This window comes from Haemaphysalis longicornis, unplaced genomic scaffold (assembly GCF_048455015.1).
Source record: "Haemaphysalis longicornis isolate Haplotype H1 unplaced genomic scaffold, Haemaphysalis longicornis Haplotype H1 scaffold_3, whole genome shotgun sequence".
In the NCBI taxonomy this organism is placed as follows: Eukaryota; Metazoa; Arthropoda; class Arachnida; order Ixodida; family Ixodidae; genus Haemaphysalis; species Haemaphysalis longicornis.
The window spans coordinates 209,791,062-209,935,240 of NW_027526335.1; the positions used below are offsets into that span (position 1 = coordinate 209,791,062).

Here is a 144,179-nt window from a genome sequence, read left to right on the forward strand (position 1 = left end):
ATGATGTAGGAGACAGACTGCAGTGAGATGGCTATAGATAAATGAGTAATATAAAGAACGAAAAATATGCTGCGGAAAATACCAGTGTGTTTTGATAAAGACACAAATGCGCCAAGAAAAGTGACCGAGTCTGACGGGTTAATTGCAATGATATAGAACAGAATGGGTGGTATCGCGACAGCTTCTTTAGAGTGAGAACAAAAAGCCATGAAATTCGTGTTTTTCGGATAATTTTTAGTTGATTCATTTCGCACCAGTTGCCAATATTATTTAGATAATTGTTTCAAGTTAAATTAGTTTGTTAATATTATTGCTTCACTCAAAGATAGCTGTATTATGAGCATACAGAACGGCCCATCAAATATCCCCTTTTCAGTAAAAAAAAAGTCAGAAATATAATACGGAATTCTTTTTGACTACTATCCAATGATTACAGGATTGAAAACAAATATTAGTGAGCGATATTGATGCGATAAAAGTTAATTAGTTCTAAATCCTTTACACGTGGTTTGGTGCAGGCAAGGTCCAAAAAGCCATGTTCCTCAAACGTTAGAGCTCCGTGTGCCTTCTTGGGATATTGAATGTTGAAAACCCAGAACGATGCAAACAGACTACACAGTCCTCCCAGTAAAGATGATGCAGTCAAGACACGCTGGCCATCGATGTGGAGGCTAACTTCCCCGTTCACAGAATGCAGACAGGGAGTCAGAGGAACATCTGCCTGAAAAAGCAAAAAAGAAAAAAAATGCCCCACAGGTAAAATTCAAAACAGACACTATGGTTATATGAACTTAATAATTCGGTACAGTAATAAAATTGTAAGGCCAGGTTCCCTGCGAATTCCAGTACCTAAAGCAGGAATGCAAAGGCTTCATAAAACCAAGTGCCAGTACATTAACCGTCGTGGTTTTTGCAGCAATAAGAAAGATATTACTTCTGCACAATATACTCGAGCACAACTTTAAATGACAGTGAAGATAAAATGCAAGTCTCTGTAGGTTGATAGATTAGTTTTTGTTTTTGAGTGAAAACCACTTTGGTATTGCATGATTTTGTTAACTGCTGTTTCTTGCTTTAAGATGCCAGCTTGCAACTATTCAAGTGAGTGGGCACACAGTTAAAGATGCAAACCTTTACACTGCCTCTCCCCTACCATGGGGGCTCACTTTCATAGAAAAAGTGGAGCTTTTGCGAGCTGGACGGCTGTTGCAAGCCGTGGCAATACTCACTTCTGCTGGAGGGACCAACTTGGTTTCCGAATGCAGCCTTGCCTAGTACAGCACAACCTATCCTGCCTTAAGACCTATGAAGTCATTCAACTCGATCATGTATCAGGATCTGCAGAAGAAAATTGTGTCAGCAAATAATGAATTCATGCCGGACAGGCACCCACTGTTTCAGTTATACTTGCAGATACCTCCACCTATTTCCCTCCTGGTGTTACATCTAAAGCTAATTTGTTACGGCTTGTCTCATCAAGTATGGTCATTTGTCATACCACAGCTAGTCATACAGGAAAGTGCTTCACTGGGTCAGAAAACACTTTCTTTTTTACAGTAGTAATAAACTAGGCGACTCAGTCATCCGTATTCTGACACCTTAATATTCTGTGTCACCGAGCTGACAAGCGTGATTGGTGCATAAAGTCATTTGTTGCCGCAACCGTTACTACAGCCTTGTTAGCTAACGTAAACCTCGTTCATGGCACCAAATTACTTGTGATTGCATGGCAAAAAAAACAGCTGAAATGGAAACGCTATTCTCGCAAACTTACCAACGCTGCATGCCACACACACCTGCCTTAGTTAATTTACCGTGATTGTAGAAGTTTTCGTCACGCAAAACCCCAGTGCACTTTTTGGAGCTGCAAGCTCCGTGTCAAAATCGAGTGTCAGACGAATCGAGTAATTTTTGTGTATGGTCTTACTATTGATTATGACATATTTACTACCAACAAAAGAAGAGTGTGTGCATTGTTTTTGTAAAAAAATGATATCCTTTTTTATGCCCGGCAGACTTGTGTCATGCTACGGCAAACTCATTTCTCTTCCATAAGGGCATGAATTTGTGTTTTTAATTACGTGGCCTTAGCTGGCGACTGACGGGCCCCGATTATATACAGACCCCTCATTATCATCCGAAAGGGAATAAAAACATTTCGGTTTCGAACCACGTCGCCGTCGTGGTCCACACTATATGCATTTAATCGTTCGATAGGCTCATAGCATCTTTTACGCATGTCACCGCTTCCTTAATAGGGCACGCTGTTAGATGTGAAGAGTCGACTCAAGTGAGCAAACAACCCCACCGAATCTACAGGGCACAGTTTTCGAAGGGGGTGGCCGTCTGATCTGCGGCTTTCGCCGACCAGAGCGCTAAGAATGAGTCAGAGCCTTGAACGAAAACAACACAAAGACTTATATTTGGACAGGCAAGCCATCAGGAGCGTTAACAAATAGATATTACAAAGTAGAGCAGTTAACTAAAAAGAACACGAGCAGTTCGATGCATATGAGAGACAGAGTCCCACAACATTCACCGACCGGGCCCGACGATGCACCGCTGTCGGAGGCGATTCGGCTACCTGAGTAACCGTCACGTTGCTTTGAAACGACGCCGCACGCGACAAACGATTTCATCTCGAATGCCCTGTTGCAAACCGGCCTACAAAAGAATGCGAATGCATACCCCAAAAGCCACAAACAAATACAATAAAACGAGTGTGCGCTTTTTTCTTTGCCCGTGCGTGTACGTGCTGTGTGCGGCGCGGGTACTTCGCAGTTAACCCTATCCAAACGTTTGACAAACGCATCGACTGATGAAAAAGCACTTACCAGCGAGCTGTCCACAGCTGTCGCCGTATCCAAATGTTGTTAGCGGCCGTTCGTCGTGTGACAGGGGCACATAAAAATCTTTCTACCAAATGGCACTACTAGTCCTTCTCAAATAAGAAAAAATGATGGCCCAAGGCGAGGCGCTTGAAGTTCCGGCCGCACCAAGTCACCGGCCGCGCTGCATTGATAGCACGGAGGTTGTTTGCATCCGGGAAGCAAGTCGTGCCGCCAGGGCAAGTTGAGTCGCTGCAGTCGGGTGCGTTGGCGCGCTGGCACGAGAATTTAAATTGTCTATATATGCGCCAGCAAGCGAAGCAGATGAACATTGCAATTGTTTGCAACGGCGAGAACTGTCTCTTTGTTAGCAGCAGAGTTTGACAACACCTACCGCCAAAAAAAAAACAGATTGAAACAACACGGCCGCAATGTCTGCTTGTGATCGCGCTGGCTGAAGCATCTATACGGGTATACGTACGGTATCGGTTTTGTAGCTGCATGCAACCGTCGCGTCCTGCTTTCTCGTTCTAATTAGCATTAGTCCACGGTTGAAGTGCTGACACACGGAAACAACACAAGACTAACATGGCGACCGCCCGCTTGAGATGATTACCCCAGATGGGGAGTTTATTGTGGACGCGGTTGTTTACAAAGGACGGAACGCCATCTCACAAATGGTGTTATGTCGTTCTAAATCCTCCCTTTTGCTACACGGATGGGCAATGGCACTAGCATGGAGGTTCGTCCACTTGTTTACACCATGCCAACGGAGTACATTTTTTGCTATAAGTACTTTTCAGGGCACATTACTTGATTAAAACTCCATTTCCGGCTAGTTTGCGTTTACAGTGTAACACGTTTGAAAAACCAACTATGTGCTGAAAGAGCGCCTTTTTGCGAACTTGATGCTCTTTACCGCACTCGAAACTGTTGAGAGGGTGATAGCTAGAATACTGTACCACGAGGCTACATTCTTGTTTCTCGCTGGTGGAGACGCGATTTAACACTTTGAGCTTGTCTTAAAAAGACACTGCTTTTCAATTTGTGGCAGAATAACTCATCACTGACGAACCAATGGAATTGTTACCAATGGATTAAAACACGTGGCTACATGTCGACAGGACGGTCTAGCACCTCAAAACTTGTCTCGAACCGAAACTACACTCACGTGGGAACGCCTGGTAGTTTGTGGTGCGGGCAAAATAGTGTTAAGTATAGTTACTCTTGCTACCTGATATGGTGTCACGCTACACAAGCAAATCGAGAAGTGGATGCTACGTTATCTGCGGGATGGCGTTATAGCCGCTGCGTTCATTATCAGCATCATATTTATCATCATGACGAATTTTGTTTTTAGGCGATTCTAGACGTCATCGTTGCTTTTGGGTCCTCGGAGTAGCGTTAGTACTTGCTAAATTTATTAACTTCTCTTGTCGGTTTTCAGTACAAATGCAAATAAGATTGACTCATCACTTGCCGAATCGCTTGATCAAGGTAACCCACCGCAATTTTTCGTTATATAGAGGTCACTAACTCATGGGCATGAATAGCGATACTAACGGTAGTAACGTGGAATTTAAAAACTTCGTTAAATCCTAGAATTGGTTGCATACAGGTTCGTTACATCCCCCTTTAACTGTAGTGCGTTACATGGTTGAGCTGCCCGAATACGCTGCAAAAAATACTTTGTCATTATAAGGAAGAATAACTTTGGCAGGGACAGCAAACTGCAAATTACAAAACCGGTCTCTGTGTATGCCGACATAAGGAAAAGGGGACCAGTCATCTAGAGCGACGCCATTCAACGTTTGCGCTTGTGCTGTTGCACAGTTGTGGTGGTTATAAAAACATGCTGCCATAGTGAATTAGGTCTAAAATAAAACAGAAGCATGGGTAAAAAGATTATGCAAGTCGTGCAGCGGGTAACAACATATTGGCGTCCTGTCTGCTGAAATCGACAAAGTAGCGAGAAAGGCTCCTTGGGTGGAAGAAACGGCAGAAACTCTGAAGCATAAAACTATGGGCGGCAGAAACCGCAGAAACTATGAAGCTGCAAGAACTTTAAGGCATGCGCACCAAATAAGAAGTAGTAGTATGTTTGTGTTTATTGGCGTAAAAATATCCAATACCAAATAGCGCCAAAACTATGTTACGTAGTCTTTCAATTGTCATGTTTGTGCTTAAAATGTGTACGGAATGAGTATGATATATCTTTAAGTAGTGTATATTTGGGTGTAAACGGCTCGCAGGATAATTTATGGAGATATTCATCGGCCCTGTCTTCGACGGAGATGCGGAAGGGCTCAGTAGTGGCGAGCAGGTGCTGTCGGTTACGCCGAAAAACATTCCCGTCTTCGGTGACGGCGTGGTACGATCTCGGTTGCGTCATGCTGACCACCTTGGCACTTCTTGCCCTGTCCTTACCACGTATGCCGGCGATTTGCCCTTCGCCCAACGGCTTGAGTGGATGAACCGTTCGGCGTGCATAGCTGTGCTTCTGTACGGCCATGTCTGAGACCTCTTTGAAATCAGGCAGGGGCGTGCGTAGCCGACGACCTTGAAGCAGCTCTCCTGGGGACCTGCACTCATCCAATGGGCTGGCCCTGTAAATCAAGAGTCCCAACCAACAATCATTGTTTCCTTCCGTCGTCTTTTTCAGAATACTCTTCACTACTTGCACTCCTTTCTCTGCCAGACCGTTTGATCGCGGGGACAAGGGACTCGATGTTGTATGCTTGAAATCAAACTTTCTTGAGAATGCCGCAAATTCTCGGCTAGCAAACTGCGGCCCGTTGTCAGTGCGAACTTCCGCCGGTAAGCCGTATCGTGCAAATATCGCGCTTAGCTTTTCGATAACTGTAGAAGCCGATGTGTCGTACAGTGGCTCTACCTCTGCAAAATTTGACAGCGCGTCATACGCACACAAGAGTGCTTTGCCCGCGTAGTGAAAAATGTCGACGCCGACTCTAAACCACGCATGCTCCGGCACGGGTCTCATCATGAGAGGCTCACTTTCTTGTTTGTAAGAATACTTTCTGCAAGTTGAGCAATTCTTGACAACCTGTTCGACGTTTGTGCTAAGTCCTGGCCAGAAAACTAAACGGCGGGCTAGGGATTTGCACTTGTTTATTCCCATATGCCCATCATGAATCCTATCAAACATCTCACGGCGCATGCTTTGCGGTATAACAGCTTTGCATCCTTTGAGCGATACGCCGTTGGCCACCGAGAGTTCTCCGGCGAAGGGTTTGAGTTCTCCGTCCACGGGTTGCCTGTTTTGCAGGCACTCATGGACAGTCCTCAAGTACCGGTCGTTTTGTGTCTCCCTTGGCAGTCGTACTTGCGTGGCCTCGCTGATCAGTCCCTGCAGAGTTGTAACGGCATGAATCTCGACGTATTCGTCTACCTCGTCGTCTTCGACAGCAGGTCGGCGGAGGCCTTCGACGGCAGGTCGGCGAAAACCAATTCTTTACCGGGGACAAACTGCAGGTGGAAGCGGTATTTCAGCAAACGCAAGAAAAAACGCTCCAATCACGGTGACATGTCGCCGATAGCTTTTTGTGCGATAGCAATCAGCGGACGGCGATCCATTTCAAGTGCGATGGTACGACTATAGTGAACTAGTTCACTGCAGTACGACCGTATAGACCTTTTTAAATTCTTCGTCCTGGGAGCAACTATTTTACCTGTGGGCTGTGCTAGCGGATCTATGATTGGCGCAGTGGACAGGATGATGTAACTGCGCATGCGCAACACAGCCCATAGCATGGCCTGATCCTATTAGAGATTACACGTGAAATGGTCTATACAAAGTGATTGAATTTTTCGCACCCGAATACAACAGCCATCGCCTCTTTTTCGATCTGCGAATACCTTTTCTGGGCATCGGTAAACACGCGCGACGCATAAGCGACTGGCTTCCACGCGTTATCATAACGCTGCATTAGCGCGGAAGCTATGCCATTCTGTGACGCATCGGGCGTTATCTTTGTGTCTCCTTCAGGATAGAAAATTGCAAGCACCGGCTTCTTGCTCAAACAGGCGCACAATTGTTCTTATTCCTTGGCGGGATTGGCATTCCATTTAAACACGGCATCTTTTTTTCACTAGCTGTCGCACTTGCAGTGTCTTCTCAGCTAGTGATGGGACAAATTTTGAAAAACATTCCCCGCATTTCCCCGAGGGGAAGAATGTGAAAGTGCGAATGCACGAGTTGAATTTGCGCGGTTCGGTAATGTTCGCGAAAGAGAGATCACACACACACACACAACTACAAAGAAAGAAAGATGCATTTATTCACAGACACCTATTTGTGTTGTCGTTGTACTTGATTGCTAGAGCGGATCTCAGCTTTGAAATTTCGTGTCAGTACTCCTTTAGGCAGGTGCATTAGCCCTTCTCACGCCCGATTCCTGGCCAATCCCCCACGTGGGTATGTGCCATGTCAGCGGCCAGGCAGCGCGCGCCCATCTCCCCCCGTTGCCAAGGAAGACGAGGAGATTCCTGGCCAATCTCCCACGTGGGTATGTGCCATGTCAGCGGCCAGGCTGCGCGCGCCCATCTCCACGTGCGCGGACATCGCCGGTGGACGCAGGTGCAGGGTCGCTTAAGGAGTGCATTGCACTTAAAATAATTCACCACGACTAGCATGCGTTGTACGCCATGCTTGTCAGTCCGTGGTGGCATGTTCCGCATGACGCTCATTGATTCAGGGCTTGGCTGTATACCTTTTGTTGATATAATATCGCCTAGGAAACAAACTTCGGACACTCAGATTTCGCATTTTGCGGCATTGAGTGTTAGCCCCACTTTCAGCGCTTCTTCCAAAACAGCCCGCAGCCTTTCATCCTGCTCGTCCCTCGTCGCGCCCCAAATAAGAATGTCATCGACGTACACGCGCACACGTGGTATGGACTCGAAAATGTGACCAACAGGTTTCTGAAAAACTTCGGACGCCGAGGCTATTGCGAAGGGAAGTCTAAGAAAGCGATAACGCCCAAACGGAATGGCAAAAGTGCATATTTTTGAAGTCTATTCGTGGAGCCGTATTTGATGAAACCCAGAAGTTGCATACAAACGAGAAAAAATGGTTGCGCCCGCAAGCTCAGCCTCGATGTCCTCGCGACGTGGCATTTAAAAATGTTCTCGCTTCAAGCATTCATTATATTGTCTGGGGTCCATGCACACTCTCAATTTCCCATCCCTTTTCTTAGCAATTACTAAAGGACACTACCCAGTCCGTAGGCTCTTGTACCTTGACCAGGATGCCTGCCTTTTTCATGCGGTCGAGTTATGTTTGAGAGGCCCTTGTAGTGCCAGGGGCACTCGTTGAGCTCGCTGGGTGACAGGAACGGCGTCGTCCCGCAACCCCATCAGGTATTGCCGTTGAAGGCATTCCGTGCCGCTCAACACTTCTTGGAACTGCTTGACCACTTGCTCACTTGTATTCGTAGACACTGTAATGAATGGGCCAAGGATTGGCGTGAAAGTCACGAGTCAGTGGCCAGTCCGTGCGCGAGTAAATTGCTTAATGCATGACACAAAAGAAGCAGAAGTTAGGGCATGAAAGCAAGTACGCGAGACGAAAGATATCAGCGTTAAAAAAGGCAAGAGGCTAACGGAAATGTCCGCAATAAAGAAAGAAACGTCCTACGGGGTTTTGTCACAGCCCCTCGAGGTGTTGAAGTCCCGATGCGTGCGGAGTCGATGAGGACGTCACGGCGAGGCTGGCTCGATGACCGGTTCTAGGCCCCGTCGTAACCAGGCGCGGGACGTCGGACCTTTCCGATGAATCACTCATCGGACCTTTCGGATGAGTCACGGCTCGAGCGCATAGCAGCGGGTGTGAGCGCAGGGTTCCACCTCCAGGTGAATCCGGACCCGCGCTGTCTCGCCCAACGCATCACCAGCTCCAGGCACGGCCAGCCCACGGGTTGTCGGGATCAGCGGCGGACGGCTCTCGGGAACAGCAGCGGTTGCGCTCCGGGTCTTCCCCGAAACGATCACAGGGCCGCGCTCTCAAGCCCAGCGCGTCACAGGCGTCCCCTGATCACCGGCCTGGTTCAATTTTTCTGCACGCACTTGTTGCAGCTGCGCGCTCGGTCTCCTCTTCTTCCTCGTCCACCGGCACTACATCACAATGACCCCGGGTCTAAGAAAGTTGTTGGGGAGCAACAACTATTCTTAGAGTTAAAAAGACACCGTGGAGTTGGGAGAAGCTCGCTGTACCGACGGAAAAGTTTTTGCGCACAGTCCACAGAGCACAGTCAATCCTATCGGCACACTTCACCGCACAGCACACGCGCGAAGGGTATAGGAAAATACACTAAAGCAAAGGTCGTTTCACAATTACGCGTTACACACAACTGTGGACCACACACTATGTACAAAAGAGATGGCGACAGGCGATGATTAAACTCCACTCGTGTAGTCGGCCCCTGGATTGTCGGTTCCCTTGTCCTGACTTGAGCTTTCCCGTGGGTGACCCTTGACTAGTAAACGATGATTCTGCTGCGGATGGTCTTCTCATCGCCTTTCAGACGGTGTCGTTTGTGGTCCGGTCGGCGCGTTACAGGCGAAGACGCATCGACTGTGCTGGAAAATTTTCGTCTTCCCCTGCACCGTCTTCACAGAAGTTCAGCCTTCGGGTCGCGTTTAAGCCTTCTAGGTTCGTCGACCGGTAGCCAGGCAAGCTGTTGTAAAACGCCGGCGACTGAGTGAATACCTTGTTGAAGGCGGGTTCACATCCTGGTCGTTGGACCGTCGGCTCGGTAAGGGCCCCGTTGCGTTTGTGCGGTGGCTTTTTGTCCTCGAAAGCTTCTGAATCAGGAACGTCCTGGCATTGGTTCCGGCGGGATGGTAGGACTCCTTCCCCTCCACCAAATTCCGTGTCTCTTTTCAGTGAATTACGCCAACAGGTATCGCACGTCCTGACAAAACGGCGTACGTCTCACCGCAGGGCTGGCCAGAAATAGCCTTGCAAAGCGCAATGCGTAGTTCTTCGCAAACCCTTGGTGCCCCGACATGATATTCTCATGTGCCACACGAAGGATCCACTCACGCAGTTTCTTGGGAACAACGACATGCGTGAATGCTCTGCCGGTGGAAGCTGGTATTGGCGGCATAATACGTTGTTTGCATGGAAAAACCAGTACGTCTGTCCTTTTTCAGATGAAAAAGTCTTCCCTAACTTCCGGAAGCAACATCGGAGGGTCGGGTCTCTTCGTTGTTCCTCGGCCAGCTCTTGTCTTCAGATATCAGAGGAACTGATTCGAGGCACAGTTAAAAACTCAACCTCGGCCTTGCTTGTCTTGGCGACAACCGAACCCGGAAAATCGGCGTGTAGTTGGGTGACTGTTGCAGCCAGTACTACATTCGGGCCATCTTTGTTTTCGAGTTGCCAGTCGGGATCCGGTATGTGAGGTTTCTTCACACCTGGAATGTTCCCGATCACGACATCATAGATTAGCTTATCCAGGCAAGCGGCGGTAACCTCGCCCACAAGGTACGGGGTTTCGACGTAGATGTTGGCCTCCGGGAGCTTCTTGACTGTCCTGTCCAAGAGCAGTAATCGGGTAGTTTTTCCCGTTAAGCGGTTTTCTGCGACCAAATCTCGTCGGACAAGAACGGTATTGCTACCAGTGTCCCGCAAAATGGTGACGGGCTTTCCGAATAGTCTTCCTTCGACTACCGGCATTCCTTTCCCTAGGCAAGAATGTTCCTTTACGATGCCACACTTGATAGCAGGATTCTCATCGTGCGTGTCGTCGAGCTTGATGCACTGCTGTTGAGCTTCCCGGGGCTCAGTGAGGGAAGAAGCAGCAACCTGCTCTGTTCCCCTTAATCGATGTCCGCAGCGCTCAGTTTTATGCCCGTGGCGACCACAAGTAGCGCATCTTGCCGGTTCTTTCACGGAGTAACGGCACTCTTGTGCACGGTGTCCTGGGCGGTGGCACACAAAGCATTTCGGTGGCGCTTGCTTCCGCGAGTCGATTACGACTTCTGTTGTATCGCGGTCGTCTTCCGACACCTTTCCAAGGTTCGAGAGGTTCTGCGCCTCTAGGAAACGATCTGTAGCCTCGGCAAGGTCGTTCAGCGCCTTACACTAACGCTCCTTCAGGAAGATGACGAGCTTGGGATGGCAGCAGCGGATGAATTGTTCGCCGATCATTTGATCGCGAAGAGCATCGAATGTTTTTTGCACATTCGCCATTTGCACATTCATTTGCACATTTGCACATTCGCGTTGCTCAGCCCGTTCGCTCTCTATCCATGCCCTAAGCTATTGTCCTGAGAGTCCCAGCTGAGTCCCCATTGCCATAAACTTCTCAAGATCCATGCTGTTGCAGCTAACGTTACAGGCACACTCTTTGGCTCACTGACTCCTTTCAGCGGATGTTAAGAAATCCTGTCAGGCTCGGCACTTTTTGTAATAAATGGGCCATAGATTGGCGTGAAAGTCACGAGTCAGTGGACAGTACGTGCGCGAGTAAACGTTGCTTTGTGCATGACACGAAAGAAGCAGAAGTTGATTGATTGTGGGGTTTAACGCGCCGACGCAACGCAGGCGATGAGGCGCGCTGTAGTGGAGGGCTCCGGATTAATTTTGACCAGAAGCAGAAGTTAGGGCACGAAAGCAAGTACGCGAGACGAAAGATATCAGCGTTAAAAAAGGCAAGAGCCTAACGTAAATGTCCGCAATAAAGAGAGCAAACGTCCTACGGGGTTTTGTCGCAGCCCCTCGAGGTGTTGAAGTCCCAATGCGTGCGGAGTCGACGAGGACTTCACGGCGAGGCTGGCTCGATCACCGGTTCTAGGCCCCGTCGTAACCAGGCGCGGGACGTTGGGAAGGCATCGTCGACCTTACCGATGAGTCACGGCTCGAGGGCGTAGCAGCGGGTGTGAGCGGAGGGTTCCACCTCCAGGTGAATCCGGACCCGCGCTCTCTCACCCAGCGCGTCACCAGCTCCAGGCACGGCCAGCCCACGGGTTGTCGGGATCAGCGGCGGACGGCTCTCGGGAAAAGCAGCGGTTGCGCTCCGGGTCTTCCCCGAAACGATCACAGGGTCGCGCTCTCAAGCTCAGCGCATCACAGGCGTCCCCTGATCACCGGCCTGGTTAGTTGTTGTTGTTGTTCCTTTCTAATTGTGGCGCGTACCCACTTGGGGGATTGGCCAGGATCGGGAGATATATTGGGGCTAATGTGCCCGATTTAGGAGACTAAATTTTGGAGAAAAAAAAATTGTTGGTCAGAATAATTGCACAACAAATACAGGAATTTGTAGAATGAAAGTGTGCACTATGCAGGGATTTGCTAGAGAAGACTATGCGGGATTTTGCAATAGGCTCTTATTTCGTCTGTGTACAAGAAGAGCGGCTAACCGGGTAGGCGCCTAATCTCTGAGACGTAGGTGTGGACGGCCGTAACCAAATTCCTGTGGGGAAACCCAAGCGAAATGGCACCGAATGACAGTAAGACCGGCATGGAAAAGGTAAGTCCAAGGTGGTGAATTGGCTCCACCAGGTATTTTCTTCTCATTGAAGAGAAGCCGCGGCAATGTAAGAAAAAATGCTCTAGGGTTTCGGGTTCATCACAAAGAGCACAATTACGAGAGGAGGTGAGCCCAGCGAGGTGCATGTAGAAGTTGAGCTGCGGAACTCTACAACGTAAGCTAGTTAAAGTAACCTCGCATTGGCGAGATTCGCAACATCGGGAGTCCCACGCATATGCCAAATGGGCGTAATCATCGAGGGAGGTGATGGCATCCTCCTGCCTCCTCGCCAGATGTTGATGCCGTCGGATCCGTGCTCCGGCCTGTATGGAGGGAAATGGACAGACGTCGAACGGGGGGCCGTCTAGTGCTGACCTCGCTAAAGAGTCTGCTTCTTCATTCAGATATAAACCCTTATGCCCAGGCACCCATATCAAGCGGATTTCTCTTAAGTGGGAAGGAACTAAATAACCAAGTGTGCGAAGAAGAGCAGAATTTTTGGGGGATATCAAAGAGGAGCAAACAGCTAATGAATCAGACAAAATTACGACATTTAATATCTGGGGAGGTAATTTTTTTAATGCTATGACTATTGCCATAAACTCAGAATAGAATATTGGGGTGAAGTCCGGTAGGCGAATCGAAAACGACCAGTTGAGTTGTGGACTGAAAATCCCCACACCCGCTCTCTCCTCAAGTTGAGACGCATCAGTCGCTACAACCACGTATGTATGCAAGCTAGACAGACAGTCGTTCAACAAACCGGTTAGTAGACGTGTAGGTAGCCTTTTCGCATTGTTAGGAAAAATGTTATTAAAGGTTAGGGGAACAGGGAGAGCTTCCCAGGACATCTGCATAACGGACGGAATGTTAATATTAAGAGGTTAAAGTAAAGTCTGGGCATACACACATTGAGGGCGGTATTGGTGGGGCCACCACGAGTTAAAAAATAAAGCCGGTCGAGCCACCATCAGCGACAAATCTCTGCTGAGGGGCGATTCGAAAATCCTAAGCATCGTCAGAGCAGTTAAAAGCTTAAACCGAGATTCTAGTGCAGGCAGCCGGGACTCTAAGTACAGGATGTTATTAGCTGTGTATTTCGGAAAGCCGAGACACAATCTCAGGGCACGTCGCTCTAGCAGTATAAGCGGATTGAGTTTGTACATTGGAGATCCTGAAAAGAGAGCACAGCCAAATTCTAAGATAGGGCACACGTACCCGCGGTAAATGAATATTAACGTGTATCTTCTCATCCCAAAATTCCGGTTGCTAGTTCTTCGCAACAGGCCAAGTGCCCGTTCCCCCTTCGTCGTAATGTGCTTTATATGATGCCGCCAATCAAGCTTACTCTCATAAATAATACCCAAGTATTTTAGAGTTGTCACTTGCGGAATAAAATCCTCCTGGTATCTAAGGCAGAGGGTAACAGGCACTGATACGGGGAATACCAGGACCGCGCACTTGGCAACATTCATCGACAAATTAAGATTTGACAGCCACCTTTTGAGGGAATCCAAATTATTTTGTGACGCCTGATAAAGCTCATGTATGTCCCGTGCTGCTGCGAAAAAGGCTATATCGTCCGCATAAACGTAACGGCAGACTTCATTGCTGGTAGGAATGGATCTCATCAGTATGTTAAACAGAACCAGAGAAAGCACTGACCCTTGTGGAACGCCCCTTGTTTGATGTAGTGTGGAAGTCTTAAAACCATTTTTCGAGCAAAAAAACTTGCGGCCAGATAGAAACTGCTGAATCCATGAAATAATGTAATTGGGCATCCCGCATTCTTTAAGTTTAGCTATAAGGACGCTGTATTCTACACTGTCGTATGCTTTCGCAATGTCCAGTGTGACAAGCGTGCAGATTAGTTTGTTTCTACGGGCAAACTGGATACGACTCTCCAGGTCCACGTGGGCGGACCAAATGGAGCAGCCTGGACGGAAGCCAATCTGATGTGCACTCAGTAAATTTTCCCTAGATAGGAATCGAAGTAAACGGCCGTATACAATTCTTTCGATCAATTTGACTAAGTTACTGGTCAAAGCAATTGGCCGAATGTTGTCCGGGAGAAGGCCAAGACTGGGATTTTTTAGTAGGGGTACAATTTTTGCAATTTTCCAATCTTCGGGCACCCATGCTTTCTCCAATGACGTGTTGATAATGTTTAATCGATCGTGAGGAGATTCCTCAAAGAGAAGCTTTATCGCTGTAGTCGAGATGCCATCGGGTTCCTAGGGAAGCTAGCGGGAGGCGCATAACTATATCCGCGATTTTCTCCATCGTGACAGGGGTAAAGTCAAAAACTAGGGTATTTTCAAATATCATGGGTCGGTGAGTAGCCGTAAACCTTGTTTGCAAGGCCCGGGCGACTTTTTCGAGCGACTCTGAGCTTTCTTCCGGCGTTTCGACAATGAATACACCGTTGCTTCTGTCGTCAGTGCTCTTGCGGTTACGCAAAAAAGCAAAAAGAATACGCCGGTTTTTCGTTTTTGAAAGCGCGGAGAACCGTTGCGAATAATAGTCTTGCTTAGCCGTTGAGATGGTTCGGCGAAAGATTGCGGAATATTACTTGAAATTGGTCCAATTATTGGGGCTCTGATTATGGATAAATTTTTTCCACGCTGCTTTCCTGCGCCGATAATCTCTCGTGCAATCATTATTCCACCACGGGCTTATACCGTCTCTCTTGGTTGACGAAGCCACAAACTCTGAATTTTCCAGTGTACTTTTCATTAATGCTGTGACGTTCTGGGCCCTAAGCTCCATAGAATCACTGGGCAGAGACGCAAGGGACGAACTCAACTTCTTTTTCATGAGTTCATAGTTAACCAAGGTCCGCACCACACGGTTAGGTGTGCTTGGGGAGACCGCAATATCAAAAATTATCGGAACGTGGTGGCTACTTGTAGGACCATCTACTGTACACCAACTAGAAACCAACCCACCCTTTACGAATGTTAAGTCTAAGACTGAGCGCGTTTGATTCCGAAAAAAAGTCGCACTACCCGAGTTAAGACAGACTAAATTATGTTCCTCTGTCCAGTCTAATAAACGCCAACCATAAGTGTCGGTCTTGCAGCCCCAGCTCACATGCTGTGAATTAAAATCTCCGGCAACTATGACGTTTTGATTACAGGAGGAAAGGGCGAGATCCAGCGGTTCTGTGGTGGACACTCCATTGGGGATATATGCATTCAGAACAGAGAAGGAAAAGAAAACCTGGCAGACTTATATCTACCACCCTGAGTTCACTAACCGGTGACCAAACTGGAAGGACAGCTTGGCTTTGTGGCACATCTTTGTAGCTATTACAATAAGTAGACCCCCTCCTCGCCTGTCCCTATCTAAGCGAAACACGCGAAAATTTGGTAAAGTAAATGGTTTGCCTCTAGACAGCCAGGATTCTTGAAGGAGAATAATACTGGGCAGTGATTATTTATAAGACATTTAAGATCTGTCAGTGCCGCAGCTATCGAACGGCAGTTCCACTGGAGTACTCTGATCGACATTATGGAGAGTTATTGGCAGCCATGGCTGCCTCCAAGATGCTTTCTTTCAGCTTAATGTTCCCTTGGACCTTTTTAGGTTTCTTGGATCGCGACTCTGGGGAAGAAGTTGGTTGTTGCGAAGTGGATGGAGTAGCTCGCTTAGCGTCAGGACGCCTTGGCGACTCAGTGGAAATGTCAAGTTCCATTTCGGTCTCATTGAATGGGCAGAGATCTGAAGAGGAAGGCTGACCCTTGGAAGTCACAGAAATAGAAGGTGCCGAAACCGGGACAGTTGCCATCGGAGTAGAGTTTGGGCCTACTGTCTCCTTCGAAGTCACATTCTGGAGAGCGCTCGCTGAGGAAGGATTCTTTGCCAGATCGACAGCTCGCACCGATGAATCCTGGGGCTCTTGATCCGTGGGAGGCGGAGATGAGGATTGCAAGCAACCCTGCTGCCGGAAGGGAGCCACGGGCAGAGAGAATGCCTGCGCAATTTGATGTGTTTGCGCTGCCAAAAGATTGGACACCTGCTCCGTTACAGACGCAACCATATTCCGTGAAACCTCCGGTAGCACTTCTTTGAGAGCAAGCGCTATCGCTTTTGCAAGGGAAGCCTCGTTGGATGGTGCCTGGCGGGCAGCCGCACCTGCATATCCATGCGTTCTCTCTTTAACTATCGCTACCGCCTCCTTGCGAGAGCAACGGCGGTTTTCAAGAACTCCAAGGATACAGAGTTCAGAAGAGCGGACTGGGCAGTTGGAATAATCAGTGGTGTGAGACGCTCCACAAAGGCAACAGGAGAAGTCGTCTGCGGTACATTGGCTAGCTAAATGCTCGCCCTCACAATTGCAGAAGCGCGATGCTGACTTGCATGACCCTGCGCTGTGTCCAAAGCGCCAGCAGTTCCGGCATTGACGAGGTCGGGGGGACAACGATTCTACCCTGTAGATGAGAGGCCAGACATTGATTTCCGATGGGCACGATGTACCCGCGAAGGTTGCGATCACCGATTCTGTTGGAATAGTGGTACCCTCCACTACACGGGAGCAACGGTACACCGAGATTACCCCGGCATCCCGAAACTGCTCAAGGAGCTCGCTCGGCGAAATCTCCGTGTCTACACCTCATACTATTCCTTTTGTGCAGGCAAGGTGGGAGGGGACAAAAGGACTCACCGGAACGATGCGAAGGTCGAGCACTTCAGAAGATCGATTAAGCAGGCCTCATCCGAAGTTTTGCAGACGATTCCGCCCTTCCCGTATGGTCTCACCTCCTTCACGTTCATGAAGTGCTCACTCGCCCCTTGCAGGTCCCTCTGAATAGTTTTGAAAGTTTTAAGCCGGATCGCTCCGCCATTCGTAGGGACCATAGCCACAGGAACGGCCGTCACACCATTCCTCAGGAAGGCATCCAGGGGTAAGTCCTGCGCCGAGAGACTCTCTGCACGTACTCGTTGCAGCTGCGCGCTCGGTCTCCTCTTCTTCCTCGTCCACCGGCACTACATCACAGACACTGCGTTCACAGAGCCTGACAACACGCCGAGCAGCTCACTTGCTTGTAGTCCCAACAGCGCTTCATGAAAGACGTTCATGTCAGCTGTGTTGGTTGAGAGTGCCAGTTTTACAGTGACAATACCCATGTGTTTGATGATTCCTCCGTCATACGTACTTAGAATCCAGTTGCTGGCCCTTAACCGCGCACTGGGCTGCAATTCTTTGTACTTCCTGTACGGCAGCAGATTTGCTTGGGCGTAGTGTCGACCTTTAGGTGCAGTACGTGATGACCGACATGGGCTTGGACAATCCAGTCTTTTTGCTGCAAAACAACATCTACGGATACTTCAAGAATCGAAAAATCTTTGTCCCTGTCCTCAACTTTAGCGACTTGCTTGGTGGTTTTGCAATGGACGACAAAGTGATTTTTCCCACCGCATTTCCTACATATTCGTCCAAATGCTGGGCATTTGCGAGGGCCATGCACTCGCCCACACCTCGGGAACTTCTTCAGGGGGTTCTTCAGCGCCTCTAGACCTCCCCTTAACTGGGTCGACTTGTCGCTCTGGAGTCCATATGTCCTTTCGGGCGGCGGTGACTTTGGCAGCTTTGCATAGCTGTTCTGCTGTCACAAGAGTCAGCTTGTTGTCACGAGGAAGCTTTTCGCGTACTTTGTCACATTTTGTTCCGAACACAAGCTGATCCGTAATTCTTGATTCCGTCATTGTTCCAAAGTTGCAGGATTGCGCCAGCATTCTCAGGTATCTCAGAAAGTGTTCCGTTGGCTCGCCTTTGTCTTGAACGCATTGACGAAACAAGTAGTGCTCATGCACTTCATTTAGCTGCTCGGCAAAATACTCGTCAAATTTCTTGATTACTGTGGTGTAATCGTTCCGGTCCTCACCTTGGTCGAAAGAGAAGTTGCTGTACACTTTGAGAGCGTCTTCACCGGCTATGCTGAGCAGCAGTGCAAGCTTGGTGGGACCCGGCGTTGACATTTCCTTTGGTGCCGCTGGCGCTGAAGCAGTCAAAAACAGCTCAAACGTTTGCTTGGACAGGCGCCAATTCTTGCTGATGTCGCCATTCAGCCACAGATGCTCGGGTGGTTTCAACAAAACTTCCATACCGCTTCTGTCGGGTTCCGCCGTGGCCGTGGTATCGTCTTTCAATGCCGAGAATTTCCCGTGGCCACTTCTGTGCACCATGTTTCGTGCTTATCAGGAACCAATGCCAGCAGTCTCCCAGCAAAGAATAAAAATCGGCTTATCGTGCGCTAGTTTTATACAGCACAATGCAGAGAGAGGGAAACAGATAGCATGCGCAGTGGACTGCCTGCGCACGCGCGCTCGCTCAGGCGCGCCTAAACACGATACACAGATGTTGAATCATTGCATACGATATCGTATCTGCCCCTGGCGTAAAGCCTTCGATGTTCCTAAGGCAACCTAAAGTTCTGTTAGACAAAATTCAGGGTTCTATGATGCGTCAGATGTCTTGTTATTCCTAATAGGTTTTTCTCCATGGATGAATTCTGCCGTAAGAAAGTATTCGTGTAGTCAGTAGAACTTGAAAGGTATTGAACGTGTTTTGCCAGTGCGTTTTCCTGGTCCTCCAGGGTGTCACCCTCACTGTTAACCAAAGGTAGGCTATGTGTTTTCCGTCCATTAAGCTTTTTATTTCTATTCTATACTCTCCCTGTATCTGTGTTGGATTTGATAGCAGTCACAAAAGAGCACCAGCGCTGCTTTTTAGTTTGCTGGCGTATGCGCCTTCCTTGTGCTTTCGCACGTTTGAAGAAAATTAAGTTTTAGAAAGTGGGATACCGGCGAAGGACGCCCCATGCCTTATTTTAAGCCTCCCGTGCATGCTGACTCATTACGCAACGTCCTCTTAGTGTTAGGTGTGGCACCAGATGTTTGTGGAATTGAGCACTCGGCAGCATGTAGAATATGGGCCGTAATCACTTCACAGGCTTCGTCACTGCCAAAATGGCTACACGATGTGTACGAAAGCTGAGATAATTGTTTAAATTTCAGCCAATGTGCACCAGATTTCTTAAAAATTTTATGACAGAGGGAACTGCTATGTCTTTTGTCAATGCCTTTCAGGATGACTGGGAAGTGGTCGCTTCCATTAGGATTACCGTCCATTCCCCATAGAACAGATGGAAAGGGGACACATGATCTGATTGCTAAGTCTATGTGTGCGTATGTGTTGTGTGTAGTGTTGTAGTATGTCGGCTGTTTTTTGTTGAGTAGGTAAGCTCCGGAAGAGAATAAAAACTTTTGTAGAAAGCGGCCCTGGGCATCTCTCCGTTCAGACCCCCAGAGTTCACTGTGAGCATTAAGGTCGCTTACTAATAAGAAAGGTTTCGGCAGCTCATCTTTCAGGCACTCGAACTCTGAGATCGATAGACGGTAATCAGGGGGAAGGTATAGAGAGCCAAATATTTTTAACCTATTAAAGAGGATTGCTTGGACAGCCACTGCTTCGAGGGCACTGAGCAACTTAAGAGGTTGGCAGGGGACAGACATTTGCAAGGCAAGACAATTGCTACACCACCAGAGGAGTGAGGGCAGCGGTCTCTGTCTCTCCAGAATACCGAGTATCATTTGAGAAAGTTGGTTTGCGTATGTTTAAGTGTGTTTTTTGTAGGCATAGGATATATGGATGGTACTTATCAAGGATTAGTTCCTACAGTTCCATTGGATAACGATGTGTACTGCCATAAAAGATTAGGACAAAGAGATCTTGTCTCTAGGTTTTCTTGAATAGATATCCCTATGTCACTGACCCCTGATCAGGGACTGTAACTCGGAGAGCTTGAGGTTTTTTCCCGTGGCCAAGACTACCGCGCTGTTGTTTTGATAATACTGCGATGGAGGTCGAGATGGCGTGACATCCATGTCATCATCTCAGTTTTGGGGCGTTGACGGAATGGAGTTTTTATGGCACCCACCCCGCAACGTCTTTGATGGGATGGCAGAAGATTCAGACACTACCTTTTTCGATGTGCTGGACACGGCTGCAGAAGAGGGGCCTCCTGTACCCACATCCATCTCCACCAAACTTTTGGCGGCAAAAGTCTATGGAGAAGCGCAGCAACCCCACTACCAGCGCAATTCTGGTCAGGTGCAACGCCTTCGAGTACTGCTGGCGATGCACGAGTTTTTTGGCCTACCAAGGGCAGCGTATTGAGGGGTGGGTGCGCCACCAAGTCAGTTTCACTGACCTGAGTAGACGCATAAACCACACGCCGCGTCACCCCCCTCCGCCCCCCCCCCACACCCGTGGGCTGCACTGGTGTAGCTCCCTGAAGGAAGCAGAGCATACCGTTTACGGGCTTTTGGAAATGACAGATTATGTGTCACATTTAGGTTGATGATTTCTTTTTCTTTCTTGGTGAGAGCAAGAATATGCTCCGTGGGGTCCTGGCGAGAGCGACAGTATGCTCCGTAGGGTCCTCCACAGTTTCTGCACTCAAGTTGTGTGCTTTTGCAGTCGTTTCCAGAGTGGTCCTGCTAAGAGCACTTCGCACTTGTTTGTTCTCCACGGCACGAATTGCTGCCTTCGCCATACCTCTAACAGACGAAACAACGTCCCGGGTTCGGCATGTATGTTCTTGTCTTACAGTGGAGAAAGCCTGCGTTTACGTACTCTTGCAAAGTGAAGCGATCAATGGTCAATAATATGTGATTCGCCTTAATTTCGTTTCCGTCCCATCTATGGGTGATGCGTCGCACATCGGTGTACCCCCTGCTCGCGCAAACCTTCCAGCAGGTCAGATTCGGTTTCCTTCATCAGTTCTGATTCGGAGATGACCCCTTGGCAGCTATTAAGGGTACGGTGGGGAGGTACGGCGATTTCTAGGTCGGCTATTTTGGTTTGCTTCAAAAGGGTGTTTGACTGCTCTCTAGTCTTGACTTCGATCAGCAGGGTCACAGAAGTGAGCTTTTTCGCTTCATTGTTCGTGCCTATCAAACTTTCAATGAACTGTGCACCAAAAAACACAGATTTGCAGGTGACGGGCGTTGCCTTGTCAGCTGACTGCATCATTAGAAACCGTGGGAAGTTGTCGGGGTTGTTGAAGACAAGGTTAGAAATCGGTTTGAAAAGTTCTTCGGTGCGGCCTGGTTTCGGCGGCCCATGAGATCTCTTGGGTGGAATGGAGAAGGAAGCCATAAAATATGGAATGAATTTGGTGGCACGACCTGTCACCCCCACGAATCCCAACAAGGCAACATGGCTTTGCAGCACACGCTAACTGTACGTTGCCACTTTAACCCGATGCTCGAAATCTGGGGTGAAGCCTTCGCACAGAGTTAAAAGTCGACTGGCTGATTCCCCTCTTGTCGCGTCAGACTGGGGACACCATCTCCTGGAAGCAGGGGCCAAAGTGGCGTGTTGCCTCTGCCAAGGGGCTACGAAGGTCCAAAACAACCCTTGCTTTGCTCAGCCCCAAGGATGCCCTTTTCCCCGGACACGGCTAAGCCACGCACAGCCTAGGGCGTGGGTGGGTCCAAGCCACGTGGGCTCGCGGTTCGCGGTGTCGCCACTTCCGTCACCTTGAATAGACAAAGTGCTCCTTTGGGGAGCACACCAAATAAACCATGCGGGCAGTGTTAATGGTCAGCAGTCGGGCAGCTAGAACACAGACCACACAGAAGCCATATTGCTGCTACATTTCGAGCCGGAGTGTATTTAAGCGAAAATAACTTGCACTTTCTTTAAAACGTGAGCGGGGAAGGGAAAAAAGATGCGCAAACATATACGTAGACTTTTTTGAAGTGTTGAAAATTTAAAAAAACTATTAAAAAAGCAAGATAACCACTAAAAAGTAACGGCTAGTATCAAAATTGTCAACACTTTTATTAAAACTGCGAACAAAGTGTATAGTGTATGGAAGTTGCCAGTGAGTGGCTGTAAACGGCATTTCACAATCACGCCTAATTTAAAACCAAAGTGTCTCGCGAAGATATCTTTTCACGTGTGTTCCTTCAACCACCAACTAGAGAAAGAGTACTCCTTTGTACACTACAGAAGCATAGGGAGTGCAATGCGCAAGGCTAGCTACATGAGCCGATCGTACGTACCTTATAAAGTTCGCCATTAGTCATTACGAATGCAAAATCAACCAAATGTACGTCTAAACAAGGAAACCACTAAAATAAGGGGGGCTCAAACATACTATTCGAAAGATCGTCCATTTAAAACTGACTTTGTATCCACGCAATACATATCGACGCATGCCAAAGACTGTAATGCCAACGAATTGCCTGGAGGTGTGCGGCCGGCAACACTTCCTTTAGAAGCACGGAACAGATAATTCTGCGCCTTAGAATGTCTACTCGAAAGGACAGCTGTTTTCATTACACGGCTGGTTAGAGCAACCACACAGATATTTTGGCCGTAATGTTATCGGTAAAATGCGCGAGCGTGAAGTTTTACGCCCGGTAAAAGGTATTCGGTCCACCAAGTAATATTTGCACCTCAAAGATGGAGAGCCATGCAGATGCTTTAAACCTCCAGCACTTAAGCCTACAATTGTTTTGTCGGCAAAGCAGCATATGTCCCTCCCACCTGCCGCGGTGGCTCAGTGGCTAAAGCGTGGCGCTTCTGAACACAAGGTCACGGGTTCGATTCCCGGCAGCGGCGGCAGCTTTTCTGGTGGAGGCGAAAAGCAAAAACGCCGTTGTGTACGAGGTTTCGGTGCACGTTAAAGATCTCCAGGTGGTCAAAATGGAGCCAGGTGGGGCGTGAAACCGGCGCATCCATGGCGGTGCCACTCACGCAATTTCTGCTACTGTTACAGATGACCTACTCTTTCCCATCGTGTGAAATCTTGGCCTGCTGTGACGCACTTGGGAACGGCGCAGATCCACAACGCAAGGAAACCTTGTCAGTGAACGTCACGGCTATCAACTCGGCTTCAGTTAACGACGAAGATTGGAATTCGACATGCGCCGTAGACGACCTCGGGCAATGTTCCACAGCAGTCTACGAACCCTGGGATCTCGGCAGTACCTTCGGGCTACAAAAAGCGGGAATCGCCAGTGCTCTGTTGGGGCGTGGAACCGGCGCAGCCATGGCGGTGCCGCTCACGCAATTTCTGCTACTGTTACAGGTTAGTGACTTGTTACCGCGCCAGATGTCTGTATTTGTTTTGCCGGTTCCACCCAAAGTAGTGTATGATTGTATCAAGAAGCAAGCGCTGTTGAGGCCTCGTAGACGCTGCTGCTTTTCTTTGCTACGGCGTGCTGCCTTCTACTTTTTGTTGTTAATCTGTTGCGGTGACGTTGAATTAAACCCTGGACCCGATAAATTGCTACTAATATTAGATGGTCAAGCAGTTATTAACTCTAAACTTGATAACATTGAGGCCAAACAGGTAGCGCCGAGTCTTGCCCTAGATGACTTAAAAAAGAGAATGTCAACTTTAGAGAGCAAGATTGCAGCATTTTCAAATCTTGAGGCAGTGGTGAATGAATGTAAGAAGAGTTGCGAGAGTCAAGAGCGTGCCATGGACGACTTACGCTCTAAGCTCAATGATCTTGAAAACCGCTCTAGGCGATGTAATCTGGTCTTTTACGGCATTGAGGACGTGGATCCTAAGGAACCATGGTCCACCTCTGAAAAACACATTCGTGAGCTATGTGCAGCTAAGTTTAACCTAGAACTGAAAACAATACAGAGAGCACATAGGCTTGGAAAATTCAATCCCGATAAGAAACGCCCTTTGATTGTAAATTTTGCGTCATTTAAAGAAAAGCAAGCTATATTAGAAAATGCTAAAAAACTAAAAGGTTCTGGCATAAGTGTTTCCGAAGACTTTTCGGAATCGATGCGCCGAAAGAGGCGGATCCTCTGGGAGTTTGCGCAATCCTGGAAAAGTGACGATTCACGAGTGAACCTTCGGCTCGATGTACTTCACCTTGACAAAGTCAAATATGTCTATGATGAAGATATTGATCAAGTAGTGAAGCTTAAGTGACCATCTGGCAACTTTTCATCGACGCTATCGTTTTTAAGTGCGAATGCACTTTATAAGCGACCCCAAACCAGCCACCGCCGGCGGCGGCGGCGGCGGCGTCCGCAGTGCTCCTCTATATTTAAAAAAGAAACAGCATCCGGCGCCAGGTTTCGATCCGAGGACTTTGCGGCCGCAGCGCGACGCGCTACCGACTAAGCCACGGACGCCACGCTGATATCAGTGTGAGTTACGCGCCTTATATCTTTAACGCATTCAAACTACGTCGTCAGCGGCGTGCGTTGGCGACTCAGCGGCGTTATAGCGGCTTGATAACTGCGTGGTGTACACGTGATACTACAAACCCGATGGAAGAGATGGAAGAGATGGAAGAGAAGGCGGCGAGGCGGTGGGCTCCGGGGGCCGAGCGCAAGCGCCGCAAGCGGGCCGACAACCGTGCATTCGCACTTTCACATTCTCCCCCTCGGGGAAAGGCGGGGGAATTTTTAGTAGTAAACTGCTACAGTAATAAAAATAAGATAGATGAATTTGACAACTTAATACAGACAGTGAAGCCATCCGTCGTCATCGGTACGGAATCATGGTTGAATAACGACATAACGAACGGTGAAGTATTTCCTGACAACTTTGTGTGCTACAGGAAAGACAGGAATAATCGCGGAGGGGGTGTGTTTATTTTAGTAGACCAGTCTGTTCCTTCAAGTCCTATTGCTGTGCCTTCTACAGCGTGCGAGGCAGTCTGGTGTCAATTAAAGCTACGTAATGGTGAATCCTTATCTGTGTGTAGCTTTTACCGTCCACCGGCATCTTCAGTCGATGTTTTCGCTCGATTTACATGTACGGTCGAAGCAGTTCAAACTGATCACATGGTAGTAGCCAGTGACTTTAATTTACCGGATCTCGACCGGCAGCACCAACCTGCGTTTTCCGGTACAACTAATGGCCACAATACAGCGATGATAAATTGTATGAATCTGTTTTCACTCACCCAGATTGTCTTGCAGCCAACTAGGGAAAAACACGTTCTAGACCTATTCCTCACTAATGTACCTGGACACGTAAACTCCATCACGATTATCCCTGCAATCAGCGACCACAAAGCTGTTCACTGTGAAATGAACTTCGAGACTCAAAACACATATAGCAAGAAGGTAAGAGAAGTTTTTGATTACAGAAAAGCTAATCTAGAGGAAATTAATAAGGCACTAGACACGCACTTTATCGTTTTTGAAACATTAGCAGATACCTTGCCTGTATCAGAACTGTGGGAAATATTTAAAAAGAAAGTTTTCGAGCTGCGCGATCGTTTTGTATCATCTTGGTTGTTAACGGAAAGACGTAACAAAAGTAAACCATGGTACACAAAACAAGTGCACAGATTAACACAACGGGGACAAAGAATGTTTAGAGCATTCAAGCGCAATCCTTCAGTAGATAACCTCAGGAAACTTAAAGCAATAGCCAAAGAAGTGAAGAATTCAGTCGGCCAGGCTAAATTACGTTTCTTTGATTCATTTCAATCGCGTATCAGCCAGAATTCAAAGGAAATATGCAAATACATCAAGCGCAATAAAAAGGATACTGTTTCAATTCCAGCCTTAGTGCAAGGTAACAATACTATTGTGGAACCTCTTGATAAAGCAGAATGCTTCAATTCCTACTTTACGTCGGTGTTTTCCTTGCCAGTGGCGTCTACGGACGAAAGGGGAATGTCAGATTTGGGAGTGACAAAGCCTATGGAAGACGTGACATTTGATTTGCGGGGGATACAAGTACTACTTGAAGGCTTAAATACATCGAAAGCAGCCGGCCCAGATGGTTTTCCGAATGCCTTGCTAAAGTTATGTGCGTATTATATAGCACCATATTTGAAAATAATATTTGTTAAATCGGTGCAATATAGTGCCCTCCCTGTAGACTGGAAAATCGCCTGTATAGCTCCTGTTCACAAATCTGGGCCTCGTAATGCCGTTTCCAATTACCGTCCCATTTCTTTAACTTGAGTGTGCTCCAAAATAATTGAACATATATTGTATAGCGCGATTGTTAAACACATTAGTGATAACAACCTGTGCAACCCTTTCCAGCACGGCTTCCGAAAACGATTATCATGCGTAACTCAGTTGATCCAATTTACTCACGATATTGCCCAGGCGCTAGACAACCGTACATCCGTTGACTGTGTTTTTCTAGATTTTAAGAAGGCATTCGACACGGTTCCTCACAAGTTATTGCTTAGAAAATTGACGACTTATGGTATTCAACCCAAAATAATTTCCTCGATCTCGGAGTATTTAAGTAACAGACGTCAGTATGTGGTTGTGAACGGTGCTGCATCAGATACATCCGATGTAACGTCAGGAGTTCCCCAAGGGTCCGTTTTGGGTCCTTTATTATTTCTTCTCCACATAAATGACATCAGCAATAACATCACTTCATGCATACGACTGTTCGCAGATGATTGCGTATTGTACAGAAAGATTACTTGTGAAAATGATCGCGAAATATTGCAAAACGATCTGAAAATTATAGACGACTGGTGCATAAAATGGGAGATGCAACTTAATCTAAAGAAAGCTGTCTGCCTTACCTTCTCAAGAAAGCGTAGCCCAAATAAACACCCTTACACAATAAAAAACGTTCCTCTACAATTCGTAGATGAGTATAAATATTTGGGAGTTTACTTCACTCCAACGCTTTGCTGGCATCGACATGTCGGCTACACCGTACGTAAAGCTTGTAGGACTCTGGGTTTTTTGCGACGCAATACAAGAAATTTTCCACAGGCAACGCGCGAATTACTGTACAAGTCTAACGTAAGGTCGATCTTAGAATACGCTTGCTCCGTGTGGGACCCCCCAACCGTTCTCGACAAAAATAAATTGGAAAGGGTACAAAGCCTTGCAGCCCGGTACGCCACTGGTAAGACTCCTAGGAACTCAAAGTTTAGCGCAAGTCACTACAAAAAGATTTTGAAATGGGAGACACTAGAAGACCGAAGGGCAATGGTTCGCTTAAAACTATTCCATTCCATATACTATTCTCAAATTGACATTTCCCGCGATGATTACATTTTTGCACCTCATTACGTGTCAGCGCGAATGGGTCACACCTGCAAGGTGGGTGAAATTTGCTGCAACACATTGGTGTTCACAAACTCATTTTTTTCCGAAAACAATACACCAATGGAATCAGTTACCAGCGCACGTAGTTACGGAACAGGCTGCGGATGCATTTTACGCTTCCATGTGTTTGTTAAAAGCTTTGGGCTAGTGCTGATTTGTTCACTGGGAATTTATTGTGATACAAAAATCTTTTTTTGTGTGTGTGTGTGTCTGTATACGTGACACTCGAACTGCGTTGTTTTGTACTTTTACTTTTCAATTATTTCTTCCTCGTGTTGTCGTTAATGCAGTGTGTAATATTTCCTGTGCGACAGTAACTGAGTGGAAAGCAAGGGAGCGACTTGCCGCGGCCTTTTCTTTGTATAGTTATTGTAGCTCGCTGATATTCTGTACCATTTGTGCGGTTACTGACAACCGCTAGTTTCGAAATTTCAAGGGCACGGCACATCCTTTCTTTAATTTTTATACTTGTATTTTCCTCCTTGTGTCTACGAATGTATCTTAAAAGGAGCTCGCGGCCTCTGAAACATTTTTGATCTTTGGTTGTCAATGTGACTAGTTGATGTATTGCTTTTTGTTATTCCCCCCCACTGTAATGCCAAAAAGGCGCTGTGGGTACCAAGTAAAGAAAGAAGAAAGAAAGAAAGAAAGAAAGAAAATTAATCCGGAGCCCTTCACTACGGCGCGCCTCATCGCCTGGGTTGCGTCGGCGCGTTAAAACCTATAACCAATGAGCCAGTATATTCTTACGAGGCAGATGTGAATAAGCAATCTATTTACAGGTAATTACATCTGAATGCCAAGAGTCCAAAGCCAAGGCATCCAATGCAGCTCGTGCCAGTCTGGTTCAAAACGATTTCTTCCTCATCACTTCGACTTGCCGCGCGCGCCAACTGATAAGGCACGTACCCATAGGTGAATTGTACGATTGGTTGACCACGAGGTGATCTAGTCCAACGGTTTGTGAAATATTTCGGGATTTATGTAGCAATATGTCCCCCCCCCCCCCCCCCCCACACACACTTCAGTTTTCATTCCCGTGAAGGTGATTTACTCGGCGCCGCTCCCGGGCTCCTCCTCGCCACCGCCGACCCCTCCTTCACAACGGTTCTCACAAAGGTTGATCCCCTCGCAACCACCGATGCCTCTTTCACAAGTTTCTCAGTCGTTGGACAGCGGCAGTAGCGCGGTTATCGGACTGTTGCGGAAAATCAGCCGCGCGAACAGGTGTAAAAACGCCCTGAGCCGCCGCCACCGCAGCCGCCGAGATTTCAGCCGCGGCCGGTGCCGCCACAGAGTTTCTCACTATATACTCTCGAGAAGAATCTGGAGCTAGAGCCTATGCAGCTCACATCAAGGCCGTCTGTGTCGTCATGGGCCGCCGTTATTCCATGCGCTCTCCGCTAGTTTCATCACTGGATTAGGTTAAACGTTTTAGTGGCCATACATTCGAACACAGTGCAAAAAAACGCGAAGAATGCTATGGTGTTGCATAAGCGGAAAATAAAACAGGCTGTTTTAATGCTAAGGAAAAAGGAAGTAAAACGCATTTTTGCAGGAATATGGGTGCCTACTATTCTGCAAACCAAGCAGGTAGCTAACAAGAATGTTAATATTTTGTGGGAAACTGATTAGTGACTGTTTTTTTTTAATTTTACAAATTTTTCAAATAGGCTGCTTGAAGAGCTTGGCACTGTTTTTAAGTGTGCCTATGAAAACGTCGCCTTTGTGGCGAACCGGTGCACCGAACGTCAGCTACAGTTTAACAAAACTTGTTCCTGAGTGAGCTAGTTTATACTTGAAGGAAACGGAAAATGTGGTGTTAAACAGTCGTAGGCGAATGCATGATACGGACGACCGCAGGCGCCCGTATCTTGTGTATCTGGGCTTCGTCGAAGTACGTTTGTTTTGTTTTCTTCGTCAGCTACAACTTTCGCGGCGGCGTATTACCCATTCAGTCACACATTCCCTCGACTTTGGAATGACCATTGTTAGGTATGGTTACGCACTGCCTGCTCTTTCACAAAGCACACAGTTTCTACGGCTCACAACTACCACACAACAAGTAGCATTTCGGCTACGTCGTAGCTCGTAGATGTGTCAATTTATAGTGAAGAAACCAAATCCGAAAAACCGCTTAAGAATCCAATTGTCATACCAAGCCCAGGCCAGAGGCTGTGGCCTTCCCATTCCCCCACGATGACATGGACTCCCAGGGGCAGTTTTCTCTATAGTATACTCACTAAAAAACTATGGTTGCCGCCGAAAATTTCCCCTCGCCCACTAGCTGCTGAACCCTGGGGGTTGAAAGAAACCAGCCCCGTGTGAACACCGGCGTGAGCTCATAATTCTTCTTTAGCTTGAAAGCCATTCCGAGCGACATGATTGCATCGGCGGACCTCGTTGACCACCTCATCATAGCTCTCTTGCGTAAGAATAACAGTAGATTTAAATCCGGTGCATATAATGTCTTTCTTTCCTCCAGAGCGTGTGTAATTCACCTCTAATTAGGCGCCCATCCCCGGTTGCTGGTTTTGGCGTGCTCAAGCTGCGCGTGGGAAGAGTGGGCATGCACGCACAGCAGGGCCGAATGTTGCTACCGATGGCCCCCCCTTTGTGATGGTGGGAGATATAAACATAGGAGTCCCATGGCTCAATGCGCCCTGACAGCTGTCCTCCCCCATGGAACGGTTTGAGTGTGGGATGGTTTGTTGCACAGAGAGAAAGATGCCTACGACTGGGCAGCGGAAGACACTGCGGAAGAAGTCTGTCAGCGAGAATAAAGGCAGAGGCCTTCGGTATTAGGCGGACGCATGTCATTCTCTTGGAGTAAGAAGAGCGGAAACTTAACAAGCGTCAATCCGAGCAGAAAGCGTGAATGGGCGCAAAAACAACGTAGAGCCGCTGCCGCCGCCATTGCCGGTTCAAGTTCCAGCTGGTCCAGTAGCTGCGAATCCCTCTCGGATGAACAGCAACTGGCCCGCTGGAACGCTGACATAGGCAAACATCACTTGTTCAGCGTAAAGGGATCTGAGAGCGACATGTTTGACGGTGTCTTTTACTTCTAAGTGTCCGGTGATTACAGGTTGCCGTTTTATGCGTGCACACGTTGGGAGTGGACGAAGGGGGGCACGCGAAGCTAAAGGTATTATGCCCTTGTTGAAGACAGGTTCATTGTGTTGACGTGAGGTTTAAACGTGGCTGTCAAACAGCCCAATGCAGTCGATCAGATGTCCTCAGTGGTATAGTGGATTGGGTTGGCGAGGTACGCGAACAGTAAGATGCCTACGACGCGGGAGGGAGAGACAGGTCTACGTTTGACAGGTAATATAAATAACGGGTCTTTCGAAATTTCATTCCGGTAACTGGGTAGGATGTATGCTAAATCGTAAATTACAAACAGACGTGCTTTGTTCCGTGCACTCTGTGGAGGGCGTGCAGCTTTGCAGGTCGTCCGTTTTAACATAGTGGAAGGGCACTCATTCTTTTTTGCCTTCTTACGCTGATGCATTAAAGGCAAGTAGTAGTGAGTAACCCCTGTTTCCCCATCGTTATCTTCGTAATTTAACGGCTACTGGAACTGCATGTCCAGATACTGGCAACCTTGAGGCACATCTCCGTTGTAAGCGGTAAGTGGCAACGACGTATCGAAACTCGGAGGTATTTCACCAAGTACGTATTATTTGATTTAAAAATTATTGAATTGGAATTGGAAGTAATAAAATATTCACAGTCAACGATTTAATAAAACGACTATTTAACGAAAGCGGTCATAAAAAGCTTCTTCCCCGCCTAAACGAAGGAAAGCGCTGCGATAAAAACTGGTAGACGAAAAGCGTCTGTATCTTTCAATAATTACCCGCCGCGGTGGCTCAGTGGCTAAGGCGTTGCGCTGCTGAGCACAAGGTTGCGGGTTCGATTCCCGGCCGCGGCGGCCGCTTTTCTGATGGAGGCGAAAAGCAAAAACGCCCGTGTGTACGAGATTTCGGCGCACGATAAAGATCCCCAGGTGGTCGAAATTAATCCGGAGCCCTCCACTACGGCGCGCCTCATCGCCTGCGTTGCGTCGGCGCGTTAAACCCCACAATCAATCAAATCTTTAAATAATTTGTTTGTTACACCGCCATGAACTCCTGGGAATTATTTCGAGGAGTGCGTATCACTCTAAACCAGAAACAAACATGCGAAAAAACACCGCCACACGTACTTAAAGCAAAAAGAGAACACAAGCTTCAGAGCGTGTTATACGCAAATAAACAGAAAACGAAAGGCACAAAACTCGTTATAATAAGTGAAAATAACGTCACTGGATATTGTCAACTATACGAAGGAATACGATCTAGCAGGCCGGTTATTACTGGCGTCAATGACATTTCGAAGCGTTTGTGCGAATGAGTGGCAAATGTGCAATCTGATTTTCAAGCCAATTAGCGAGTGAAAACATCCCTTATGACAACTTACTAACCAGCTTGTACATGGTGAAGGTACGAATGAGGCCAGGCAAGCTAACGTGAATAGTGACAAAACTAAAGTCCTTGAAGCTCAGAATTGTTTATGCTCCCGGTGTGCACAAAACAATATGTTGATAAAAAAACTAATGAGCCTTTCTAATTGTGAAGAACGACGAGCGGCGAAGCTGCATTGTGTTTACCGAAATGAACACATCTACGCACGAAGGAAAACACGTTAGTTCGCAGTTTGAGACTGAGCATACTTTCAAGTCATTAGAATGAAATACCCGGAGTTTTATTCTAGCAGACAACCACGGTGCTCTCCATTCCCTCCCCGCAGAAGCCTAAGTATTGACAGGAAAAGGGAATTCCATAACATTTACCACTTTTCCGCTGACTACGTGATTTGCAGAAGTAGACCGAACCCGGCATGAGGCTTGTAAGGGCTAATTCTTATATATTTTACTTTCCGTGATCTTTCGATACCACAAGAGGTCCGCGAGAGAGTACAAAAAGGATGTCACAAACTTACCATCGGCAGCAGCTTAATAATTACCTCTGGATGACAAATGTCTGCGCACTGAACTTGCTCACCACTTTTATTCCACATCCCAATCTGCCGTTTCCGTTGAATACCACGTGAGCCCCCTTTCAATCTTGCAAGGAATTCTCTGGTTTTACAATCGTCCTACACATCGCCCATCAGTCGCGCCGTAGTGAAAGGACCCGGATTAATTTAGACCACCTGCGTATCTTTACGGTCTTTCAGAACTGAATACAACGGCGCTTTTGGTTTTTCTTCAATGTGGATAGCGGACGCCGTAGCCGGGAACCGAAACGGCGTTATTGGACTCAGTAGCACAAGCCTTACCAGCTGCGCCACCGTGGCGACTGCAGTGGAGCTTTCTTTGATGCGCAGGCTGGGCTTCAACTTTTAGGCGAGTGTGAAAATGCTTAAAGTGAACAAATGTGGCTGTATAAGTGTTTGTTTACATAGGCTAAAAATGAAAACATAATGTAACAAGGAGAACTTTCAATGAATTGATGTTGTTTTGCTTCCTGCTCTTTTTTGTAGCAGCGGTCTACGTTAACATTTACGAATTGGATTTTGGACAATTCTGAAGCGCCATTCAAGCTGTTACAATATACTTCTAGAAACGAAATATTTGCCTTTTCATCCATAGCATAAAATAAATTACCATAATTGTTACGAAATATTTTCTACGTTCGTCAAAACATTTGAATGGCGGCCAACCAAAATGGCGAAGTTCGTCTTCATATAGAATTCTCGTTGACTGCGCTACAGAACTTATGCCCTACATACACAATCTATAAAAACTATTGTGATGTTTCATGCTTATCAATATTAATAAAACTATAAGAATGTCATTGTTGGGTATAGCGAAAATACAAGTATTTTGCGACCACTCGCTTGGCACGTCAAAAGTACAGATGATTGCAGACCATAAATATTCGTGTCTACCTCCGGCTACAAAACAAACACAGAGACTCGTTATCATTGTATACTTTCGTACATAATAACTTTCATCATTATTTTCCTGCCCTTTGCGGGCTGAAATGCTTCACGTGAATCTAATTGTAGATTCACGAAATACCTCACCACGAAAAACCTCAACAGGCTCACATGGAAACGAGCGCCGGAATTCTTTCTAAGATATTTAAAACTTTGCTTGGCGTGCGCATTCTTGTTGGTAACGTGGTTGCTAAAGCTAATGCATCTTCTGGTGTCACAGTTGAAACGCTGCAGGTGGCGCCATTAGTAATTTTAACAAGTATTTGTGAATATCACAAACTTTTTGTTTTACTGTCATTATTAGAGCCATTACCTGTTTACATGACGCTTGTTCTATTAGGGAGGACTCTTTTAAACGCACATCCGTCAAGGCAGGCAGTTTCCGCAAGAATAAGTTCCTCTAAGTTTACGAAACCATGTTCCAATTACATTTTGACGACACGTATACCTCGATGACTTGGTTGCTCCCAGCAATTGTTGCGTGTGCTATGTTAAAGCGGAATATATTTTATTCTTGCACCTGCAAAAATAGGCTCAAATTTGACGTTTTCCCGCGCCATGGCCGTCGATGCTGGTACATGGGCGAGGGGAGTGTTGCAAAAAAATAGCCCGTTTTTCAGGTCTCCCCTTGTGTCAGGACATGTTATGATGGCGCTCGATTGATGATACTTCGCTTTCACATAGATCTGGTGGCCGACTTCCTTCTACGCCTAAAGGCCACAATACATGGAGAGATCTTTCCCAACGAAGTTCACACGGCGGAAAACCTGCCGCGGCCGGACGCCGTATGTTCGCCGGGCGAATACACGGCGCCCGCCGCGGAACGAATACATGGAACTACATGGAACGAATACACGGCGCCCACCGCCCCGCCACCGCTTGGTTGCTCTCACTGAGGCTAACTTAGCCTCTATGCCCAAAATCAATGGTGGTGTTCAGTTGTGTGGAAAAGACCCAAGTTTCGTTTTTTCCCTTGTGTGTTGTGTTTTTTTTTAATTATTACACTGTGACATGGGCCGTGAGTGAACTCGAGCTACCAGTTCAACATGGAAGAGAAGACGACGGGCTGTGGGCAGGTGGCGCGACAGCTCGGCAAAAATCGAGGGAAGAAGAGAACGAAGCCGGGACAGCTACGAGAGGAACGTGCGAAGGGGCTTGTGCCACGGAACCACGGGCTGGGGGACGTTCCGGAGGAAGAGCTCCTGCCGTCGTTCCTGCTGCGGGCCTTCACCCAGGGCGTGCCTACCTCATCCGGTCCTGGTGGCTTGTTCCAGGACCAAGGGGCGGCCCTTCGAGCGGCTCCTGCCAGGGTGCAGTTGCCGAGTGCGGGCCTTGGCCGATGCTACCGGAGTGCTCATCTCCGGGGATCGTTCGTGGGACGTGGTCATCGCGAGCTGAGCTGGGATCAGACATCGGCGCGCTGTCCCGTGGCAAGCGCCGCACACGGTAGAGTAGCTGTGTGCCGGCGACGATCCAGCCGCAGCAGTCGTGCCACCCCTGCCCTCGCTCACTTCGACGGCCACATCTACTGACGACGAGAAGGCGTCGGGACCTGTCTGTGAGACGACGCCTTTAATTATCCCGAACCCTACTGTCGAGGGACGTTGGTGTGGGGCAGAACAGACAGTAGCTCGAGAATTGCCGAACTGTATTTTGGGTCACTTGTCATGTGAGACTGACGCGAAATGACGATGTACTTTGTTTTTCCGCTCCCGTATCTCAAGACTTGTGAAACAGATAAACATCTGATTTTCTTTTTCCCTCTTCACAACGTCTCTGTCGCCTCCTTTCTCGTCCGACAGCACACGAAAGCGTGACGAACGTCCATTCACCATCACATCAGTAAACAGACCCAGTGAAGCAGCTTCCCTCTTGGGTTGTACGTCGTTTGACGATTCTGCGTAGCTCGGAGGCCTTTGTTCTGCTGAAATATGCTTTTTAGTTCACAAAAGCGCTCAAGGCTGTAGAAAAATTTCACCATCTTCCCGTAGGGAATCCCTCATTAGTATTCGAAGCAGCCATGGGGTCGGCTCAAGTCGACTGCGTTTAGGTTGTCCGCAGACATCATGCTCACCTCGTCTACGATCACGCATTTCACGTTGCGGAAGGCCACGCGGAAAGTGTTCAACTCGCTGGCGCTGCGGCCTCCGTCCTTGTTGGGGCCCGTGGTCTTCCGAGAGAGCTTGAAAGCCGCGTGCACCGTGGTTCCTCCCACTGCCACAGCCGGTGCTCCCGTAGATGACGAACGCGTTGTAGGCGGCGTTGTTGCTGGTGCTGCTGTACCGGTTGTAGAGGTCCTTGGCAAGTCAGAGGACGAACGTATTGCCGCGACAGGCCGGTCCGATGAAGGAGACCCGTAACGGAGGTGCTGACGCGTCGTCTGCCGGTGGATGATCTCGCTCAGTAGCTCATGTTGTTCCGCGTTTGTCATCCCCATAAAGTTCTAGTATTCGTCCCGGTCTATGATGTCCTGGCGCTTGCACACGGCCGTGCACGGGCTCGCGTGTTTGATCAGGCGCACCAAGTCGTGGCTCGGGATGAGGTCGGCGTCTTCATGTTCCGGGTGGACGATCATGGCAGGATGAGGTGCTGCTCCTTCTTCTTGTTCTTCTTGTTGAGCCCTCTTCTCCGCGGCGCTGTCCACGGAGCTCACATTGGCGTTGACGCTGGCGTTGCAGGTGGCGTTACCGGAGGCGTTGCCCGGGGCACTCATCGCGGCGTTGCGGGAGGAGGTTCGCCTACGGGAAGATGACGACGGTGGTTGAACGCGAAGCTATCTCGTGACGGATTCTTTGGTTGGCCAATTCCTACGGGCATCCTGCCACAATCCTCATCAGCGGTGCCTGGCCAGGCATGCGCAGTGGGGGTGTGGACGCCGCACAACGGCGCCCACACAACGGCGGAAGGAACAGGCGCCACCATAAGCTGCTTCGCATCTTAAAGAAATGAAAACGAACGTCCCTGGGGAGATAAGAACCAGTGAGTCCCAGAACATTTAACCGGCGTTCTAGCTCCATTCCATCTCAACAGACAGACTCTGTGCAAAACAGAGCTAGTCAAGCCCGCCTCTGAATACATGCGGCTGGCTGCTTATTTGCGGTGGGCGCGACCACGGGCGGCGCTGCGGAGTGCACCTCCATGACGCCGGCAGAGGGACTCTTGCATTTGTCGTCTGCTTCACTCGGGCTCGCTATACCTGCTGTTTCTTTGGGCTCGGTTGACTTTTGATATTTGTCCGCACCAAACTTTGTTTGTGCGCGACTTTTATCATAATATAAGACTTCAAATCCCATACACTAGCTCAGGGCTTGATTTAAAGTATAGTTTTTATACCGCTCCGGAAGAAACATTGCCGGCGTCGCCCCCTTCTTTGCGAAGCCGCTCCTGTTCGGAGCGCAGAGTCGGAGCCATGCGTACGCTCCTGTATCCAGCAATCTTTCAAACACAGGCAACGGTCCGCTGCTAATAACCGGCAACAGCGAAAACGCAAGACCAAAACAAATTCCGAGGTCTTCGGGCTGTCGGCTTTGCCACAAGGCATTACGATTTCCGTTAATCGTATGTAAGTTGGAACAGTTTTTGGAGCCTTGCCAAACGCTCGAAAGTGTTGTATCGGGTCAGTTTACGTTGTCATGCCGACATTCACTATGGGCCACAAAAAATGCAGGTTGAGTTCCACAAAACCTGGTGTGTATACGCGCGTCCTGGTACCAGGCTTCTAACCAGTACAGAGCCTTATTGAGCAAAACAAGTCACGTGAACGCTAAAAATACAGTAACGCTATGTTTGTTCAGAACTGGAGGCACATTTCGGTACATTTCCCACAACCATATCCTCACAATATTCAGATATACCTTATATTGAAACCGCATACAAGCGAAGGAGGGGACAGCGAAGGAGAACACGTTATTTAACTGTGAAACCGAGCTGATTACTGGGCGGGGTCCTCAGTCCAGGACAAGAGAGTAAGAAGAATTTTCTGCAATTTATAGAATGCCATCCCAAGTACGACAAGATTTGTTCTTTACGCCCGAAAGGCTTGAAAAACCATAAAGAACTGGTTGTACATATTCGTCGATTTCTATTCTTGTTAAGCTGGAAATCGGAAAGTATACTATTTATTGCGTTCTTTAGTGAGTATATTAGGCCTTCAACAGCGTAATCATGTCATAACTGTGCGGGTTGAGAGTCAGTTATGATAGCTGTGGTTACGACAGAAAGTCGGGGCACAAAAGCGGCCTTCCAGTATTCTAAACAAGTTGTCTGCGCGGTTTCGCAGTGGCGTAGCCGAAACCTCTTCATTGTATTTGCATGTGAATAAACAACGCACGCTGCGGATATGCACCTTCTTGCACGCAACCATTACGACAGCCAATTTGTGAAGAAGGTACTGTATGCTTTGAACCCTGACGAAAATATCCACACGAGCGTTGTGAGCCTGCCAAACACCCCCAAACGTCTTAATAAGATGTTTGTGACGGTGCAGACAAATTAATACGTTGGGCTCAGAAAAAAGCATTCTTCTGACAGAAGTCAACAACAACAAAAGAAATAAAAGACAACCGTTTTATTTCCAGCTGTGCGATGCGTGTGTAAAGGCCCGCTTCTTGTTGCGTAGCATTAGACTGTTGAGTTTATATAAGACCATCTCAAAAATACTTTAGGGAAGCCTACACATTTGGATACTTATAGAGGAGGACTGAGCACTGGACCTCGCCAATTAGCTATAAAGGGTGAGTTACACACGATCATCTGATCGATGCTCTTAAGAAAATTGTTCTCTCCCCGCGTGCGCTGCAAACTTGCGCGGTATACAGCTTCAAATTACTCAGAGTTATTAGAAGCTTGCAAAATAACTTAATTACTTGAAAATCACTTTTTAATGCACGAAAGAATCTAAGCGGGCGATTTCTAGTGGAGGCACTGTTTGTCCTCACAAGTGGAGTGTAGCAGACGACAGCGACGCGAGTCCCTAAGCCAACGTTAGAGCCAGGGGGCGTCACTCAAACATCTGACCACCAATAGTATTTTGCTGTATTTGAGATGCCCTCGCAGTGATATCGCCTGTTCTTTACATGCTGATCTTGCAGACAGGCCAAATGTTGATGGTATTACAAGTTATGTAGCCGTATCGCCTTTATTTAGCCTACCTAAAGCTATCGTACAAGCCTATCTCGGCGACACAAGCCACGGTAGTTGTGTTGAGACCGTGTTGCGCTTGCAGCTTGAGCCATCTGAAAAGCGCGGACTTCCCAACACCATATTCGTCAACCAATCTGAGATTTATGATCCATTTTTTTCTCGAGAAGGTGCGGGACAAGCGTTCGTCCATCAAACTCTTCCAACGCGGCCGTCTGCAGCGGCTAGTATACGCCAGACGCCATGGAGGGGAAATCAGAAGACCTGATTGGTTCCTTTGGTTTGCCGCTCGCCGCACCTGAAAAGGTTCGTCGTTTGGCAGCACCGGCGGGGATGTCGCACTCCCTCGACGATTGGCCCGTACTACATGGGGATTTCAAAATGCAGCAACGAACGTTCATTTTAAAGTACTCGAACAAACTGAAGTTTTCAGTGGTTGTAAACTAGAAACGAGCTCGTAACGACAGCCGCAAGCCAACACCATTCGAAACTTATGCGACGACTGGCACTATCTCGTCGCTTCTTGCTGTTCCTTACTCCCCTCGTTTATATTTTTACTTTGCTGGATGGCGATATGACGGCCAACCTCCTGTGAAGGGATTACGATACGAAGCAAGGTCGTAGCTGTGCGTTCTGGAACGGTTCGTTGGCCACGAAGAGCCTCGAACCCGAAAATTCGTCTGCGCGACGGCGAGATGCCGAGCTCGGCCGGCGGTAGTTTCGTACGCATTGGCGCACACGCTTGCGTGTTCGTTCGGGACTTCAACCGTTTACTCCACCGTTCTTTGTCATAAAAAGAATGTGCAGTATGTTTCACGGGCGTATAGCTCGTTATGCAAACTGTAAGCCCTGCCTAACATGCGTTTGCTTTTGCCGGCCTCCGCCAATCGCAGAGCATTCTCGAGTGACATCATAGGTTCTGTTGCGGAAAATGAGCTGGTGGGTCGCATGGTCGTTTCCTTTTTTCCTAATTATGTAGCTTATTTGAGCGAAGTTTGCGTTATAAGTGGTGTCATTATGGTTCTAACGAGGCAACCTTTCGAATGAACCCAACTTCTGTTTTCTCTTCATGGCTCTTTTAACGCCGCCAAAAGTCGGTCGCGCGCCGCCGGGTGTTGATCGTCGTCGTCGTCGTCATCGTCATCGTCGTCATCATCATCATCGTCGTCATCATCATCGTATTTTATTTCCTTAAAGACCCCTTAAGAGGTTATTATATTAGGGGTGATATACAGGGTATCAGAAACAGTTGCTACACGAGGGGTTCATGCACAGTATAAAAACCTTCTGCTACATAAGGGGCGTATACAATGTATAAAGCATTGCTACATAGTGGTGGATATAATGGGTATAAGTACATAATAATATTTAATAACAATAATATATTAAAATAGTAATATTCTTTATTACAGGAAAAGTACACATTATACATTCCAGCCCACTTAAGCAATGATGCTTGTGAGCGGGCTGGGCAGCCCAACTTCGTGCACGGGGCACATGCCTCTGCCCTTTACAAAATATACAGAGGTTAATAAGAGGAGAGAATTTCCTCTGGCCGAACAACAATTACTCTTCGACAACACAGGCAAAACAAAAGAAATTTCAACTAACGCAATGTAACGGAAGAACTTATACAATAAAGTTCTATTCTATTCTATTCTATTCTAATGCAAACTTAAATACACAACTTATTATGAAACCTATACAATACGAGCATGAGCATGCCTAGTGTGAGGGTGTATAGCTAAATAATCAAGGAGTTTCGGTTAGCCGTAAGCGCAAGAACAATTTGATTTGTTTAACACTATGAAGGGCAGCATCTACTTGAAGATTATTAAAAAGAGAAGGTGCATAGTAGGATCGTGTTCTTTTGCCGTAATTGGTATAAACGCGAGGAATTACATACGTTTCAATACGGCGCAAAGGTCTGTGTTTTTTGTTGTCCACTTTAAAGGTATTTGAAAAATAATGTTTGCATTATTCGCTATAAGGTCTCACTGACAGAGAGGACTGTTTACATTTTTAATGAAAGTTGATGGCCAGGTCATTGTGACGACGTGGTTTTGGAGGTCGTTCCAGTCCTGCACAGCACGGGGAAAGGAGGATGCGGAGAGGGTAGCAGTCCTGGCGCGGTAACGGGAAACTTGGAGGGGGTGGCTGGTGCGGTGCGAAATGTACGTTGGGGGGTGACGTATAGGGGATGGCTGAGGGGCGAATGAAAGAGCTTGTGAAACAAGGATAGGGTGGCTATGCGGCGTCGAATGAAAAGTGGCTGTAATCCAGATCGAGCTTTTAAGGATGAAACACAAATGTCATGATAATATCACGAATGTATGAATCAGGCTGAACGATTTTGAATTGATTCTAGATCATTGATTAGGTAAGTTTGAAGCGGACACCATCTAGCTGACGCGTATTCCAGTTTTGGCCTGCTGAGGGATGTGTATGCGAGCAGTTTTACGTGTTGTAGTGCGCAACGCAGATGACGCTTCACGAATCCAAGTATTTTGTTTGCAGATGAGATAATGTTTGTCACATGCGCATTCAAAGTTAGATCGGCGGACAGTGTGACACCTAGACATTTGAAACACTGTACTATTTCTAAAGGGGCGTTAGTGATTAGGTATGGGAATAGGAAAGAGTTTTTGCGGCGAGTGAATGAGACAACTTTAGACTTGTTGGGGTAAGTTTGCGAAGCAAATTGTCACACCATTCTTAAATGTTATTCAGATCATGTTGTAGGGTTAGTTTATCGCAAGCATTAGTTATTTTATGGTAAATCACGTAATCGTCGTTGAACATCGGGATTTTGCAAGACACAGTAAGGTGTAGGTCATTTATGTAGATGAGAAATAGTAGGGGGCCAAGGACGCACCCTTGCGGTACTCCTGACGTTCTTCGAGAGGTTCAGAAGGTTTGTTATTTACGTGCACGAATTGAACAATTTGATAAAAAAGATTCAATCCACCCTAACAAGCTAGGGTCGAGATTTAGCCCGGACTGCATTAGTTTCTGCATTAGTTTGTTGTGTAGAACTGTATCAAATGCTTTTGCGTAGTCAAGCAAAATGGCGTCAGTCTGAAAGTTTGTGCCAAGATCTCTATGTCGTGCAGAAAGAGTGAGTCTTTTCGTCGCAAATTCGCTCCATGTTTGGCCTTAATACGTCCTTTGCCTTAACGCATATGAGTTTTTGCTGCCCATGTCGCATGGTATGTGCATTTATGCCGGTTAACTATATTTCGAAGTTCAGTCGAAATTTTTCATATCTGTGCATATTATTGGCTGGTGGGAAGGTAAAGTACACACGTCTAGTTCCGATCTAGTGTCGGCGATGATCGACCAATTAAGGTTCGGAGAGTATTTCTGCTGTTGTAAATTAAAAAAAAACGTTTTAGCTTAGCCGTTCCACGGTTTCTGCGATGGGTCATCGGCATATTAGGGAGACCAAATTCCCCCGCTGTGTTAGTTTCGGATTTAGCGTTGTTGCTGGCCTGCAAATCCTAGTAGACGCCGTGCTGGCAGCACTAGCTGGCTGATAAAGGACTACCGTGCTATTTTCCTCGTTTTTGTGATGCAGGAATTGTCATGCGAGTACGAAGGGGCATATTCTCGCCATTTTATAGGACAAGAGGTCATCACAGTTTCTTGAACAACACGAAGTTGAGCGCTGTCCTGTTCGCTACTGGCATGTATTAGTTTATTTTCATTTCCTCGCAATGGCATCGTCTTACAGCCTCATACCCGGAACATACTCACTGCACGCACTACTGAAAGTGCACTGTCCGTGTCGAGGTTAGTAGTTCCCAATTACCAGCACTGTTTCTGGTGGGTGTATACTGTTCTCACAGGCGAAAGCACCGAGTTTGGTACCAGTAAAGATTGATGTTTTCATTTGCCCGAAGTCCGGTGCCTATCGGGAATGCAATCGCCCGGGCTCTTGTTCATTTGGCAGGAGGCTCGCAGGGTGATGGTGTTGAAGTTCTCGGAGAGGGTGGCCGAATTGATGAACTCGAGGTGTTTGTATTTGATATGGGGAAAGGAAGAGTTTATATACAACAATTTTTTTAGAGTAACTAGATAAATGTGTAAGAAAAAGGAAAAACTTCAAACTTCAGTTAGACGCTATAGCTCCAGGTGCGCACAAGTTACTCGATAGCCTCCATTCAGTCTAATTATCATATGCTCGGAGCGTACACAAACCGCTCGAGAAACGTCTTCAGGGACTCTGTTCCCGCCCCAGGGCCCGTCTCGGTGACCGGTACACAGCTTTACCCTGAACCGCCGACGCGATCCACCAGTCTACCTCTCGCTTAGGAGCCTCACAAATCCCAACCTAGCTTCGCCGGTCGAGACTCCTTGCTTCGCCCGGAACTGCCTAGCTGAGAGCTCCGACAAGAACACTTTTTAACGGCCAAGTTCGGCCGTTAGACACCTCGGCATTACTCTCTCTCGGGAACGCCCCTCTAGCGTTCGTACACGCGTAAGGGAGGGCCCCAATTCACGTAACCAGCTGTCACTCAGCCATTTGCCGAACATTCAATTAGACACCACCACCTCCGGGTCAATAGCCTGTGCGCAGCCGAGCAAGCACGCGGCTGCGAGTACGCATGACTCCGAAGGGTGGGAGCGAAAAGCAGCGGCTGCCGGAAGGCAGCTGTTCCTACGGTGGCACACGACAAAGGGCTCTCGCTGGAAAGCCGCCGCTGCCGTGCCCTCAGTCGACGACAATTACCGCTTCGTTGTCAGCTACGCGCAGACTCCTCGGAACTTGGCGGGGCCGTCTGCCTTTGTAAATACGATTTTTCCCGCGGCATTCTCAGCATCCAGACACGCCATCTCCTGAACGCGCCGCAGCGACTTGACGATGACCAAAGCATGGTGTTGGCAGTGTAGTGCCTCTAGACCGAGTGGCGGGGCTGTATGCTTTCACGCGCCAGGCCGGGGCTCCCGGCCACGGACCACGTGAGGGGACCTTACATTACCCAACGGGGAAACATAAAAGGTATATATCAGAATCATATACGTGGTAAGCCAATCCTTGTAGAATAGTGCTATTGTGTTCTGTGCTTTGTTTTAAAGCTTTCCTTCAATTTGATGCGGATCAACTGCCTAACGGTGCTACAATAAATAAATAAATAGATAAATAAATGAATAAATAAATAAATAAATAAATAAATAAATAAATAAATAAATAAATAAATAAATAAATAAATAAATACTGAAGCTGCATTTACCAGTTTCGTTTGCGAAGAGATTTTTGCCGCAGCGACTCGCCAGAGACGTGCTTCCAAAACTTACTTGCAATTGCCAAAGCAAGCTCTGGTATATCCATATATATTTCAGTGGATTGTTTTAAAATATTTCTTTTTTCTTTAGATTGACTTCCAGGATGTTTACAGCGTCCACTGCTCACAAGGACACGAAAGTGCCACAGATTATTTGTTGCTGTCACGGAAACGGTGGATCTGATGGCACCTGCGTATATTTTAGTTCCTCTATTGTTCTGCGGAATAAATAGAACGCACCAACGTTGCTATACCTCTACGTTGTCCATTTATAATGGTTTCCAATAATTCAAGCGCCAGTTTGATGTCTTTTGGATGTTAGAGATCCTTCCCTTGCGAGCGGAGATTGGAATTGATGGGACATAATTCAGTCCCGTTTGCAGAGCATTGGCTAGCCGATGACGTATGTACTAAACTTCTAGTTTTTTTTCAAATTTTGTCCACCTTGATATTGATCAGACGTCACTGAACCTGTTTGCTCCTGATGTTCTTAGAATTGTTTTTCAAGCTTTCCCTCTTTATGCTGTAAACTCAAACAACTTAACAATTCTAGTAAACAATCTTAGTTCAGTGCACTAGAACCAAACAGATGGCGATACAGATACGGAGAAACCGTTCTTCAGATAAAATTAAGTAAGCATCACGAAGCCGTATACACATACACACAAACATAAACAGAAACATACAACACGCAGGTTCACTGTACACAAGCAAACACCCTGTAACGCCCGCCTGTTTCTTGTTCGCCGTCACAAAAAGGCCAGCCTCTTCGTGGCCAAAGGGAGGTCACGCTTCCCCAATCACCGTCGCGCTGCATTCCCCCGGATTTACGTTTCGTCGCGTGTGCTCATCAGCTTTTCGAAACAACACGGTACGCGCATCTCGCAAGGATGTGCTCCGGAACTCCTAAAAATAAATACTCAAGCTTCTTCATGCGCAATTCGGAACTCCGTTGCATGTTCACTTAAGCGGTGTTTGAGGCACCGAAATGTCTGGCCAACGTAGCCCCTGAACTATGCAAGAGCCAACTGCCACGCCACTCCTTTTGTTGCAATGGATGTCCTGGTTTTGGTGTTTAACGACGCATTTTTACTACAATGCAGTGTATGTCACACCCCCTCCCTCAGTTTCATTAGGCTGCTTTACTCACGACCGGCTTTGCATGATAGCGACCTGCCCATGCCCGCGGATTCTGCGTGCCGAATTTGTGATTGCTTGTTTGGTTTTTTTTTTGTTCCCTCCGGTGACACTGCACCGGCTGGCGCTGCTCTTATTGCCCATTTATCCGCTATACGCCTCGAGATTCGCGATCGCTGCGCCGCCTGCCGCCGCTTCTCCGCCGCGTTTGCGGGATGAGCGCTGCGTGGCTGATAGGTGGTCATGCAGTGTTTTGGTTTTCTTTCGCTTCTCTTTGCCTTTCCGCGCTCTAAACAACTTGTTTTGGTGACGTCTGTAAGCTAACTGCACGTTTAGGGAACTTAAAAAAAAACAGCTGCGTCTTGGTAGAGCCAACAAGAGCTACCCGGGGAGGCGGTTCTGCGCGCTTCTTGGCCGCTCTTGCGGGCGTCTGCGACGGCAGCAGCATATCACCGCTGTCACCTTCGAACACGTCAGCATAAGTGAATTCTATTTATTGTCGCCTCGTTTAGACCTGATATTGGCACTGTAAGAGGTTGGTTCGTTTTGCAGCGCAGACAACAAATGCGGCTTTGCTTCGAATATGTACGTCGTAGAAAAATATGTTTCGGGGACGTGATAATCCAATAGCTGACAAAAACTTGTGCCTTTTATGGGAATATAAGCCATGCGAAAATGTTAAGTACAGTAAAGAAAATGTTAAGTTAGATATGTGCCCACTCATACCTTATAGTAAGAACCACCAAGGTATATGTTAATGAAACCACGGGAAAATGAATGGTCTGCAAGTAAGGAATAAATAGAATAGTCGTACGGGAATGAAAAAAAAAACGAGTGCAGCTTCTGAAATGCCAAAGACGTTTGTTTGAGCAAGGTAGTATTCACCAGACCAACTAGATGCGAAATGCACTGATATTTCGCTAGACATGCAGGGGGGGGGGGGGACGGAGGGGGGTAAGAAGGAGGACGATCAACTATCGTTGTTTACAAATGCGGAGCGAAATCAACGAATGAACGTTTTAGTAATCACACACACAAGCTGCGTGTGCACTTTTCGTTTGTTTTTCGCCTTGAAAAACGGCTGATCACTCGGCGGACTCATTTTTTGAAGAATACAAGGTAGGCAGTTTACAAGCGATACGAGGTGTCGTTGGAAGAGTTGATTGATTGATTGCAGGGTTTAACGCGCCGACGCAACGAAGACGATGAGGCACGCCGTAGTGGAGGGCTCCGGATTAATTTTGGCCACCTAGAGACTTGATTGATTGTGGGGTTTAACGCGCCGACGCAACGCAGGCGATGAGGCGCGCCGTAGTGGAGGGCTCCGGATTAATTTTGACCACCTGGGGATCTTTAACGTGCGCCGAAATCTCGAACACACGGGCGTTTTGGCTTTTCGCCTCACCTAGAGACTTAACGCGCGCCGAAATCACGTACACACGGGCTCGTTGGAAGAGTGTCGTATCTGATAAGGGTCTCTGATTTGGGTTTATGCTAGATTCTGCAGTCTGCCTGTGTCATGACTCATATGACGGTGTTTCGAAGAAGAGTTTGGTCACGGACGCGGATTACTGTATAAGCCCATCTTCGCCCTTCTCGTGGAGGATAAATGTAACAGATGAATCTTTGCGAGCGCTCAACTCGGTACAAGACGACCCAGCATTAAATTTTCGTCGTGTGCTGACTCCGGAGTGTAATTTTGCATTATCCATCGTACTTCTTTGGTACAATGTTTGTGAAATTTATGCCGCATTGGCTTGTTCACGGTACTGATGAATATCTGATATGTGATATTGGCAGGCGTAACTTGCGTGCTGTCAGGTATGAGTGCTCCCCGCACGGGGCACCTTGAGTAATCTTGGTGACGGTACTGGCGATACCGGGGACCCCGAGCCCCCAACATAAACTGTAACCTACCGTGGTGATGTGTTTAAAGGTGAAGGGTAGAAGCCTCAAACGGTGGCCGTCGGAGCCCAGGTCAAGCTCCGGCGGATGGGCTCCCTGTCTGTTTACCAGGCAGGGAGCTCCGGGACCTCTCAGGCTATCAGGGTAAGGTTTGAGAAGAAAGTACCCCCGTCCCCTGCTTCTTTTACATGCCATATGGTAAATCGTAAATCCCCCCCAAACATGATCGGCCCCTGAAAAGGGGCCGCACCGAAGGTTCATTTCCGCCACTCCCAACCCACAGTCTTCCAAAGCCCGATAACTACCCCCGTTTTTTGGTGTTGGAATCCAGTGACCAAGAAAAGCCTCTTGCATCACAGTCCGTGTTCCTAATATCGAAATTTCTGGAGGGCATTATTGGTGACAAATATAAGGCCAAAAAACGAACTCGAGAAATCCTGGTTGAAGTACACAACCAACAGCATGCAAAGATCCTCCTTGAACAAACTCACATAGCCAATCTTGAAATCAGGGCGACACCCCACCGGAGCCTGAACAGTACTCAAGGTGTCATCTCTGAAGTAGACCTGATGAATGAGACAGATGCTGACCTGCTGGAGGGCCTGAGAAATCAGGGCGTGACAGCTGTGAGGCGCATAACTATGAGGAGGGATGACAAAGTAGTTTCGACCAAGCACATTTCCTTACTTTTGACCGGTCCACACTCCCAGAGTACGTCAATGCAGGTTTTGTACATTGTAATGTCCGGCCCTACATTCCAAACCCGCGCCGCTGCTTTAAGTGCCAGCGGTTCGGGCACGGAACCAACTCCTGCCGTGGTCGTCTGACCTGCGCAAAATGCGCTCAGCATGATCATCCATCTGATAATTGTCCATCGTCAACCCTCACCTGCGCCATCTGCCAGGAACCCCATGCCGCCTACTCTCGAACGTGCGAGAAGTTTAAGCAGGAGAAGGCGATTATTAATGTGAAGGTAACTGAGAACATCACCTTCCCAGAGGCGCGAAAGAGGTTCGCCTCTTTCCCCCTGGGGAGGTACGCCGACGCGGCTCGCCGGGGGGCGGAGCGGCGTCTGGTTTCGGCGGGGACCCAGTACCGCGAGTCGGACTTGGTCCCGCCCCCGCCCCCCCCAGGGTTGCCCCAGGCAGCCCAACCAGCCTCTGCACCGCTCGCTCACCCAGCAGCGGCTGTGGTGGCAACAACATCTGTTGGGGATGCCGCTGCATCCACTGCTTCCTCTCCACCGGCCCAAAGCACATGCAAGGGCACGGAGATGGAGAAGGAGGCAGTCGCAGCGACCCCCTCCGCCGCCTCACTGCCTTTGCCGTCTGTCGTGCTCCCCACGCCTTCGGCACTGGCAGCGCAGGCAAAGAACACCCGAAAGGGTACCACGCCAAGGGGGCCCAGTCCGCTGGGCACCCCCTTGCCTTCAGATGACGACATGGACGTCGAGCCCTTCCGGCTTTCATCGCAGCGGGAGGAACGGGCTGCGACGTCCAGGTCAGTAGAGAAGGTCAGAAAACCACTCCCAAGAGTCCAAGCCCCGAAAGACCCTACATAAACAGTCACACTCCAGTAGCTCTGAACACATAATAATGGGAAGAGAAAACATAGTTCAATGGAACTGCAGAGGCCTTCTGAATAATCTTGACGACGTTTATGAGATTCTGCATGCCAATCAGCCAAGTATAATGTGTGTCCAGGAAACACATCTGAATTCCAAACACACAAATTTCTTGAATAGTTACATGGTATACAGGAAAGACAGGGATGGCTGCACACACTCTTCTGGCGGTGTTGCCATAATCACCCGCAAATCCTTAGCATGCCACCCTGTCACCTTGAACACCGTCCTCGAGGCTGTAGCCGTCCGCACAATAATATTTAATAGATTGATAACGGTATGCTCCATATACATTCCTCCTGATGTTGCACTTACGAGCACCGACTTAGAGGCGCTGGTTGACCAGCTTCCTGAACCGTACATCTTAACAGGCGACTTCAATGCACACAATTCTCTTTGGGTCTCTTCTCGCACGGATGCCCGAGGTCGCCTGATAGAGAAGTTTTTAACATCCTCTGGAGCATGCCTTTTCAACAAGAAACAGCCTACAAACCATAACATAGGACACAATACATACTCAAATCTTGACTTGGCTATTGGTTCGGCAATTCTCTTTCCATGTCTTGAGTGGGCAGTGGGCACTGACCCATATGGCAGTGACCACTTCCCCACTTCACTAACATAAATAGGTAACGGCCCAAGCAGTTCTTCTTCCCATAATAGGTTCAATGAAGCACGAGCTAACTGGAACACATTTACAGAGACAACGAAACTACACCACACATCCATAGGACACCTACACGTTGAAGAAGCCACCCAACTCCTCACGGCGCACATGCTCGACGCCGCCGAAAAGTCCATTCCCCACGCCTCTGGTGCCCCGCGTAACCAGCGGAGGCCGTGGTAGAATGAGGACTGCAGGCGGGCGCGAGAGGCCCAGAACAAGGCGTGGGGTATCCTTCGTCGGTACCCCACGTCGGGTAACCTCATTTTGTTCAAACGGGCCAAGGCGTTAGGAAAACGTGTGCGCCGTGAGGCGAAACGAGAGAGTTGGCACACCTTCTTGACATCCATTAATTCATACACAGACACACACAAAGTCTGGACACGTATACGCAAGCTCAAAGGACAACAGACACACAGCCTGCCCCTGGTTAGCACAACAGGGGACACACTTGAAGGCCAGGCTAACACGCTTGCACAACACTTCGAACACGTGTCCAGTTCAGCACACTACACGAACACTTTCATGAAACACAAAACATCTGCAGAAAAAAAGCCCTTACACGACAAAGACAGATCAAAAACTTCTTACAACTCTGAATTCACTCTCTATGAGTTGAGGGCTGCCCTGAGCTCGTGCAAACCTTCAGCTCCAGGCGCAGATAAGATTACATACACCATGATACAGCACCTACACCCAGACACTCTTGAAACACTCTTACACCTATACAATAAAATATGGCTTTCGGGGCACATTCCACGCTCTTGGAGGGAGGCCATAGTAGTGGCTTTCCTAAAAAAAGGGAAGGACCCTTCCTCTCCCGCCAGTTATCGTCCCATTGCCCTGACAAGCTGCCTGTGTAAGCTCTTCGAGAAGATGATAAACAGGAGACTTGTGTACTTCTTAGAGTACAATGGCCTTCTCGAGAGCTGCCAGGCGGGCTTCAGGGCGGGGCGATCTACCAACGATCAACTCGTTGCATTAGAGTCTTATATCAAAGATGCTTTCCTCCACAAGCAGTACTGTATGACAGTCTTCTTTGATCTTGAAAAGGCGTACGATACTGCTTGGCGGTACGGCATCCTTAGCGACTTGAAGTCCTTTGGCATGTCGGGTAACATGATAAACACGCTTTCCAGTTACATGTCCGAAAGGACGTTTCGCGTGCGACTTGGAACTGCACTCTCTAGGGTGCATGTGCAGGAAAATGGAGTGCCACAAGGTGGAGTTTTAAGTTGCACCCTTTTTATTGTGAAAATGAATTCCCTGAGGAAGGCATTGCCACCGTCGATTTCCTGCTCAATTTATGTAGACGACGTACAATTATCCTTTAAGTCTTGTAACCTGTCTGTCTGCGAGCGCCAAGTCCAGCTTGGTGTTAACAAGCTAGCTGGTTGGGCAGACAGCAACGGTTTTAAATTTAATCCAGGGAAGTGCACTTGTGTCTTGTTTTCCAAGAGGCGTGGCATCCGGCCAGATCCAGACATTCAACTCCACGGTGCCTCGATTCCTGTCAAAAACGAACACAAGTTTTTAGGTATAATCTTTGACGAAAAGCTCACATTCATTCCACACATAAAACAACTAAAACATAAATGCTTAAAAACAATGAATATCCTGAAGGTTCTCTCGCAGATCTCTTTTGGTGCTGACAAACAGCTTCTGTTGCGTGTTTTTACCAGCTTGATAGGCTCACGATTGGACTATGGCAGCGTTGTCTATGGGTCAGCCACTAAAACATCCCTCAGAATGCTGGACCCTGTGCTTCATCTAGGGCTCCGCTTGTCCTGTGGTGCCTTTCGGACTAGTCCAGTCGAAAGCCTGTATGTAGAGTGCAACAAATGGAACCTACAATGTCAGCGAGCATACACAGACCTTCTTTATGCGTTTAAAATTTCTTCCATGCCTCACCATCCTTTTAAATCAGTTTTTCATGATACCTCCATGACTGAACTCCTTTTAAACCGACCATCTTTCTCTGCGCCCTTCTCTTACAGAGTTAGAGAGGAAGCGTCAGAGCTTGTTGTCTCCTTTTTAGATACCATCCAAAGTTCTGTAACAGATCTCATAGCACCATGGCATCTCCGCCCTGTCTCATGCGACACATCATTCACACATGGAGATAAAAACCGAGCTCCCACATGTGCAATTCTGCAGCATTTCTTGTATTTGCAGCAGAAGTATGAGTCCTCTGAATTTTATACGGATGCCTCTAAGACTTCCACCTCTGTGTCCTGCGCGGCGCATGGGCCCGGCCTTAGTGTCACCAAAACTCTGAATAGTCATACTAGTATATTTACGGCAGAGGCTTACGGTGTACTTCTTGTTGTCAATCATATACTTCAAAGTCACATCCCACAATCCATTATATATACAGACTCCCTCAGTGTCGTGCGGGCGTTGTCGTCAACAAAGTCTTCGAAAAATCAGGTTGTAAATCTAATAGTCAAGGGTATTATGTCGGTGTATGTACGCAAGTTTGAACTGGTTCTTTGCTGGGTCCCTGGCCACAGTGGTATAGCCGGGAACGAAGCAGCGGACCGAATGGCTGCAGCTGCTACACTCTCGAATACAGTAGACATAACCACATTACCCTACACCGACGTGAAACCACACATCAGACAACAACTTCGCAAAACATGGCAAACGCACTGGAGTGAACAAACAGACAACAAGTTACACGTAATAAAACCACACTTGGGACCATACACCACCGACACACGCAATAGATACACTGAAGTCGCCTTGGCTAGATTACGGATAGGGCACACTCATGCAACGCACTCGCACCTTCTCACGGGGTCTCCAAGACCTCTGTGCAGCAGGTGCGGAGAGGCCCTATCCGTGATCCACATCCTCATACAATGTAAGGCACTCGACATTACACGACGAAAACACTTCCCACAACTACACACACGACATATTCCACCACACCCGTCATACTTCTTAGGAGATAAAGCCATGTTCTCTGTTCAGCGAACCTTAAGGGTCCTATCTGAAGTCCATTTCTTAAAACTCATCTCTTATCACCCATAGCTTTACCCCTGGTCCTATACACCAGCCACCTTATTTAATGTTTAACCACTCTTGTTCTTCACCCTGGCCCTTTACACCAGCCGTGCTCATTGTTTTTAACTGATTTTATTTCGTGTTCTCTCCTATCAACTCACTTTGTGTTTGGCGCTCTTTGCCCATGTCGGCCTTGCGCCAATAAAATCAATCCATCATCAGGTATGAGTGCTCCGCTAGATTTTGTAAGTGTACAAAGTCGATTTACATCATCGTGTGTATGGCCGCAACATGACCATCGGAGGAAACACTGCTTACGGAGACTCAGTCACTAAATTTCAGGGCAGAGGAATTGCAATCAGCTGCATGCAAATGCTGGCTTCGGGACACCGGCCTGTGATACAAGCCCGGCGCTCATATAGATCTCACTAAGATCGCGTCATAAACGTTTATACTCTTGTGAACATACCACGCTTGCAAACAGAGTGCCTGCTCCACGTTATTTGGTATTTCGAACGCGGACAAACGGTAAATCGCTGTCTTGAACGAGCCCCAAAAGCAACGGCGACAGGGGGGACCGGGCCGGGGACTCCCGCGCCTGCTTTCGAAACGGGCCGCTAGGGGGATTTCAGTGGCGCCCCTACAGGCCGCGCTCGAGGCGTATATACCCGTTTGCTCGGCATGCAATCGTTGTCACTGTCGCTTTCTCGGTCCGTTGTACTCAGCCTTGGCCGATTTCCATTTGGGCACGTGCACACCTTCTGTGTGCTCGACGATTTGCTTAAATGAGTGTTTTTTACGAGACATTATTACTTGGCTAGGCAGGCGAAAGCCCGCACACGGCCGGCATCCACCAAAGGTGCACCAACGCGGATTTCGTCAGCAAAAAAAGATTTCACCGCTTCCAACCATTTGATAATGCCTTTTATGGCGTGCGATAGTCCGCTTACATCTGAAATAATAAACCCCCCAAAATATGCAGCCCGTCTCAAAAGAAAAGGTTCAACAAAAAAATTAACAAGGTGCACTTTGCGCGCACTGTTTTATATAGTGTATCAAAAGAAACACGCGGGAAGAAATACTCAGCATGCTGTAAATTTCCATTGGCTTTCGACGCATTTGCAGGAGTATATAAACAGAAAAAAACTGTGTGTGTCAAAACTTTTCCGCGCAGTCCTGCTTCACCTTCAGCGTATGTGCAGGCAGGGTAGCAGAACTGATTGTGGGGTTTAACGCGCCGACGCAACGCAGGCGATGAGGCGCGCCGTAGTGGAGGGCTCCGGATTAATTTTGACCACCTGGGGATCTTTATCGTGCGCCGAAATCTCGTACACACGGGCGTTTTTGCTTTTCGCCTCCATCAGAAAAGCGGCCGCCGCGGCCGAGAATCGAACCCGCGACCTCGTGCTCAGCAGAGCAACGCCTTAGCCACTAAGCCACCGCGGCGGGTCAGGGTAGCAGAAGAATGAATAGTCATTGTTTGAAAACGTAGATGCAGCGAGTCTGATACCGAGGATGTAGGTTATAGCCGACTCAGGCAGGAGCACGGGCGCTGGATAAGAGCGTGATTGCGCCCTTTATCGAGCGGCCGTGACAGTAGGCTCGGCGAAAAACCTAGCCAAAAGTAAAGGTTCCGATCACTTTTGTACGAAGGAAGTGGCCGAAATATCCCGAAGACAACTGTGGCTCTCACCGCAAGCATTTAGCAGGGACGATTTTATTGGCCCTCCGCGACGGAGCTGCTACAAACGCGACGCTCCGTTATGGTGAATGCGCCAAAGCCGCTGAAAAGGTTGCCGCCGAATAATGCTCCCTTCATTGAAAAATATTGTTTTCCTGAAAGAATTAAGCACTTTCCATGCACGAGTGGACCCTGTAGGAATGTTTATAGAAATCCGAGCTTTCCCTGAGGCCTTTTGGACGTGCTAGACGGGCTTTCTTGATTGACTGATTGACTGAAGCTTTATTCATTTTTTGCAGAACAACATACGCAAAAACAGTGTTGGACCCAATAGCCAGAGGCTAGTGTTACGGTCCACAAACAAAATACAATGGCACTTCGGTCGCATCAAATCGTAGCTTCCTAATTAAAGTGTTCAACAGACATAAACTACTATATAAATTCAAGACGACGCAGGTGTCTTCAAGGAGAAACAAGTTTATTGGAGCGAACTTGTGGCCCCTAACAACTCAAAAGAATACAGAGGCGGCGAAGCAGCGGTCAACAAAGTGGCTTGCACAGACAAGTGTCGTCGAATCGAATGCCGCGGTGTCTGCCCTGCAGGCTTTTATCTTTCGGCGCAAGTGTTTCGGGAACAGTCGATTCACATCCAAAACATTGTAGATCCCAGAAGATTATTCTTGGCTAGTGACGTTAGGGCGCAAGAGTCTGCTTATCTGTATGTGATAGCCCGTGCGGCATAAAAGTAAAGAATGTAAGACGCGCTTCGTTTGGAACGCAGATAATACAGCCGGGCGTGGCCCGGCAGTAAAAACAAGCAATAAATAAACAAGCCCATTCATGGTTCGCGGCATTACCCCCCTCTAAGAGTGCATCGACCCGATGCTAAAATAAAACACAGTCCGAACGAACAACAAAAAAAGTCTGCCATCTTGCATAGTAAGGTTTCAAGCGAACCACGTGGACGACTTCGGCCCGCGTGCGTCGTCGTGATGTTCCGGAATCACAATCGGGGATCACCTCGCAGGTAAGTTGGATAGGGTTAGGTTGGTTAGAATCTGGTTAGGGTCCGAAAGGTTAGGTAAGTTGGTTAGAATCTGGTTAGGGTCCGAAAGGTTAGGTAAGTTGGTTAGAATCTGGTTAGGGTCCGAAATACCGTCGCAGAAGCTTCTCACTTAGTCCGCGTCGACGGATGGATGTCCAAACCCACACACAATCCACAGGGTGGTACTCGGCGTCTCCGCGTCGGAGGTTGTAGCGCCCGGCATCCACTAGCTGCTGGTCCGTTGTACGAACTCGAGCGAGCTGGCGGCCCTCCTCCGCACGCTGAAGGTATCTTGGACGTCGGCGTTGATGTCGTCGCCTTCTACGTGCGGAAGCATTGCATCGAGCATCGTGTTCGGCCGTCTTCCGTAGACAAGCTCGAACGGCGTCATCTGCGTAGTTTCCTGGATAGCCGTGTTGTACGCAAAGGTGACATACGGTAGCACTTCGTCCCAAGTCTTATGTTCAACGTCATCGTACATTGACAGCATATCCGCGATTGTCTTGTACAGGCGTTCCGTTAGTCCGTTCCTTTGGGGGTGGTACGCCGTCGTTATTCGGTGATCCGGGCCTAGCTGGGACGCCCATCGGTTGCACAAGTCCGGCAGGTCTCGTCGGTGGCGTTTTTCGTCGCTGGCAGTCAGGGCAGCTCCGGACGTAGTGGGTGACATCGGATGCAAGGCGTATCCAGTAGTAATTCGCCTTGATTTTCCCAATTGTGCGAGCTGTTCCGAGATGTCCGGAAGACGGGCCGTCGTGGCACGCTTCAAAAACTTCGTCACAAAGATCTGCCGGGATGACAGGAAGATAATTCGCTCTCGTTGCGGGGCTGAAATTCTTCTTCACGAGGACGGAGTTTTTCAGGCTGAATGCACGTAGGTTGCGTTTGAAGGCCCTGGGCACGGCGACGTTGCATCCTTCGAGGTAGTCGATCATGACGCGTAGATCGGGGTCGGCCCGCTGCTGGGTGGCCAGGTCGCTCTCAGTCACGATTCCGAAGAACGCGCTGTCTTCATCGGAGTCTTGTGGTGGTGGGTCGACGGGGGCGCGCGACAGGCAGTCGGCGTCGGAGTGTTTCCACCCGGATTTATAGACCACTGTAACGTCAAATTCTTGCAGGCACAAGCTCCACCTACAAAGACGGCCAGAGGGGTCCTTCAAATTGGCGAGCCAACAGAGCGCATCGTGGTCCGTCACAACCTTGAATGGTCTTCCATACACGTATGGGCGAAATTTTGAAATGGCCCATATAATCGCGAGGCACTCTTTCTCAGAGGCTGAGTAGTTTCTTTCTTCCTTGGACAGACCACAGCTGGCATAGGCGATTACTTTCTCGCACCCGCTTTGCATTTGTACGAAAACGGCACGCAAGCCTATATCACTGGCGTCCGTGTGCATTTCCTTTTCGGCAGTTTCGTCGAAATGCGCGAGCACAGGCAGGCTTTGCAGGCATTGTTGCAGCTCGCAGAAGGCTGTTTCTTGGGCATTTTCCCACCTGAAGGGGGTGCTATCTTTCGTCAATCGGGTGAGTGGCTTTGCAATGCGAGCGAAGATTGCGATGAAGCGCTTGTAGTCGCATAGTCCGAGAAATCTCCGCACGCCCTTCTTATCTTGCGGTCTTGGGAAGTTTGCTATGGCGGACGTTTTCGCCGCATCAGACCGGACTCCCGCGGCGTTGACGAAATGCCCAAAAACTTGAGTTCCTCGTACGCGAAGCGGCACTTTTCAGGCTTCAGCGTTAACCCAGACGTACGGATGGCCTCGAGTACAGACTGCAACCTTGCAAGGTGTTCATCGAAAGTCCGGGAGAATACCACAACATCGTCGAGGTATACGAGGCAGGTGTGCCACTTAAAGCCAGCTAGCACCGTGTCCATGACTCGTTGAAACGTTGCCGGCGCCGTGCACAACCCGAACGGCATCACCTTGAACTCGTACAGGCCGTCCGGGGTTATAAATGCAGTCTTCTCTCGGTCTCTCTCGTCCACTTCAATTTGCCAGTAGCCGGTCTTCAGATCCATCAATGAAAAGTACTTCGCGTGGCAGAGGTGTTCGAGGACGTCGTCGATTCGGGGGAGGGGGTACACGCCCTTTTGGTGATTTTGTTCAGTCGCCGGTACTCAACGCAAAACCTTAATGTGCCGTCTTTTTTCTTCACGAGTACGACCGGCGCAGGCCAGGGGCTTTTCGATGGCTGTATAATGTGCGTAGCTGAGCATGTAGTCAACTTGAGTCCGGATGGCTTACCGCTCGTGTGAAGAGACGCGCTACGGTTACTATCGGGTAGGTCGAGCTCCATCGTCGGTTATTATTCGGTACTTCGCCAGAGGTATCTGACGTAGTTTTGAGTTCGACGAAAAAGACTCTCTGTAGCGATGCAGCAAATCCAATAATTTCTTCCGTTCTTGCGGTAACACCGGATTCACGTCGAAGGGATTCGGAAGCTTGAAGGTCTCTTCTGGTGCGCGTTCAAAGTCGGAAACCGTGATCACGTCACTTGCTTCTTGCGTTTCCTCGAGGAACGCAATTTCAGCGCCCCTGTTTAAATGCTGGTATTCCTCGCTGAAATTACTGACCGAAACTCGGGATTGGCGTTGCGTAAAGCGCGCAATGCCTCTTGCAACGGAGCTACCTTTGGTCACTCTCTACGATAGCATCGACGTCAGGAAGAGCATCTTCACAGTAGACGGTGATCATCAAGCTAGCGCGGGGTGGCAGTGTGACATGATCATCGGCGATCCTTAAGGCAGCACGGTGTTCGGGGTTCGGTTACGGCGTCATAGAGTGATCGGAGGAATACGTTATCGACTCGGTCTTTAGATCAATTATTGCACCGTTGTCCGTCAAAAAGTCCATTCCAAGAATTACGTCGCGGGAGCAGTTAGGCAAAATGACGAACGCCGCAGGCTACCTTGTGCTGTCTATGGTGACGCGCGATGTGCACGTTCCACTTGGCGTCACGAGGTGGCCTCCTGCTGTAAGAATGTGCGGACCGCCCCATCTGGTCATAACTTTCTTCAGCTTGAACGCAAAAGGTCCGCTCATGACTGAGTAGTCGGCTCCCGTGTCTATGAGGGCGACTACTTCAAAGCCGTCGATGGACAGCTGAACGTCGGACGCTTCCTTCTTCGAGTTCCGGGTGCGTCGTGGCGTCGTATCTCGGCTTCAGCGCGTTGACGGTCGGGCACTGTGCGTCGTGGTCTTTGTTCTATTCTCATCGGCAAGTTCGGTCATGTCAGGTACACGTCGCACCGTTTTGCTGTGGTCGTGGTCGGGAGTCACGTAAGGGTTAAATTGGGTCGTCGGGGTTGGGGCATGTCGTTAATCATGGTCTTCAGCGAGTCGCTGCGTCGTGGGAGGGTTTTCATTTTAGCGCCGTTGTGCAAATTTACCGCCCGAAGTTGCTGCTTTTGGTTTCCCCCGCGTGGACTGGGGGACCTTCAACGTGAGAAGTCAGCAGTGCTGCGGTGGTTCGGTGACTGATACGGGTAAGGCGACGGTGAACGCTTGAAGCGGGCTGGACCTCGGTTGGTGTTGGAGAGGTATTCTTCGATCTCAGCAGGGTGCTGACCGTATCGGGGGCTTGGGACGTCGACGGAGAACCCTCGCAAACCGAGCCTCTTGTAGGGACAGCGACGGTAGATGTGGTCGGCCTCTCCGCAGTTGAACCACAGCGGGCGATTGTCGGGCGTTCGCCACACGACGGTCTTCCTTGGCGTCTGCTATTGGTCTACAGGGCGTCGGGCGAGCGGCATTGGACGGCGGTATGGCTCGGCCTCTTGACAACGGGTTGAAGCAGGGCGGGGTTGACGAAGAACTGCGGAGTAGGTCATCGCTTGGGGCTCACGGGGTGCTTCTGAAAGTGTAGAAGTCCCCAGCGCCTGTTGAACCTCTTCGCGGATGACGTCAGTCAGGGAAGCCACCTGAGGTTGCGGTGTCGTTGGAAAAAGCTTCTGAAGCTCCTCCTTGACCACTGCTCGGATGGTCTCCGCAATGTATCGGAGCTTACGGTTGCGGCACCTATGGTCTCCGAGAACAGTGCGTTGGCAGGGTGGTCATACTGCCTCGTTCGAATTTCTGGCGTCTTCTCCATCGCGGCCGCCTCAGACGCGAATTGCGCCACCGTCTTCGGCGGGTCACGGACTAGACAAGCAAAAAGCTCTTGCTTCACTCCTCGCATTAGAAACCTGAGCTTCCTTTCTTCGGTCATTTCAGGGTGCGCACGGCGAAAAAGTCACTTCATCTCCTCAACGAAGATCACGACCCCTTCGTTAGGGTGCTGCGTTCGAGTTTCAAGCAAAAGCGCAGCTCGCTCTTTTCTCACCACGGTAGTGAAGGTCTTAAGGAACTTCCTTTTGAATTGAGTCCAGTCGGTCAAAGAGCTCTCAAGCAGCATCTTCTAAGTAAAAGAAAACATTCCGGAAACTTTCTGCGTAATCCCACCTCTTGAAGATTCGGACGCGCTCCAGCTTCTCCAACCATTCTTCGGGGTCTTCAGCGGGGGCTCCCCGGAATGATGGCGGTTCTCGGGGCTGCTGCAGGACGATTGGCGACGTTGTTTCTTGCATCATGGTGTTGGTTGCATCGTTCCTTCTCTTGGGCCCTTCTGGCAGAAGACCGAACTCGGGTAGCAATACTTGCAGTCTGCGGCTTTCTCTGGTTGGACTGGCTTGGCGGCTTCCAGATGTCGTAGAGAGCATAAAGGCTTAGCACCCAGCACTTCCACCAGATGTCACGAAGCCAAGGACGACGCAGTTGTCTTGAAGGAGAAACAAGTTTATTGGAGCGAACTTGTGCTCCCCTAAAAACTCAAAAGAATACACAGGCGGCGAAGCAGCGGTCAACAAAGTGACTAGCACAGGCGAGTGTCATCGAATGAATGCTGCAGCGTCTGCTGTGCAGCTTGTACCTTTCCGCGGAAGTGTTTCTGGAACCGTCGATTCACATCCAGAACATTGTAGATCACAGAAGATTATTCTTGGCTAGTGACGTTAGGGCGAAAGAGTCTGCTTATCTGAATGTGAGAGCCCGTGAGGCATAAAAGTAAAGAATGTAAGACGCGCTTCGTTTGTAACACAAATAACACAGCCGGCCGTGGCCCGGCAATAAAAACAAACAATAAATGGTTCGCGGCATTGCATATATATATATATATATATATATATATATATATATATATATATATATATATATATATATATATATATATATATATATATATATATATATATATATATATATATATATATATATGTGTGTGTGTGTGTGTGTGTGTGACAGAAATAAGAATTGGCAGTCAAGGCCTCGGAAAGCAAAGGGGAGGATGTAGTAGTTCAAGATAAAGAATTTGCAAATTAAGAAAGGGGAGAAAAAATGCCCGCCAGGTGGGATCCGAACCCACGACCTCCAGAATACCGTTCTGGTGCGATAACCACTACGCTACCAGCGGGGCTACTTTAGCCTCCACTTTCTGGGGTATTTATGTTCAGGTGTTTTTGTTTCCTGCGCTTGGGGGTGGTAGCCAGCGCCACTCGGGCTACTCGGGGTGAAGGGGACCTTCTTTTTAATCCCCGGGCCGTGACTCGAGCGTCTACGACTTGTCGAGAGTGGTCGACCAGCGTTGAACCCTCTTAAGCTCCCTATGGCACCAAGACCGCCAGAACAGAGGCCCTCGCTATGCCTGTAGCGAATCAGAATAGGAAATGAAGGGCTCGTAGAAAATAAGACAGAAATAAGAATTGGCAGTCAAGAAGACCTCGGAAAGCAAAGGGGAGGATGTAGTAGCTCAAGATAAAGAATTTGGAAAATAAGAAAGTGGAGAAAAAATGCCCGCCAGCTGGGATCCGAACCCACTACCTTCAGAATACCGGTCTGGTGCGATAACCACTACGCTACCGGCGAGGCTACTTTAGCCTCCACTTTCTGGGCTATTTATGTTCAGGTGTTTTTTGTTTCCTGCGCTTGGGGGTGGTAGCCAGCGCCACTCGGACTACTCGGGGTGAAGGGGACCTTCTTTTTAACCCCCGGGCCGTGACTCGAGCGCACATATACACAAACATAAATATTCACACACTATATACAGGCGACGAAGGCTTATACACTGACTATACAAGGGGAACATGGGCGTTTAAACAATATACATTGCACATATACAAAAGAAAAGATGCTGGTACATATACAAAATACATCCGCGCTATATTTATAGCCAACTGAAACCTCACACGGGGCTTTAAAATAAAATTATTGTGGGTTAAGGAGGCTTGAACTTAATACATAGTGTGTGGGAAGAAGGCGGAATGAGCAGTTAAGTAGAAAGTCAAAAGAAATCTTCACGTCAAAAGAAGGTTCCTTGACGTAAAAAGAAAGTTGACGGAGTTCCCGCATGCCTAAGTCAAGAAAAATGCTCTGAAATAAAGAATGCAGTCGCGCAGACGGAAATGGTAGTAGTGTAGCTTACTTGTATACGTTGACGTTAGCATAGCAAAGAAACCGCTCTATTTATTTACTCATTATTTCTCGTTCCTTGCTCGTATTGTAGGTAGGTAGTGATCTTTACAGGCGCTGCTGAGCACAAGGACGCGGGTTCAATTTCCTGCCGCGGTGGCCGCTTTTCTGATGGATGCGAAACGCAAAAACGTCCGTAGATTTTGGCGCACGTTAAGGATCCGCAGGTGGTGAAAATTAATCCGAAGCCCTCCACTAGGGCGCGCCTCATCGCCTGCGTTGCGTCGGCGCGTTAAACCCTACAATCAATCAATCAGTGATCTTTACAATCAACATTAATTGGTACGGCCGCCACTTCTTATGCGAGGAGCCGCCGGCCGCACTGTGAGCGAAGGAAGCTGCGAGTTTGGGGATTAAAATTAGCCCCATCTCAGGGAGTGCGCCGTCGCTCCAAGGCAGGCTTTTGGCACGCCGGCTCTCATTATCTCCGGCGGCGATGGGCAGGTCGTATGTATGAAGCCGGTCGTGGTTTTACTCGGTGCCGCTTCTCATCTCCTCTTCGCCACTACCCGCCCCTCTTTCATAACGGTTATTTCCGTCGCAAGTTCGAAACCACCGATGCCCGTTTCAAGACTCGCGCAATTGGCTGATAACGGCAGCAGAGTCATCGCCAGATGATTGCGGAGAATCAACACACGCACGAATGGGCGTGACAACGATGAAAAGCAGCTGCAGTTCAACGTGTTGCGGCCACCGGCGCCGCCTGAAGTTTCACCTCGTGTAGCGGCTCCATTGATTCATTGCAGGGTTTAACGCGCCGCCGCAGCGCAGGCGATGAGGCGCGCCGTAGTGGGGGACTCCGGATTAATTTTGGTCACCTGGGGATCTTTGGTCACCTGGGGACCATTAAGCAGCAGCGGTCGTGGCTGAGCAGAGCTGCACTAAGGAACAACCTTTCTACGCACAGGTTCGTGAGCGCATCGTCAGCTGCACGTGTACGAGGACTACGGAGCGACCAGCGCCTGCGCTACCGCTCCGATTATCCCAGCCCATTTCGGATATTGCCCATCACGGCGCAACCGGTAGCTGTGGGACCTACAAAAGGAACCACGCCAACGGAGGGCCACCATTCAGCAGCAGCGGTCGTGGCTGAGCAGAGCTGCACTAAGGAAAAACCTTTCTACGCACAGTTTCGTGAGCGCATCGTCAGCTGCACGTGTACGAGGACTACGGAGCGACCAGCGCCTGCGCTACCGCTCCGATTATCCCAGCTCATCTCGGAAATTGCCCACCACGGCGCAACCGGTAGCTGTGGGACCTACAAAAGGAACCACGCCAATGGAGCACCACCATTCAGCAGCAGCGGTCGTGGCTGAGCAGAGCTGCACTAAGGAACAACCTTTCTACGCACAGGTTCGTGAGCGCATCGTCAGCCGCACGTGTACGAGGACTACGGAGCGACCAGCGCCTGCGCTACCGCTCCGATTATCCCAGCTCATCTCGGAAATTGCCCACCCAGGCGCAACCGGTAGCTGTGGGACCTACAAAAGGAACCACGCCAACGGAGGGCCACCATTCAGCAGCAGCGGTCGTGGCTGAGCAGAGCTGCACTAAGGAACAACCTTTCTACGCACAGGTTCGTGAGCGTATCGTCAGCTGCACGTGTACGAGGACTACGGAGCGACCAGCCCCTGCGCTACCGCTCCGATTATCCCAGCCCATCTCGCAAATTTCCCACCACTGCGCAACCGGTAGCTGTGCGACCTACAAAAGGAACCACGCCAACGGAGGACCACCATTCAGCAGCAGCGGTCGTGGCTGAGCAGAGCTGCACTAAGGAACAACCTTTCTACGCACAGGTTCATGAGCGCATCGTCAGCTGCACGTGTACGAGTACTACGGAGCGACCAGCCCCTGCGCTACCGCTCCGATTATCCCAGCCCATCTCGCAAATTGCCCACCACTGCGCAACCGGTAGCTGTGGGACCTACAAAAGGAACCACGCCAACGGAGGGCCACCATTCAGCAGCAGCGGTCGTGGCTGAGCAGAGCTGCACTAAGGAACAACCTTTCTACGCACAGTTTCGTGAGCGCATCGTCAGCTGCACGTGTACGAGGACTACGGAGCGACCAGCGCCTGCGCTACCGCTCCGATTATCCCAGCCCGTCTCGGATATTGCCCACCACGGCGCAACCGGTAACTGTGGGACCTACAAAAGGAACCACGCCAACGGAGGACCACCATTCAGCAGAAGCGGTCGTGGCTGAGCAGAGCTGCACTAAGGAACAACCTTTCTAAGCACAGGTTCGTGAGCGCATCGTCAGCTGCACGTGTACGAGAACTACGGAGCGACCAGCGCCTGCGCTACCGCTCCGAATATCCCAGCCCATCTCGGAAATTGCCCACCACTGCGCAACCGGTAGCTGTGGAACCTACAAAAGGAACCACGCCAACGGAGGACCACCATTCAGCAGCAGCGGTCGTGGCTGAGCAGAGCTGCACTAAGGAACAACCTTTCTACGCACAAGTTCGTGAGCGCATCGTCAGCTGCACGTGTACGAGGACTACGGAGCGACCAGCGCCTGCGCTACCGCTCCGATTATCCCAGCCCATCTCGGAAATTGCCCACCACGGCGCAACCGGTAGCTGTGGGACCTACAAAAGGAACCACGCCAATGGAGCACCACCATTCAGCAGCAGCGGTCGTGGCTGAGCAGAGCTGCACTAAGGAACAACCTTTCTACGCACAGGTTCGTGAGCGCATCGTCAGCTGCACGTGTACGAGGACTACGGAGCGACCAGCGCCTGCGCTACCGCTCCGATTATCCCAGCTCATCCTGGAAATTGCCCACCAAGGCGCAACCGGTAGCTGTGGGACCTACAAAAGGAACCACGCCAACGGAGGGCCACCATTCAGCAGCAGCGGTCTTGGCTGAGCAGAGCTGCACTAAGGAACAACCTTTCTACGCACAGGTTCGTGAGCGTATCGTCAGCTGCACGTGTACGAGGACTACGGAGCGACCAGCCCCTGCGCTACCGCTCCGATTATCCCAGCCCATCTCGCAAATTGCTCACCACTGCGCAACCGGTAGCTGTGCGACCTACAAAAGGAACCACGCCAACGGAGGACCACCATTCAGCAGCAGCGGTCGTGGCTGAGCAGAGCTGCACTAAGGAACAACCTTTCTACGCACAGGTTCATGAGCGCATCGTCAGCTGCACGTGTACGAGTACTACGGAGCGACCAGCCCCTGCGCTACCGCTCCGATTATCCCAGCCCATCTCGCAAATTGCCCACCACTGCCCAACCGTTAGCTGTGCGACCTACAAAAGGAACCACGCCAACGGAGGACCACCATTCAGCAGAAGCGGTCGTGGCTGAGCAGAGCTGCACTAAGGAACAACCTTTCTAAGCACAGGTTCGTGAGCGCATCGTCAGCTGCACGTGTACGAGAACTACGGAGCGACCAGCGCCTGCGCTACCGCTCCGAATATCCCAGCCCATCTCGGAAATTGCCCACCACTGCGCAACCGGTAGCTGTGGAACCTACAAAAGGAACCACGCCAACGGAGGACCACCATTCAGCAGCAGCGGTCATGGCTGAGCAGAGCTGCACTAAGGAACAACCTTTCTACGCACAAGTTCGTGAGCGCATCGTCAGCTGCACGTGTACGAGGACTACGGAGCGACCAGCGCCTGCGCTACCGCTCCGATTATCCCAGCCCATCTCGGAAATTGCCCACCACTGCGCAACCGGTAGCTGTGGGACCTACAAAAGGAACCACGCCAACGGAGGACCACCATTCAGCAGCAGCGGTCGTGGCTGAGCAGAGCTGCACTAAGGAACAACCTTTCTACGCACAGGTTCGTGAGCGCATCGTCAGCTGCACGTGTACGAGGACTACGGAGCGACCAGGGCCTGCGCTACCGCTCCGATTATCCCAGCTCATCTCGGAAATTGCCCACCACGGCGCAACCGGTAGCTGTGGGACCTACAAAAGGAACCGCGCCAATGGAGCACCACCATTCAGCAGCAGCGGTCGTGGCTGAGCAGAGCTGCACTAAGGAACAACCTTTCTACGCACAGGTTCGTGAGCGCATCGTCAGCTGCACGTGTACGAGGACTACGGAGCGACCAGCGCCTGCGCTACCGCTCCGATTATCCCAGCTCATCTCGGAAATTGCCCACCAAGGCGCAACCGGTAGCTGTGGGACCTACAAAAGGAACCACGCCAACGGAGGGCCACCATTCAGCAGCAGCGGTCGTGGCTGAGCAGAGCTGCACTAAGGAACAACCTTTCTACGCACAGGTTGGTGAGCGTATCGTCAGCTGCACGTGTACGAGGACTACGGAGCGACCAGCCCCTGCGCTACCGCTCCGATTATCCCAGCCCATCTCGCAAATTGCCCACCACTGCGCAACCGGTAGCTGTGCGACCTACAAAAGGAACCACGCCAACGGAGGACCACCATTCAGCAGCAGCGGTCGTGGCTGAGCAGAGCTGCACTAAGGAACAACCTTTCTACGCACAGGTTCATGAGCGCATCGTCAGCTGCACGTGTACGAGTACTACGGAGCGACCAGCCCCTGCGCTACCGCTCCGATTATCCCAGCCCATCTCGCAAATTGCCCACCACTGCCCAACCGTTAGCTGTGGGACCTACAAAAGGAACCACGCCAACGGAGGACCACCATTCAGCAGCAGCGGTCGTGGCTGAGCAGAGCTGCACTAAGGAACAACCTTTCTACGCACAGGTTCGTGAGCGCATCGTCAGCTGCACGTGTACGAGGACTACGGAGCGACCAGCGCCTGCGCTACCGCTCCGAATATCCCAGCCCATCTCGGAAATTGCCCACCACTGCGCAACCGGTAGCTGTGGAACCTACAAAAGGAACCACGCCAACGGAGGACCACCATTCAGCAGCAGCGGTCGTGGCTGAGCAGAGCTGCACTAAGGAACAACCTTTCTACGCACAAGTTCGTGAGCGCATCGTCAGCTGCACGTGTACGAGGACTACGGAGCGACCAGCGCCTGCGCTACCGCTCCGATTATCCCAGCCCATCTCGGAAATTGCCCACCACTGCGCAACCGGTAGCTGTGGGACCTACAAAAGGAACCACGCCAACCGAGGACCACCATTCAGCAGGAGCGGTCGTGGCTGAGCAGAGCTGCACTAAGGAACAACCTTTCTACGCACAGGTTCGTGAGCGCATCGTCAGCTGCACGTGTACGAGGACTACGGAGCGACCAGCGCCTGCGCTACCACTCCGATTATCCCAGCTCATCTCGGAAATTGCCCACCACGGCGCAACCGGTAGCTGTGGGACCTACAAAAGGAACCACGCCAATGGAGCACCACCATTCAGCAGCAGCGGTCGTGGCTGAGCAGAGCTGCACTAAGGAACAACCTTTCTACGCACAGGTTCGTGAGCGCATCGTCAGCTGCACGTGTACGAGGACTACGGAGCGACCAGCGCCTGCGCTACCGCTCCGATTATCCCAGCTCATCCTGGAAATTGACCACCAAGGCGCAACCGGTAGCTGTGGGACCTACAAAAGGAACCACGCCAACGGAGGGCCACCATTCAGCAGCAGCGGTCTTGGCTGAGCAGAGCTGCACTAAGGAACAACCTTTCTACGCACAGGTTCGTGAGCGTATCGTCAGCTGCACGTGTACGAGGACTACGGAGCGACCAGCCCCTGCGCTACCGCTCCGATTATCCCAGCCCATCTCGCAAATTGCTCACCACTGCGCAACCGGTAGCTGTGCGACCTACAAAAGGAACCACGCCAACGGAGGACCACCATTCAGCAGCAGCGGTCGTGGCTGAGCAGAGCTGCACTAAGGAACAACCTTTCTACGCACAGGTTCATGAGCGCATCGTCAGCTGCACGTGTACGAGTACTACGGAGCGACCAGCCCCTGCGCTACCGCTCCGATTATCCCAGCCCATCTCGCAAATTGCCCACCACTGCCCAACCGTTAGCTGTGCGACCTACAAAAGGAACCACGCCAACGGAGGACCACCATTCAGCAGAAGCGGTCGTGGCTGAGCAGAGCTGCACTAAGGAACAACCTTTCTAAGCACAGGTTCGTGAGCGCATCGTCAGCTGCACGTGTACGAGAACTACGGAGCGACCAGCGCCTGCGCTACCGCTCCGAATATCCCAGCCCATCTCGGAAATTGCCCACCACTGCGCAACCGGTAGCTGTGGAACCTACAAAAGGAACCACGCCAACGGAGGACCACCATTCAGCAGCAGCGGTCATGGCTGAGCAGAGCTGCACTAAGGAACAACCTTTCTACGCACAAGTTCGTGAGCGCATCGTCAGCTGCACGTGTACGAGGACTACGGAGCGACCAGCGCCTGCGCTACCGCTCCGATTATCCCAGCCCATCTCGGAAATTGCCCACCACTGCGCAACCGGTAGCTGTGGGACCTACAAAAGGAACCACGCCAACGGAGGACCACCATTCAGCAGCAGCGGTCGTGGCTGAGCAGAGCTGCACTAAGGAACAACCTTTCTACGCAAAGGTTCGTGAGCGCATCGTCAGCTGCACGTGTACGAGGACTACGGAGCGACCAGGGCCTGCGCTACCGCTCCGATTATCCCAGCTCATCTCGGAAATTGCCCACCACGGCGCAACCGGTAGCTGTGGGACCTACAAAAGGAACCACGCCAACGGAGGACCACCATTCAGCAGAAGCGGTCGTGGCTGAGCAGAGCTGCACTAAGGAACAACCTTTCTACGCACAAGTTCGTGAGCGCAACGTCAGCTGCACGTGTACGAGGACTACGGAGCGACCAGCGCCTGCGCTACCGCTCCGATTATCCCAGCCCATCTCGGAAATTGCCCACCACTGGGCAACCGGTAGTATGTGGGACCTACAAAAGGAACCACGCCAACCGAGGACCACCATTCAGCAGGAGCGGTCGTGGCTGAGCAGAGCTGCACTAAGGAACAACCTTTCTACGCACAGGTTCGTGAGCGCATCGTCAGCTGCACGTGTACGAGGACTACGGAGCACCAGCCCCTGCGCTACCGCTCCGATTATCCCAGCCCATCTCGCAAATTGCCCACCACTGCGCAACCGGTAGCTGTGCGACCTACAAAAGGAACCACGCCAACGGAGGACCACCATTCAGCAGCAGCGGTCGTGGCTGAGCAGAGCTGCACTAAGGAACAACCTTTCTACGCACAGGTTCATGAGCGCATCGTCAGCTGCACGTGTACGAGTACTACGGAGCGACCAGCCCCTGCGCTACCGCTCCGATTATCCCAGCCCATCTCGCAAATTGCCCACCACTGCCCAACCGTTAGCTGTGGGACCTACAAAAGGAACCACGCCAACGGAGGACCACCATTCAGCAGCAGCGGTCGTGGCTGAGCAGAGCTGCACTAAGGAACAACCTTTCTACGCACAGGTTCGTGAGCGCATCGTCAGCTGCACGTGTACGAGGACTACGGAGCGACCAGCGCCTGCGCTACCGCTCCGATTATCCCAGCCCGTCTCGGATATTGCCCACCACGGCGCAACCGGTAACTGTGGGACCTACAAAAGGAACCACGCCAACGGAGGACCACCATTCAGCAGAAGCGGTCGTGGCTGAGCAGAGCTGCACTAAGGAACAACCTTTCTACGCACAAGTTCGTGAGCGCAACGTCAGCTGCACGTGTACGAGGACTACGGAGCGACCAGCGCCTGCGCTACCGCTCCGATTATCCCAGCCCATCTCGGAAATTGCCCACCACTGGGCAACCGGTAGTATGTGGGACCTACAAAAGGAACCACGCCAACCGAGGACCACCATTCAGCAGGAGCGGTCGTGGCTGAGCAGAGCTGCACTAAGGAACAACCTTTCTACGCACAGGTTCGTGAGCGCATCGTCAGCTGCACGTGTACGAGGACTACGGAGCGACCAGCGCCTGCGTAAACCACTCCAATTATCCCAGCCCATCACGGAAATTGCCCACCACTGCGCAACCGGTAGCTGTGGGACCTACAAAAGGAACCACGCCAACGGAGGACCACCATTCAGCAGCAGCGGTCGTGGCTGAGCAGAGCTGCACTAAGGAACAAACTTTCTACGCACAGGTTCGTGAGCGCATTGTCAGCTGCACGTGTACGAGGACTACGGAGCGACCAGCGCCTGCGCTACCGCTCCGATTATCCCAGCCCATCTCGGAAATTGCCCACCACTGGGCAACCGGTAGCTGTGGGACCTACAAAAGGAACCACGCCAACCGAGGACCACCATTCAGCAGGAGCAGTCGTGGCTGAGCAGAGCTGCACTGAGGAACAACCTTTCTACGCACAGGTTCGTGAGCGCATCGTCAGCTGCACGTGTACGAGTACTACGGAGCGACCAGCCCCTGCGCTACCGCTCCGATTATCCCAGCCCATCTCGCAAATTGCCCACCACTGCGCAACCGGTAGCTGTGGGACCTACAAAAGGAACCACGCCAACGGAGGGCCACCATTCAGCAGCAGCGGTCGTGGCTGAGCAGAGCTGCACTAAGGAACAACCTTTCTACGCACAGTTTCGTGAGCGCATCGTCAGCTGCACGTGTACGAGGACTACGGAGCGACCAGCGCCTGCGCTACCGCTCCGATTATCCCAGCCCGTCTCGGATATTGCCCACCACGGCGCAACCGGTAACTGTGGGACCTACAAAAGGAACCACGCCAACGGAGGACCACCATTCAGCAGAAGCGGTCGTGGCTGAGCAGAGCTGCACTAAGGAACAACCTTTCTAAGCACAGGTTCGTGAGCGCATCGTCAGCTGCACGTGTACGAGAACTACGGAGCGACCAGCGCCTGCGCTACCGCTCCGAATATCCCAGCCCATCTCGGAAATTGCCCACCACTGCGCAACCGGTAGCTGTGGAACCTACAAAAGGAACCACGCCAACGGAGGACCACCATTCAGCAGCAGCGGTCGTGGCTGAGCAGAGCTGCACTAAGGAACAACCTTTCTACGCACAAGTTCGTGAGCGCATCGTCAGCTGCACGTGTACGAGGACTACGGAGCGACCAGCGCCTGCGCTACCGCTCCGATTATCCCAGCCCATCACGGAAATTGCCCACCACTGCGCAACCGGTAGCTGTGGGACCTACAAAAGGAACCACGCCAACGGAGGACCACCATTCAGCAGCAGCGGTCGTGGCTGAGCAGAGCTGCACTAAGGAACAACCTTTCTACGCACAGGTTCATGAGCGCATCGTCAGCTGCACGTGTACGAGTACTACGGAGCGACCAGCCCGTGCGCTACCGCTCCGATTATCCCAGCCCATCTCGGAAATTGCCCACCACTGTGCAACCGGTAGCTGTGGGACCTACAAAAGGAACCACGCCAACGGAGGACCACCATTCAGCAGAAGCGGTCGTGGCTGAGCAGAGCTGCACTAAGGAACAACCTTTCTACGCACAAGTTCGTGAGCGCATCGTCAGCTGCACGTGTACGAGGACTACGGAGCGACCAGCGCCTGCGCTACCGCTCCGATTATCCCAGCCCATCTCGGAAATTGCCCACCACTGGGCAACCGGTAGCTGTGGGACCTACAAAAGGAACCACGCCAACCGAGGACCACCATTCAGCAGCAGCGGTCCTGGCTGAGCAGAGCTGCACTAAGGAACAACCTTTCTACGCACAGGTTCGTGAGCGCATTGTCAGCTGCACGTGTACGAGGACTACGGAGCGACCAGCGCCTGCGCTACCGCTCCGATTATCCCAGCCCATCACGGAAATTGCCCACCACTGCGCAACCGGTAGCTGTGGGACCTGCAAAAGGAACCACGCCAACGGAGGACCACCATTCAGCAGCAGCGGTCGTGGCTGAGCAGAGCTGCACTAAGGAACAACCTTTCTACGCACAGGTTCGTGAGCGCATTGTCAGCTGCACGTGTACGAGGACTACGGAGCGACCAGTGCCTGCGTAAACCACTCCGATTATCCCAGCCCATCACGGAAATTGCCCACCACTGCGCAACCGGTAGCTGTGGGACCTACAAAAGGAAACACGCCAACGGAGGACCACCATTCAGCAGCAGCGGTCGTGGCTGAGCAGAGCTGCACTAAGGAACAACCTTTCTACGCACAGGTTCGTGAGCGCATCGTCAGCTGCACGTGTACGAGGACTACGGAGCGACCAGCGCCTGCGTAAACCACTCCGATTATCCCAGCCCATCACGGAAATTGCCCACCACTGCGCAACCGGTAGCTGTGGGACCTACAAAAGGAACCACGCCAACGGAGGACCACCATTCAGCAGCAGCGGTCGTGGCTGAGCAGAGCTGCACTAAGGAACAACCTTTATACGCACAGGTTCGTGAGCGCATCGTCAGCTGCACGTGTACGAGGACTACGGAGCGACCAGCGCCTGCGCTACCGCTCCGATTATCCCAGCCCATCACGGAAATTGCCCACCACTGCGCAACCGGTAGCTGTGGGACCTACAAAAGGAACCACGCCAACGGAGGACCACCATTTAGCAGCAGCGGTCGTGGCTGAGCAGAGCTGCACTAAGGAACAACCTTTCTACGCACAGGTTCGTGAGCGCATTGTCAGCTGCACGTGTACGAGGACTACGGAGCGACCAGCGCCTGCGCTACCGCTCCGATTATCCCAGCCCATCTCGGAAATTGCCCACCACTGGGCAACCGGTAGCTGTGGGACCTACAAAAGGAACCACGCCAACGGAGGACCACCATTCAGCAGCAGCGGTCGTGGCTGAGCAGAGCTGCACTAAGGAACAACCTTTCTACGCACAGGTTCGTGAGCGCATCGTCAGCTGCACGTGTACGAGGACTACGGAGCGACCAGCGCCTGCGCTACCGCTTCGATTATCCCAGCCCATCACGGAAATTGCTCACCACTGCGCAACCGGTAGCTGTGGGACCTACAAAAGGAACCACGCCAACGGAGGACCACCATTCAGCAGCAGCGGTCGTGGCTGAGCAGAGCTGCACTAAGGAACAACCTTTCTACGCACAGTTGCCTATTCAATTTTTTCCAACCGACCTTTGCCTGGGTACAGCGACTGCTGCTGCTGCTGGTGGTTTTGCTGTTGGTTTTGTTGTTATTACTGAGCTGGCACTATGCCTACAAACACTGAACTCACGAAGAAAGTAGAACACTTAGAGCGGAATTTTGATAACAGAATATCGGACATTGTGGAGAAGGTTTTTGCTAGGGTTTGTCTCAAACTCGAGACACAGCCTGTACTGACAGTAGAAAACCTAAAAAAGGAAGTGCACAAACACAGCAAGAGTCTTGCTTTCATGAACAAAACAGTTGAAGAGCTAGAAGCAGAAAATAAGCTATTAAAAGCAGAGAACTGCGCCCTGACGTCCAAAACACCGCACTAGAGAAACGAATTCACGATATGGAACAATAATCGCGTAAAAATAATGTGGAAATCAAGGGGATCTCTTTCACAAAAGGGGAAGACTGCTTGGCTATCGTTCAAGCCATTGGTAATAGGATTGAATGCCCTGTGTCAAGGTGTGATCTAGACATCGTCCACCGTGTTCCTTCAGCGTCAAACACAAAAAATCTGATTGCGCGCTTGTGTTCTCGTGACAAAAAGGCAGAATTTTGAAGCAAGGCGGGAAAAGCCCGTCTGCAGACCAAGGACATCGGATTTCACGCTCAACAACCCAGCCCTGTTTACGTAAATGAACACCTCACAGCTGCAAACAAGAAGTTGTTTGCGATGGCCCTGAACCGAAAGAAGGAAATGAAATGGCAGTATTTGTGTACGGGTGATTGTGGGATCAAAGCACGCAGAACGGATGATAGCTGGGTGTACGTGATACGGGACGAAAAGGACCTACGCGTTTTCTACGACACGGAGCACTCTGCCGCCGCACGTCCTGACACTGTGCGCGCTGACGCTATGCGCAGTGACAGAAATCCTGACATAGCATAAACAACTTGACGAAACAGCGTAAAAAACGGGGACACTAGGAGAGAAAGACGACAGGACGACGCTGTGTCCTGTCGTCTTTCTCTCCTAGTGTCCCCGTTTTTTACGCTGTTTCGTCAAGATGATACATAACCAGTACCAACTCGCCCAAATGTTGATCCTTCTATAGCATAAACAGACAGTACACGTGCCACCATGGCTTACGTGAAGACCAGCGAACTTCCGTCTTTGTACTCAGAAAACCAAGAACTGGTCATTCATTTTAATGCCCAAAGCATCAGAAAACATTTCGATGAATTTCAGTGCCTCCTAAGCACGAGTCGCAATAGCAATAATTTGTATATCAGAAACTTGGCTGCTCAGCAACGCCGATAAGAACCTTTATTGTTTTCCATCATACTCATCCGAATATTGCCATCGAGACGCATCCAATCATGGGGGGGCTGCCATTTTAAATGCAGAGCATTTCTTTAACTGTCGATGTCACCGCGGTGGCGTGCCTCGGCATCCGCAACAGCCGTTCCAGGTGCGCCCTCTCCCCCACTCCTCCTCGCCTTCTCTCCGCTGCTCCTCGCGTTTCGCACTTGATCTCACCCCCACTGCTCTGTGCGCATGCGCCGCGTTGCTGTGGCAACGGAGGCGCGTCGCTTGCGTCGTCTGCTCCTATCCGCCGCGGCTGCGCTCCGCGGCGCCGAAGTCAAACGGGAGCGCGCGGCCTCGTCCGCAACAGCCGTTCCAGGTGCGCCCTCTCCCCCACTCCTCCTCGCCTGCTCTCCGCTGCTCCTCGCGTGTTCTCTGCGTGCTCGGATCGCGTTCAGCAACAGCAAATAACAAACTAGAGACCAATATCTATACTTTCTTTTTTTAGTAAAATGGTTGAAAAATTAATCCACCAGCGGCTTTCTAACTATCTCGAGAAATAAAGTATTCTCACACCAAGACAATTCGGTTTTCGCCCTGGATATTCGACCACCCTAGCGCTCATAGCACTTACTGATAAATTCAAACGAGAAATAGACGACGGTAAGCTTGTTGGATCGGTTTTCGTTGACCTTACTAAAGCATTTGATTCCATCGATCACTGCATCCTATTCAGAAAACCCCGCTTTATATGGCATAGTAAAACCTCGTTTTAAGCTTCTTCGTAATTACCTGTTAAATAGAGTATTAGTAGTTAGTGTTTCTGGTGCGATCTCAGCCAAAAAAACTATTAACGTCGGCGTACCGCAAGGGTCCATATTGGGGCCTTTACTATTTCTAGTCTACATAAACGACCTTCCTACCTGTCTTTCCACCTCCACAGAATGTCTAATGTACGCTGATGATACCACTATCTATACTTCGCATAAATCTATACAGACACTGACGACCCAATAACTCGCGATCTCTCTTGTGTAAACAACTGGTGTCATAAAAACAAATTAGTAATCAATCCGTCGAAAACAAAATATGTGGTCTTCCGTTCTCGGAACCAAACAAATAACCGTCAACCGTGATACATTGACATGCACCCTATCTTTCCTTGCAATCAATGTACCTTCCTTGGAGTCCAGCTTGACAACCTCTTAAAATTCAATGTTCATACCACCGCACTAAGAAGAAATATGGCATGTGGCATAAGAGCACTTGTTAAAGCCCGCTACTACTTTCTCCAGCATACCCTGCTTACACTCTACAATGCTTTCATTCACAGCCATCTCAGATATTGCATCGAAGCTTGGGGCCAGACATACCAAGTTCATTTAGATCCAATAAGACATATCCAGAACCAAGCACTTCGCATTATCACTCGTAGCCCATATAATGCCCATGTCACACCTCTGTACAAAGAACTTTGAATTTTCCCTCTAGAGAGGCTGATAACTTATACGATAAGTATTACGGCATACCGCCTGTTCAACAACCAAAACCTCCTGTATATAATGGGTAGACGATATCTGTCTAACCGTAATAACACCCGATTTTCGGAACAAAATAATTTCATACTCCCAAAAATAAGGACCAACTATGGAAAGCACACTTTCGAATTTGCCGCGATTAAGCAGTGGAACAACTTGGCGTTCACTATCAAAACTTCCACATCTCTCAACTCATTTAAGCGCTTCTGCGTTCTTCACTTCACCCATCATAAAACGTCATGTTCCTCACACCTTACGATATTCTCGACCTTACAAATTTGTGTGTATGTTTATGTGGCCATGTAATTGAAAACTTTTCTATTACCTGACTAAAATGCATAATATCCTAATCTATAGATAGTACACTATACATGGGTACATATAGATAAGTACATTTTTTTATGTGTGCATAACTAATTGTGCGCTTACATGTGTATTTGAGTTCTCACAAATAGTAAGCTGTTAGATTCCATTACATGTTTTTCGCCCACTCTTAGCATTTCTTCACTCCTGTTTGTTTCTAGCTTATTAGCATTGCCTCAACATTCATGGCTTATTATTTTGTTTATCAGTTGTATAATCCTTATGAATTTATTTTTGTTCAGCGACTGCCCCTATTGTTCATCTTGTTATTAATCATCAGGGGTCCCGACTGCAGTGTTCTTCACTATGGGACCCCTGCCTGTATACTGACGTTATGTTATTTACTATGTTTGTCTAATAAAATTAAACTGAAGTGAACTGAACTGAAACGTGCACATAATCTCGTACACACGGGCGTTTTTGCTTTTCGCCTCCATAAGAAAAGCGGGCGGTGTAGCAGCACCAAATTCCGCTGTAATGTTGAGAAACTCCCCCGCTTGTATCGCCAATGTGAGCCCATAATTATTCTGCACCTTAAAAGGCTATCCAAGCAGCATTTTCGACGGTGTATTTTGCGCCTAAACACTCGCCTATAACCCGTTGCTGGTATACGCGCGCACGGGTTGGGCTGGAAGGAGGGATTGTGCAGGCGCAGCTAGGCTTCATTACCGTACCGATAACGTGGAAGTCTCACGGCTCAATGTGACCTGTCAGATGTGTTCCTTTGTTGAGCAATTTGTGTTTGTGTCGGTGTGTAATTATGACAGTAAGATGTCTACGAAGCGGGAGGAAAACAAAAAGCCGCATGTTTGTCTGCTAGAATAAACCTCGAATCTCTCCACCATTTACTCGCTATCGGATGGCCGCAAGTCATTCACTCGGAGGCAGAAGAGCCGGTATTCAAGCTGCGTTGAAACGAACAGAAGAACAAGTCAGCGTGAAAAGCCCCTGCAGCCGCCTTTGTCGCTGCAAGTGTCAGCTCGTTGAGTTGGGGCAAATCCCTCCTAGACGAACAACAAACTTGTCCGCTTGGAATGCCGATACTTCTTGCTCAGATTGAAAGGCTTTCGGAGCGACATTTCCGCCCGTGTCACATATCATATCACTCATAATATGACGGTTGTGCTGTGGGAATTTTTAAGCATGCACGGCAAACAGCCCAATACGTCGTCTCCGGCGCCCTCCGTGTTCAAGCGGAGTGGATTGGTGGCTTAATCTAATAGCAAGATGCCTACAGCGCCGGAGGAAAACAGGCAGCTCCGTGTTTGTCTACTGGAATAAAGCTCGAGTCCTTCCAAATTTCATTCAGCTAATTAGATGGAAGGTATCCGTAAGTGCAAATTACAAACAAACGTGTTTTGTTTCGTGCACTCCATCGACTGCATTCAGCTTCGCAGGTCTTCATTCTTCACAGTGTGCAAGGGAACTTATTTTTTTCATTTTTTTTCGTTTTACAAGACTCGCTTTGCGGAGAAGCTTAGAAAGTTTATCACAGGCAGCCCTAATGGCTTTCATGCCGGCCGCACCACACACGTTATCATCAACTGCGCGATGCCGTGTTTATACGGGACCGCCACCACTTTCCTGTCCTTGAGGGTTAGCAGATTATTTTCGTTTCTTAACCCAGTCGTACCCTTTTGCTTCTTTCGCGCGCATTGCGTCCATCTCAGCTACACTCCCATCTTGACAATACCCTAGCGATCTGATGCGACATACGTGTCTCTCAAAACTGGAGTCCAGAGTGCGTTTACATCAGTCCTTTGGCGCATTGCTCGGGCGCGTACTGGGAATGGCTCCCTTCAACAGGACCCGAATAGCTAACGCTTTTCGGCTGCGAGGATTCTACATATAATGTACAGTTCGAAGAGAATGTGCAGCTTAACTACGAAGAATATAAGACGGCACAGTTTAGGGGCCTCATGGATGACCACAAGATGGCTGAAGAGCGCTTTGAAAACCTCAATGTCTTTCCTACACACAGAAGAAACGCTTCCTCGCTGATGCCTAGGGCCACAAAAAAGTCGCGGACCTACTGAGACAGTTTTGTGACTCCTCTGCTCTTTAACTTGTCTATGAAAAACCTGTCCAATTGAGTGAGGAGGTTTCGCAGTGCATGGGGAAAGGCGTAACCTCTAAGCACCATGTTTTTGTAATAATCAACGCATTGAAGCACCCGCCGCAGTGTCTCAGTGGCTAAGGCGTTGTGCTGCTGAGCCTGAGTTCTCGGTTCGACTTCCGATCGCGGTGGCCGATTCTCCGATGGAGGCGAAGAGCAAAAACTGCCGTGTGTACGAGATTTAGGCGCACATAAATATCCCTAGCTGGCCACAATTACTCCGGAGCACTCCACACGGCGCGCCTCATCGCCTGCGTAGCGTCGGGCGATGCATCGCGTTAAGCCCTACAATCAATCAATTAACCAACCCCATTAAATCTCTTCTGAACCAATGTAAAACCAAAGTAAAAAAAACCCAAAACATAAATGTCACGTTTGTTTAAAAATCTAGCAGTAGCCAACGTAGAAATCTTATTTCCAACAGGCGATAGCATACAATCATGGCGGACATTGCAGCATATACTGAAAAAGCCTTCAAGCCCGTCGGCTGGCTCGGTCTCAAAACATCCACCACATCGTGATAATGTTTTTCGCAAAAAGGATCATCTATCTGCAACAAAAACGCAGGCGACACTGCATGAATCCTTCCACACATATCTGCCACATTCGAACACTTTTCATCCGTTCATCGCGATGCAAAGTGTAGAAAAGGTCGGTGGCATCAACACTGATTATCAGCCTGGAGAATGCGCACCACCGCTGCCGAATTAATAGTACGGAAGGGATCTTGCACCTTCAAAGAGTTCAAAGGCTTTTGTAGGAACCCCAAGGCGGCATGCCGCCGAGTATTTCATTCAGTAACAATAGCGCGGAACGGCACACTATTCTTGTGGGTTTTTGGATGTAGAAAAGATGTCTAGACCAGACTTTTCGGGCTTGTTAAAATCGGCTGCCATGTTTTCAAAGTTAAAATAAATAAACAGAGAAACAGCTTACTGCCTAAACTTCTAGACCTTATCAGAATATTGCGAAAAGTTTTTTTAGGATTGCTAGGTGGGCCTTCTCTTTGAACTGACCCTCCGGAACTATTACAAACATACCATTCTTATCTGCTTCCATTAACCTAAGCCGCCAGCTGACCCAAAATTGCCAACTTAGGGTATTTCAAAACATCAATATTCCAAAATACAAATTAAAGATAATTCTGCCCTAACAGTCACGCCCCATGCACCAGAAGTACATTTGTTTCAACAACATTAGGAAGCCACGTATCAGTGGAATTTTTAGAAAATAGGGTAAATCATGTCACAGTTAATACGATTGGTGTAACCATATGACAGCATAATGAAGAAAATTTTTCTGTGCGCAGCCGATCGAAAGTTAATAAGTATTTCTCTACAATAAGTGATTCGAGCTTTGAAGGAACACATAAATAAGAACGTTTTCTGTAAAGTGCAAGACACGTTTTATATTTCCATTAGAATGCCTACACAAAACTATTAAAGTGCGAACGCAGCTTGCCGCTAGTAATTTATATTCTCTCGTAAATTAGGAGAATAATGACAGAAGTTAACACACCGCACAAGGTTTCACATCAACAGAAACTGTACCTATTGCTTCCTTTCTAAATAAACCGAACTGTTCGTAACCCTGAAAGTAATAAACATCGCTCGTACATGAACACCAGGTCTCAATGTAGCCCAAAAAATAATTTCAGGAAGAGGTTACAAAATATTCATTCCAGATTTTCAGTCTTGTTCCTTATTCAAGAAGCATTCAAATGAACTAACGACAGCGGTTGCTGAACCCAGTCATTGGCCGACACTTCTTCCTGAATACATCTTTTAAGCGAAATAGACGCCGAGGAAGAAAAATGCAGGAAGGACGACCGTTCATACATTCATTTTTGACACCCTACACGTAATTTATTACATTTTTTGAAATATCCACTGACGACAATCTCGCTTTAGAACCCCAGAGCTGCACTAGAATCTTTCCATCTTTTTCCCAAGCCAACAGGTGCTTTATTTGACCGTACTTTGTAACCCAGAATCATAGGACCCTCTGTCGTAAGGTGTCAGGTGCTCGAAACACCGCCCAGGCGATTCCCCCTCTCTTTGTTTCATCGCTTTCGACTTCTATTGGTCCTTCGTGCTTTTCGACATGTAGCACATAATCACTGGAGGTACCTTATCAGCACGTACCCGCATCCGATCAAGGCCCTCAATCTCGCTTTCAGTTATCTCGCCAAGCTGCAAAGACGCTTCAACGTGTCACAAGAGAGAGCACGCTCCAATTCGCTTTCGTGGAAATCATATAATATTCCAAGTTAAGCCTCCTTCCAAAGTGCTCGAAGAGTCATTCTGGTCATCCTTCAGGAATTGGAATCTGTAAGTAGAGTTAGCCTCCTGTACGTTTTCAAGACCCTTTTAGGTTGACTATCGCCTTGTCGTGCTCGTGTCACCTCGCAATAAACTTGTCGTACTTGTTGGAAAGCATTTGTGCTGACTTCTTCATGGCGTCAACAGCTCTCTTCATGCTAAGGAGGGCATCCACTCTCAAAGTGAGTGGAAGTACAGTGCAAGTATGCCGCTGATGCTTGACAGCTCCTCAACATTCCTACGCCTCTTCCTTTATGAGCTCACACAGACCGCGCACGTCCATGGGGCATTCTTATCGCAATGAAAATCTCTGAACACCTTCAGTCACTCACGAAATTCATACATGACGCAGCTGTAAGGATTCGCTGCATACCATTGACAGCGCGTGGTTTGCTCTATTATAAGCATGCTTGCTTTAGATGGCCCATCTTTCATTCTATTACCATGCATGAAGCAACTTCGTGCGAACGTAATGGAGGCAGCACAGGCGGCAGCTGCCCCCTTTGCGGGTATTTGCTTTTAGGTGCGGAGTACCGTAGTACCTCGCAATGTCCGTCCGCGTCCGTCCGCATAGCATCTACAATCGTAAAACATCGCACGGGCACCGGCAGGCTTCGATCCTGTGTCTGCTAGGCCAGACCGAGTTAGTGTCAGTCGTCTTACCCGTTGGGCTACGACCGTGAGTTAGTACCCGCGAGCCTAACGTCTTACTCCCTCCGCTGTAACGGTGCGGAGTACCTTAGGACCTCCCAATCTCCGTCCGCGTCAATACGTGCGCCCACCACCATCACGCGAGAATCAAGCGAAATTCGATTTCAGCCGAGAGTTGCAGTTTCATTTGAGAAGCAATCAAGGTGCAACTCAAGGATCAAAACGAATGACGCTCGGGGCGCAACTTAGCTGTCGTTTCGAGTCCCCGTACTCCGCATTCTCACCATCATTCACGGACTGGAGATGCTGACATTTTTTTAAAACACAGAACAAGCCAACATGCGAAAGTCGAAGAAAGATTTGTATCCTGCTGCCGATTCAAGCACCCTGTCTATCTTGTCCCATTCACGGAATATTGCGGACAGAGGGCTGTTTTCCGCCCGGCGAGATGCGCCACAGACGATGGAAGAACATGTTCCTGTGGTGTAGTGTTGATGGTGATCTTTAAGTCAACTAAATTGAGTTGCCCATACTGTCTGAATGACGCTAGGTGAGGAATAACTTCGTTGTGCCTGGCTTCGAGGCTTCGGTTGTTCAGCTGTCGAAGTCTGTAGAATCAACATGCGAAATTCAAAGAGACCGTATATAGCACGGAGCGAATCGGTGCTCCCTGTCTCTGCTGTCCTTGTCTTGGACTGAAGGTGGGCTGCATTTGTAGGAAAACAGCGTCAAAGCGAAGCTGTGTATAGGAAGGAAGACGTGGTTCCTTTCAGTGCGCGAACAAAAGCCGAACGCGCAGGGGACTAACGCTATTATAGACACGTAAACATGGTTTGCGCGCTGTTGATGATACGGGAAGGAATGTTAAGGCTGCCACTCACACACACGCCAAGCCAAGCTACACACACGCCAAGGAAGGAGCAGAAAAAATAATGTGATTGATAATTCAGGTAGTGGAAGCTTCCGCATAATTAAAAGAAATCTGTTACACAATACTTCGATTGTCCTCTGCATTGCAGTATAGGTGACGTTTTTCAAGCTTCGGTGTTGGGAGTTCGATATATCGGCATCGAGTTGTCATATCTCCAAGCACAGCTAGTAAATTTCCCGGAGTAGTAATGCTTGCCTTGCATCTTATCGCCAAGTGACACAAGTAAAAATAGAGAATGTAATAAAAATTAAAACGATGTAAACGCGGCCTATTTTGAGCGCGGTAATATGCATTGGCTATGTTTCGAAGAACTATTTTTACAGTAGGCGTAAACGATTGAGGTTTGCTGTTGGGGTGTTCTTCCAAACAAGGACACAATAATTTAGAGGAAAAACAAGACACGCATTGTAAATTTTCGCGTAATAAGCTGTGGTAAAAAATGACCACTTTCCTAAGATACCGAGAAACTTTGCAGCAGGTTAATAAAGTGATTGATATGCTGACGCCAAAACATCTTTTTATGAAAACAAACGCTGTAGCTTTCACGGAGTCAACGTCTTCTAAGATACTATTATAGACGAGAAATATTTCTTTCTAACACAAAGTGTAATTGCTTCGGGGAAAAGAACACTGCTTTTGCTTTCCTGACGTTTATTTCCAATGAATTTAGTGTGAACCAGGAGTTCAGTTTACAGAGCCAATAGTTTGTTTCGAGTCGAAGGAGCGTAGTGTTAGAACTTAGGAACAGTTTTGTCGTGTCATACGCGTAATAAAAAAATGTTAGTTTCGACATATTTATTTTTCATCGTTAGAAAATTAACAGAAGAGGGCTACTGATGATTCTTTGGAAAGTACCAGCATTCAGGGAAATGGAACAAGATGTAATGACGGCCTGTTATCGAAATCCTACATAATGGGTAAGAAGTCGCATGGGTATCCCCCTATTTCGTACAGCTCAAGTTTTTTAGCAGCGTCATGTGTTTTAGACGGTCAAAAGCCTTGGAAAAATAAACAGATATGCCAGCTCTATATTCATATTCTTCAACGGACAAAAATTATTTAATTTCAGGTTTATTAAAGCCCGTTTCGCTGATATGCCCATACGAAAGCTGTACTGAGTGCTAGTTATTAAACTAAAATTAGAACCGAAATGTCCTATTGTACATATTAGCAGGAGAGTTTGTTGCTGGGCTAGTTTGTGCATATTAAGTTTAGAACAAAGCAGCTGAACATGAAAACAACGGACTAAATGTTAACGAAAACTGGCAGGGATAATGGTGGACTAGCAACTGAACGTTTATTACAAGGGTCAAACATATATACAAGTTCTTATAGCTTATCACATATCAAGATATACATAACTTGCTGCATCCCTGTCAGTTTTTGTGAACAATTATTCCTTTGTTTTCATCTTCAGCTGGTTTCTTCTAAACAAATCAGCATTTTTTCTAGGACTGTTGATAACACTGGGAGTACAAAAACTGGCTATAGCTATAAGGATTATTTCATCACCTCCTTTGTGAATAGCAATTACCAAGTATAGCTGCATCCCTTTGGGGAAGTTGCAGTGTGTAAGTGCTAGGTTATAAATATGGGCCATTGGCGCTTCAGTTACCAAACGCAGAAACTTCAATTCTGTTTCCGATAAGGTCGAGAGACGGGCACTTATGCAGTAATCTTCCAGCCTGGAAGTGTCGGCCGCCTCTATTATCTCCAGGAGAACCTTATTGGGGTGTCTAGCGAGGATCTTGGTGCTCGCGAACTCTATGGTGCAACCGCAGTTGCGCCAATGAGTAGCGAGGTGTCCACTCATTGTGTTATGCACGTTATTCTGGTGCTCGCGCAGCCTGTCGTTGCAGAATTTGGCCTACTATTCATTATTGCAACGAGTAAGGTATCGAGTAGACAGAACCTTCGCTACAATCAATAAATTCGAGTGTTTTTTTCTACTTTTCAGAACAAGCAGGTTCTTTCTTCGTGCCTTCATTGACCGCTTGCACAAGGCCTGCATTTTTTTCGGAGCCGAAAACACCACGGTGACATTTCCCAGACGCGCAATCTTTTTAAGTGGTGGGACGGATTGTGAATGTAAGGGATGACTGCAACCTCTCCGCTGTCTTCTAACATTGCGTTTTTGCCAAGCCGTGCATTTGACAGATGCTTCTTTTATCGCCCCGCAACTGGCACTATCAAATTGGACGGATACCCTGCAGCCTGCTTTATTAATGCCTCTACCAAACCTGGCTGTCATTCCGTGGACACTATCTTAACCGAGCAACTCGACTGCCTTTCGGCAGCAGGGTATCCATCCCATTTGATAGTGTCAGTTGCTGAGCTAAGTAGAAAGTATCTGTCAAATGAACGGCCTGGGAAAAACACAATAAAATGATAGCAGAAAGGTTACAGTCGTCCTTTGCATTCACAATCTGTCCCACCCGCATAAATAATATTGGACTCCCGGAAAATGTCCCGGAAATGTGGAAAAAGAAGAGTGAAGGCTGATAGCGAAGCCCCTGCTGCAACCAGTGCTCTGTTAACTAAATGCGCTGGTACAACTCCGACTACGCATCACTACTGCGTGTATGCTTGACGACATCACAATGAACACGCACATTCTGTGTGGAACACTGGGAAATATTTTCTTAGGAATAAGACTGAAATTTAGTGTCAGTGAGGAAAGTTACAATCTGCATATTCTGTACATAGAGGTGCCCTAGAATTCGCAACTACGTTAATAAATTCCCACTTTTTACTGAAGTACATTTTTCTCGCATTCATGCTGGAAAAGGGGGCCTGACTGGCCGGCTGCCACCTTGAAACGGAAGAAAGGTATACTTAAGGAACAAAGAGGAGGGGTTGCACTGCAGTTGTGCGTCTAAAGAAAGTGGAGGCGTATCCGCAGTTCAAGGTAGGCATCTTGTGTTACCTTTTAAGGTTACATTCAGGATGTAGTCGAGTTTAATGATGCTTAATCAAACAACGCAAAATTTTAGCTCGAAACTGTATATGTTAAAATGAAAACAGTTTTCTGAATGGTGAGATTTCAATTCCTCAGGCCAGCCCAAGGAATTTAGCCGCTGCACGCTGATTCCACGAGAGACAACATGCGTACATGGGCATTTTGTTTGTTTTTTCTAGTATTTGCATGAGTTGTGCGAAAGCAGGGAATAGCCTAAAGGGGTCGCCCGTTTTTTCTCTAACATACGTAGTTCACGAGACAAAAAATGTAATATCTCGTGCGGGTGACGCACGGGTGGCGCGAGGTTTTTTAGCTGCTGCAGTTTCTTTTAAGCTTTCATACTTTGCGCACGGCAAACTGTGACAATTCTGTCGGAAATTGGTCTGAAACCAACAACTACACCATAATGGCAGGCAATTAAAAGAAACCTTTGCGTTCTGCTGTGAACAAATGTTTAGAAAAGATCGTGAAATAGGACCACATGTTGCGCTCCCAAAAGGGGCGCTCCTCGTCGTATCTTGACCACAGCCGTAGCTATGCTAGTGTATATTAGGGTAAATATAGAAAATTAAAAAAAAAAGAGAAATGTGGATTTCTATTTGCAAGGGTCATGGAATGATGCACGTTCGCTGTTGTCGCCGGAGAAGGAAACCATTCCCTTTTATAAGAACAGACCAATTCAGGCGCTCGCCTTGTCGTCGTAGCTAGCTTGCTGTCGTCGCGGCGTACTGCAGAGGTGTCAAAAGCCAAGCAGTTTATATAGTCATAAGCGGTCGAAACTCGTGAACTGCTGGCGTTTGTCCTACATCTCCCCGAAGAAAAATACAGCTGCATTTGAGTCGAGATATACGTAACTAACCGGCAGCGCCCCCGTTTATTTAGTTAACAACGCTCGTTCGGTTGGTTTTTACAATAGTAACCAAAAAAGCGGCCGCTAAAGAAAAAATGGCGCGTTCGAAATGAAGCAGTAAGGCTCTACGAGCAAGACGAAAGTGGCGCGTTCGAAATGCCGCTGAAAAGCTCCAGCCACGCAAGAAAAAAATGGAGCGTTCGAAATGACGCAGAAAAGCTCCAGCCGCGCAAGAAAAAAATACGTGCCCGAAATGATAAAAAACAGCTCCAGCATGTGAATTTAAAGCAAGCTGAAAAAGAACAAAACTCCCGCTGGCGCTGTTTCAGTCCGGGGGCGCGCGAGCACTGCGAAGGCGAGAAATTTGAATTGCATGGGGTGGTAGCAGTGAGCGGATGACGGCGGTAGAGCCTATTTTGTCGAATCACTGCTCTCTATTTCCTACAGCTTTCACAATGAGTGGAACGGCTTTAATTTTTTTATGAACACGCGAAGCCAGAATAGCAGCGGCAGTAGCCGAGCATATGGCACGATGATGTGTCTCGAACGCGTGAGTTAAGCCGCTTATAACTTCAGTGCAAACAACGTAATTCAACGTTTTTCGGCAGTTTTGTTGTCCTTGTGAAAGAGTGTTGTTTCCACATGCCAGAAAAAAATGAGATCGGGCTTTTTTTATTGATAAATTTACGCATTTTTTAGAGAGAGCACAGCCGACAATGCATTCGTGCTTTTTTTATTTTTTCTAGAGAAGCGATCTTTTGCGTGTACTTTTAGAAATATCTGGCCAACTTTACCTACTTTAAAATTCGTCACTATCGTAGGGATTTAAGCAATCACGGCCCTTACACCCCTCCAGACTGATTTCATACCCTCGAAAAAAACATTTCCACAGACACGAGCATCCTGCCCACGCAAGTATACACCCCCCCCCCCCCAACCGCCCCCCAACTCCGCCTTGGCGATTTCTAACCCCCGCCCCCCGAAAATCAAAATTACGAATAATCCCGTGAAGACAATTGGGGTCAGTGAGCGACAATATAGCCTGTAGTCCAATTTCATAATTTTCTTTAATTTTTTTATTCACAGCATCACTCAAAGTTTGCTTTGAGACGTCTGTAACTCTGACGTAGTTTTTGGTTTCATACAAATTTCCACCAGAAGTGTCACAGCTTGCCGTGCGCAAAGGGCCAAAGTACGAAAAAAACTGCAGCCGCAAGTGACGCGCGGTTGCCGCCGGAAACCGCGCGTCACCCACGCGTCACTTGCGCGTCACCTGCGCCATTTTTACCATTTTTTTTCTTTTTCAACTACGTACGCTTGAGGAAAATCGGCTGCACTTTTCACCTATTCCCTTGCTTGCACATAACTCACAAAAATACAAACTAAAACAAAAAATATCCGTGTACATGCATGTTCCATCTCTCGTGCAATACGCCTGTTGATCCTAGAGCTTACAATACTATAAATAATCAGATATTAATTAAAAAGCATATATTGCAGTGACCAATTCTATCCAAAACAGACACAGCAAAACAATGAATCAGACGTAAACAGTGCTGAATTTAGAATCACCACGCCACTCTTGCCTGTTATTGACTTTCAAAAGAAAATAACCCTGATTTTTTCTGTAATGAACAGAAACAATTTGTTATGAACAGCTGCTATAAAGTACCAAATACATCAATCACTTCACTGAAATATTTTGCGGCATACTTTACATGTTTATATTTGCAACAGGCATTGTTTCTACCGAAGATTATCTCAAATGATGCGGCCATCTCAGCAGCCTTAGATGTGGTGAATAGTGAATGTTTTAAATTCGCCGCCTAAAAACTGCATATAATTAGTGTATATTTTTCACGGGGTTTTCGCATGTTATTTTAGATGAACATGCCCGAAACGTACAGCAAGCGGAAACGTGAAGCTGCTTCAAAGGAGGTGCTGTCCCGACTGAAGGTGACCCTTCAGGAGCAGGCCTGTGATTTGTCAGATGTGCTTCTACGTCGGCATATCTGATCAGGACAGCCATTGCAACCATGGAATTGACACTGGTTGTGCACGCTATGGCAATCCTGTTACTCCAGATGTACCAAAAAATTGTACAGCTTGTACAGGAGGGTGTGACTTCTGTGAAAACTATAGGCATTTGTATTAAGTTCTACGTTCAAGACGTGCTGTTCGCAAACAGGCTGTGCGCCTCATCGCGATGTAGGGTTTTTTCCTACAAGAACAGATATCAAGAACCACATCAAAATGGCGCTCGGGAATGACAGGTGCAGCTCTGTAGACAAGAAAGACGTTGCCACATGCATATTGCATCCAGTAGAGCAGCTGTGACTAATGGCACCAACAACAATATTTGTTTTCCTTCTCCATCGACGAAACATATTGAGGCGAGCTTACCCAGAGGGAGATGAACAGCAAATTGACACCACCTGATGCAGAGGTACTGCACACTGTAGCAGAAGAGTGTGAGGAGACTCTGTTGCTCTGCATCCACACAGAGTTTATGCGAAAGTTTTTGCTGAAGTACGGTGGCGATGTTGTTTGCTTGGACGTACACTACAAACAAACCTACGGACTATTCTCTTCCATTATTTTTGATTGTGGTAAAACTCCGAGTAATTCTGCTGTTGTAGGGGCCTTCGTGGTTCAGTTTCAGACCGCTCAGTGCATTGAGGAAGCGCGTCAAATCTTTAAGGGTTGGAACCGACACTTTAACCCGAAGTGCAGAATGGTAGATCATAGTCATGCAGAGATTGCTGTCCTCAGTCCAGTTTCTCCTATCAGCTGCCCTGCATTGTGTGCAAATTCATTGTGAGGGGCATGGATCAGACGGCTGACAAAAAAAGAAAATGATTTGGAGGACATCCCCGCTGTGAAGAAACTCATGAGGGAGGTAGCATCGAGTGCAACAAAGGCAAACCGAAAATTCCGAGTAACAATTTGAAGCTACGTGTTGGTACGAGCGAGTTGGTAGTCAATTATAACTTTGTTGAGCGCAGCAAAGAGAACACAGGACGAGCGATAAAAGGACGAGCGCTACTGACAACTGAATTTTAGTGAAAACCACGGGACATATAAATAGAAAAGAATCACAACACGCTCAAATAACTATGAAGTTTATGAGATCACTGCACGCACAAGATCACCCCACGAACTCGTCAGGCACGCACGTGGGATAAATGTTTATCTAAGAAGGCCAGCTCGTTCGAACTCAAAGATATCGAAGTCGAACTGACGCAGTCACCTATCCACTGCTTTTCCGCAGCCCCAACGATCTCTCGCGTGCGCTGATCCGCGTCTCGAAAAATGACGGAGCACGCACCGTGCATATGCTCGCACTTGTCGCACTTTTGCAATGAATACCCAAATTGCTATCTTTGCCTTTCCGTACCTTGTTGCAATGTTCGCGTAGGCGCGTGTTAAGGCACCGTCCAGTCTTCCCAACGTATGCTTTTTTGCAAGGAAGCGCAACTTGTAGACCACCCCTTCCTGTGCAGGGCACGTACTGGTTTTGGTGATTGACGAGGCATCTGCTTCTTTCCTTCCTGACAGGGCACGTTTGGCTGCAGAGTCTGTACAGTTTATCAGGGGCCGACATGACAACTTTCACGCCAGCCCTTCCACCAATCCTTTTGAGGTTGTGCGATATGCGATGCATAGACGGGATGACGGCTACATTGTTGTCCTTTTGGGCCACCTCTTGCGGGTCTGACTGCGACTTCTTATCCTCCATCCGAATCGAATTGACCACAGCTACAATCACGCTCTCAGGATAGCCTGCTGATATAAGGCGACAGATTTGAGCCTCAAAAATGGAGTTCATGGGGTGCTTGCACGATTTCTTCAACGCATTATTAAGACACGTGCTTGCGATGCCCCTCTTCACGAGTTTAGTGTGCGCGGACATAAACGGCAATTACGGTTTCTGGCAACGGGGTTTGTACAACCAACACACATGTGAAGTAGAGAATTTCAGGCACACATCCAAAAACTTCAGGCTGTCCTGTTGTGGAACCTCGTGAGTGACTTCAAGAGCGACTTCAATATGGCACATATTGACTTAAATATGTGACTTCATAGTGACTTCATATGTGACTACATAGTGACTTCAATATGGCACATATATTATATTTTTATTATGGTGTATGTTCTGGCCAATTTAAATTCACGTTGTAAACATGCCATGTGCGGTGTATGAACGTGTTTTCTTGATAGCGCGCTGCTTGCGCATGCGCAAGCAGCGCGCGCCCTTCCACGCCCCACCGCGCTGCTATCACGCACCTGTTACGCCGAGACCGCGACGGAGCGAACGGGCTGACTACGACGCATGCGCGCGCCAGCTGCTGTTGAGAGAGAGGAGGGAAGGAGAGGCGCACCTGCTGCGGACGCGGAGCGGTTGACACCGTCCGACGCAGGAAGAGGCGAGGCTAAGAAATGCTCTGCATTTAAAAGATTGAGCAGCATGAGACCAGCATTGCCCCAACAAAGATGGAAGCACATCAAATACATACGATCCATTCAAGTAGATCAGTCGCGTAAGCAGCATCGTTCCTGGTTCTTAAACAGGCGCCAAAAGGATGGGGTGTAGAGCCAAGGGCGTCGATGGTATGAAGCGACCATCGAGATGAAAGCCCATGCTAGCGCCGATTAACTGAATTACAACCAACGCATTTCGAGATACGACACGAATTGTGAGATCACGTTTTTATCGTTATAACGAGCAAACGGCGCCAAATGGCTGGATCTCCGCGTTCGAATCTCTTTTTTTCTTTTGTTGTTACTCCGCTCGCATACACGGCTACACGCTTCACGCTCCTAACAGTGCGTATCGATGAGTGGCGTGCCGCGCCGTGCCGTTTTGACTTTGGCGCCGCGGCGGTCAGGAATCAGACAAAGCAGACGACGCGCCTCCGTTGCTGTGGCAACGGGCGCATGCGCAGGGAGCACTGGGGATGAGATCAAGTGCGAAAAACCGCTCCCTGACACAGCAGACTCGATGCTAGAGTTCCTGTATATAGCTCCCCTAGGCGAGCAACGTTTCACGTCCATCCGCCATCTTGGCTTCCAGGTCGTGCAGGAAAGCCACCCTTCTCGTATGTAGGTCGCCGCTCCAGCGGCATCGGCGAGGAGTGGCAAGGAGCGGCCACTCGGCGGCTTGTCAACTGAGCCGCCGCCGCTGCCGCCGCTTCCACAACCACCGATGCTCAGTTGAGCAGAACTGACTGAATACGCGTGGTCTTGTGGGCAGCACTGAAAGCGGGCTTTCCTGTCGAACTGGAACCGGCGGCTTACGGCAAGCAGACGCGCAACTCTTCGCGCTACGCGATTTTCAGGAACTCTAGTCGGTCGGGGAAAGTAGCGCCCCCTGTGAGCATTCAGTCGACAGTAGGCCTGCCATCATTGAGTAAAGTTCGAAACAAACAGAATAGCACAGATAAAACACAAGGAAGACCACGTTTCTTTAAGCTTTATTTCTTTTTTTTTGTGCGTTGTTCTATCTTGGGCGGTTTATTCCAAGATGAAACGTTCTCAGCTTACCTAACGTTCTACTATTGAACACGGGACTTTTAAACTTGTAAAATGATATAGTGGACTAAAATTCCCTGTAGAGACGGCAACGAAGCTTTGAGCTGATGATTAAAACGTGGCGCCCAATTAATGCAGTTCCATACGAAGTTCACAATCAACATGCATGACCAAAATGTGTGGCAGTATTCACAGAGTCAGTACAGAAATTTTCGGGGTCCGTCGTACATGCAGCCTTAACTCAGTAACCTGAATTACACAGTTTTCCAAAGGTGGGTGCTCGTACTTTGACGAGGCTGGCAGCGAAGACAGATTGAAGGCAGTGCGACCGACTATATTTGTGGAGCGTGTGCAATACGGCTGGACACTATTTTTTAGCTGCGAATACCATAAAAAAACTTTCTCACAACTCAAAACCTCAACGTACGTAGCTGTACCGTGCCACGTGACACCTCGTCGACAATGGGAGCATATCTGGCTGGTGACGGGTGTCTCTCAATCACCCAGGTATCTGGATTCCGACCAAGTATTTTGAGCTTGAGAGGCATTGGAGACAATTCTTTCTGTAATTTTGCGCATGCTTGAAAGCTACACGGATGTTCGCGAAAGGTGACTTCGACTATAAGGTATTCTTGTTTGTTCTTTATATGTTCTCTTTGTTTGAATCATTGTTCCCTTCCCTGTTTTGAAACTTAATTCACAGGCGTGAGGACGACATCTCAAGGATCCCTTCTGGCCAGTCAAGTTGTCGTAAACTGCCAAGACATTTTCATTGAAACAGAGCAAGAAATCCGCCACTTACAACAGGTAAGTAAACGTTCCCCTCCGGTCTCCCTGCACTTCAAAATCAAAATTTGTGTTCACCCGCAACAGAGACATCTCACTCATCAAACCACCTGGAAGGAGCTTTTGTGTGTAAATTTTATTCAAAATTAATGGTTGTTAGCATCACACCTGTTTCGGCTTGAGCTCGTTCTGTTGGCGTCGCGAACGAAATACCAGGTAAGAAATTTCCAGCGCCAGGCGCCCAGTACGACCTCCGCGCAGGGGCTTTGACAAAGCAAAATACCGGGCGCACGTGAGCGTGCTCCTCGACAGAAGCTGCCCGCGTAGTCCCGGATTGCGCGTGGGCTTGTGCCACGTGTGGTGCTCCCGCTTTCATAATCGTTGTCTTCCAAGCGGTGGATGCGTAGGGTGCCGGCCGCTGCAGGTGCCCCCCCATGTAGCCGCAGGCCGTTCTTTTGCCCACGGCACATTTCTGGTTTGTTCAGCTTTGGAATTCTGGGGCGGGGAACCTCCAGGGTGGGTCGGAAGGAGGTGGCGTAAGTGGGCTGGACTCGGTCGGCGGCGACGAAGTCGTGGTGGCCGTGAATGACGGCGGCGACAGCCTTGGGTTACCGCTCGGCGTAGAATGAACATGTATAGACTTGCTGTTTGGAAATTTAGGCTTCGCTAGTTTGAAAATGATAGGCATGCCTCTCGTGGTCTGCCATGGCGACTATAAGGCTGTCAAGGTTTAGGTTAGAGAGAGTCCGGATTGCACGAGTACCCAGTCGACACGTTTCACTCGTTTCCGAGCAATTGCAGAGTCCGGTACGAATCTGTCAAGCCATCCCTTCGCAATTCACACGTGGAGACAGCCGCCGGATTAGCTGAAGAAGTGGAGGTCTACCGAGGCGAGGACTCCCTACAAAAAGATTCGCCCTACGCTGCTGGACCGTCGGATGACAACGACGAAAGGGACCACGACGATTGCGACTGACTGACACACTGTATATACATTAATGGTCTTTGGTTTACTTCCCGTTAAAAATGGCTTTGCACGGCTGACGTTCGGCTGCTCCCTCTCTCCCTGGATTCGCTGTTAGTGTAGGGAGAAGCTACGTCGACCCCCAGGTCTACTGGTTCTTCAGGTTTGCACCACTACTGGAAGCTGTGGCTATTTTTTTCGTGCCCACAGCAGTCGGCGTCAGAACCATTCATTGTGAGAATGTTATCCCCGAACACATAGCCGCAGGAAAATTGGTGAGTGTGAGCGGTAGCACAGCGTACGTAAGATGAATTCTACTGTTCCGATAATTTCAAAGGTGACAGATAGAACCCACCAATGACGGCCATTAGGGCTACTAGTTGATCAATCTTTATTCTGTATTAGGCAGGCTGTTTTATAGGAGAAAGCAACGCACAGGTTTGTTGAAATATTGTAGGCCACGGCGACCGTGGCCGGAGCAGGCGCGCGGCCAGGCAGGGGCGCTGCGCTGGCCGCTGTCTTATGGTTAAGTGGCTAAGGAGAGCGAGGGGAACTTTCGCTCCTGCTTTCGTGGTGTGGCTGGCGTGATAAGTACAGAGCGGCCAATTTCTCAGAGCAGGTTCGCTTCCTTTCAGTGCAGGCACTTTGCGCAGCACTTGTCGCGGCTGACACACTACAAAAGCAAAAGCAAAAGTTCCCCTCGCCCTCTATCGACCGTTTACAGCCAGCACTGCACTCGCCCCTACTGGCCTTTTCTAATTTCGGTTTCGCCGTATACTCCCAATGTCTGCTGGAAGTGCACCGTTAGCGAAATGGTTGAGGCACGAAGAACAGTCGCAATTTAATATTAAGGACGCAGTCGGAGCTCATGTTGATTGTCGCGAAGTGGGAAAAAACTTTCGCGACACTGCTGTAATGTATGGATGTATGTGAACTTTACGGCGCGGTACCACCAAGCCTGATCCAGTCAGCTCCCAACAGTTCAGGCTCCCTCCACAGACTTCGTGTGTCGCACCTGTTACTACAGGCATATCAAACGAAGGGTGGAAATACAGATAAGGAACGTTAGCGATTACAGTTGTACGATTACAGTTAGCGATTACAGTTCTGCACGTACGAACGGCTACAAAGATTATGGCTGTGTTTCGTCGCTACGGGATGCACTGCTTGAGCGTGAGGACTGGGCCTTGTGGCGCACCACGGATATCTGTAAGGATGGCAGTTTTTGTCTTACTGCTAATTTGGGATGTACAGCTATGAAGACGAACGTAATGGTGTTGTGGAGTTACACTGTAGTCATGCCTCAGTTACACCGTCCTTGAATATGCCTGCAAAAGAAATCCATTTTTTCGGAGAGCGGTTGCCGCTTCAACATGGGTGACGCGTGATTACCGTATACACGTGTCGGACTAATTACGTCCTGTGACATTTGCGGTATCGTTTTGTTTCTTTTTCACGGCGTTTTATTGATTGTTTTCCACGTATCATGCCTATGTGCGCGTATTTCTGTATCTCTGTGGCATAAACTGTGTTGAAGGTCTAGAGTGTGTATCGTCTCTCCTATAGCTTTGTCCGCGTGTTAATTTTCGTATTGGGAGAGCTTTACTTTGCGAGAACATTAGGTTTGGGTGAGAAGACAGTCATTTACGTACCATGTCCTCGCCCAAAGGTGTTATTACAGAATTGTGTACAGATTAATTCTGCTACTTTAACCACCGCATCGCTCATAATATTTCAAATTTTCTTCTCGGTACATGCATTCAAACCGAACGAATACCATGTTTCTTCATCGGTGACTATCGGTGTCCACCGTTTTTGGGGTGTTTTTTTACCATCAGCTTAGTTCTCAACATGACTCTCTGACTTTGATTTGTTAATTCATTTCGACATACATTGGCTCCGCTTTCGTTACCAGTTTATATCGCTGCGTTCGAGAACGAGGTGATCTTTATTCTTTCCTTCTTTCTTCTCTTGGTTCTCTTCCGCATACTACTACTGCTGATTAATTATCCACATTACATTGTAATTCAGAGTGTCTTCAGTCCCTATTGTCAGAGCACGCATTTTTCAGAGGCGTTATCCAAAAGCCCTGCTCCCTGTTCTCTAATGCTTGCTACTATCCGTTACACCTTTTGTATAGTTTAGGCGCCTCTCTTCTTAGTCATACCAATATTCTGCGCCTCGCCGTCTAATGACAACCAATTGAAAACCGCCGTCAGAAAACTTATTTTGACCTTGTCCAGCACCTACACTTCCTGCACAAACGTTCAGCACAAATGCCCAGGGGTGTGGATTTAGAAAAAACTGAATCTCTATTTTATTTTGTTACCGTGTGGCTTCTTCAGTTAGTATATTTCTTGAATGGTGATGACTATATTCATCACCCGCGCTGGTGGCGCGGGTTAAGAATACCACTCGCGCCGTGATGAATCGGTTGATGAATATCACATTATGAGCTTGACCACAAGCAGCCATGGGGGCCGTGTGGTAGGTCCCTCGAAACCCTTCGGGCGGGGTCTGGGACCGCTGGCCTCCACCAGTTCAAATAGTACAAGCACCCCCTGTCTCGGCAGGGGATAAAAGGCTTGAACACGCACCACCACTGCGGCAGACGTGGCAGGTCCCTCAGGAGCCTCTGGTCACCCAGCAGAATAAAAATGAGTACAGGCGCCCCCCGTACGGGAGATGCAGTATAATGGCAACCGTAACACCACACTGGTTTGTACCATGGGGTACGAGAATTAGGTGGGCACTTCGGTACCGCTGGGCATCAACCAGTAGAATTGGTACATGCACCCCCTGAATCGGTGATATCGTGCTTGGGAAGTTACCCCACTTTGTCGGGAAATGCCCCGGTGGAAGGGGTCGTAAGTTTTAAACCTCAGCGATGGCTCAGAGGTACAGCACTCGCCTCATATGCGGGAGGTACTGGGTTCGAATACTGGTACCGCCGGGCACCCACCGGTTTCTTTAATGGGTACAGGCATCCTGGTCGAGTGCGGCCCTTGAAAGGGGAATGCACGCCTGGAAAGCTGCCTTTACCCTTGTGAGGGGCCCCTGACCCTTGTCCATCTAGCGGGGCACGCCGCCAGGGGGTTAAAGAGTCTGGCGGCATGTCCGGCCACAGGCGGTTGCGTGTTGAGCGTCCACCGTGGCTGTGGAAGGCACCATGTGGATTCGTGTAGCTTGGTGGCTCCGGGAACCTACCGGTAAAATAGGTACAAGCGACTACCCGGCCTGGCGCTCGGCCCTTGTTTGGGACTACAACGCTTCGGACGTTCACCCGGCTTGCACAGGAAGTCGTCCCTATGGAAAGGGGTGGCTGCAAAAACGCAGAAACTTTTTTTTTCGTATTGATTATCTTGACGGGTTTTCTCTTCGCATATCTAATGATAGTATCACGTTAGCAAATCCGGCTAACTTTTCCACAGTCCCAGCCAGGCCTTGTCGTACCATATTCCGTACCCCTTTTTCTCTGAAGTATTCCACGTAAATTCAAACCTGCGTATTTACTTTTTACAAATTCGATCTGTTTGTGCATACCAGCATGAGCTTTTCAAAAAAACCAAAACATTGCTGCATAATATTTACTACCGTTACGTGTACGTGCTCTTTACACTGGCTACCATTTGAATTTTGCTTTACAGTGTTTCAGTTTCTGTTCTTTTTTATCAAATATAAAAATTGGCCCAAACCGCCGCCCTTTCAAAGCGAAGCGTTTAGGCTTTCAATGGCAATGTCCGTACACGAAAATGCCAACTTTTTCACATGATGATGGTGATCGTGGGGGAAGTGAAAAAAATCAAATGCTTCCCGGCGGGGCTTGCCGGAAGCTCCGTTAGGCCTCATCCGCTAAAGGTCGATGTGCAGAATAGGGAGAAGGTTACGCAGGCATGCAACGGCGCGACGTATACAGGACTGAGGTCATGTTCTGAGGTGAACGTCGGCGGCCGTACACAGCTCCACGTACGATGACAATGACGTTGCTCTGCATGCCGTGAGGCTGCTAGCCGCTGGACTTTATGCCTAACGTCGCTTTTTGAGTTTCCGGACGTAGGCCTAATGTCACATTTCGAGGCTGAACTCCTTGAAAAAGTCCTCGCTCTATGCCAAGGAGCAGGTGATAATTCACGCCATACAGCCCACACCTAAAGATCAGAATTATAGTCTCGACTGGGGCCAGTTGGTTCATTCTGAACTTAAACAACAGAAAACGACAAGGACTAGGAAAGAAGCACAGACAAGCGCTGACAGACAAGTGAGCGTAATTTATTTCGGCTCGCTTATAAATATGCTTGTCACACATAAAATACACAAAAAACAGAAGATTTACACAACCTTGAGAAACCGTAATCACGTCTTGTCGTATCTACAACCACACGTTTACCCGTTAAGGTAATTTATCTCTTTTTGTGTTAAAGCGACCGACGGCTTACTGACGCATTTATCTTTCTTCATCGCAATCTCGAACGCTTCGTGTATCTCCCTCGTGTCTGTATCTCTGTACCGCTCCAAAATGGCGCAGTCATCCAGAAAGGGCACACAGCCGCATGGTGTGCAATGAAAAGCGAGGTTGCTTCCCGTGCGTGTCTTCATCGAGTTGGCGTGTTCACGCAGCCGGTCATTCACGCATCTTCCAGTCTGCCCGATGTACGAGCGACCGCAACGAAGGGGAATGTCGTAAACAACTTCTTTGGTGCACTCCGTGAAGCGTGTGGCATGATTCGTGGTGCACGTTCTTCGATCTTCATTATGCGACTCAGCATCGGCTCAAGAAAGTAGGAAACCGGGCGGGCGTGAATGTTGTCTTCTCAGCAAAAAACAAGTTGGGTAACTTGTGCGGCAAAGTGAATGCTGAGTCGCATAATGAAGATCGAAGAACGTGCACCACGAATGATGCCACACGCTTCACGGAGTGCACCAAAGGAGTTGTTTACGACATTCCCCTTCGTTGCGGTCGCTCGTACAGTCTTTGTCAAAATTTTGTGGGCCACGACGACCGTGACCGGAGCAGGCGCGCAGCCGAGCAGGGGCGCTGCGCTTACCACTGCCGGCTGGTTACGCGGCTAAAGAGAGTGAGGGTAACTTTTTCGCTTCCTTTCGTAGCGCGGCAAGTGCAGCGAGGCCGGTTTCTCTGAGCCGGCGCACTTCGCTTCAGCGCAGGCACTTTGCGCAGCCCTTGTCGCGCCGGACACACTACAAAAGCAAGAGCAAAGGTTCCCCTCGCTCTCTTTAGCCGCGCAACCAGCCGACCGCGGCAAGCGCAGCGCCCCTACTTGGCCGCGCGCTTGCTCCGGCCACGGTCGCCGTGGCCCACAAAATTTTGATAAAGACTAAAGACTGTACATTGGGCAGACTGGAAGATGCGTGAATGCCCGGCTGCGTGAACACGCCAACTCGATGAAGACACGCACGGGAAGCAACCTCGCTCTTCATTGCACATCATGCGGCTGTGTGCCCTTTCTGGGTGACTGCGCCATTTTGAAGCGGTACAGAGATACAGACACGAGGGAGATACACGAAGCGTTCGAGATTGCGATGAAGAAAGATAAATGCGTCAGCAAGCCGTCGGTCGCTTTAACACAAAAAGAGATAAATTACCTTAATGGGTAAACGTGTGGTTGTAGATGCGACAAGACGTGATTACGTTTTCTCATGGTTGTGTAAATCTTCTGTTTTTTGTGTATTTTATGTGTGACAAGCGTATTTATAAGCGAGCCGCAATAAATTACGCTCAGTTGTCTGTCAGCGCTTGTCTGTGCTTCTTTCCTAGTCCTTGTCTTTTGCGCTGTTGTTTAAGTTCTAAAGATCAGGCGTACGCAGTGCATACCCCACAGTTGCTGCGGTTATTCTAGAAAAGTGCGGCTTACCTCCATTGTAAACACACTCGCCGTGTGGAATTGGCTAAACAAAAAATCCATCACGAGAAAGCTTCGCGTTCAACCGTTGTAATGCTTATGCGGAGGGGTTATGATTTCTGGGTGCTTTATTACCAAAATATACGACTGATATTGAATGCCGTACTCTTCTTCTTACATCAGCTAATCCTATTACATTTTATTTCTCGCTTGAAAGATTCTTCAGCTCCAATATTTTTCTTCTTCTTTATTACGTGGTGAAAAAATAGGAGAGGTTGACGTCTTATATGAATGCCGGCTGGCTACTCCTTTTCGCTAAAGGTATTTATTTATTTATTTGTTTGTTTGTTTGTTTGTTTGTTTATTTATTTATTTATTATTTATTATTTATTATTTATTCATATATTTATTTATTTATTTATTTATTGTTTTCATTTCTTTATTTCCCTTTCATACCTCAAGAACCAAGAAATGTAGAGGGAGTGGCCAGAGCAATGCATTGTAGGTTCTATTTTAACTGCAGGTAAGAACTACAACAAAAACAAAAAAACGCTGCTGGCCGCCGTTTAAGAAGGATTACTTGCGTTCCTTACAAACAACCTCACAGGAAAGTTCTGTCTCACTCTCATGACTCATTCGCCTCAACTATACCACTCTCACCCAAAAAAGTTCGTTTTAAGCGTTGCCATGTTGCAATTGCAATCTAGTTATAATAATTTTACAAAACAAGTTTCCAACAAGCTCCCTCCTTATATTTTTCTGAAAATGTTGAGGCAACCTGTTTAACGAGACCCTAGCGGGCTAGTTTCATGCTACGTCTTTTTAACAGGTGGCAAACACGCTGTGCGTCATAATTCGGTTTTGCTACAAGAAGCACCAAAGCATAAACAAAAAGGTAAGCATACAACTTATTGTTGTTCATGTACCGACCGGGGAATCTATTGCCTTTGGGAATTCATGCGCCGGGATTTGTACTGATTGTAACCCTTGAACTCAACCTAATATAATGGATCATTCATGCTGTTTCATATACAACAAAAAACAGAAAATGGGACCAGCTGGAACTTAAGGTGGCAACGGCGGCGGCCACGGCTTTCCGTGCTTTTCGCGCCCATTCACGGTTCTGTTCGGGCTGACACTTCTTAAGTTCCCGCTCTTCTTCCTCCAAGCGAGCGGCATGCGTCCGTCCCAAAGCGAGTTAACACCTCGAGGCCTTCGACCTCTATGCTAGTGGACACACACGTGGGTGTCCCTTTTGCTGCCCAGTCGTAGGCATCTTATTGACTGTGCCAAACACTAACCCAGACCCAAAACGCTCAATTGCGGAGGACAGCTCACTGTGCCCAGTGACCCATGAGACTGCCATGTTTAAATCTCCCACCACCCAACGGGTATGTCTTCGGTAGCGGCAGTAAGCCCTGCTGAGCATGCGCCCCCCCCCCCCCCCCTTCACCCCAGACCCGTGCACACCTAAACCGGCAACGGGGAATGGGCACCTAAATAGGCGCGAAATATACTGCCGAATGGAGAGAGAAAGACTAAGTTCGACCGTACTGCGATGTATTATTATCCTTCCGCCAGAAGAACTAGGACCAGCCGGAAAACGAGGGCCGCCGATGCGACAATGTTGCTCGCAAGGGCTTTCAAGCTAAAAAAAGGGCCCATCTCCCCGCAACGGGGACTCGAGTAAATGCGTCGCATAGCTGGTGGGTGTATTGCGTTAACGTTTAGTATTTGGGGAGTTGGTGGTAGTGGATGCGTTGAATCAGCAGCTTCTTCACGTAGTTTGAATAAGTCAAAGATATAAGGCGCGTTCGTAGCCTTTCATTCTGTGTAGGTTTTGTGGCGCAGTGGTAAGAGCACCATGTACCTCGCGTTCCGCCCACAGGTAGTGAATGCATTCTATCAGCAGCTTCTTGACGTAGTTTGAATAAGTCAAGGATGTAAGGCGCGTTCGTAGCGTTCCATTCTGTGTCGGCTTTGTGGCGCAGTGGGTAGAGCACCATGTACCTTGCGTTCCGCCCGTAGGGTCGTGGGATCGAAACCACGCGCCGGTAAGTATTATTTTTTTATATAGTGTAGGGGGAGGGGTGCGGACCTGTTATTGAGAGCGAGGAGGGTAGCGTGATGCGGGAGAGGAGGAGTGGGGGAGAGGGCGCACCTGGAACAGCTGTTGCGGACGCCGAGGCACGCCAACGCCGACAACGCCGGGTGACATCGTGAGTTAAAGAAATGTTCTGCATTTAAAAATTAAAGGAAGATCAAACCCTGTGTTCGACGATCTCACTTCTCCGTTTCTGCCGCCGCGGACGGAGGCGACGAGATCGGCGGCATAGAAGGAAGGAGGAGCAGGATGAAGAGAAAGAAATACTTATATTCAGATTTCTGAATGGCCCAGAGTGCGGCCCAGGGGAATGGTTCCTTCTCCACAGTGCGCGCCACCTGTCCACCAGCTGAAGCTGGGTAGGCGGAGATGGGCTGGGCAGCAGCATCTCCTATTGGTTTTGTTGTGTAGTTGACGGAACGATAGGAGGGTGCTCAGGGCTATAGTCGCACACCCCGATTATGTGGTGGAGTGTTCCTACTTCTGAGCAAAATTTACATTCAGCGTCATAGCGATTCGGGTGCATTAAGGGAAGACACGTCGGGTGTGGGAAGGAGCCGGATTGTATGAGCCGTAGGGTGGTTTGTTGCTTTCTGGAAGGGGCAGGGTAAGGCCAAGGTAGGGTCTGTCTCTGAAGGCGATAATGCTGGGTTATGTCCCTGAACGTGACGAGCGGGTGACTGTCTTCGTGCAGCTTCATAGCCAGGAAGGGGAGGGGGGGGGGTAAAAGCGCAGGCTTGTTGGTGGCGTGTTCGGTGCCCTCCATTGAAGCGTGAGCGGGTGTCTAGATGAGCTGAATGGAACCGTTTGGAGAGTGTTTTTTAGAACACGCCGTGCAGGTCTGGACACCCAACCCGACTGGTAATTTTGGTAGGCTTTGGGAAGCGGTGACTACATTCCGAACCCCTGGTTGAGTGAGAGCCAAGGCGGTGGCTGCCTCTTCTGCTGCCGTCATGTCTTGGGACTTGAGTGGGGCACACGCAAGGAGGTTAGTTCTAGAGGTAGTCACGATGATGGCGTACTGCTGCTCTCGATGTTTGGAGGCGTCTGTGTAGACAACTTCATGATCGCCACCTAGGATGCGGTTGAGCGCTTCAGCCCGTCCTTGTCGGCAACCCCCGTCGTGTGAGGGGTTCATATTGTTACAGTGTGTCAGCAGCCAAAGAACGAAGTGTCAGTACATAGCCCCAAGCATTGCGGACATGTTGTAGGACTTCGCTGGGAAGAAGAAGAGGTTCGGGCTAAGATCAACGCGGTGCTCGCCTTCCTGTGTGTGTGAAATACACCTTCATTTTCACGTATTCCTCTCCGTAACATCTTGGTAGAGGTTGCCCGCCATCCCTTACCTCTCGTCTTGGCGCTCAAATCCTCGAGGCTTCGTGACCCTTTATCACGTTACTCCGCAGCGGGCGTCATATTCACCCTGCCACCATGGCTCCGCTCAGCGAGTCGGCGACTCCGCTGGTCGTCGTTACTCAGCCCCGCGAGCCTGGTTTTTTCACCGGCACTGACAACGTCGACGTCGAAGATTGGATCAAGCACTACGAGCGGATCAGCACCCACAACCGTTGGGACCCCACTATCATGCTCGCCAACCTCCCTTGCTGCTTCAGAGGTACGGCCCTCACTTGGTATGAGACGAATGAATCCACGCTCACCAGCTGGGACGTTTGTAAAGCCAAGTTTTTGGAAGAGTTCGGCAACCCTGTCGCCCACCAGCTACGCGCAAAAAGGGAACTTGCCTCCCGTGCCCAAACGTCGACCGAGCCGTACGTCGCCTACATCCACGACGTTCTGGCTCTCTGCCGTAAGGTCGATGCGAGCATGAACGAGCAGGACAAGGTCGGGCATGTGCTCAAAGGAATAGCTGATGACGCCTTTCACTTGCTAATATGCAAGGACTGTACGACAGTCGATGCTATCCTGAAAGAATGCCGCCGCTTCGAGCATGCGAAGAGCCGGTGCATCACGCAGCAGTTCCAACGGCTGCCCAACACCGCTGCTACTTCTTCTTGCGACGCACCAGCCCCTCAGTCGTTTTCGCCCGCGCCTTCTTACCGCGACGCCCTAGAGCCCACCGTACAAAAGATAGTACAATGAGAACTTGAAACGACAGCTCCTGCCGAAACTATGCCCCATGCCGTCACCAGCCCTGTTCCAGCCATTTCGCTCATTCAAGCTGTCGTTCGTGACGAAATTACCAACATGGGCTTCCAGCCAGTGTGCGCCGTAACTCCTGCTCTCCGCCGCAGTTATGCCCCACCCGGACCCCGCAATGTGTAGGGCCCTACGCGCTATCAAAACCCCGCTGAATGGAGAACTCCGGATGACAGGCCGATTTGTTTCACGTGCAGGCGTGTTGGGCACGTCACCCGCTACTTTCGGAACTGCTGGTCCTCCAAGAGTACCTTTTGGGACAACTCCCGCCGCAACGATGGACACCGCCCGACCTACTATCGCTCGCAGCCCCACCTTGAGACCCAATTACAAGCAGATGTCCACCGGAGATTACAACCTCCCAACGCCGTCGCCCGTCCCGCTCTCCGGAACCTCGTCGACTTTCCCCGCACCACTCTCGCCGTTCATCTCCGGGAAACTAGCTGATGCAGCTCCCGGAGGTGACGCTGCATCAACGACCGACCACGCAAACCCTCTCTTGACGTTGCCGACTGAAGACAATTTGCTAGCAGTTGAAATTGATGGCGTCCCTGTTAATGCCCTAATCGACATTGGTGCTCACATCTCCGTCATGAGTGCACAGCTGCGCTCTCGTCTCCGCAAGGTACTCACCCCTGCCCTTTCGCACGTTCGCGTTGCTGACGGAGGAACTTCGGCTGTCGCGGGTATGTGCACCGCCCGAGTGAGCATAGCTGGTCACCCCGTCACTGTGATGTTCTTTGTTCTGGGCAAATGCCCTCATGACGTCATTCTCGGCCGTGATTTCCTCTCAGACCATTCCGCACTAATCGACTGTTCGACGGGTCTGCTTCGACTTGAGCTCCCACTTTCCTCCGACGACCACGCCCCACCTTCCCTCCACTTACGCTCTGATGAGCACGTTCGCCTGCCGCCTCAAGCCGCTACTTATGTCCCTCTCTCTTGAAGCATGCCCGTCCCCGATGGAGACTACGTCGTTGCGCCTGTCCTTGACGTTCTACTCACCCGAAACGTCGCCCTTCCCCATACTATTGTCTCCATACAGCAAAATCAGTCTCCTTGCCTTTCATGAACATCGCATTCCACACCCAGGTTCTTCCTCAGGGAATGACTGTCGCTACTCTTTGTCCGGTCTCCAATTTCCATATTTCTGCTTTTACCGTAGACCCCATATCCCATTCGCCCACTTCGTCCACTACACCTCCGCCCTCCACTCAATTCCACGCTATGATTAACCCTGACCTTTCCCCAGATCAAGTACACCTTCTCCGTGAGCTCTTGGCTTCGTATGGTGACATCTTCGACTTGGACAATCCAGTGGTGGATCGAACTACCCTCGTGACTCATCGAATCGACACCGGTGACGCCATCCCCATCCACAGGCGCCCGTATCGGGTATCTCGCGCTGAACGGGACGTCATCCAAGCCGAAGTTGACAAGATGCTCTCCAAGGAAATTATCGAGCTTTCGTGCAGCCCCTGGGCCTCACCAGTGGTGCTAGTAAAAAAGAAAGACGGCACCTGGCGATTCTGCGTTGATTACCGGCATCTTAATCATATTACAAAAAAAGACGTCTACCCCCTACCCAGGATTGACGATGCTCTCGACTTTTTACAGGGTGCTAAATATTTCTCTTCTATTGACCTTCGATCTGGCTACTGGCAGATAGCTGTTGATGAGTTGGACCGAGAGAAGACCGCTTTCGTCACACCAGATGGCCTTTACCAGTTCAAAGTAATGCCGTTCGGACTATACAATGCTCCCACAACGTTCGAGCTAATGATGAACTCTCTTCTTCGGGGTTTCAAATGGTCAACATGCTTGTGCTACCTGGACGATGTGATAGTGTTTTCACCCTCTTTTGAAACGCATCTTCAGCACCTTTCAGACATCCTCATAATATTTCGACGTGCGGGCCTACAGCTAAACTCAAAAAAATGTCGCTTTGGCCGCGGCCAGATAACCATCCTTGGCCATCTTGTTGGCAATAACGGGGTTCAACCCGACCCTGACAAAGTACGCGCAGTCAAGCAATTCCCCGAGCCTCGCTCATCCAAGGACGTCCGCAGTTTTATTGGCTTATGCTCTTACTTCCGGCGTTTAATACGGGGGTTTGCTGACATTGCGCGCCCTCTGACAGACCTTCTTAAAAAGGACGCTGAGTTTCATTGGGGTGCATCTCAAGCAGAAGCGTTTGCTAAAATGATATCCGCTCTCACCACTTCACCTATCCTGGCCCACTTCGATCCCACTGCCGCCACCGAAGTCCGGACTGACGCTAGCGGACATGGCATTGGCGCTATCCTCGCTCAGCGACAGAACGGTAGAGACCGTGTTATTGCATACGCCAGCCGCCTCCTGACGTCCGCTGAGCAGAACTACTCAACCACGGAGAGGGAGTGCTTAGAACTGGTGTGGGCTGTAGCCAAATTTCGCCCGTATCTGTATGGACGCCCCTTTTCGGTGATAACCGACCACCACGCGCTCTGTTGGCTTTCTTCTCTTAAAGATCCCACAGGACGCCTAGGTCGCTGGGCTCTGCGTCTGCAGGAGTATTCGTACACCATAATTTATAAGTCCGGCCGCTTGCATCAAGACGCCGATTGGCTGCCCCGTTACCCGGTTGACAACCCCGACCTTGCCGTTTCAAGAAACTCAAGTAATGTGCTCGCAATAACGGATTTGGTACGCCTTGGGGACCAGCAGCGCCGCGATCCATCTCTCAGCGCAATTATGAACCATCTCAACTCTGGCTCCCATGACCCTTCACTGCGCCTCTTTAAGTTACGCAATGGGGTCCTCTATCGCTACAACATCCGCCCCGAGGGTCCAGAGTTGCTTCCGGTACTACCTGAACGACTGCGCTCGGACGTGCTCCAGCAACTCCATGACGTACCCACTGCAGGCCACCTCGGAGTTTCCCGCACCTACGACCGTGTCCGTCGTCGCTAGTTCTGGCCAGGCCTTTATCGCTCTGTACGGCGTTATGTGGCCTCTTGCGACCTCTGCCAACGCCGTAAAAAGCCTACGACATCCCCAGCAGGCCTTCTCCAACCGGTAGACATACCCACCGAACCATTTTTTCGTGTAGGCGTCGATCTCCTTAATTGGTCCTTTCCCGGTACCCAGTTCGGGCAACAAGTGGATCGCGGTCGCCACTGATTACGCCACACGTTACGCAATTACACGCGCTCTCCCCACCAGCCCACCAGCTGTGCCTCCGACGTTGCCGGTTTTCTTCTCCAAGACGTCATCCTTCATCATGGCGCTCCTCGTCAGCTCCTTACTGATCGGGGCCGCTATTTCTTGTCTCGCGTTGTCGCCGATATTCTTCGTTCTTCCTCAACGCAACACAAGATCGCGACATCTTACCACCCTCAGACGAATGGTCTCACTGAGAGTCTCAATAGAACACTTACCGACATGCTCTCAATGTATGTCTCCGACGACCATCGTGATTGGGACGTGGCGTTACCGTACGTTACATTTGCGTACAATTCGTCTCGTCACGACACCGCTGGATATTTTCCCTTTTACCTGCTCTACGGTCGCGAGCCTGTTTTGCCACTGGACACTCTCTTGCCGCCTTCAGTTCCAACTTCCGAATATGCCCGAGCCGCAGTTGACCGTACCGACCATGCTCGACAAGTTGCCCGCTCTCGCCTCTGCTCATCGCAGTTTTCCCAAAAGGCGCTTTATGATTCCCGCCACCGAGACCTCCAGTTCTCACCTGGGTCTCTTGTTCTTCTGTGGTCGCCGTCCCGCCGCGTGGGGCTCTCTGAAAAACTGCTGTTCCCTTACACGGGACCCTACCATGTGGTCCGTCAAGTGACCCCAGTCACCTACGAAATCTCTCAAGCCGCCCCTTCGCCAACTTACCACCTTGGCACCGGCAAAACATACATTGTCCACGCTTCCCGCCTCAAGCCGTACCATCGCCCTCGCACAACATCGCCCTAGGAAGCACCGAGACGGCGCTTTTTGCCGCGGTGGTTATGTTACAGTGTGTCAGTAGCCAAAGAACGAAGTGTCAGTACATAGCCCCAAGCATTGCGGACATGTGCTAGGACTCAGCTGGGAAGAAGAAGAGGTTCGGGCTAAGATCAACGTGGTGCTCGCTTTCCTGTGTGTGTGAAATACACCTTCATTTTCACGTATTCCTCTCCGTAACAATATTGTGAAGGAAAGGGAGAATCTTTCGTTCTTGTCGCCAAGAGTCCGGGAGTACATCTAGCGGAGTTACATTTTGTGCTGGCCATCAAAGAGTATTTGAATGTGTTTCTTGATGTGTCGTTTGTTGTGAGGGTGGACGACAAGGAGCTGTGATTTCTTGCGTGAACACTGGAGGGATCAGGCTTTAGGACATTGGCGTACTAGAAGTGAGATGGCATGCGTTGGTGTGAGCGTCCTTTAATTTTGTAATTTCTAGAACACCCGCAAGGCGCTCGCAGGGCCGGTATACGTGCTGTGGGCGGAGCGCACAGTGGCCTGAAAGGTCGCGTGACGCTATCACGTTGCATTCAGCGAGAATGCAGGGGGTAAACCCGTATATGGGCTCGGTGAGTACATCACCTGCCTTCCCCGTCTCCGCTTGGGCTCGTAGTTAAATCGGTAAGACAACAGGCTCTCGCTTTGGTACTCTATTAGTCCCAGGTGCTATTCCTGGCGGCGCCAGGAAGTTCTTTTATTTGTTCGCGGGAGTTTTCTGTTGACACCAACGGTCGCGAAAGAACCCTTGGGGGGTAGAGGTAAAACGCTTTGCTTTAAAAAGAGTAATGTGCTCCCGCCGGCATTTCAACGGGGCAAGTTGTTTTCAACCGGCTGGGGCGCGCATCTAGTGGGCGAGGTGGAATTTGAAGTGGCAACGCCCGCGGCTACATTCTCGGCGGCGGCGGTGGCGGTGGCTTTCTGCCTTCTTGACACCCATTTCTGCTGGCGTTGATTCCCCGCAATCATCTCATAAGGGCACTACGACCGCTGTCAGCCGACTACACAACTTGTAAAAGAAGCCTCAGTGGTGGAGAGGGGAATAATCGTTGCGATAATCGGCGGTGGCGAGGAGGAGTCCCGGAGCAGCACCGATTAAATGTGCTTCACCGTAATGAAAACCCCCGGGGGGGGGGGGAGCGAGATGGGGGAGACAATACTGCTTCGCAGTAAAACAGCGCTAAGAACGAGGACGGAGAAACATGGTAGGCTGGACGAGCGCTCACTCCCAACCGGCCGCCGTGGCTCAGTGCTAAGAAGTTGCGCTACTGAGCACGACGGCGCGGGTTCAATTTCCGGCCGCGGCGGTCGCTTATCTGATGGAGGCGAAGAGCAAAAACGCCCGTGTGCACAAATTTCGGTGCGCGTTAAAGATCCCCAGGTGGTGAAAATTAATGCGGAGCCCTCCACTACGGCGTGCCTCATTGCCTGCGTTGCGTCGGCGCGTTCAACCCTACAATCAACCACTCAAGTTCACTTCCAACTGCTTTCTTTCGAAACACTTCTTAGAATACCAATGCAGGTACAGTACAGGCGCGATGGGGACACACCAGCCGAGAAGTGAGCCATATGCACTGCTACCGATTACGCTATAATAGGCAAAGGTTACTCTCCAGCCAATACAGCGACGTCTGACTCACATTCTGTCTCCTGTTTATCATGTGATAAACCTGCGAATGTTCGTGTGAGACATCATCACTGCGGCGGCCCAGACCTTCAACTCAGTAAATAAAGGCACACACCCACACACTGCGCAATGCGCATTAAAGTGCTCACGTCGACGACTCGTCAGCGACGGCTCATACTCGCCGGCCCGGTGGTTGATATACCGGTCGGTTTGGGCATACCAAGGCTTACCACAATCCAGTCGCAACTCGTAAACAACAGGTATTGCACAACGACATAGCGCCTGGTGCGCTTCTTATCACAGGCCGCCGTCTTTTTAACGCGATAGCGTTACTAGGCTCATTTTCGATTACCCCGTGGCTCGAAGCCGTCCGCTATCAGCCGAGCTCGTCAGCCACCCACTCAGAAGCTACGACGCAGGCAGTAAGATTCGAGGTCTCTGATGAACCTGTAATGCGGTAATACCGCTCCAGAAGCTTTGAAGGGAGGACAATGATACCACTTCGGATACGAAATAAAGGACACGCGTTTTCACCAAGTGTCGCGCATGAGCGCTGAAGTTTGTTTTAAGCCCAATCTGTGGCAGCATGCTCGGCAGACACGGTCCCCTGCTGCGCCCGCAAAACACGTCATCACCAAAGCAGGTTTCCACCAGTAGATCAAAAATATAAATATCCCGTAATTCATGCCGCGAGGCACTCGCGCGCTACGAGGCACGTCACCGTCGAAGCCTCTGTAAGAATTTAAACTGCTTCAGGATTCTCGACAGTCTTGCGTTTTTGTTTTGTGCTTCCATCAGAAAAAACGACGCCGCTGCCGGTAACTCAACCAGAGGCCTTGGGCTCATAGCGCGACGTCTTACCTACTGATCCACCACGCCCTGTTTTGCACCGGTACTTATGCCAGCATCAACAGTGGGTGACCGAACTACAACAGGGAACAAAAGAATAACGCCGGACTCTGAGGAATCAAGGACGGCATAGATAATAAGCAGAAAATAGTTAAGATAAAGCCCACTCATCATCATCATGATCACCACCAGCCTATCTACGCCCACTGTAGGGCAAGGGGCTTTCCTATTATTCTCCAATTATACCGGTCCTGCGCTAACTGCGACATATTTATCCCTGCAAACCTTTTGATCTCATCTGCCGACCTAACTTTCTGCAGCCCCCTCCAACGCTTCTCTGCTACCCTTCTCTAGGGGGCAACACCCTTCTCTAGGGGGGGATCCCTAGGGAAGGGGAAACCCACTATATAGCGTCTAATAACAAGGTTTCCAAATGCTTTTCAATATTCCAACGGTTATGTCTCCGCTGTAAGCTCGCTTTCGTAAACGGCAGAAGGCGCCACGCGGCCAAGTTAAAAATCGCACTAAAAATGCATACGAATATCCTTACACAGAACAGCCACCTAAGAATTCTCGGCGGGGTTCTACACAGGCAGGTAGTCCGGACTTAACATCACGGAAAACAAAAAATCTTTACCCAATTATTGCCCACAAGCAAAACGTCGAACCGAGAAAGAACAAGAAAAATCGAAAAGCAACTTTGAGACTCATACATCCGCTGAACATGACCAGAACATTGCAGAGCCTGCCGTAGCACAAATTTACCCGCGACAAAAAAAAGTGAAAAAACACCATCATTAGGACAACATATAATGAGTTCTTAAAGTCGCAATTTTGACCGCGACACAAACTAACCAAGGATGAAACCCCCAGGGTAACAGTATGAACATGCATAGACGGGTCTAAAAGAAGGGGACGGCCGTTTACTCGATGTAGGGATGAAATAACAGTATTAGGAGCAACGAATGGACTCGAGAAGCGCAGGACAACAGTGGGTGAAGGTCAATAGGAGATGCCTTCAGTTATATGTTGTATGTTAAGAAACGCGGTATCTGTATGTTACGCTGTATGTTAAGAAACGTGGTATCTGTATTGGGTCATGTATGCCGCCAGTACTTTGCACTTTTTTTCGGCTGTACTCAGGCATATGGACAGTGTTCTTAATGACAACAAAGTGCTAAAGGTGTTTACATGTGTAGATGATTTTTTGTTGTTCTTGAAATGCAGTATTTTACTGGGTTAGTGGCGGATTTAATGACATTTGAGGCGCTTAATGAGATGGGTCACGGTTTAACTTTTACACACGAGATGTCTGCCTAAGGTCAGGTCCAAATTTCAGGTCTTAAAGTTTGTTGCAAACTCAAGTATGTTGGGATTATAAACCACGCTCCCGTAAACCAATGCTGCGTTCACTTCGGCCCACCATTCAAAGACTGCAAAGCGATTAATTGCTTCGCTATGTGTAGAATCCGCCCTCCAAAAGCCTTGCGACCAAGCGCCGCCCCTCCATTACCTCTCCCCTTTTCATCAGCAGATGGAAAGGTTGCGGTCGTCAGGTTATCTGAATACTAGTCTGGTGGCTGCTGTGGGGTCCCTGCTGTATAAAATAAAACGCAGGGTGAGGGAGAAACAAAGGCAAAAGAGTGCCACGAGACAAAGGTGACGCCGTACGACCACAAAGTGACCCATAACCTTAATAAACTGGTGAGCAGGCCCAATGTGCGTATCGTTTTTCAGCGCCGCGCAAGCTGTCGAAGTTGTGTGCGCGCATTCCAGGAGATTCAGGAAAGAGTGCGGCTTGTGTAAAAGAGGACACCAGGGGTTATGTGGATTGTGCAGTATCTGTTATTTACGAGTTGCAACTGGATTGTGGCAAGTCCTATATCGGACAAACCGGCCACCGTGTCAACGACCCGGCCCGCGAACATGAGCTATCGCTCGGAATTGCCGAGTGTGTGGGTATGTGTCTTTATTTTCTGAGTTGAAGGGGCCGGGCCGCAGCAGAGATGCGGTCGCACGCGAATGTTTGGAGGCATATCATATAAAAAATGGTGGCGCAGATGCACAGATTGTGTTAGTCTGTCGTCGCTGTATTTGCGTGAGATTGACTTTCACTGCTTGTGCTATAATCAGTAGCAGCGCATGTGGCTTGCTCTTCAGGGGGTGTGTGCGCAGATGCGTCTGTGATGAACAGGCATGTTTATATGATAAAAAGTGTTTCGAAATAAAGTAGTCGGTAGAGAGAACTCGTCAAGTCTACTGTGTTTGTCTGTCCTCGTCCATTGCCCTCTTTTTATTTTTATGTCATGTAGTAGCTGCTGGGTGACTTCCCGGCACATACTGTTCTTTGCGCGTAAGCAGTTCTCCCTTATGTCGGTAATGAACAGTAATTTCAGCGTAATTAAGGATTAGTTGCTCGGTATGCTCAAGATCTATCCACGTTGGCAAATTTAAACAGGTCTCATCAAATATATACACGTTCCTTGCCAACTGGGCAGCTTTCTGCAAGCGTATCCTACTGCAAAAGTGGTGATGATGGCACAACCGGGTAATAAATTGCCACACAAAAATTGTCGATCGTGCATGAGATTATGGAAGATGGTGGTTTAACACTACTACAAACTTACACAACAGATAGAGGCTCATGCTCACACAACAAGATAGGGTTTCCAGATAAACGTATGTGATTAAAGTATCACGTATCGACAAAAGCATCCAACATTTTGTGTAGATACCCACTTGGCAGGGAGATAACATGTACGCGGCCAAGATCTCTCACTTGTTTTCAGTAAAATCCCGCTGAAGGAACTACTGCACAAATTAAAATACCTAGGAGTAGGACAACAAACCTATACGCACACCAGAAACTACCTCCCGATGTTCTTCGCAAAGCACAATAGCCAGAGTTACCACGGGCGGTGCCGAGGCCATAACGCAGCGCCAGGTGTCCCGTACCATTATAAGTAATTTCAGAGACCACAAACCTCGGAGGTTCAAATACTAGCGTATATAGCCGTAAACGACCGATTGGCAAGGTATGCGTGCCGTGCTTTTCTAGTCAATTCTGGTGTCGATCGTGATTTTCCGTTTGCAGCATTGGAAGCACCGACTGCCGTCATTCTTCGTGGCACGTTTCTTTTCGTGAACATCATTGGCGTGGCACAGTAGGACGATGAGTTGCGTCTAGAAGATAGCGTTGATTCACAGTAAATTCCGTGGCCAAGTCTGCAGTGCTTCCGAAATATTTAACAGCATACCCTGCTACTTCCCAAACAGCGTGTACTGTTAGTTGTATTTATAATATTAGTTCTAAGTTTCAATAAATCAAACTGGGGCGGCGTCCAGTGCCTCTCGAATTAGCAAGCTTTTATGCAATCTGAGCGAGAAGGTTTGCCATTTGCCCTCGGTATTCTTAACTGCTACTGCTGAAATTACCGTAATATTATTTTTCCTTCAGTACTGAGTACATCTCTAGAACACGCGTATCCTGGTCGCAGGCCACCGTTTATTCACTAGGCGTGCCCTTAATCAGCTAATATAGTTAAACTGCAATTGGCACAGCATAATTCGCTAGTACTTTCGCAATACAATCGTAATGCACGGTTGGCTCCGATGTATTCTTTTAGCACCCATTGGTGCAGAGAAAGCACATTGATAATCCTAACAACTAAGAAAGAAACTCAAAAATGACTGGGGGTCATATATATGTCTGAAGCAATTAGATACCATCAAAAAATAGTGCAAAATGTGCGCGGAATCAATTAAATGACATTGCTGCCTTTCTGCGACCGCACGAACTTCTCAGTCCTTCCAAGCTCACTGAAACGTAATGTTCTGCCACCAGTTTCCATGGTCCCTCATGGCAATTTTCGCGTGTTTATATCCTGGCGTGTTCGTGCGACCGTGCTTGTGCCAGAGGTCTTAACAGCCCAGTTCCGTTTGTGACACCTGACAACCTTATGTGAGTGACTGCGTTACTCCTGATTATCGGGAATATTGTGCCCCGCCATAACGTAAAAAACACAACATCTGCGTACGTAGCCAAGTAATATTTATACTCTTTCCCAGGCGTCGTAATTCAGGTGACCGATGGCAGACACACGTTTTAAGGGGATGAAGCGACGTGATTTTTAAAGGGTATTTGCAGGTTTAAGCATGGAAATATTTCCAAGTTTGACGAAGCTGGCAGGGCTTTACTAGTGAAGGTTATGTTACAAACTATGTAATGCACCGAAATTGCACTACAACCAGTCATTCTGACCACTAAGGCAAAGTAAGGATGGCGAACTCGCACAAGGTTCCTCGCACCAGCCTCCTCTGCAATATCATTTATCCACTTGTGGTACCGAACGCTTGAATCTCCGCTGCACTCAAGAGATATGGCTTAAACTCGCGATTCTGATTTATTCAACAGCTTCTTCTACCTTTCTTTCAGGACACTTTTGAAGAATTCAAGAACGTTACTTTAGACTGCATGTTTAACTTTTTCGACCTTCAAGCTGAGAGGCTTAATCCGGTAAGTGGCATCCCCAGCTTCTTTGGTCGTATCAATATCTCTACAATTCCTTCGTAGATATGTACTCTCAAACGAGGGCATACGTTCCTTTGCTGGGGTGACGTAGACAAGCTTTTGACTCAACCAATGTTCTCATGTTCTCTGTCTTTAAAGCAAACTCAAGGGTAACCACCAAATCCCAGTCATATTCCTTTAAAGTCCCTACTATGTGTGTGTTTATTGGCGCAAAGGCGTTCGAGGCCAAAGAGCGCCAAGACAATGTTTGTTCACGTTTATTGCTAAAATACCATGGCGATGATGCTGATGTACTTGATAAAAATAGTGTATAGATGGGTGTAAAGGGCCCTTACTCTAAAAAAGGAAAATGATTAAGATGAGAGGTAACGATGATGACGTTTAAGTGTGACAGTGCTGGGGCATCATAGCATGCCCAGCTCCAGCGATGGCAGTGACGTCCCTGAAACCTGTTATGAAAACTCTCCGAACCACCCTCACTGTCATCGGGTGGCCCTGATGTCACACATGGTATGAGATGAGTGCTAAAAATCCAATATCAGCGAGGTAGGCTAAAAGGCGTTCACTTCTGATCGGGGGTTGATCGGATAAAAACAAAGATGGATGTAAGGGTATCGTGCAGGTGTATAGCTCGGGGAAGTGTCGTTTCCTTGCTTCATGGTATGCCAAACATTCAGTCAATACGTGGAGAACTGTAAGTCGTCGTCCGCACTTCTCACAAGCAGGTGGTGCTGTTCCGTTTAAAAGGTATGAGTGAGTAGCATGTGTGTGACCTATCCTTAATCTACATATTGATATTTCTGTGAACCTGTTCCGTTTGTCTGTGTTGTATTTCCCTATTTGTGGTTTTATAATGTGTAGTTTGTTTTCGATTTGTGTGTCCCACTGTAACTGCCAGCGCCTCAGAATCCTACTCCGAATTAATTGCTTCATGTCTAGGTAGGGAACATGTGGGATATCTACAACACTGCGGAGAGCCGCAACAGCGGCATTCTGGTCAGCAATTTCATTGCCCGAAATGCCGCTGTGCCCAGGTACCCAGCACACTATTACAGTGAGTTTTAGAGCGTAGGCAGCCATTATGGACTTTATAAGACGATTTAAAATGAAATTCTTCATTGGTTTTCCTGAATGAAGAGCTAGTACTACACTTTGGGAGTCTGTAAAAATAATGGAACTGTGTATTCTGCTTTGTGTAGTGTGTTCCACAGTTGTTAAAATGCCGTGTGCCTCTGCTGTGAAAATACTGGTACTTTTGTTCATTGTCTTTGTGATAGCAAAGTTTGGGCCATGTGCAGCGCATGACACAGAATGGGCAGACTTGGAGGCATCTGTGTAAAACGTTGTGTAGGGATATTTGTGTCGTAGATGTAGGAAGTGCTGTAAGACGAGTACTCTTGGTGCAGTTTTTTTGTTAATGGCTCGAAAAGATAAATCACAAGAAACCGGGGACATTTCCCAAGGAGCGACAAGGTCTGTGATCGAAGTTCTGTAAGTCTCGGTAAGAGAAATCCCAAGCTCCTCAGCTTGCACTTTCACTCTCAACGAGAAAGGCAGAGATATAGAGGGCCGACTGAGAAACAAGTGCATGGCAGAGGTGTCGTGGATAATAAGTGAGGAAGGATGATTTTTTATAGATGTTGTCTTCACAGCATACAATAGGTCTGTGTATAAGCACTGGTCTTCCAGGCACCACTGATCACATTCCACGTATAGGCTTTGCGCAGGACTTGCTCGGAAGGCTCCAGACGAAAGGCGAAGCCCCAGGTGCAGAACAGGCTCAAGCATTTTTAAAGCGGTTTTCGAAGCTGACCCGTATACTACGCTCCGTGGTCTAACCGCGACTTCACTAAACTGTTGTAGAGACGTAGCAGGCACAGCTTATCTGCGCCGTAGGAGTGGTGGGATAGGACTTTTAGGATATTCATCGCCTCTATACATTTTATTTTGAGTAGCTTTATATGAGGAATAAATGACATCTTTTCATCTAGCAGAATGCCTAAAAACTTGTGCTCCTTTTTCACAGGCACAGCTACTCCATTGAGCAGGACAGTGGGCTGAGGGTGAATACCACGCCTCTTCGAAAACAGGATGCATGTGCTCTTTTGAGGATTTACCTTGAAGACATTTTCTTCTGTCCATTCTACAAGCATGTTTGTGGCAAGTTGTACCTGCCGCTCACAAATAGATTACAGAACCGGAAACTGATGTGAACATCATCCACATAAATGGAGTAAGAAATTGTACGGGGCAGAGCTTTTCCGAGGGTGTTCATCTTAACTATGAAAAGTGTGCAACTCAGTACTCCACCCTGAGGAACGCCATTTTCTTGCATATACAGCGCAGATACTGCAGCCCCGACCCTCACTCTGAATGTTCGTTCAGACAAATAGCTTTGAAGGGCATTAAGCATATTTCCACAAATACCAAAACATTTTAGGTCCCGCAGGATGCCGTAGCGCCAAGCAGTGTCATATGCTTTTTCTAGATCAAAAAATATAGACATACAATACTGTTTGTTCACGAAGGCATTTTTCACATAGGATTCAAAAGCGACAAGTTGGTCCATTGTTGACCTGCCCGAACGAAACCCTGCCTGGCAGCTGTCGAGAATACCATTTTATTCCAGGAAGTATAAAAACCTTCTGTTAATCATTTTCTCGAACAGCTTACACAAGCAGCTGGTCAAGGCAATGGGGCGATAACTTGAAACGCAGGAAGGATCCTTTCCCTGTTTAAGCAATGGCACAATCACAGCCTGTTTCCATCTCTTAGGAAAGTGCCCGACGCGCCATTTCTTGTTAAACAAGAAGAGGAGAGTATGAATTGTGTCTGTATGAAGGTGTTTGACCATGGTGTACGTAATGTTATCTGCACCTAGCGCAGAAGCCTTGCAACCGGCCAACGCAGTCATGAGGTCGTGAAGAGAGAACGGACAGTTATAGGAGTCATTCGATTGTTTGTGGTCACGTATGGACTTCTGCTCAGCAGACTTTTTGTAGTGCATAAATGTGCTTGTGTAATGTGAGGAGCTTGAGATACAAAGTGTTGCGCCAGCGCATTTGCCTGGTCCTCTAAGGTGTGACCAGTGGTGTTAACAAGGGGTAAGTTATATGTCCTTTGTCCATTAAGTTTTCTTATCCTATTCTAAACCTTTCGCGTATCTGCGAAGGAATTTATGTAGCTTAAGAAGGACCTCCAGCTATTACTTTTGGCATGACGCCGAATGCGCCTTCTCATGGCTTTGGCGCGCTTGAATGCTACAAGGTTATCTGCAGTTGGGTATCTGCGAAGAATTCCCCACGCCTTGTTCTGTGCCTGGCGCGCTTGTCGACATTCTTCATTCCACCAGGGTCGCTTTAGGTTACTTTTGCTACCAGAAGTCTGGGGAATGAATTTCTCTGCAGCATCAAGAATATGGGCTGTGACAAGCTACACGCTTCATCAATACCCAAGTGTTCTATGGAAGTGTGTGAGAGTTGAGATTTCTGCTTAAATTTCTCCCAGTCTGCAGCGGTTTTTTTAAACCTTTTATTTGAGGTTGCAGGGTGGGGGTCTTTGTCTAGGCACTTCAAGATTACTGGGAAGTGGTCACTCCCTAACGGGTTTTTGTCCACCTCCCACTCAATGAGTGGGAGAAGAACCGCAGAACCTATTGCCAAGTCTATGTGTGAGTACGTGTTATGTGTGGTGTTATAGTATGTTGGTTGTTTGTTGTTAAACAGACACGCACCAGACGATACCAAGAACTGTTCATTTAAATGGCCAGGGGCATCGGTTCTCCCAGAGCCCCAGAGTTTGTTGTGTGCATTTAAATCTCCGACTAGGATGAAGGGTTCCGGAAGCTCGTCCACCAGGGACTCGAATTCTGAGGTAGACAGACGATAATCCGGTGGAATGTATAAAGAAAATATAGTAATCAGCCGACCGAAAATGATAACGCGGACAGCAACCGCCTCAAGGCTGGTGAGCAGTCTAACGGACTGGGAGGGGATCGATTTTCGGGTCACAATGGCAACCCCGCCAGATGAATGAGCAAAGACATCTCTATCTTTCCTAAAAGCAGTCTATTGCCTCAGAAAGTTACTTTGCTTGTGATTGAGGTGTGTCTCTTGGAGGCAAACAATACTAGATTGATGTTTATAAAGGAGTTCATATACATCATCTAAGTTTTTTATGAAACCCCTACAGTTCCATTGAACTATGTTCTCAACAGCAATTATGCGTCAAAAATAATAAATCAAAATTGTTTTTTTTTAAACAGTGAGTCTTGTTTAGGGCCTGTGATGCGAGGAGCTGGTTTTTTGCCACGGCCAAGAGTGCTGCGGCACTCATTTCGTTCCTGCGGTGCAGGTTGAAATGCCAAAGTGTCCATATCCTCATCTGACACTTCAGGTATCATTGAATTGGTACCCTTCCGTTGAAAACCTCGAGGAATGGTCCCTGAGGTGGCCTCAGCCTTCTCAGTCGGAGCCTGCGGTGCAGGAGGGGACGGGGTCTGTGTGGGGCCCCGACAGTTCGTGCTCTCAACACCCTCGAGTGTTGTGGGGGCGAAAGGACCTGTACTGGAAGCAGAAACAGTCCCAACAGCGCCCATCGCCACGTCCTCCACGGGCTCCGCAGGGGTAGCGTTGGGGCGCTGGGCTGTGAGTGGCAGCCCGGCAGGATCAGGGACCACCAGGGACTCTGCTGTGGAGGCAGGAGGAGCTGGTGGCCGCTCAGAGGGGGTTAACGACAGCGACACATCAGCTAGGCTGTACTGTGTCGCTGTACTAACCAGGCGTCGCCCCAACCCCCGGCGGGCGGCGTCTGCATAGGATGTGGCCGAAAAGAACTTGTGCTTCTGGCGTGCCTCGGGGACAGTTATGTTTTCAGTCACTTTGATATGAATGATCTCCTTTTCTTTCTTGAACGATGGGCAAGATCGTGAGTATGCAGCATGTGCGCCACTGCAGTTCGGACATTTCAGAATTGTGTTTCAGCATTCTTCAGAGGTGTGATCATTTTCGCTGCATTTATGACAGGTGAGCTTGCCACGGCAGGCTAGTGTTCCATGGCCGTAATGTTGACACTTGAAGCATCGCCTCGGGTTAGGTATGTAAGCACGAACACGACAGCTAATAAAAGCTGCCTTCACTGTCTCGGGCAGGGTAGAGCTGGCAAAAGTAAGAACGATGTGTCGCGTCTTGATGTCTGCCCCGTCTCTTCTCATTACGATTCTCTGAACACCAACAACACCTTGGTCTCGCATTCCCTCAAGGAGATCAGCGTCTGTCTCATGCAGTAGTTCTTTGTCAGAAATGACACCTTGGACAGTGTTTAGAGTGCGATGCGGCGTGACGGTGACAGCCAAGTTGGCAATTTTTTCTTGCTTCAGAAGGTTGTCGCTTTGGTTTTTTCGCATTACCTCAACAAGTAGGTCTCCGGAGGGCATCTTTTTGGCATTGTAATCTTTCCCAACAATGTTCTCAATGCACTTGGCAATGAAGAACACTGACAGGTCAGTGATTGGTGATTTGTCGTCGGTTGAGTGTACCACAAGGTACTTACTGAATGTTGCCTGGGGTGGTTCGATTCTCAGTGCTTCGGTGCGACCCCGTTTAGGAGGCCGATCGGGTTTTCTGAGCGGAGTAGGAAATGTAGCCATAAAACTTCGAGTGAATTCGGTGGCAAGGCCGGTCGCCCACCACCGAGCCCAACAAGGGAACGTGACTGTGCAGCACACGTTAACCGTACCTTGCCACTATAACCTTATGCTTGGACTCAAGGCTGACATCTTTGCACAAGGTTAACCCTCGCCACCTGGAAAAATGTAGAACAAGGAAGGAAGGAGATGACAGGACAGAGTTAAGAAAGAGGATAGGAAAGAGAAAGAACAAAGAGGAGGACAGGAAAAGGCAACTGGCTGATTCCCCCCAGGGCGGGTCAGACCGGGGGCACCGTCTGTGAGAAGCAGGGGCCCTTTAAAGTCCCGTTTTACTGGCCCTTCACACGTCATTGACTAAAATATAAGCGTCTTTTGGATAGTACCTTCCCTTCATAGAGGCGTTTGACCGCCCAACATATACTACCTGTCGTTGTGTACATTGGCCTCGAGGACATACCGTGGCGCCACCTACTAGTGACGTCAATTGTAGGACGCCCGTTTTTGTCGTCCGCTTGAACACATTTCCTGTGCTTATCACTTGTTTTGTTTGTGGCCACCATGTGCCCCTTCCTAGTGGTTTTGATTCAAATTACAGAAACAAGTGTTCCTCAGTTGATATAATCCGGGCAAGCAATCAGCGACTCACTTGTTGTCGGCGACACGGTCATGTCTAGGTAGTTCTTAGTATCGCGATCCAAGGTCGTATGCAGCCAGCTAACGCCAATGGCGTTGGCACTGAAGGCGAGAAAAGCGTGCTGGGACGTGGCATGTACGAGACTGTATCCAACGAAAATAGACGTTGCAACAGCGACGGAAACGTGCCGAAGTAGTGATCCCACTGCGCGTACTCGGCGCATTGGCTGGCAAATGAATGACTATTCGAGCACTGTGGGTTGATTGCTTCGCCCCGCAAGCTTAAGTGCTGGTAAGATTTGCAGTTTGGGTTATTCCTTGCCTATTTTCCTTCCTATGTTGTTATAGTTATTCCCGTATTTGATCACTGCCGTACTATGTCACTGCCATACTCTGTACGCCTGATATGTTTACTTTTCGAGACAACTTGCCAGCAAGCTATGAATGGTATGAACACGAGTTTTCATCGCATTCGAGTGGGTTACGTTTCATTAGGACCTCGCCGTGGGAATTTAGGATTGCAACGTGGGCTTTGGTTTGTGACAGTGATACTGGCTTTCTCTAGCATCAAGATCAGGAACTTAAGACTGCTCACACAAGCGACGCTGTGTACTAGGTGAAACACGTCGTGGGGTAAAGATGGAATAGGGGAGCCAGGCGTGGGGTCCTGAAGACGTTAGCGGAACCCAAACGCAACACGCTCCCCCGCGGCGAGTTTTAGAAGAGGGTGGTCTCCAAATGCTCGCAGTCGGCATAGGGCGCTCGAAGTAGGATGTCGGCAACTTTAGGCTTAACTTCGCGGCAGATTTTTCATCGCCACTATCGTTACAGGAGCGAATGACAGTCGCTAACCACTTTTCACGACAGTCATCCCCATTATCGTATATGGAACTTTCTATCCGCGGTCATTGATCGATGATCAAGCTACCTGTCATAGCCTCGCCCGATTTTTGCGCGCAGGTATAGCCATCCTTCAGCCGCTCACCGCACCGTGCGTGAACTGGCCGGCGGTGCCGGGACCGACCTTTGCGGCAGGCCGGCGTAGATAGCGGCAGATATTTCAGCACCACATTGAAAATCACAGCTGATGACACTACCTGGCAGAATTTTTCACCGCACTAACATCCACTTTCGCGAATGTGGAAGCTCTCCTTCGCGATGAGTGCGATTTTCAAAAGCGGTGACAAGGTGTTGCTGCCGAGACCTGCGTCGGTCTGAGCCGTGTCGTGGGCAGTACGTGCAGGCCCGGTGGGCGTATGTTCGGAGCGTTTCTGCGAGCAGTAAACGCTGCATGACTTCCTGCTTTGTCCATTTCTTGCGAACGACAAGCGAAGTCTTAGAAATTTCGCTCGGTGGGTTCGGTAACATACACCGTCATGCTCAAGTTGTTTGTGGGCAGCCTGCAACAGTTCATACGGTTATAAAGTCCCCATGAGGGCACACTACCCTTCACGCACTGAGAGTTAACGTGAAACTTCGGAAATTCACATGAAAATACACTGAGGAAGCGCTTCCTATGCGACGTCTGCCGCGCTGCAAGCCAACTACGCTGCAAGATAGGAGCGGGAATCCTAAAGCAACGACAAAATGATCGCAGCATCTCCCTTTCCAGTGGTGGCTATCGCACCCAATATCTTTATTCATGGTCACGGTATTGCCAGCCCTACGAACCATGAGACCCCAAGCATGACTTGCAAACAAATGTAGTGAGTTGTATAAATAGGCCGATAGCAACAAACCAGGGACTCAGTGGCTAAGGCGTTGTGCTGCTGAGCCCGAGGACGCGGATTCGATTGCCGGCCGCGGCGGCCGCTTTTCTGGTGGAGGCGAAAAGCAAAAACTCCCGCATGTTGGAGATTTCGCACACGTTAAAGATTGTCTGTAGTCAAAATTATTCCGGAGCCCTCATCGGCGCGCCTCATCGCCTGTGAAGTGTCGGCGCTTTATACCCCACAAGAAATCAGTAACAACAAGTTACGGTAACCATCCTTGTCAACATGCTCAAGCTCTAGTAGACGTGCTACTTGTATGTCTTCCAGGCAGAGAGCTACGGGAGGTCTCTTATCATCAATGTCAAATTGATTGAAAAAAGTGCCCCAGCTCCCGTCGATTCGCTACGCCATATGAAAAAATCAAACTTACAGAACCACAGTAGCACTTGTCGAGGTAAACAAACAAAAACGGGCCTCAAAACTCTTTTCCCAACCCGCCCTTAAGATCTCGACATAACCGTCACACCCCGCCGCGGCTTAGAGAGTGATATCTGAGGCAGAATAATAAATCAGACGGATACCGACCTGATCCGAATCGGAAGGTCAGAAGTATTGGGGTGTTACAGCGGTTAGGCGCATCACGCTGCTAACCGCTAACTACCAAAATTGAGCCAATGTCATTCTGACATTCAATCGCTCCACTGCCCCAGAGCACATAAACGCAGGTTTCATCCGTTGCACCGTCCGACCATGTAACACCAACATGCGGCGCTTTTTTTAAGTGTCGGTGTTTTGGGCAAGGCTCCAACTCCTGCATGGATCGATTCACCTTTCTAAGTGCTCACAAAACGATCACCAAAGAGAAACCTATAATAGGACAAACCACCTGCTCACAGTGTCATGGACTGCACCCGGCATACTCTCGCAGATGTTGCAAGTTTTATCTATAGAGAGAGATAGAGAGGGAGAGAGAGAGAGAGAGAGAGAGTATCAAAAATTGTTTTTCAATCCACTGAAGAAATCACAAACATCATGCTAACACAAAACATATTCCTTCAGGCGCAATACCGGTACGCCTCTGCCTTCGGCGAGATACGACGACACAGCTCGTTGGAGGGCGCATAGCCGCCTGCTTCACACAGGCCTCGCCGGCCTACAACCCTGCTCGACCTAGGCTCTCGGCCGATCCTCATGATTCCGTCACCAGATCGGATTCCGCAGGGCTCGTTCCTACGCTGCATCCGATCACAAACCTACGCGAGAATCTCGTGAATCGCTTCCCGAATTCGCAGGTGAGCCCGCTAGTTCCGAGCATGTACCGCTGCAACGCGCTAGCCTCACGACACCGCAGTGCGTGCCGTCGTTCCACCCGAGCCTGACAGGGCCACGCTTCACGCGTGACGGAGGCTGGAAACCCGTGGCGTACTTCCTGTGTGATTTAACAGGATCATGGTGCCCGCTTATTACATGCTGTAGACGTTCTTGTCACGCCCCGGGGGTTGAAAAGAAGGTCCCCTTCTCCCCGTGTAGTCTGAGTGGCGCTGGCTACCACCCTCAAGCGTCAGATACAGTTGTAGTAAATATAAATACCCGAGAAAGTGAAGGAGAACACAGTCGCCCAGATAACCGAATTGGTAAGGCATTCGAGATCTAATCGAAAGGCGTGGGTTCGGTCCCCACTCTGGGCGCGTGTTTTTCTTTCTTTGTTTCTCACGTAATTAATAAAAAAATAATAATGTAACGTCACTAACAGTAAAAAAATAGTCTAAGCATTCCCCTATGCCTTCTTTGGCGTTGTAGACTGCCGGCATTTCTTTCTGTATATATATATATATATATATATATATAAGAGAAGAAAAACTTCGAACAAGGTAAAAGCACGATTGTGGCCTACGTTTCAGCAAAGAGAACTTGCTTTCCTCAGGGCAATCTATCGCCTGGCAGGCAGGGTTTATATAGGGGTAGGACCCCAGGTGAAAGGAGAGGGAAAGATGGAAGGGAAATTGAGCAAGCTGATTGGTTTCGGAGTGTGTCGGGGGAGAGATTGAGGGGTCAAGAAGGTTGTCTAGTTTAAGCCGCGAAGTAGGTCACACGGAAGTCAGCTGGTGGTTGATATTCGTGGAATTTTTGGACAGAAAGGATGAGAGGGTGCTTATTGACCCGCCGCGGGGTATAGGAAAAGGATCTCAGAACCGCCGGAAGCAGACCAGGCGGTGAGGGTGGGGTCCTTATCAGAAACGCCCTTCCAAACGTAAACAATATACTGCGGAAGTACTACCCCATTTTAGCCAGTAATGACCGACTTAAAAAGACTTTCCCGGAAGCACCAAGGGTTACCTACCGGAGAAACAGGAATCTAAAAGATATTTTAGTCCATGCTAAAACAGGGCCTTCAAAGCAACCAGTCATAGCCAGCTGCTCCCGCCCCAGATGCAAGACTTGTAGGCACCTGCAAACAGACTGCGTTGTAAAAAGCACAGCCAGTAATTATGTCCACAAGATTAATTCAAGTTTTACGTGCACTTCATCCAACATTGTGTATATGTTGGAATGCTCAATGTGCCACAAACAGTATATAGGCGAAACGAGCCAACCTATGAGCCTACGACTTAATGGTCACCGGGCAGATACTCTTAGCAAATCCGCCATAGCTGTAGCGCAGCATTTCAACCAACCAGGCCACAATTTTGATGACCTTAAGTTATATATACTTCAGTCAAATTTTAAGTCCCCTAGGGACAGGAAATACCGAGAATCCTACTTAATTCACAAATTCAACTCCATGGAGCCTGCTGGAATTAATGCGTCTAAGGGCAACTTGGAATCCTTGCGATATTCACCGGGAATACAGCATTAGGCATTTTCGTGCATATTCCTCATCCAAAGACTATGACCGTTCACTCTGCTCTGTACCTGGTCACCTAATTTCTTTTTCTTTTTTTTTTCATTCCTTAGTGTCTAGCTTAATACTCGCCCTCATGCCTCCAACCTTTGCTTTTGGAATTCAATTTTATTTATTTAATTTCTCTTTTTTTTTTACTCCGCGTGGTCTTGTGCCCCGTACGTCACTCTAACTTTATCTTTTCGTTTTTGAGTTTCAGGACAGGCCTGTACCAGGAATGTTGCCGTGGGTGACACGTGCCATTTCAGCTGCCGGGCCATTGCTTTTTCTTTTGTGTGTGGGTTTATGTAGTTTCCCTCCCTGTTTTTTTCTCCTTTTTTATTTTTTTTCTTGACCTAGTTAGTTATCCCCCGTCTCTATCTTTTCTTTTGACCTGAGGCTTGCAGATAGTTTCTGATAAGGACCCCACCCTCACCGCCTGGTCTGCTTCCGGCGGTTCTGAGATCCTTTTCCTATACCCCGCGGCGGGTCAATAAGCACCCTCTCATCCTTTCTGTCCAAAAATTCCACGAATATCAACCACCAGCTGACTTCCGTGTGACCTACTTCGCGGCTTAAACTAGACAACCTTCTTGACCCCTCAATCTCTCCCCCGACACACTCCGAAACCAATCAGCTTGCTCAATTTCCCTTCCATCTTTCCCTCTCCTTTCACCTGGGGTCCTACCCCTATATAAACCCTGCCTGCCAGGCGAGAGATTGCCCTGAGGAAAGCAAGTTCTCTTTGCTGAAACGTAGGCCACAATCGTGCTTTTACCTTGTTCGAAGTTTTTCTTCTCTTGTGTTCTCTACCATCTTCAAAGTTCTACTACTCCCTATATATATATATATATGGATGGATGGATGGATGGATGGATGGATGGATGGATGGATGGATATAGTACCGAAGGCAACTGAGGAGGACTTGTGTGTGGGCTTGCACGACATCAACAAAGAACAGGCCACAAAATGAGTGCCGTGTCAACCATGGGCCGATGTTTGTTCAGTCCGCCAAAAATGTGGTGCAAAATTTGCCTTTTCCCTGTGACAATATGTACAGGGCCGTCCACTTTTGGTGCGAACACGGCGCAGCGTGGCCGCGCTCCATGGAGCGCCAGCGCGCAATCCGCGGTCGCGCATCGATGCTAAGCGGCGCAGGCGCCTAGGGGCTTTGAGGTGGGCCTTCGTGTCGTCTGGTACCGCAGGAGCGCGCCGTGCTTGCTTTGCTGTGAATCACGCCTAACACTCCGTCTGCTTGTAGCGTCTTAGAGCACCAGGATCGTATTGCGGGAAAGCGAACTTTTCTCACTGCGGTGCGTTGTGTAGTTTATGCGTGCGACAACTTCCTCTTTTCAGATCCGCGGTCCCATAGAATTGCATGTATTGTTGCTGACATTTCGGAACTCCCTTGGTTTAGTTTAATGAGAGGAGCTGCAGAGGAGGGCTACGTATAATTTCGGCCCCGTGGCTTGATTTTGTTATGCACTGGTATTACGCAGCACATGGGTGTCTGTGCATTTTCCTTCCGGGGTATTTTCGGTCCCAGCGGCTTGGTTTCGATCTCGCAAGTTTAACAACGATGTCGGTTGGCTTTTTTCGTATATATGAATATGGCGCATTGTCGAGATAGTTCAAGCAGTCGCTCAACCTGCGGGTCGCGCACCCAGCACAATCGCCCTTCTCTCCGGCCGAGTATTGAACTGGTCCCACTCTAGTCTGCTGCATTATACTGCATATGCCATTGGTTGCGCTGCCTACCTGGCTAGTTATTGGGAAGCAGCGGCCGTTCCCTTTGTTGCCACCTTCTACGTATCCTCTTTTCTGCTACGACCCGCACTTTCTCGCAATGGGCCTACCTGAGTAACGAAGCTGTGGTCACCAGTTCCATACTACATAATTGTGGAACAGCTTCTCCGTTCTTGAGGTTTAGAACGTCCGCATTTTTTTCTTTATTATCGTCGCACACACTGCCTACCGAAACGCCACGAACTGAAAAATCACGAGTATGTTCGATACATTTTCAATGCACTTAATTTAATAATACAAGCCATGTCTTATATAAACAAACACTTGCATTGTGGACTGAACATATTCTGATTTCTTTTCACGTTTACGATATTTGTTGTCGATTTCCATGAGTTCGTTGATCAGATGCGAAGTCGCGATGAGCGATACGCGAACGTCTGCGAGCTAAACATGTGACACTCCGGTAAGAAAAATTAGGGAAGCTCGTACTCACGCACAATACTTGAATGGCGATGCTGCTGTAGGTGAGCATTGCCGGACACAGTTAAGATTGATTATCATTGCATATTTGCGTAGTTGCGATGCTAGTAATCGTCGCCATATGCATCAAAGAGGTTGTCGTCTTCTTCGCTGTGAGTGGTGCATGGAAAGTCATCCTCAGCATTGCATCCTTCCTCCATCTCTTCATCGTCGACTCGAGGCGGTGGTGGCAAGATCTCCAAGTCGTCTCGGGAAGGATTAGCACACTATTAGACGTGTCTCCAATTGCTCATAATGGCTTCTAAAGAATGCGGCGGCCGCGGTGACCTCTACCAAGGAGAGTGTCTTTTCACCTTGAACATTAGATCTTCAGAATTAGCGCTGGATTTTGTTACATGCGCGGTAGCGGTTGACGACAGCGCTCGAGGTTCTTTCTTTTTTTTTTTCTTTGCTAAAGCCACTGCGCGGTTCGAGGTCTCGGTGGTCTTCGCAAGACATGCAATCACGAGCGCTCGGCATTTTCTTGCTCGTCGGGTTTTTTCCCAGCTTTTTTATTTTCGGTAAATCCACTGCGCGTGCCGGGGACGCTCGGTGGTCTCCGCAAGGCGCGCACCCACGAGCGCTCGGAATTCCCTAGGCGTTTTTTTCTACAACGGCGAACTTACGGCCAATAACAGCAGCTCCGCTGTTAAACAGGCGGGCCGGACGGCACATCCGTTCATACGGGCAGCTGCGTTAGAGAGCACACGCAGACAATAAAGCTTTGTTCCATGACCCTCTTTACTTCTAGATTGCGATGAAGTCCCGAGAAACACGCCAGGAATTGACCTGGCCCGCCACGGTGGCTATTGGATAACTGGTCCGGGTGACCACTTTACCATCCCAGTAAAAGGTGCCGCTTTTCAGTAGAGGAGAATTGGAAGAACTCCCGTTTCCAGCGTGGTATCAGTGAACGGTAAAGAGCCTCAGGTGGTTACCCGGAGCCCTCTCTACAGCGTCTTAGTAGCAAGAGTCGCTTAGTGGCGCTAAACTCTATAACCCCACCCAAACTAGTCTTGAAATGCCTTCAACAATACATGCATTTTCCTGGGACCACGGGCCTGAAAAGAGGAAGCGCTCAGTTGTACGCAGAAACTACACAACGCGGTGCAGTGAAAGAAGTGCGCTGTCTTCCAACCCGGGTGCGGCGCGCTAAGACGCGACAAGCATGCCGAAAGTTAGGCGTGCTTCACAGCAAAGCAAGCACGGCGCGCTCCCGCGCTGGGAGACGACATGAAGCCCCGCCTCAAGCCCCTACATGACTGCGCCGATTAGCTTCGATGCGCGGCCGCGTTTTGTGCGCTAGCGCTCCGTGGAGCCCGGCCACGCTGCGCCGTGTTCACACCTAAAGTGGACGGCCTTGTACGTTCGTCAGTGCGTCAATATTCAATTAAGAGAGCATGAACGGTCTATGGGAAACGATTCCTCGGCTCACTTGGCCGCGCACACCCGCACCTGTGGCTGCGTCCCGAGTTCCGATGGCACGACAATTCTAGCCAAGCAGCTTGATAGGCTCACGCGGTTTATTATTGACGCGCATGAAATGGCCAAGCAACTCGAAACATTTATCAGTTGCCCCTCTCTCGACCTCCTTAAATAGGACTTCCATATCTTGACCGCGCATGACCGCTGTGCGTATCAATCCGCCTCTTTCACAACCCCACTGCGCATGCGCAATCCCCTAGCGGCCAAGTCCCTAAGCAGTCCAGTAGGGGCAGCAGACGACATTCCCCACAGCCACCGCACAAGCGGGAAGGGGTCGTGGTTGTATTTACATCGTTTGATTTTTTGTGTGTGCTCGTTGTGCGCGGAACAATGCCAACAACTTATGCTGCGTTCCGCTGTAACTCGGAGCGCCGAAAAGGGAACGGTGTCGGCTTCTATCGCTTCCCGTCGGCCGCACGCGATCGGCTACGGCGGCTTGCGTCGCTCGCGTCGGCTCGGGTGATGGGGACTTTAGGCTTAGTATCCTGGCGGATATTTGATCGCTGCTATCTGTGCAACTGCGAATGACGATACGCAACACAACTTTTCACTACACTATCATCCCCTTTCTCGCATGTGGAACTCTATTTAAGTTATAACTGCCGTTTGAGCGATCGGTGACCAAGACATCTGCGTAGCCTGTTTCGATGCTTCCGCGCAGGTATCACCATCTCTCGGCCGCTCGGCGCACCGCGCGCCGCGGCGACCGGTCAGCGTAGGTTTGCATCGCGGCAGATATATCTGATCGCCGCTTTTAAAATAAGCCCTGACAACAATCCCTAGCAGAATTTTTCACCACACTAACACCTACTTTCTCGCATGTGGAACTTTTTAGCGATCAGATTGATTCAGAAGAGCAGCGACAAGCGCGGTTGCTACCGTGGTCTGCGTCGGTTCGAGCCGCTGAGTGTGCCGAGCTGGCAGGCGCGGCCGGCGTGTGCGCGGACTGTTTCCGACGGCAGAAAACGCTTCGCGATTGCTTGCTTTATCCATTTCTTGCGAACAAACGCGCAGAATCTACAAATTCAGCTCGGCGATCATCGTAGTTGACCATGGAGCAAAAACAGTGGGCGGAGCGACGCCGACGACGCATCTCATGCGCGCATCGGGCCGTCTCAAATTCACGCGTACGACTATTCGTGGCGACAGTCGTAACGATCAGTAGCATGCGAGTCGCGTGTACCAATCGTACATGTGTCCAGCGCTTAAAGGCATTTTGCGAACTGCCGGCCTTGTTGAGCTGGCGATCGCACTTCATGCCAGACGACGCCAAGTACTGCTCGCTCTGCTACTCGGACGGCACACGGATCTGTCCGAGATTTCTCTGCCAGCCTCATTCAGTGATAAGAAGCCGCCTGGTATTATGTGATGACCAGGGGCTGTCGTCTTAAGGCGTTATAACACCAACACAGAAGAAAAACTTCGGCTGCTCCTCGCCGTAGGTAATGTGGGATTGCCGTGCATACAACGAGAACGCAGCCGGAGGAAACGCCGGCAAACCCTACAGCTTCAACTTCCGCTAGGCACGCTAGATGGCAGCACACCGCAATGAAAGAGGCGGATTAGCGTAGTGGTACGTTTTAACTGGTTTTGTCTTTTTTCTTTCTTGTTTCTCTTTCCGGTGATGCAGACTATAAATGTGGGTGATGCAGACTATAAACAGCTTCAGCTGTGACTCACCGCCGTGTCGGTGTTTACCCTATGTCTGCCTTCGTCGTTATGCGCTCTGCGTGTGCGCGTGCTTGCGTGTTTGTGTGGGTGGGGATATATTTTAACTTCATATTTCTTTATCATCATGTTGTTCTAACTCATCCCATCTTAATAACTTTTAGTCTCCATTTTCGAGGTGCCTCTGGGGCGCCTGTTACTTTTTTATAACCTGAGTGCTGATGACTAGCAATACAGTTCAGCTGCGCTAATTCTATCACAAAGGTCGTACTCTTCTCGACCATCTAGAAGAGCAAACTAAACTAAGACTAGGGATTAACGAAGAAAATGTAAGACACGGATATCAAAATTGTATCACAAAAAATTGTATGGGAACGGAAAGGGTAGCTGCACACGAATTAAGCAAAGCAGCCGGAAGAGAACATTCGAATATTCTCCCGAAACTGCGACTGAGGAAACCAGCTAGGAATATTTCACAACATAACGTATCCGTTTCACCATCTCAAGTAGCTCCATTATCACTGATACCAATCAGCCCGCAATAAAGTATTTCCCTTAATCAATGCAAACACGATCTGGATGCCTCGATACTGCGGTTTGAAAGGATTGCGTTTGAGCAAGGGTTGCCTCGACACATATGGGCAGTTGGTCTAGAACTGCGCTTGACTGGCGAAGCGCTAACTGTGATCAAAAAGTTGAACCCGTACGGTTCCCTCGAGGACGAGAAAGTGCAGTTACTCCTTTGTGCCTGGTCAGAATACCACCTAAATATACAGCGAGAAGTTTACAAATTAGCAGGCCGAAGACGGAGAAACAGGAATGCAGTTTCTTTCGTGCCTTTGCGGTCACATGTTTCTGTTTTAACACTTACTTCCCTCCTCAGTGAAATATTACGTGCTGGGCTTTGAAAACCAAAATAAAATATATGGATGTTACCAGGTAATTGATAGATGAAATACTTTACTATGTGTGTGCAATTAAGACTTTGGTAATTTGCTTGCCAAGCTTCTCCAGTGTAAATCGGCCGTATAACCTTCTCCCCTACTGTGTAAAATATATGAAAATCTGTATGCAATTCGCTTGAAAGCTGTTCAATCCCGAAGGCATAATGCGCCACAGAACAATGACTTGGAACTCCTCTACATCTTCCCGGGCCCCTCCCTTTCACAGATAAATAGTCGACCATGCACACATACGCACGCACGGAGACTTTGTACTGCTGGATGTCATCAGTACAAAGTCTCCGTGTGTGTGTGTGTGTGTGTGTGTGTGCGTGCGTGCGTGCGTGCGTGCGTGCGTGCGTGCGTGCGTGCGTGCGTGTGCGTGTGCGTGTGCGTGTGCGTGTGTGTGTGTGTGTGTGTGTGTGTGTGTGTGTGTGTGTGTGTGTGTGTGTGTGTGTGTGTGTGTGTGTGTGTGTGTGTGTGTGTGTGTGTGTGTGTGTGTGTGTGTGTGTGTGTGTGTGTGTGTGTGTGTGTGTGTGTGTGTGTGTGTGTGTGTGTGTGTGTGTGTGTGTGTGTGTGTGTGTGTGTGTGTGTGTGTGTGTGTGCGTGCGTGCGTGCGTGTGTGCGTGTGTGTGTGTGTGTGTGTGTGTGTGTGTGTGTGTGTGTGTGTGTGTGTGTGTGTGTGTGTGTGTTGTTACGGCCCATCCTACATCTTGATGATGTAATCTGTTTTGATCAAACTAGAGCTCAACCTGATTGTCTTTCCGCAGGAGCTGATGCTTTATGACAAGCCTAAACATGACGAAATAAATGTGCGAACACGGGTAAGACATTATCAGGTTTCGCTTGCCATAAATATGGCACTTTCAATGTGAGTAGACCGTAAGTATGACAGATAGTAAAACATACATACACCTCAAATGCAGTCATAACGATAGCAATAGAGATTTCCAACAAAACACCACATTGCACGAGTGTTTACCGTAGGAATAGGAATAGGGGCAACCGCCCTTCTGATCCTGCTGCGCTACTATCTGAACTAACATGGACGTTAGCTTTTCTGAGAGAAAGCAAGTGAACAAAACACTCGAAGGGAGTGTTTCAAGCTAACCGAATAATGGTACTAAAAGTGTTGCTGCGGCAAAACGTATGCCGATTGTGACGGAAATTCTCCCCGGTGCAGGTGGTATTCTAGTGCACTAGTCAGAAATATACGAATATTGACGCAGACATTTAGACTGCCCGTGTATTAAGGCACCCGAATTTCTAGAGCAGCTCATCTGTGGCTGAACTTTGTCTTCGTTTAACATTATATGCTGCTCAACGTAAATAGTTCGATTCAGCCAGGAGTGAGATATGTTTCTTTTGTGAATTGGGTGGCACTAACGCCAACACACCGCTGCTCGGTACGCCTTTGACGCGGATGACGTAGTGGTCTGGAGAGAAGCTAAAGAATATGGGTCTAAGTTTCCCATGCAAACGGAACCCTAGGTTTCCTTAATATGGGCTGAACGCTCTCTTTCCCAGTTCCAATTACGACTTTCGCCCTCTAAAACGTAATTACTTAGCGTTGACGGCAAACACGGCACAAATTTTAACTGCACAAACTGCACTCAAATTTTTGTTTGTCCAAATTTGCTGCTAATGAGCAGCCTAAACTCTTAAAATCAGCTTGGCGAAATTCTAAGCTTCGTAAGGACACAGCACAGTAGGTACCGTCGTTGAAAGTTACTCCGTGCAGACGACGTTTGCACCTGGCGGAGAGCCGCCGAAACAAGATCCGAGCAGCCTGTGACGGAGGTTGGGTAATCTGTCCCGTGGAGCTCGCGCTTTTTCGACGACTTCCACGGCGCTCCGCCGGGCACAAGGACGTGTTCGGCCGGGGTTTCTCTGCTACAGCACCATGCTATACCGCCGTCGCCATCACATATTTCAAACTAACCGCACAGGCGGCAATATCCGCTTTTTTTTTTGGTGCAATAATAGAGGTTAGAAGCCTGCAAACTATACGCGCGCTTGCGAACGTTCAGTACCTAGGAAAACTCTTTTTACTTGAAAATAATATTTTTACTCAAAAAGAAATAGCCCGACACGCGCACTTGCCTCACATCCCTAACTTCTATTGCATCCATCACAGAAAAAAGGGTTCTTTTATGAATTCTTGACCACTTTGGAATATTTGGAATATTTAGGCGGGCCCAACGTAACCTCCATCCCTTAGGCCGGTCCGAAGTTTTGTGACCCAGCTATAGTTGTTGTACACGTGGGTATAAACATTTCGGCGACTTTTGGCTCCCTCGCAATCAGGGACCGCTTTTTTCTCGCAATGCCAACGATTGCTATTCAGCAAGTTATTATGATGGAAAAATAACTGTCGTACGGTGTACTTCATTTCGATTAATAGCAACGCGATGCCGGAATTGCGCTGAACTCCATTATCCTGGGCAAACGTTAGTGGGAGTTCTGTGCGGAACGCGACGCTACCACGCGCATTTAAAGGCAGCTCCCGGTAATGGCCGCCTTTTCTATTCAGTTTCGGTTCCGAAAATGCCGATGTCGTCAGCCGTTTGCGTCGCTCGCGTTCATGTTTCAAACGCAGTATTTGGAATTTCGCACTATTTTTATGTGTGCTATTAAGTGACATTATTTTTGGTTGTGAAAAATTTGAGTGGAGTTCGCCTTTAATCAGGAAGCAACTTGGCGCAGCCTAATTTGGGCCTCGAATACGTTAAATACTTCCACTTTTCCAGTTTCTCAAATTATTATTACAATACGTTCTCAAGCTGAGTAGGGGCTGAGCTCCTCAGAAGCAGAACTCCTCAGAATAAGTACTGATTTATGGCGCGGTAATTATTTTTCTGTATCTTTTCGCTTTTCAGGCATGCATCAGCAAGCTGAAGTACCCCAACAACCCGGACGTGTGGTTGGCAGTCCTGAGTTGGCTTCGTGAAGCTTTCTTGTAGAGTTCGTCACCACTAGGCGGGCTTGAATTTGGCCGCTGTATCGAGTAAAAAGAGTTGATTATGCTAGCATCGACGATTTTCTTATTCGTGGTAAAAAGTTGCTGGTACTATTTCTCATGACGAAAACAGGTGAATACCACGACTACGGCAACATCGATCCAAACTGGCGTTTTATTTTTTTCGCATAACATTTTCTTAACAAAATTAATAGTCCTTCCAATGTTTGAAGAGGGAAGCCAGCAAAGCCCAGCCAAGGCGGGCTTTGCTGTGATTGGATATTTCAATAGGGAACCTATATATTACCGTCATTGGCTCGCGCCGGCGCTCGAGGCGGGAAAGTTGCTCTTCATCTGGGCAGGAATCGCGGCTCCCGGACGTGTTGCAACATGACGCAGTAACGGCGGCTGCACGTTATGCGGTATCGGCTTTCCGTTGTTCAGCGCGCTTCTGAGCGCACCGACGCTCCTTCAATTCCCGCTCCTCTTCCGAGTGAACGACACGTGTGCACACGCGAGCCAATGACAGTAATATATAGGTTCGCTATTGAAGTACCCAATCACAGCAAAGCCCGCCTTGTGCAACACCTGATAACGGCGCTAGTGCCGCTGTCAGCCGACTGCAAAACTTGTGAAAGAGACATCTGGCGTGGCGACGGGTATAAAAAACGTGAAAGAGGCGTCGGCAGTGGCGAGCAGGAGTGGTGAAGCGGTGCCGATCAAATCCTCACCTCCACAGGAAAAATCCGACACCCTAACCATATACTACTCCGCTGTTGAAAAAGACGCCTAGCTAAAGAAAAAAAACGCAGTAATAGCGTAAACAGGCAGAGTAAACAAGCGCATGCAAGCCCAAATACATCTATTCTTGGTCGACTCCTCCCTTGGAACTCCTCATGGGTCAGTATTTGGGTGTGCGCTTGGCACCTTAATTTTTTCACCCAAACTGAAGCCATTGTGGATGAGTTAGTAGTCCCATGATGAGTGGCGTTTCAGTGACGGCGCAGTGTTTGGTACTGCCCTCTCCGACTTACTCAAAGACTTTCTCAATAAAACTCAATGTTTGTTTTTTCTTTGTTCTTCAGGCTGCAATTTCTAGCTCCAAAGCCTATGTCGGCACACTAAAGACATTTTGCTGTTCCTACGAGAAATAATGGGGCATCTCATTACCCGAGCAACGCGGCCGGAGTTTCAGCGACAGAAATTAAGCAAAGCATCTTGTTTTCAAAACGTTTAGAAAGATGTGCAAAGCTTGCTCATAGTTCGCAGCCTAGCTAGAAATAATCTTTGCATTTTGTAAAATAAACCTTCAGTGATACGTTGACAGTCGGAAAAAGTGCTATTCTAAAGGTTCATAAATGAATGCGCAGAATGTTCAAACAGCTACCGACACGTCAGAGACGCCTGATCAAGCCTGATCAGAGCCTGATCAGAGAGACATGATCAAGCTCATTTCACAACTAGCGATCTTCCAAGACGACTTACTAATCTCTTTCGACGCCGTATCAATCTCCACCATCATCAATGTTTCCCTGGCACACAAAACCACCAGAGAAGCCATCACTAAGGTCAACATCCTGAGCGCGAAGACTGCTAGTGCTTCGGCTAGAAAACCCAGCCGCTACACTTCCGTCTCTGGTGGATTTACTTCCCTAACCACGGAGCCTACTTAAACAAATTGAGCGGGACTCCTCTGTAGGCTGCGATTTCTGTTTCCATAGCGAGCCTTGTAATGGAGGAAAGAACAATTACTGCCTTATAAAATAGGCAGTAATATAAAATATAGGCCATTTTCTGATAGTGTGCTTTAATCAAACTGCGTAATTCCCGTCACTGTTAGTGCAACGACAGACACCACCTCCACGTTTTTCATAAAAAGAGACCGCACTCAACGGACTGTTAGATTGCACAAAAAATAAAAAGGACTCTACCTCGTTTATAGTCCGTACCACCCAGTGTTGTATTGATTATGAGGTTTCAGCATTTTCGCGCAACGCACGAGCTGTCTGCGCCACAGAAGACGAACAAAAAAGAAGATAATATCATCGCCGTCCTCAAGATACCGGATACATAATCTTCTTTATACGCCGGGTCAAACACCGTCTTCACCAATCGGGCGGACACCAAGAAATTTTCCCTCCAATTGCTTATACAAAATTATTTGAAATCTTTAGCCATCAATGATCCCTTTTCTGCGTGGAGCTCTGACACGTTGGTGGCGTATCTGATTGCTTGAACGCCTCGGGAATTATCCTGGACGTCGAGAACTTCTTTTACTCTCTGCATCATGATGTGCTGATGCGACGTACTAGAGATTGCATTACAAACGACAATGACGAGTTGTTCTTTCTAAATTGTTGTGAAATCCCCGTGGCGGCGTTTTTGAAGCTGCTCAGCTTCTAACTTCGTAGTACTGTTGTGGAGTTTCAAGATAAGGTCTGCGTACAGAAATCTGGAGTGTGCATTGGGTCGGAGGTCGCCCCAGTGCCGAGCAATATTTTTCTGGGCAAGGTTGACTGTGCTTTGCAGCTTGGTTTACAAGGCATTGCCAGAATGGTTTTTCGTTATGTGGACGATATGTCAGTCCTGGACCGCAGCGTAGAAATTGAGTCATTCAAATGCGCTGATCTTGATACCTCTAAGGCGAAAGGTGAAGGTTTGAAGTTTACGGGCGAGGATCCCGTTGAAAGCACTTTGAATTTTCTTGGTCTCGAGCTCCGTTTTTCACAGTTTTATACATGCTGGATGTACGCACCCAGTTCTAGCAAGCCGCTCTTAAGCTTCGCTTCTTTTCATTCCACGCTAGTTAAGGACGGGATAGCCCACAGGGGCCTCAAATCTGCTGTCAATCAGTCTTGTTATCATTTGGTGCAACAAAGCTTCAATGCGCACATACTTCGTCTGGAGAACGCTGGCTTCCTTCCCTCTGTGCTCAAGGCAATCTTTTAGCGTCTTGTAAAACAACTGAAAGGGTGTGCCCATGGGATACAGGATGCCGACCAGAGTAACAAAGTGGCGGTCATACCTTGTGGGCATGCGCTGTCCAATCGCCTTAAGAAGACGGCTGACAGATTTAGGGTGAAGGCGTTTTCCTTACCAGGAATAAGCTAGGTACAATATGCAGTATGGTGAGCAACAGGCTTGATTCCTGAGATAGTGTTTCCTCGCATGGATGTTTGATTAAACACAGACTCCAATTTGTGCAATGTTGGACGAATGCTGTCCTGTGGCCGTGTGTACGTCGGTCGGACAGGCCACAGTCTCAATGTACGCTTAAGGGAGCATCATTCCTCCTTGAACGGAAGGCCTTACACACACATGGATCTGCACTGGGCAAACTTCGGCTGTAAACCATCCTTCACAGACAAAGAGAGACCGTGCTACAAGGGAACTTGCTGAAGCCTTCCATATCCGGATTAGGGGTTCGGATTGTATAATTTACCCGTCACTGAGCATTTTAGATTTGTTGTATCCTGATGTTGCAAACTTGCAGGCTTGATATCGTGACGTCAGTACCTCACGTGGTTTTTCCTTTCCTTGAGCCACGGGTATAAAACGGCGAGGCTCGCAAAATAAAGAGTTCACTATCACGGCGATCTGCGTGCTGTGTTGTTATCGTTCGGCCACCCTCAGTCCCCGCCAGCCCAGGCGGGATAGCAATGGCGACGAGTATCGAACCAGCCTTTTGAAGATTACGGAGGCAACCACCAACCTGCAAAAATGTCGGGCCAAATGCCACAGTTCGACGACGCAAACGATAAGTGGATTTCGTATGTCATCCGCATTGAATCGTACTTCGAAGCAAACGGCATTGTAGATGATGCTAAGAAAAGCGTGCTTCTCGTCTCGGCACTCGGCACAAAAACCATCGATGTGTTAAGTGGGCGTTGTGCGCCGCATAAGGTTAATCAGTTATCCTACGCGGCAACGGTGAAGTTTTCGGAAGACTTTTTCGCACCGAAGCCGAACGAGATAGCGGAGAGCTTCAAGTTTTTTAGCATAATTCAAAAGGAGGACGAATCTGCGCAAAGGTTCATTTTGGAACTTCGAAGCTTGGTCGACAGATGCAACTTCGGGGAAATGTTGGACCGCATGCTACCGGACAGAGTAGTTTGCCGAATTCGAAGTGTCGAAACCCAAGGGGCCTTGCTGGCTCGACCGAAGTTGACTTTGCAGGAAGCGGAGAACATGGTGCTCGCGGCGGAAGCAGCTGGACAAGACGCAAAGCTGATGAAAGCTCCGGACGTCAAGGTCGAGCCGGAACTACACAAGCTGGCAAGTGAGCGGTGGCATAAACCTTCATAGAAAAGAACCAAGGACCGGCACGGACCATCGAAAGCATGCGACCGGTGCGGCAGCCAGGAGCACTCCGAAGCGACCTGCCCGTTCAAGAACGCCAAACGTTTCCAGTGTGGAAGAAAAGGCCACCTTGCAGCGTTATGCCGTTCGACAGGCAAGCGGAACCAAAAGACGTTTGCCATTACGGGTGACCTGGAATCGGACGACGACCAAACGCAGACGGCGCAGCTGTCCTCTCTGAAGCAAGACCCCGTCGTCGAGGACAAGATCGTCGGGCCACTACGGCGCAAGTTCTGTTGGGGTGCAGTGGACCTCTTTATGGAAATAGACACCGGCTCACCAGTATGTGTGTTATCCTGGGACGCCTACAACATCCATCGAGCTAGCTGGCCACCACTGGAGAAGTCTGATTTGAAGCTATCGTGGCTAATAGGGACCACTGCCAGTCGCCGGTAAGCTGATTCTCCCAGTTTCGTACGGTGATAAGACTGTTACTGCGCCAGTGACAGTGCTTCGTCAGTCAGGGCCATGTTTATGCGGTCGAGACCTCATAAAAAGCTAAACAACTTGGGAGTTCCTGTCCTTATCCTGTCCAGCTCTGCCAGTCACGAGGGAGGTCTGAACGTGAAGACCGCCCCACGCCACTCATGGCCGCGGCCCGGATCCAGCGTTGGGCTTTGCTGCTGGGAGCCCATCAGTACAAGATCTAGTACAAGCCCGGGCCTGACAACCAAAACGCGGACGCCCTCAGTCGACTTCCGTTTAACACCCAGGAGGAAGTCACCGAGGAGCTTCCAGAGTACGTGTATTCGTTGCAACAATTTGACAACACGCATCTTTCGTCACAGGTGCTCTGGCAGATGACTTCCAAGGGCGAGCTACTCCAGACAGTTCGAACTTTCATACTCAACGGCTGGAAACGTGACCGGAAAGGATCCGATCCGTGCTTGCAACCGTATCTGTCAAGGACGTTGGAGCTGACGGTGGTTCACGGTCTCGTGTATTGGGGCCATCGAGTCATCGTGCCGGCTGCTGCACGGGAACAGATGCTGGAACTGCTCCACGAGACTCACCAGGGGGCCTGTGCAATGAAGAAGGTCGCCCGCACGAGTGTCTGGTGGCCACGTTTGGATGGTGACATCGACAAAATGGCGAGTGATTGTCCCTCGTGTGTACAATTTCGGCCTATGCCACCGGCGAAGCCACCTCTTAACTTGCCGATGACGCAGGAGATCTGGTTCCGGCTGCATGTTGATTTTGCAGGGCCACTGAACAACATGATGATTTGGGTGGTGGTGGATTAGCGCACCAAGTGGATAGAGGCAGTCAACATGCCGCACGCCACGGCCGATGCTACTATCACGGCGCTGCGCGAGATCTTCAGCCGGTTAGGTATACCTAGAACGGTGGTAAGCGACAATGGAACCCAGTTTACGTCCGACGCATTTGCCAAGTTTCTGGCTAGAAACAACGTGAAACACTTCCGTACGGCACCTTACCACCCGCAATCAAACGGTCTAGCCGAAAGGGCCGTTCGGACCATTAAGGATGGGATAAAGAAGCTTCAGGTGGGCAGTCTACCTAGGCGTTTAGCGAAGCTTCTTTTTTACTATCGAAGAACACCTCAGGAAGACGGACACTCCCCGTCCCAGCGGCTCTTGGGATACCAGATTCGGTCGCGCCTAGACACCTGCCTTCCTCCGCCTGTGTCTTTTCCGTTCTGTACGCAGGAGGACAGCGAAAGTACGCCTGGCCCCGGTGACTCTGTTTGGGCACGCAATTTCGGCGAAGGAGAACGCTGGCTTCCAGGAACTGTAAAAGGAACCACGGGCTCCCGCATGGTCACAATCCAGACGGATGAAGGTGAGCCGCAGCGACACTTGGATCTAGTTCGCCCACGTCAGAGCCCTGCCAAAGTGATGAAGGCTTCTTCGAAACAAGCAGCCTCGGTGCAAGAAACGGCGTTGGTGCCTCCTGAGGAAGAAGCGGCGCTGGCACACCCCGTTCCCGGTGAAGACAACCTGGTTCCGCAACTACAACGATCTCGCCGTAAGAAGGAACCAATAGACCGTTATTCACCTTAAGGGTGGAAGATTGTTGTATCCTGATGTTGCAAACTTGCAGGCTTGGTATCGTTACGGCAGTACCTCACGTGGTTTTTCCTTTCCTTCAGCCACCGCTTTAAAACGGCGAGGCTCGCAAAATAAAGCGTTCACTATCACGGCGATCTGCGTGCTGTGTTGTTATCGTCCGGCCACCCTCAGCCCCCGCCAGCCCAGGCGGGATAGCGAGATTAAAAAGTGTTGGTTCTTAAGTAGAGGGGTTACAGGAAAGAGGACACGGGAAAAAGCAATGGAGGGGCGGAAGAGCAGTTTTCCTCATGTACGGCCGTACGCATGTGCGGCGGTCACACGCGCCTGATTGTAGGGTCTTGGCAAGGTATATATCCGGTTTTGATTTTAATAGAACTTTCAGTTGATAGTAAGCGCTGGTGTTGTTTCCCTTTCTCGTCCCTGTGTCAGCTTGCGCTTACGTTTTACTCATGGATGTTCACCAACTAGCTCATCTCTCAATCTTCTCTCTCCTCCTTGTTCAGCATCGCCCGTCAACAACCATTCCCGTACCTCCAATGTTTTAGTGACACTCGAACCTCCAACGACTTACCTGAAAAGCATTGGGTGCAGTATACGGGACCATCTAAAAAAAAGGAATCCTTGTAGCGCACAAATCCATGTCAACACAAATGAGTGCAACAAAATTATAGCCCCCTACAAACAGCATCTGCTTGTGCTTGGCGGTTGCTGAAGCGGAAAGGAAGCATTCCTCAAATTTGTAAATCACGTTAGTTTATTTTAACTGCTTTTACCACTAAACACTTTTCTTTTACTACACGTTACGTTGTAACGCGAGGTATCGGAAAACGAGTGTCCCGGTGTTTTATTAGTACCGCTACGACATGAGATGCTCACGACGACGACAGATGATGCCGACAGCCGAGCCCCTTATAAGCTTCGTCCTAAAAAATGGCTAACGATTACGATACTCCCTAATGCGAAATTTGTGCGCAGCACTTAAGGCGCAAACACATGCGACGTTTTGGTCGCGTTTCGAGACCGTCCGCGGCGACGCGCGTTCAGCGCGCGCCACCAAATACACAGCAGCGCGCTCGGAGCGCCGGTGTCTGCGCATCCCAGATTTTCGGTCCGTTTTCGGCGTCTGCGCCGGATGTTGCTATCCTCAATTTCCGGTCCCCCTCCGCACGCAACATGGCTGCTCTCGGATGCGCGAGGGCCATGGCGACGACCCGCCAAATCGACAATGAAAAATTGATTGGCTCAATGGAGGCGCGGCCAGCCCTTTGGCAGTGCAAGCACCCAGAACATCGCAACCGTTTTAAGAAGGGGGTCCTTTGGGACGAGGTTGCGGCTGCAGTGCTGCCCGGCGCACCCGCCGCCGAAGCAGGTAAACAGACCTAGCCTCTCGATTGTTTTACTTGGCGAGTGATGCATTGTTTCAGAAGTGAATTCAGTTTTGTACTCTTTGCTCTCGCAGTTCGCTGCCTGCAGACACGCTGGAAATATCTCCGGGATAAATATCGGCGCGTGATGAATGAGAAGCGGCGCAGCCACAAAAGTGGCAAAGGCGCCGAAGACGACTTCGACGCGAACGATGACGACGACGACGACGACGACACCACCACCACCACCACCAGCACCAGCGGCAACAGCAGCAATGGAAACCGCAACTGGCAATACTACAAGCAGCTGGCCTTCTTGAAAGACGACATGAGGGGCGACCGTAAGCATTTCACGATGTATTTTGGCACTTGTGCATGTGCGGTGTGTTCGTGTTATCCGCTCTTATTCCCTGCTCACATCACATGCTCGAGACTCGCTGAAAAGATGCCCAGTTATCACGCGTGTCATGTTATCACGCCTTTGCCAGATAGCACGAAAAAAAAAACAGAAATCTACCTTACCCTGTGTACATAAATGTTGCTCTCCCAGCAATTGCATCCGCATCCCAAAAACCAGGGTTCTCCAACGGTTGCAGGTTCTTTAGGTCGGGAGTGCAGCCTACCATTATGTTGTATGGGTGCTCAGTGCAGCAATGGTGTACATTTTAATTCTGCATTTCAACACTGCCGTGTAACAGAACGAGAAGCAAGTTGCCAGCATAATCCACATATGACTGAGTCCACTCTGCCTGCGGCACAAGCTTGGCCGTCGGGCTTGTCATTACAGAGAGTAGCCATGCATGCATGCTGGTGCATGTGCATTCAAAAGCCGGTAGCGAAGTTAAGTGCAAGGATAATGGTTCTTTTTCACCTTCAGGCACAAATCAAACTTGCAAAAAAAACGGTTCGTAGTGTCACTGCGTTGCAAAGGAAGCTGTAGCTAACCGTAGGCCGTAGTCTGAAGCATGCTCAGAGAGGCGTGCATGCATGCCTTTAGAGCAGCCGACAGCAGCATAATACTATGTTAATCGTTTATTTGTAGTCCCCTTGCACAATGCTTTTGGTAACTGAATATTTTCTGAAAAGTTAGGATACCGCCAATGCATGTTTTCAGTAGAGCCTAATCACATCAATATGAAATGCTTGCTCCTGCTATAGGCAACTATACTTGAGTTATGCGAGGGTCACATATTTCACCAATATGTATTTTTTTGGAGCAGTGTATTCGGGTCGAATCTTTGTCGTTAAACAAACATTCATCAGCACTTGCAAATCAACAATAACACAATGCTGAGAGCACATATGTACACATTTCCAGAACGAATGGCTGATATTTGTCGTATTCATTCACATCCACAGCACTACAGGGAACATGGACGGCAGTGAACACGTCGAAACTGCCGAGCAGATCTTCAATAGAATATGCGCTGACTTCGAAGATCTGGAAGAGATTTCTTTTCCGCGAGACGACGACGGGTATCCAGGGCTGTCGCCCCTCCACAGCGACACTCCTCCCTTGGCTGATACGCTGCCCGATCAGTTGACCCCAAGGATAGCAGCCATTCCAACAGGGCTGCCAGCCCCACAGATGTCCCACCCTCCTCTTTGGCAGCCCACAAGGCAAAAAAAAGAAAGCGCATAAGCCAAACTGCTTCAGAGATTGAGAGTGAGCTCCAGAACGTGTCCCGCCAACTTGAGAAAACAAACCCAGACCCTGACGGGCACGAATATTTTGCACTGTCTTTGGTGGCGCACTTCAAAGAGGTGCCAAAACAACACAGGGGCAACTTGCAAATTGCTGTGCTGCAATTGATTGAGCAGTTTAAACAGTTGCCAACCTAACCTCCTTTCTTTGTGCAGTTTTTTTATCGGCCAGTAGCTACTTTTTCTTTCCCTTCGCATTGCGTTTTGCTGGTTATTACTTACACCTGCATCATTATGCCTTCGTTGCGTTCAACTGTACAAGAGCATGTAAAATACTATCAGTTCTTTCTGCGTATTGCTTGATATTGATGGCTTTTCTTGGCAATTTTGTTTCTTCTTGCTTGCTGGACCTACATGTTTATTGTTTTTTTATTTGTTGGCAGTATTACTATTCTTAAACGTGTCAGTTACTTAAACACACTGATGGAGCCGTTTTTTTACTGTTTTTTTCTTCTTTTCCCTTACTGGCATACCATTGTGTTTCGGTCTCTTTGTGCTATTACCATCTTTAGATTTGTGTGCTCTGCTGTGGTGTATTGGCGCTGCGAGTCACTACATCGTTATGTAGCTAGGAGCCTGCTTAGCGAGCCTGAAATTGTATCGCAGGCTAATTTTGATCACTCGTTCCTGGGTTGACCCACCGGCATGTCAGCGACTTATCACTTGACGGACCAACAATATCGGCATCTTAAGACGCTTCAGCGGTCATTGCCGCTGTTGGTAGCGATTCATTTTTTCCCTCTGTTAGAGTCGGTTGAATTGTTCATT

The 144,179-nt window shown here is 49.0% G+C and overlaps 1 protein-coding gene across 1 annotated transcript; it reads left to right on the forward strand.

Annotated features, from left to right (window-relative positions):
- The first annotated feature begins 20,285 nt into the window (after positions 1–20,285).
- LOC144175667 (uncharacterized) lies at positions 20,286–92,659 on the forward strand. The gene is made up of 5 exons (XM_077704711.1): positions 20,286–20,433; positions 22,934–23,794; positions 90,620–90,738; positions 92,169–92,290; positions 92,485–92,659. The coding sequence occupies exons 1-5, from the start codon at positions 20,286–20,288 to the stop codon at positions 92,657–92,659; spliced, it is 1,425 nt and encodes a 474-aa protein (XP_077560837.1).
- The last annotated feature ends 51,520 nt before the right edge of the window (positions 92,660–144,179 follow it).

What these genes read in the sequence shown, in the direction of transcription:
- LOC144175667 (XM_077704711.1), top strand. Translation starts at nt 20,286, where the DNA reads ATGGCAGAAGATTCAGACACTACCTTTTTCGATGTGCTGGACACGGCT. An exon ending in TGAGGCAGTGGTGAATGAAT is followed by an intron (nt 23,795 to 90,619) that starts GTAAGAAGAGTT and finishes TCTTGTGGGCAG; the next exon opens with CACTGAAAGCGGGCTTTCCT. An exon ending in GACGGCGGCGACAGCCTTGG is followed by an intron (nt 92,291 to 92,484) that starts GTTACCGCTCGG and finishes GAGCAATTGCAG; the next exon opens with AGTCCGGTACGAATCTGTCA.